At 32.4% G+C, this 144,179-nt stretch overlaps 6 protein-coding genes across 7 annotated transcripts in view; 2 read left to right on the forward strand and 4 right to left on the reverse strand.

Annotated features, from left to right (window-relative positions):
- The window catches only part of LOC132746957 (transmembrane and coiled-coil domain-containing protein 4-like), a 23,688-nt gene extending 6,310 nt beyond the window's left edge, over window positions 1-17,378 (reverse strand). Inside the window, exons 1-10 of the mRNA XM_060736248.1 lie at window positions 17,241-17,378; window positions 13,104-13,200; window positions 12,477-12,534; window positions 11,304-11,448; window positions 8,924-9,056; window positions 4,567-4,664; window positions 3,954-4,097; window positions 1,900-2,049; window positions 1,425-1,586; window positions 618-839 (exon numbers count right to left, since the gene is read on the reverse strand). Of these exons, the coding sequence (XP_060592231.1) occupies window positions 618-839; window positions 1,425-1,586; window positions 1,900-2,049; window positions 3,954-4,097; window positions 4,567-4,664; window positions 8,924-9,056; window positions 11,304-11,448; window positions 12,477-12,534; window positions 13,104-13,200; window positions 17,241-17,292 (1,261 nt within the window). The 5' untranslated portion in view covers window positions 17,293-17,378. The remainder of the gene's footprint in view (window positions 1-617; window positions 840-1,424; window positions 1,587-1,899; window positions 2,050-3,953; window positions 4,098-4,566; window positions 4,665-8,923; window positions 9,057-11,303; window positions 11,449-12,476; window positions 12,535-13,103; window positions 13,201-17,240) is intronic.
- A 5,889-nt stretch (window positions 17,379-23,267) lies between these two features.
- On the forward strand, window positions 23,268-25,099 carry LOC132746958 (cytochrome b-c1 complex subunit 8-like). Its single transcript, XM_060736249.1, has 2 exons — window positions 23,268-23,464; window positions 24,810-25,099. Exons 1-2 carry the CDS (start codon window positions 23,308-23,310, stop codon window positions 24,902-24,904), a joined length of 252 nt encoding a protein of 83 aa, XP_060592232.1. The 5' UTR covers window positions 23,268-23,307; the 3' UTR covers window positions 24,905-25,099.
- Window positions 25,100-38,209: 13,110 nt separating this feature from the next.
- Window positions 38,210-79,865, reverse strand: LOC132746959 (phospholipid-transporting ATPase VA-like). Of its 2 annotated transcripts, XM_060736251.1 has the most exons (22): window positions 79,573-79,865; window positions 78,923-79,338; window positions 78,348-78,552; window positions 77,805-77,890; window positions 66,465-66,577; window positions 60,604-60,735; window positions 58,883-59,013; window positions 57,085-57,334; window positions 56,420-56,490; window positions 51,835-52,020; window positions 49,702-50,161; window positions 49,221-49,382; window positions 48,552-48,646; window positions 47,696-47,831; window positions 46,570-46,745; window positions 45,817-46,044; window positions 45,430-45,687; window positions 43,694-43,894; window positions 43,274-43,354; window positions 42,096-42,197; window positions 41,271-41,458; window positions 38,210-40,058 (listed from the first exon to the last, which is right to left on the reverse strand). In XM_060736251.1, the coding sequence occupies exons 2-22, from the start codon at window positions 79,312-79,314 to the stop codon at window positions 39,740-39,742; spliced, it is 3,972 nt and encodes a 1,323-aa protein (XP_060592234.1). In that variant the 5' UTR covers window positions 79,315-79,338; window positions 79,573-79,865; the 3' UTR covers window positions 38,210-39,739. The 2 variants fall into 2 exon arrangements, with proteins under 2 accessions (XP_060592234.1, XP_060592233.1); XM_060736250.1 differs by having other exon boundaries at window positions 78,923-79,865.
- A 3,259-nt stretch (window positions 79,866-83,124) lies between these two features.
- Window positions 83,125-91,563, forward strand: LOC132746961 (COMM domain-containing protein 8-like). Its single transcript, XM_060736252.1, has 5 exons — window positions 83,125-83,268; window positions 86,585-86,740; window positions 87,141-87,293; window positions 88,010-88,165; window positions 91,236-91,563. The coding sequence occupies exons 1-5, from the start codon at window positions 83,206-83,208 to the stop codon at window positions 91,257-91,259; spliced, it is 552 nt and encodes a 183-aa protein (XP_060592235.1). The 5' UTR covers window positions 83,125-83,205; the 3' UTR covers window positions 91,260-91,563.
- Window positions 91,564-106,245: 14,682 nt separating this feature from the next.
- Window positions 106,246-118,604, reverse strand: LOC132746955 (uncharacterized). Its single transcript, XM_060736246.1, has 2 exons — window positions 118,466-118,604; window positions 106,246-107,656 (listed from the first exon to the last, which is right to left on the reverse strand). Exons 1-2 carry the CDS (start codon window positions 118,556-118,558, stop codon window positions 106,373-106,375), a joined length of 1,377 nt encoding a protein of 458 aa, XP_060592229.1. The 5' UTR covers window positions 118,559-118,604; the 3' UTR covers window positions 106,246-106,372.
- A 17,474-nt stretch (window positions 118,605-136,078) lies between these two features.
- LOC132746956 (uncharacterized) lies at window positions 136,079-139,790 on the reverse strand. The gene is made up of 2 exons (XM_060736247.1): window positions 139,693-139,790; window positions 136,079-139,167 (listed from the first exon to the last, which is right to left on the reverse strand). Exon 2 carries the CDS (start codon window positions 139,133-139,135, stop codon window positions 138,041-138,043), a length of 1,095 nt encoding a protein of 364 aa, XP_060592230.1. The 5' UTR covers window positions 139,136-139,167; window positions 139,693-139,790; the 3' UTR covers window positions 136,079-138,040.
- Window positions 139,791-144,179: the final 4,389 nt, after the last annotated feature.

Here is a 144,179-nt window from a genome sequence, read left to right on the forward strand (position 1 = left end):
TTTGGTAAGTACCATGTACGCACAAAATTTATCTGAATCGGGATAAACTGAAATTTCTTTCTGCCATCGACAATGCATTTTTTTCTTCTTTCTTTTTTTCTTAAAATCGGTAAATTGAAAAATAAAAAACTAGCGTACAGTAACTCAAAAGAACGAATTGCAAGTGCGTTGAGACGTTCCAAACGTTTGTAATTACGACACGGATGAGCAATTATGCAAACTTCTTGAAATGTTGTGGTTTGTGTTAATATCTAGCACCTGACAAGTAGCTTTTGTTAATCCGTGACACGTGTCATCTTTGAAAATAAATGACAGAAGATTGCCTGGCCGTTTCACCTGGCTGACCGCAGAAGATTGCCTGGCCGTTTCACCTGGCTGACCGCTTAAGATGACCGACTTTAAGATTCGGGAAGCATTTTAGGTGACCGTTGACCGCGGACAGCAGGTGACCGTTGAACAGATGTATAAAATAGAGTGGTTTTCGTCGGGAGCGTCACAAAATGGCCGTTAAGGTCAGGTGACCGCCGATAAGAGGTGACCGTTAGTACAGTTTCGACTGTATATGATAATTTCTCACAAAAACAGCTTAATATAACTTGCATATAAAAAATCACTACCTTTTCTTTTAGCAAGTTCCTCTAAACAAGAGAAGATAACTCTAGCTCCTAGACTGAAACCAATCAGAGTGACGGGCCTGTTTCCCTGCTCTCTAGCTAATAAAACCTCTGCCAGCTGTTTCCCGGTTTCAGTGGCTCTCTGTGTACATACATGCCATGGATTGTCTATAGCCCCTGATGCTGCAATCAATGCTGCTGGCCAGGCTATGGCACTGATTATCCCTGTTTTTTATATACATAATTAAGTTTTAAACACATACCCTACTGGAACCGAAAATGATTAGCCTTGGCCACCAGTATAGAGCCAGGCTGTGCTGTCTCCCTAGGCTCTATACTGATTGCTGACTGACCTTATAATTTGATCTTGATATCCTCAAACATTTAACAAATGAAAGCTTGGTAAGTTCACAGAATAAATTCAGAAGGTGAAAGGTTAAACTTACATAAGAAAGTAAAATGTAGAAAAAGGTTCATCACAAAACAGAATCGTGAAACTTAAACAATAAGTTGACAACTGTAAGCTAAAATTAGTCTCAAAAACAGCAGTGTAAAAAGTGAAATATATTAACAAAAACACTTAACTTTCTACAGATATTAACTCTTTTTAAGACATCAACTGTTATGAATACATATTTTAAAGAGCTAAAAAATATAAGCCCTTTCAAAATTCACAGGTCAATCACCCATTTCACACTGTCTAACCCTACATTCCTTTCAATCTAATTTTCAAGCTACAAATAGTCAGATATATTGTATTTCCATTGCTAATTTCATTAAGACTCATATTTTAAAGTACATTTACAGTACCTGATAAAACTGTGTATTTCAAGGCCTCTGTGGTAGCCATACTAAGTCCAGTCTGTAGAAGGTAATCAAATGCCTCCCCTAATTGATACAGATATTTGGACTCCCATCTCACACTATACTGTTCCTTAGAATCAGCCAATGCACTCCATGGAATTCTAAAATCTGAAAATGAAGCATGTGTTATTTACTAAGTTTATCTCACTACAGTGTTATAGACGTAGAAATCTTGCTTACAGAAAAATATCTTTTTTTTTCTGGAGATTCTTACATTTTTTTATTCATTATCGTATATAAATATACTAGTATGTTGCAATAGGGCAAAATTGAAAACTGCAAACTTGTACATTGGTGACATTGGTTTAAGCTATTTCTATCCAAGCTCTCTAGCAAAGATGTCAGCAAATTTTATTTGTTTTTACATTAACCACTGTAATATTACAATACTACACTATTCATTGTAAAACGTTAAGAGTACCTTGTAATCTATCATTGATCCAGCCAGTGACTGCTATAGTTATATGAAGTTGTTTCACGCTCCGTGCACAATTCAGTCGACTACCAATCAACGTTAGTGGTTCAAAGGCAAACTCATCTATCGCCCCAACCCTTCTCTTCATCTTGTAACCTAAAATGACATAATTTTTAAAAATAATTTGCAATGCTTTCATGTAAACATCATTTTAACAAACAACAGGGTTCATACAGACAGACATCCAGTATCAAAATTCAAGGACTTTTTAAGCACTTTTTAAGCATGTTTTTTTTTCATTTTTCAAGCACAATTGTTGCGTCTATATCTTACACAATGTTTACTTTAACCAATATTAATTTAGAAGTCATTTCTTGTTGAAAATACATTTTCTGGCTACAGTTTCTATAGAATAGCAACAAAGATAGCTACAAATCCAAACTTAACTGACACCCTGTTGTATGGCCCCCTGTTGAAACCCTTACTTCAATATATCACAATCCCCCCCCCCCCCCCAAAAAAAAAAAAGAAAAAAAAGAATATCATTTTTGATGATTTTTTTTTCATGTAGATTTATAACTGTGCTTATAAGCAGAAAAGGTGTGAAAAGAGCACAGGTAATCGTTTATCCGCTCTTTTGTTGTCAATCAGTCAGGCATCATATTGTTACAAAAAAAATCTCAAATTCATACTGTAGCTGTGACATGCAAACATTGCTGAATTAAGTTAATCACACAAGCCCAAAATCAATCAAAAAGCCTACACTTTTTACTGATGGAGATAAATGGTGTTTGATTAACTAAGGGGCACAACTAATGCTGGAAGCTTTCACTACACTTGTAATGGCTAACTGTTTCCATTTGTGATTTATGTTTTTCTTTCGTAGGTTTTCCGTTTCTTTTAAATATAAATACTACAACATCACAATATTATATATATCTACATTATTAAATTGTTTTACAAAAATAATGTCAATAATCATTGAATGTAATTATACATAATTGCAGTGGGTGGGGTAATGTGGTGATCTTGCGATGAGAGTTACATATCAGAATCTTGCTAAATGCTGTGTTGAGACCTTGGAACACAACATGAGCATTATAGAGGGGTTGAAGTGAAGTTCAAATCAATTGCAATATGTGCCTGTTACATTGAGCAAACATTACAAAATTCATTGATTTTGGTACTGAACAAGATCGGTTTTGTTTTTTTTTTTTTTTTTTTTATTTGTTGATTTTTACCGACACTAGTCTGTCATTCAATTATTTTCAAGCACATTTGTAGCGAATTTAAGCACTTTTTAAGCACTTTTCAAGAGAGTAATCAAATTCAAGGACTTTTAAGCACTTTTTATCATTTTTAAGCACTTTTTAAGAAAGGGACTGAAATTTAAGCACTTTTTAAGACTGTACGAACCCTGAACAACTATCGTATATTAAACTTCCAAAACACTGATATATTTTTTATCCTCATTAGAATCTATTCAAACTGTAAAGTAGACACTAAGAGGGCTTAGAACTCATTTATATCATTATCTAGATCACCCAGTGCAAAAGTAAATAGGGAAATATTTTCAAGAACCAGAGTAAGGCTTAAATACAAAATTGTTTTGCTGACAGACAAACATACAGTGATATTTACCAACTTTGCTCATATATAAAGAAATATGGTGGCGACCTCAGCAAGACAAGAACCTGCAATCTATTAGTCGGCACGCGTTTGAACAATCAAGCCCCCTATAACCATAAATTTCAATCTGACTTCAAGTAATATTAATTTTGTTGTTTGTTTTGTTGGATTTAAAGTCTCATAGACACTGTTAAGTCAAACAATGACTTTCCAGCTTTACTGGTGGAGGTGCCCCTTTGTGTATTATTCTAAGCACAAACAGGCACCTGAATATACACACTGACATTTCTTAAGCTAGATGAATAGCTTCCTCACATGAAAGAATACAAAGTCTCTGAGGAAATTCGAACCTACAATTGTGAGAGGCAAGTGGTTTGATGTCAATGACCTTAACCACTCGGCAACAGATGCCCCTTCTAGTAATAACTTACCAGTCAAGCCAGCTCCGGCCACACCAAACAGTGACCCTATTATAGCCACACCGGCAGCAGATCCAAGTGCGGCTGCACCTGCTCCACCTATAACAGCCCCGGCCCCTGCTGCTACCAATGGTGCAGCTAATCCCCCAGTCAAACCTTTACAAGTAAACAAAATTTCCACTTTTCACCATTGATAGTAATCATTAACAAAATACTTTTTTTTTTAATGTATGATTTTAAAGAAATCAATAATTTCAATGCAGGTCTAAATTTTTCACTGATATAGATTTCATTTTAGCATCTAAGTAATTATTATCACAAACTATGAATTTCAAACCTGACACCCAAACCTTACATGTGCATAATTATTAGAAACAAATACGAAACAAATAAGTTTTAATAATTCCAATAAAGAAAAGGAAATCATTCAATTAAAAATATTTCAAGAATTTGTTATATGAATTTTGCACCTCATAATAAGTTATTCAATTGATAATAATTTACATTTGAATTATTTCAGATATGTCTTTTGATGACAATAATGATTAAACTAACAGGGTGGAGCCTTATTTACCTCATTGCTTTCATTTCAGTAATAAGTAAGTACAATATGGGAGTGTCTTACCTATCAAAGCCCCACCTCCTACTGTTGCCAGGCCAATCAAAGCGTATCTTTTTACCTTTCTATTTCTGGATTTTTTTGCCTTTTCTTTCATTTCTTCTCTAAAAAAGCATAAAATTTATATAAAATTTCCCTATATAACATGTTGTCATTACCTTTTTTCATATACTGTATTTTTTTTTTTCATATACTGTATTTTTTTTTTTCATATACTGTATTTTTTTTTTCATATACTGTAATTTTTTAACACTAAATTTGGTAATTATATAATAAAAATTCTGTAATCTGAATGCAGTCTGTCATAATAAAGCCATTAAACATTTTTTATATTTCAGTCACATGGGTGAAAGTTGTAATAAAGCTTGTACTTGGCATTTTTGTTTAAAGTTTTTTTAAAGAAAAATATGGTTTATAGCAGTTTAAAGTCAAGAATTAGTCAACTTCCGACCATGCATTCAGAAATACCCTTATCAATCTTAATGCCATATTCATATCAGTTAGCCATGCATGACTTTGCTGCAATGAAGTACATGTACAAATAACTTTCTCTATATAGGTATATTAATAAGCCAATACTAGCCCAACATCTGATAATGTTCTTCTGCTTCATATTTAAATTATATAAGATCATTTTCAATCCAAGTAAGGTTAGTAAATAAATATAAAATAAACATCTGTTATAAACAGTACAATATACAGAAATATAAAGTGCAAGGAAATATCCAAATGATTCACTGTGAGGTTTAAAAGAAAATTACTGACTTAAAATCTAAGCAAAAATCGCTTCATTATAATATGCACAATAGATGGACTTCATCCTCAACATTGTATTCAAATTCACAATTCATCCTTCTTACACTAACTTTCTTTGCAGTCATAAACTGACAAGTCTTTGATATTTCAATAATAAAATTCAGTAGCCAATGGTATAGAGCCACAATGCATGTATTTTCAAGCTAGTCTCACTCTGTACCAGTGGCAAATATTTAGCATGGCCTTTTATAACCAAGTTTTGGCCGGACAACAGTTGAATATCCTAAACACAACTTGAAATTAACTGAGACAAAAATTAATTTTCTCCCAAATCATTTCTCAATATTTTACAAATACAATGACTTAGTAATTGTTTGTTTGTTTGTTTGTTTTGTTTTTTTTTTTTGGGGGGGGGGGAGTGGGAAGCCCTTTACATGTTTTATGACAAATTAAGTAAAACTGTAGATTTCATTGATCAATAAAACATTTTATTCCAACTATACACAATTAGCTTACTAGCCATCAAAGTTTCCCTTACAAACTTCTCAATATCAATCAATACAATACAATATGAACAAATTAAGCCTGACAGAGGTAAAGTACATTCGTAAGAACAAGAGTGTTTTACATGGAGTTTAGTCTCAAGAGGATTGAGAAACTGAAATACTCTATAATGAATGTACTGGGCAAGTTATCTGAAATCAATGACCATCTTCAGTACCAAATAATATAACATCAGTATATTCATTTTGGGAATTCTTAAGGAAAAAAGAAAGAAATATAAATCAATGCGAAGAAAGAAAAGAAATTCAAACATTGTTGATCTTTAGCATGCTGTCACCATGGGACCAGTGCAGACAGACCAAGTTCAGCTCGCACATCTGCACTGTTTGCTTCTCAGACAGTACTTATCTTAAAATTTTCTCTAAAGATGATGAATGGTTTTATCCAGACAAAAAGAAGGACAAGTCCATTTAAGATATTTTAGCATTGGTAAGGGTTAGAAGTCTAAAATGATTTATATATAGTTAGCAGCATGTTAACAAGGATTAGAACCAGCATATGAAGAAACCTTGACATCTGATCTGACTATTATTTCAATATTGTAATTCCTTTTCATGATCAGAATAAGCACTTTTTTACTATTATCACACAAAGAAAACTATTATACTTTTTTTTCAACTTTTTTACTTTTAACACAGGAAGAAAACTTTTATACATTTACTTTTTTTTATAAAGGAATTTTTTTTGTTCTATGTACATGGCACATGGTTTAAAAATTTTAATACTTAGTATACATCATCGTGCTTTAATTAAATACAAATGTATTTAGTCAAGGCATTTAATAATACCTGAATTACAAAATACAAAGTACAAAATATATAATAATCATTTTTGTGATATGAAAAAAAATGTGCATATATTTTACATTACAAAATTTACATGAAAAATCAGTATATTTATAGAACAGTGTTTGTTTGCCCCTCACTTCCCACTGGAATCACTGTAACCAAAACCTTGAACTACCAAACAAAAAATATGAGCCGCGTCATGACAAAACCAACATAGTGGGTTTGCGACCAGCATGGATCCAGACCAGCCTGCTCATCCGTGCAGTCTGATCAGGATCCATGCTGTTCGCTTACCAACTCTATGACAAATAGAGAAACTGATAGTATCAGTTTCTCTATTTGTCATAGAGTTGGTAAGCGAACAGCATGGATCCTGATCAGACTGCACGGATGAGCAGGCTGGTCTGGATCCATGCTGGTCGCAAACCCACTATGTTGGTTTTGTCATGACGCGGCTCATATTTTTTGTTTGGTAGTTCAAGGTTTTGGTTACAGTGATTCCAGTGGGAAGTGAGGGGCAAACCCATTATGTTAGTTTTGTTGTGACGTGGCTCAATTATCTTTTAACAGAGTCGGTCCATGAGAATCACATCTTTATATATTTTTCATCTTTTTGCACAGTAAATATACAAACAAGGTTATATGTTGAATAAAACTTTGGTTTTGAAATTTAAAAAGTTTAACAGATGCTAAACATTCACTATTGTTCTTTTTAAATCTATACAATTCAATACCATATAAGTGGTTAATTTTGCGACATGGAAACATTTGCCATTTTTGCAAATTGAAATTATTCGCAAACATTTAATCATGCAAAAATTAATTATTTCTTTTTAGACAATCTTTCTATCATTTGAAAACACGTTTTCAAACAGCATCTTAGATGAATTAGTTTGACTGTTCAGGCACTGAGATAAAATTTCCTCAGTGCTTGTTTGTTCTTAACAATTCACAAATGATTTAAAGAAACAATAGATGTGTTAATAACGCAATAGGTTATTCATTTAACAAAATATTGTTTCAAAATATGACAAAGAAATGTGTGATCACGTCCTTTATCAAACATACTACGTATATATCAAACAATTATATAGATAATAAAGGTATAAAACAAATGAATAGAAGGATTACAATCATTGCATATTCTTAACATGTACCTGCTTAATTAATGATATCACACAAACAGTATTCAATTCAAGAAATCCTTTTTTCGCAAATATTTCCGCACAAAGAAAGTCCACTTTTTGACATTCCCAAAGTTTTTGTGACACACAAATATCCACTTATACAGTAGGTGGGGGGTGGGGAAAATCTTTCTTTAACTTTGGTACCTACTTTACCAAAACTGGCATGGTCACAGGACGGGAAACAAATATAATTTTAAGGCTTGCCTTTAAGTGCTTAGCATAAACAATAACACAGCACAGCCTTAAAGTGCTTAATATAAACAATAAACAGACAAGTCACACAAACACGAACATTCAGTAATTAATTTTTTTATTTATTTTTTATTTTTTTTAATATAAACAATTACATAGTCACTTTAAATCTAAAACAATAACGCAAACAAAAAGTATAACGAATTATAAATCATTCTAAATTAAAATGAAAGCCTTAAAATCAGCTATCTAACATTTAATTAATAATAATATTATTATTAATAATAATAATAATAAAATAACAAGAAATAATAAGAACAATGTGTATGTACACTGACAACACATAGATATACCTCTCCCTCTTGGAAGGACTTAAATTATCAGAAAAAATAGAATTTCATCTACATTGTACTGGGGTGTGGATGACTTTTTCTTTTGCCCATGGATAAATGTATTTTTTAAAATTTGCTTGCAGGCTTTAGTTATTTATGCCATTTATATCTATTGTTGTTTTATTTTTTCAAGATATATTACGCTCAAATTTGATAACTGCTACATAGTCTCTTTTTTAATTGTCAAATTTTGAGTACACATAGTGGAGATAGATGTTAAATGTGGATATAACATTCAAGAGAAAAGGCTGATAGAAAATTATCATTTTAAAGTAATTATTGCAAATCTTGTTCCTAAAGATATGTCCATAAACCCCTTGCTGACACTCAGTTTTTATTAATATTTATATATCTATATTTATTATATATTTATTATATTTTATTTTGCACGAACTTTAAAACAAATGATTTTGCACAATAGTTACCATGTCTCAAAGACTATAATTATACTCAATCAAAAATTACAGGAAGCGTAAAAACTTACTCTGACATTACGTATGTATCATATTCTAATGTCTCGGCAAATTCTTCCTCGATAGCCTCAACATCATCCCACGTAACTCTCAGTTGCCAGGCAATATGCTTGATTAATACTCGCATCCTAGCGTCATAGCAACCTGTATAAACACAAAATATTTGTAAACTTGAAACTAAGATATACTGTATTCCTTGAAACTGTCATAACTAGAACTGCCACTATCATGGCGTGAATACCCCTGCATACCACTTTGTCAGAATCAACAGTGGCCATTTAGAGCTCAAGGACAACCTCCCTGCCAAATCTGAGGTTACTAAGCCAGTGCATTGCTAAGTTATGTATTGTACATGCTTCAAATGTGAAAATGTCAAAATCAATACATTGCGGACAGGACATTCTTTAGCAATTAAGAAGAAAAGCTTTTTTTTTTGTCAAGGTCCCTGTGACCTTGACCTTTGACCCAGTGACCTCAAAATCAATAGGGGTCACCTTATAGTCATGATCAACATCCATGCCAAATATGAAGACTGTGGGTCAAAGGAATCTTAAGTTAATGGGTGGACAAACTTTTTGAAGTCAAAGTCCCTATGACCTTGACCTTTGATCCAGTGACCTCAAAATCAAAAGGGGTCATCTACTAATCATGATCAACATCCATGCCAAATATGAAGACTGTGGGTCAAAGGAATCTAAAGTTATTGGGCAGACAAACTTTTTGAAGTCAAAGTCCCTGTGACCTTGACCTTTGACCTGGTGACCTCAAAATCAATAGGGGTCATCTACTAATCATGACTAACCTCCATGCCAAATATGAAGACTGTGGGTCAAAGGAATCTTAAGTTATTGGGCGGACAAGCTTTTTGAAGTCAAGGCCCCTGTGACCTTGACCTTTGACCTGGTGACCTCAAAGTCAATAGGGGTCATCTACTAATCATGACTAACCTCCATGCCAAATATGAAGACTGTGGGTCAAAGGAATCTTAAGTTATTGGGCGGACAAGCTTTTTGAAGTCAAGGCCCCTGTGACCTTGACCTTTGACCTGGTGACCTCAAAGTCAATAGGGGTCATCTACTAATCATGACTTGCCTCCATGCTAAAAATGAAGACTGTGGGTCAAAGGAATCTTAAGTTATTGGGCGGACAAGCTTTTTGAAGTAAAGGCCCCTGTGACCTTGACCTTTGATCTGGTGACCTCAAAATCAATATGGGTCATCTACTAATCATGACTTACCTCCATGCCAAATATGAAGACTGTGGGTCAAAGGAATCTTAAGTTATTGGGCGGACAAGCTTTTTGAAGTCAAGGCCCCTGTGACCTTGACCTTTGACCTAGTGACCTCAAAATCAATAGGGGTCATCTACTTATCATGACTAACCTCCATGCCAAATATGACGAATGTAGGTCAAAGGAATCTTACGTTATTGGGCGGACAAGCTTTTTGAAGTCAAGGCCCCTGTGACCTTGACCTTTGACCTAGTGACCTCAAAATCAATAGGGGTCATCTACTAATCATGAATAACCTCCATGCCAAATATAAAGACTAAGGGTCAAAGGAATCATAAGTTATTGGGCGGACAAGAAAAAACCGACGGACGGCCGGACAGCCGGACGGACAAGCTGATTCCAGTATACCCCCCTTACAACTTTGTTGTGCGGGGGTATAAATATTGTCATACTAAGGCATTGTTTGATATTAATGAAGCGATTTTATCTAATATTATTGGATAATTTGATAATAGCTGACATGCATCAAATCCAGAAATTCTTAAAATTAATATTACTGTATTAGAACAATTATATATTACTATAAATACTGGGTATCAAGTGACATAACTCTACAGTTTAATACAAAATATGTCCCTTTCAATCAGAGTTGTTGTTAAAACAAATTTTAAACATTTTCTGAAGAAAAAATTCTTTAGGTGCCATGGCCAATTGGTTAACACATCTGACAAGTAAAGTAAAGATTTCTAGCTTTGTGGGTTAAAACTCTGTCAGGGACAAGCCATTTTTTTCCTTGAACAAGAAACTTTACACTCATTTCTCAGTACTAGCTGGTTCCTGGAATGAACTCAAGGGTGTGTCTATAAGCTTATAGCTTCCTACAAAGTCACTCTAATGTAAAGTTTAAAGGGATACTGGATGTTTGTTAAACATCATAAGCAGACCAACCATTGCTATAATGCTACTACAAGTATTGAACTAGTCCAACCAGCATGTCCTTTAATCCAAACCAGACTTAATTAAAACAATGGGCTGCTTGTCTTCCTAATTTCAAACATGAAATTCATAAAAATCAATATTATTTTGTGCAAGATTCAGAATCAGAGACGCACAAGTCTATTACACAAAAAAAGTGGGGACAGGATGATCTTGGTTCTCACCTTCGTTTATGGCTATCGTAATAAGTTCAACTATAAGGGGTTGTCTGGATTCCTTCAAACATTCCTCTGCCATTAAAGAGTCTACAAAGGCATCACATTCTGTCATTATCTCCCCTTCCATCAAGGCAAACATTGAATCATTTGTCTGGAATATATCATAAAAGTGAGTCAGTGGCAATTTTTTTCTTTACTTTTGTTACCTTCACTAGCAATATAATAATAGAGGATATTCAAGTTTTTTTCTATTAATACAGGCAGTATGAAAATAAAAATTTCACAATAAGCCACAGAAAAAACGAATGTCATATTTATAGAAAAACTTGAATTTTCTGTTTATTAAATAACATATCTCTATTTTGACCTTTCAATTCAAAAGATTTCCTCTTTAATTTTGTTTATTGGATGAATTTATAAGAAAGTAGTATGGCAAGACACCACTAAAAATATGGAAAATATGTTTCACTGCAGTGGAAAATATATTTTTTTATAGTGAAAACACAGAAAATGAAAACATGCATTCATTTCATCAACATTTCTCAATATTTCTAATAAACAATTTTATTTTTAAGCAAAATTGCAACTTCAAAATAGAACTATAGATATTTCTCTCCTTAAATGATTTCGGCAACAAAACTGTATTTTATGTTTGTTTCAATGTTTGTTTTACTAGATTTGAAGTTACACCAGCACTGTAATGGGTTTATGGCTGTTTACCAAATTTACTGAGGAGGTGCCCCTTCTTGTATTATTTCATGCACAAGCAGATAGAAGCACTGACCTCTAGTATTTAACTATGGGTAATTAGCAGTTTTTGCAACATAAGCTATCTATAAAAGCGTCATTAGTGGTGTTCTCTAAATTATTCGTACAGCCAACTGCTAATTCAAGTTTTCATCTAATTTTCTGATGTCATTTTATTTTAAACCTTTAAACAGATGATTTTTTTCCAATTATCAAGACTGAACATTTAACAATTTAGGGACATGGAAGATAAAATTTTCTGGCTATATAAAACACTAAGAAAAACAATTTTTACATTTAAAACTAAATCTTATTTTTCTGACAGTTTCTAAATCTCAGACAAGCCTAGCATGACTGAAAAGTTGCTACATTCACTTTACAGTGCTGGTGTGTACTATCAACAAACTAACATATTTATTTTGTTGTTCTTACCTGTTTTGGCTGACCAAACTCATGCAGTATCTTCGTAAGTGTTTTCTTCTTGAAGTTCCTAAAAATGAAAAGAAACATAATATGTATACACAACTTTTACAAAGATCTAAATTTTTACACAATAATTATGCTGACTATTTATAATTCACCACTCACAAGTTCAAGTTTGAATCCCACTACAGGTATATCATTAGTTATCTTCCTGTGAGGAACTACCTAGCTAACTTATAAATGGTACAATATGTTTCATCTACTTTAAGCTTATCATAACGATAGGGCTTCTAATGTCTCCCTCTTCCATTTGAAATATGTATAATTCAGTATTATGTAAATAATCAATGTATCAAATTGTGTATTGTTTCACTGTTCGGACTGTAGTAAAGATATTAAGAAATGGGGCTTTTTTTATTAAAAAGGTAGACAACTCTATTATATATATAAACTATGAATTCATTTTGACAGGAAAAATGCTCATAAATTTAGCAAGAGGCTATATAATGTATATCACTGAAACAAAACTTTGGAAATAAAAATCCCTGAAATAAATCTATGTTCAGTACATGTATATATAGTTATATACATGTATCCATGTATATAAATATGTGCAATATAAGTAATAAAACCTACTCCTGACATTCCTCACTGAACAATTGTGACATAGAAACTGCACACAGCCCTGCAATACTGTATAGTCCAACATCTGTTAGTTTTTTGTGGCAAGGCTCTGAAAGTATATAAAAAATTGAAGTATTGTTACTGTTACTGTATAACATGCCAAATTAGAAAGAGGATAAATTCTGCAAATGTGCTTGGCAGAGTGAGACTTACATGTCCTTGATAGTCAACAAGTTTGTTGACAGTATTTGTTTTATTGGGTTTTTCGTCACATTGACACAGTGTAGGTCATATGGCAACATTCCAGCTTTAATGGTGCAGGAAGAACATGAAAGAATCCAAAGTCCCTGTCGGGATTCGAACCCACAGTGACAGTCAACAAGTAATTCAAGTTTAAAGTGAATATTGTTAAGGATGTTTTCGGGAGTTTTCATATAGACATACAGGCAAAATGAAAACTGTTCAATAGAATTTCTTTAAATTTGGCATGTTGTAAGAATATGATAAGAGAAACATTTTAAGCGAAAAAAAATTGGGGTCACCATTCTAGTTTTTGAGTTATCTTATCATAAAAAAAAAGTTAAAGTTTAAAATCTTAGAATTCTTTTTATGCCCCCACAATGTGGGAGCATATAGCGTTGCACTTGTCCGTCCGTCCGTCAATCCGTCAGTCAGTCCGTCCGTCCGTCCGTACGTCCCGAAATCTTGTGAACGCAACTCCTCTTAAACCGGATGGCAGATTTTGCTTAAACTTACAGGGATGAACAACCTTAATGGGTAGATGGTAGTAAAGGAAGGAATTTTTGCTGCGACCAAATTTAACAGAATTATGGCCCTTTGTTGATTTTTTCACTAGATACTATGTAGAAATTTTGTGAACGCAACTCCTCTTAAACCGGATGGCAGATTTTGCTTAAACTTACAGGGATGAACAACCTTAATGTGTAGATGGTAGTAAAGGAAGGAATTTTTGCTGCGACCAAATTTAACAGAATTATGGCCCTTTGTTGATTTTTTCACTATATACTATGTAGAAATTTTGTGAACGCAACTCCTCTTAAACCGGATTGCAGATTTTGCTTAAACTTACAGGGATGAACAACCTTAAGGTGTAGATGGTAGTAAAGGAAGGAATTTTCGCTGCGACCAAATTTTACAGAATTATGGCCCTTTGTTGATTTTTTCACTATATACTATGTAGAAATTTTGTGAATGCAACTCCTCTTAAACCAGATGGCAGATTTTGCTTAAACTTCCAGGGATGAACAACCTTAATGTGCAGATGGCAGTAAAGGAAGGAATTTTTGCTGCAACCAAATTTAACAGAATTATGGCCCTTTGTTGATTTTTTCATTATATACTATGTAGAAATTTTATGAACACAACTCCTCTTAAACCGGATGGCAGATTTTACTTAAACTTCCAGGGATTAACAACCTTAATGTGTAGATGGTAGTAAAGGAAGGAATTTTTGCTGCGACCAAATTTAACAGAATTATGGCCCTTTGTTGATTTTTAGTTTTCAACTTGTGGCACATGTAGTCCAAAAAATATTTGACCTAGAGTCATAAGATTGACAGAACAGTGGCGTGTGGGGGCATCAGTGTCCTATGGACACATTTCTAGTTATAAGGTTGTTTAAATGTCACCTTTTAAATGGTTCGCATTTTTGCCCTTCTAATCAGTGTAAAGTTTCATATTAAAACGGAAACAACAGTCTACCCCTGACTGGGTTTTAACCCATACAGCTAGCAACCTTTAGATAACTAGTCTGACATTTTTAACCATTAGCCATGATGTCATTTTTTTATACTTGACTTATCATGCATGTTTATTGTTTGCTTTCTCTAACAACTTTATAACCAGGATGCTAATAATACACTGTTATAAGCTGTTACAGGCTTGCTATAGTTTATTATGGTGAAGCCCCGACGTCTAAAGCTATTGCTACTAAACACATAGCAAAATAACTAAAAAATGTCTATTGTCTTGCTTTTCAAGCTTTAATCAAAAGTGTATCAAATTTTATTTTAAGTTGTTTGGAATTCCAACCAGTAGTTTTCAAGTTATGCTCCGAACAAGGAAAAGTAACAAAGGGCAATAACTCTGTAATCAGTCAAGATGGAGTTATGGTTCTTGTGCACTGCGTTACCTCTCAATGTGCTTGACCATTGTATAAAGTTGTATTGAATTCCAACCATTAGTCTTCAAGTTATACTCCGGACAAGGAAAATGTAGCAGACGGCTGGACAGGCTGACCGACCACCGGGTGACTCCTATATACGAAGTTTGGGGGGGAATAATAAAAACAACAATTTATTTTTGCCTTATCCACCATACTGGTTAACTAAAGCATTTCACAGATTGAATCCAAATTTTTGAACAGAAAAATATTTTCGTATACGCAGACAGTGCATGGGCAAATATTTCATTCAAAAATGTTTCGTTTTAAACTTTTGACTCATATTAACGCTTGCATATAATTAGCCAATATTTCGCACACTGTGTAAAGGCCATTTGTTTTTTCGGCTGTATAAGAAATTTAATTAAATTAAAGGATTAAAACATGATTTTTAGGATGCATTAGTTTAATTATTTAAATAATTTTGTTAAAGGGTATTTATTTTATACTATTGTCGATCTATTTATACGCTGACATGTGTTTATGATTCAGCAAGATCTCCTTGCAGAAGGTGCTATGGGTTTAAGAGCATTTTCGATATGAGGTTGCTTTACCAAGAAGTAAATATATCTCAAAGCGAAGTCATATTTATAGGACTACACTATGGGTCAAGAAGCCTATCATAAAACAGGCTGGTGAAAATGCCCATGTGTCAAGAAGCCTATCATAAAACTTTAACAGGCTGGTGAAAATGCCCAATCAGGCTTATGACATAAAAAATCATATTTCTAGAAAAATAATAGAGATATTTCTTTTAAACTTTACTTGTTTATTGAGCATAATATATGACATAAACAGAAAGAAAAATATTTGGTTACTGCCACTTTTGCATGAATGATTTCTGCATTGTCATTATTTTTGAATTCCTTAAAAAATATGTTACATATTCAAAGTATAAAACAAAATAGTTAAATAACTTCTTTATGCTCTAATTCATTGTGCTAACACCTGTCAGCCTTCATATCATTCAGCTTTCAGAGAAATCTTCAAAGTATCATGTTCAGTGTCAAAGAATTGTCAAAATATTCATGCAGAAAAGAGGATATTTAATCAAAATATACTGGCGCAATAATCTTGAGCGAAATGAAGTTGTTGGACATGTTTATGTTAAGAAGTTTACATTACAAAATAATTTTTATGAACTTAAAATATTTTGTTTCCTGATAATGGGGGAAAAAGGGAAATAATTATAAGAAAATAAAAGGCAACCAAAATCTTTTTATTTTGATTTGCATCATATATAACAAACAAAACAAGTAAGAGCTACTCACTTCCCCTCGGAGCGAGCTTGTCGCTGAGAAGGCATAGGGCGTCAGCAGAAAATTTGAAGACTTGGGATGGCGCTGATGATCAGAACTTGTACTGCAGACCAGCTGCCGATGTCCTGACTAATGCCGAGGGGAATGGCCCTACAAAGTAGGCTCTGAGTCGACAAGGATGGTGTGCTTTGGTGCGTGAGCGCCTAGCACAGATAGACGGCTTGAACAGCATTATGTTGGCAGCAATTTTGCTGGCACCAACCAAAGGGGCACCAACAGTCCTTTTAACTGTTTAAGGGCTACCTCCTTTCATTATTGTTTTAGGTTACTATACATTTAGGTTCTCATTGACCATACAGTGACCTACTTTTGGCTCAAAATTCATATCTTTGGCTAATACTTTGTGGAAATTGCATGGAGGAAAATTATCACCACTTTGTGCTTCAAAATTAACTCTTTAAGGGAATAACTGGCGACGTGTGCGGGGTCCCTACTGACCAGCAAAGCTGCATTTTGTTCCTTTAGGAGCGGACAGACCCTCATTAAGCATAGACTACACACACAAGTTAGAATGAAAGCTAGAAATCTGATTTTTATGTTTTTTTATAATATGCTAGCCTGTTTAACAGTGTTTTCTGTAATTTCTAAATAACATTACTTATTTTTCAGATAACTATTCGTAAAATTGTATTCAAAATATACATATACCTTTATGTTTTTCAGCTGTCACTGACTTTTCTTTGCTTTTATTTAGAGACATTGCTAATTCCAACTTTTTTGCGACTTGACAGCTGACATAACAGACTTCCGGTTTGTTTGTACCACAAAGAAACTTGAAATACCACTAAGTACTAAGTACCGAAATCGGCTAATATCTACCGAACAAAACTCGAACTTACAAACAAATCACGAAAGAATCTAAAAGTTTTACATGATGAAGGTCGGCTAAATTTCTATTCCATTCTAATGATTTGAATCACTTCGAGTTGATTGTGCAACGTTGTAATCTCATGAGCCAGATAAAAAATAGTGCCAGATATGAATTATTTTCAAAAGATACAAAATGCAACATTATGAAAAGGCTACTGTAAGATAAAATATTCATGGTTTGTGCCCTGTCCTGTTTTTGTTTGGGGTCCGCATGGGCTCCTTGCCGCTGGTTCTTGTTGCTGGGCCGTATTGGGGTTGCGTGCATTGGACGCCGCCTTTCCTTGTTGATCTTGTTTAACATATTTTATATATTATACAGTATAGAAAATAATATCCCATAAGTAAAACTGTAGAGATATGTATTTCTACTATTTTTGAATTTCTTAATCAAATTCTTTAAAGAAAATGAATATTTCTTTCAGCTATCAATTTAATATAGAATTATATTATTTATAATGGGATTATAAGTATACATGACCTTGGTATGATTTGACACATAATGTTTACGTTATTTAATTGCCCACTGATTTTGCCACTTTTGTCTGTGAATTATATGGATTTGACACATAATGATATAAACAAAAATTAATATCACACAAAAACCGTTTATTTCAAAAATGTTGCCCCACGTCTAGAGGTTGCAAAGAGCCATAGCAGATTTGCCACTGTTCACCATCTGCAAACTTTAATATAACCTGTGAATCACTTTATTTTTGCCCCAAAAAATTGATTAGCCGTGCAAGTTTATTTAATAAACAGTCCAAATGCAGTCTAATTGACCAACTCTTTGTTAACGATTTTTTTAAATACATGTACAGGCAAACTTTTTTATTTGGCAAAAATACTTGAGCGTGGTGTAAATAGTTTTCTTTTAAACGCTTTCGATTACCAATAGAGACACTTTACAAATGGTGGCAGCATTAAAATTGAGCCATAGTATTGAGCGCAGACAAAACAAATGACAACATTTTGGGGTTTACTGACTCATGTAGTATTTGTTTCACCATAATGCATGTTTGATTTTAGCAAAAAGCAATTTTGTTAGGCTTTTACTTATTGACTAATTTTGTGTGTGAAAATTTCAAAGATTATTTGTTGTCATATTGTTAACTTATTATTTTCAATATCTTTTGGGCACTTGCTTGTAGAATCAGGTCTGTATGATTTTGATATTAAAACTCTTGTCAATGTTTATTCTCATTAAATTTTTTGGACGATGAGTCCTGCATTTGTCGTAGTAAAAGCCCAAACTTAAATCATCGGATATCATCAAGAAAAAGTCTATATGATAATGTAATAGTAAAACTCGTCAACAGATTGACATATAAGAAGGAATATGAGAGATTTGTCCATGTCAAATTAACAATGAGGTCACCTTCAAATATTGGAGGATAAGGCCATTTTTTGTAATTTATAACCCCCCATTGGTAAAAAATTAATTCTAATGGTAATTCTGAGATAGTTTGGAAAAAATGTCAACTTTCTGCTCACTAATAGAAATATATTTTATGGTTTTGAAAATTGATGTGAATTTAAACAATAAACAGATAATGAAAAAAAACATTGTAAATTTTAAGAAGATATTATAGTTAGAAACTATTAGATTTTATGTACATCAATAAACATTTATAGAACATTTACAAGAATTCTTATAAGTATACTTGTGTTAACTGTTATCATATGCGGGAATTTGGTAAAATTCTATGAAGCATATTTTATTTCTAGTAAACGAGTGTATTTTTATCTCTACTAACATGTGTTGTTTGTCATTGTCACAAAATCTTTAATTCCTATGTTTGAGTGGTATGTACAAAAAATCTAATTTACATCCAAAACTACACATATATAAACGATAAAAATTACATTATAGGTTATAGCTAAGAAATGTAATACACATATACTTGCTCCTCTTAGTTCACGATATTTTAACGCTTTGAAAACAAGAAGGAAATAAACAAAGAAATTAAATTTTAAAAAATAGGCATCAGCTGCAACATTTGGTATATTTCACTGAATGTCACAGTGAGACAACAACATACATTGCATTCAATCAAAAACAGTTTTTACAGGTCTGACGTAGATCATAGGTATGCCATTTTGAAAATGGTATGTCATCATTTAAATTGCGATCAATGGCGTAACACTGTAGTTTTTTTCATATTTCAGTTAAAATCAATAAATGTTCTATTGCTTAATTTTAAATATTGAAACTATCTTAAAATTTTAACTCATAATTTATTTTTTCAACAAACAATGCCATTAAGAAGATGATGATTGTTTCAGACGTACTGTATACAGTACAGACATTTTAATGGACTAGTGTGACTTAAATATGCAGAAATTAGTAAAATGTTGTTTTGTTTTACATAAAAATCTATGCATATTTAAAATATTTTGACTAAAATATGTGAATTTTGACCAATTAAAACGCTAGTAACATGGAAATATGCCATTGCTGTGAAATAAGTGATGAGGCGAAATTAGTGATGTTGAGTATACAGTAACCTCCTTGGTTTATAGACTCGCTTACACTAACTCAGTTAGTCTACCAAAAAAAATCATATTCGTGTATTTTATCTTTATTTGTTGTAATGAAATTTGTATAGTTTCCATGTATTTTGATATATATGACCTGGAGTGGATCCTGAACTTTTATTATATAAACTGGGACAGAAGATAACTTCTGTCCCAGATATAAATAAATATTGAATGATACAACAGTACTGTAAATAAAAATTGTCCGAACATCTATTTATGTTAGTAATTGAGAGGGTTGCGATATTTGAAACACTCGGACAAAACCAAGGAGTACCTGACACATTCCATATTCGTGAGAAATAAAAAAACGCTACTGTACAATACAGTTCGTAAATTTACAATTCATTTCGATAAATTGTTTTGGTAGATTTTATACGATTTGGGTTAATAAAATACCAAACCGAAGGACAAGTTCTGCAAAGGACAATTTTTTTGGTAAGAAACAGGTGATTACTCTTAAATCCTGACATCAAAATCCCAAAGAGTTCATTCCTTATGTTCTTAACATTTTTATTCATTGTAAAAAATGAAATAGTCTGTGAACTTCATAGAAAAATGAACATTTTTCGAAGTGGCGAGTAAATATAACAATTCGTCCCAGTTATGATTCGACCCACGACGAACCATTGAAGTAATCGTTCGAACAACTTTAATAACTATCATATATTAGATATTTAAATATTTAAGTTACCTGTGGCAAATTTAAGAAATTGCAAAACTAACAGCTTAGGGTGGCACGATAGCTCAGTTGGTTAGACCACTGACTATCACTCCTGAGGTTCTGGGTTCAATCCTGGGTAACACCCTTGGGATTTTTCCGAGACACTTTCAGTGTTTCCCACCTACCTAGAGGTTCACTGGTAAGAAACCCAGATAATGCTTGCATGTATCAGTGCTATACACTGGGTATTTAAAAGAACCAAGGGATCTATTCAATAAGAGTTAGGGACTGGTTTCTTAGACTCCCTTGTATCTCATAGCTGTCTAGAGTCTGCTGAGGTAAGGACCCTACTGGAAATAAGTGCTTGCACTTTCGTAGGTTATCCTTGACAGCCCGGTCTAAATACAATCGATCAAGCTGCTCAGTGCTGGATCAGGGATCAAATTTTTTTTAGAGACGCTTGTTGTGCAGATCAAATGTGATTGCCAGTGGGACTGGAGATTGCCGAGTGGAATCAAATTTCTAGCTCTACTCGTCCTGCATGCTATGGGACTCATCCTGCATTTTGGGCATGATTTTCAAAGTATTTCTCCTTGATGCAATAGAACCTCGATGATACAATAAAAAAAATATAATGCCTAAGCCTAAAATGATTTTGCACAAGTGTATCGTCCAATATTTTTTTTGACGCTCATCTATTTTGACACCATTTGTGTTTTGACCTTACAATTGGTGAAAATGACCTCGTATGATGTCATAAATTGCTGACTGCATTGCATGCATGTATTTACAACATATAACTTAAGTAAAATATGTCGAAAGACAGAGACATTTCACTGAAAATACTTCAGGCCTAAAATAAAAATTGATGTGTTTCTGGTGGCGAGGCCAAAAAAAGTAGGGTCGGTAGGTCGGAATTTTTTAATTTTTTTTTCAGTCAATCAACGAATGTAGATATGTCAGATACGGATTATATGGACTTTTAATTATATTCTATAGCATATAAAAGTACTTAAAAATGTTAGACTACCAAACCTAGACTTCAATCTTATATTTTGAAATAAATTTTACCAATGGCATGACTCGACTTTCGTTTTCATTTTTTTTATTCTTACCGAACAACTGACTTCAATTTTAATATTCTCACTCTTAACATGACCATGCACGTCCAAAAAATGTTTTGAGCTGTTTTGCTGTGGTCAATTAATTTGATTTCCTGTTTTGCCAAACTATGATCGTAATTTTAAAGGAAATGGCCAGCAGTGACACTTTGGCTGCTTGTTGTGCCGCCATATTTGCCGGTGCGCGTTAAAGCGTAATTGGAACACGAATCGTCTGCCTGACATCGTTGTCGACTCGCAATACTAAAACCCGTCTTTGGTACGGTTGGTTCGGACGCCATTTTTTTTTGTACATCAATAAAAAACTTTGGGTCGGCGCTAAAAAATAGGGTCGGTCGGGCCACCAGAAACACAACATTTTTTGCCCAAAAACCTTAAAAATTCACTGTACCCATATTTGTACAGCTTATATTTTTAAAAAAACCCTTTAAAATTTAATTTTTTAAATTTTAAATTTCAAGTAATTGATTCAGAGTAAATTTCATAAATGGGTAAAATTATTTTTATTAAAGTTTAAAAAAGAAAAAAATTTATTTTTTTAAATTTCATATATATATTTTTATTTACATTTTCATTTTAGATCCCATTTTTCAGCTTGGGTTTAACCCAAAAACAGATTGCTATTCCACCCAAGATTAGGGTAATATTTAAATGCTTTTCAAGGTGAAAGAGACTTTTGCCATTTTATTAAACCAAGAAAGGGTTTTTGAAATTGGGGGGGCTTTTTTTTTTCCCTTTAAATTTAAAAGGGTTTTTTAATTTTTTTATTCTTTATAAAATTTAAAATATAATTTTTAAGTTTTTCATGAGGGTTTTTACTTGGGGTTTTTTCATTTAAAAACTTTTTTTTTCCTGACATATTACATTACAGTTGAAATATCCTTTAAAAATAGCCAGCCAATCAAAAGGCGTCATTTCGTATGACTGTAAACAACAATGGATGCCTCCACGGTCTATTAACTTATTAATAAGTACACTACAAAACATGAGTGATTTTGAACTTGTAACAAACATAAAAATGGTTTGCAGTAATAAACAACATGCCATAGTTGCTTTATTTAGTATTTTATTTAATAATCAAGTTCCATATAAAAATGCAAAAGAAAAACAGCTTAAGGGCGTCAAAACTAATACTCGTTTAATAAAAAATATTAATAACAAAAAAAAATTGGCATTTTTAATTAATATCGGAAATTTCAACAAGTACATGTTTATAAATTGTTGAAGGTCCAACATATTCATTAGCTTAAAGTACAGTGACAATTTATAGCCAAATTATTGTCCACTAAATTGCACATGTCCCCACTAAATTGCACATGTTTTGATGAGAATCTCAAACAAGAATGTCAAAAAATATCAAACTTTCAAAGTAAACTGAAGTACATGTAGTCACCTTTAATGCCTCGCCAGCTTCTGTCCATTTTCTTCAACAGAAGCTGAGAACTTGCAATATTTGACACAACTTTTATGTTGATAATTGTGGAACATTAAATTTTCATTTAATTGTTTGTTTTTTCAGGGAATCATGGGGCACAGAGAATTTGGAAATTTGGGTCATACGAATCGTGTTATTTACTTTGGCTTGTCTCCATATGAACAGAAGGCGTACAAAAATGCTTTCGTAAAAGGAATTCCAGCCGCATTAAGACGTTATGCAATGCTTTTTTTGGTTGCATCTCCAGGTAAGTAATAATAATGCTGCCATGGAGGATTATAATCATGATATTGATGGAAAAATACCTGTCTTCATGTATGCTTCAAAACATGAGTTCCTAGTCTCTGCCTTTTATGGCCTGTAACTGGATGGAGTATTTTTTAAACTACAATGTATTTTTACTATGCTTAGATGATAATGTCATTCCAATGTTTTGTCACAACTGTGGCTATAGAATTAATAATACACCAAATGTTAAAAAATGTTTTGCCAATAGAAACTTATACATACCGGTAAAAGAAATCTTGATTTTATTTTCAACTGGGTTGATAATTTCAACTAAGGTAATTGGATAGAAGTGTACTTTGGTGAAAAATTAAGTAACTGGTTGGATTTAAAGAAAACTTTGCTCTGCTTTTTGTCATAGTTAATTGCCTGCTTTCACCAAAGTAGAGCTATTGTCAGACTTGGGCTAGTATATGAAAGGCTATCATGGTCATCTTTCTTCCTCTTTAAAGTTAATCTCTTCAACATGGGCATTGCTCAAAGGTTCAAAAGGAATGAGGCCGTTTTTATGTCATTGTATTTATGTAATGGTAACCAGTTTATTCAGAATTCCATTGTAAGGGCGGGAAATAGATTTTTTCCCTGCTTTAGCTGCCGTGGGCCCGAAATTTTTATTTGTCCCATGTAAGCTTTCTGTTTGTTCATCAATTTGATGGGGGTTTTTAAGATGTTATAATGTGTTTGGTCCCATCACAAATCTAGTTCTGTAGGTTTTTCAAAGTCAAAAGGTCACTCTTTGTATTCCAAAGTCACTGAATGTTTTAAGCCCCAAGGCATTTTAAAAAAGTTATTTTAACCCCCTATCCGCATTTGAATAACTCAATAGGCAAGGGTTGGGAAAATCGTTAAGTTTTCCTTTACTAATGGCTTTTAAATTTAACACACTTTACTAGGGGTCTAATGTCCCTTTTTCAAGATTAACGGTGGATGAAGGGCCCTATAGAACAGGAACTAACAATGTTCCCTAAGCTAAAACGGATGGGGCAAAAAGGCTCAATCAAACTGAGCCAGCAACATGTTCAATTTTGCTGTGTTCTTTAGGGATTCTTTTTTCTCTATTTCATCACAAGAACAAATCCAAAGTCCCTGGTGGGATTCAAACCAACAATTAAGTACTCTGCCATGAAAGCCATTTATAAGATTAGTGTAGATTTACATATATTTGTGAAATGTAGATTTGGTATTAATTATTTAAGGGCTGTATTTGACAGTTACTGTACATGTATGTAAATGTACACAATTCTGATGTACATTGTAAACTGAACTATCGGTCTAAGTCTTAGAAAATCTTCTTTTTTTTATTTCAGGTGTGGGCGCAGCTATTTACTCTATCAAATGGTCGAAAGCAAAAAATCTTCAGTTGTCAAGGAAGCAACCAGGACAGTTTGACAATGACAAATAAACAGTTTATGCCTCATAGAATTCACTTAACACAGTCTAAACTTTTTATAAGATTCTTCCTTTTTTCCGTAAATTAATTGAGAAATTAAAAACAATGAACATTTATTATATTCACAGCTTTACTTGATATTAATCAAGTATCCAATATATTTTGAATGTTAGTTTATATGTGTTATTAAACTTATGTAAAAACCAAGTTTTTGGTTGTTTTTAGCTCAACATTTTCAAAGAAAAAGAATGTTGGTTGGAGACCACCAAAACCGGACAACCACCAAACCCGGACTGCCCCAAAAATGTCTGATTTAGTTGTTTTCGATCTATCAGTCACTTTTTTATCAACAATAAATGCATGTTTCTTCTATAATTAAATAAATTTATTTCAACTATCGTAAATGGTAATATTTTAATGTCAATTTCAAGAACATCGTCGTTGGAAATTTGGAAAAAATGCCTGACCTCTTATACTAGCTATAATCATTTGCAAAATAAACAAAAGAATACCCAAAACTTCAGCATTTATTGCTGATATATTGTATATCATGTTAAAAGCAGTTTATAATTCAAACACCTAAGCTTTTATCTTAATTTAATCAATGTCGTTACATATCTGTCCAGACACATGGTACTGTATTATGTACAATTTAGGTAATTTAGATACTCCTTGACGGGCCTTGGACTAAAGTGTCAACACAGTCAGAACTCAAAAAACCAGTTTGTTCGCTAGCTGTGCTGTGTCAAATTTTCAGATCTGTAGCTTTGAAATTATGAAATCTGTATGGAAAAATGTTCAAAAAGTGTCCGGTTGATGGTCCCCGACCAGTAGAGGTATTGTTACAGTCATGTTGGCATTACTGTCTGCAAACTTTAACTTGATCATAACCTTTAAGTTTCTTGTTGACCTAATCCAGTTACCTCTGTGGCTTGAGTTAGATCCCCGGGAGATGCTTTGGTAGTTTAGCGCGGAGGAAGGTAGTCTAGTACTGGTGTAACTCTCCAGCAACGATGGTTTGGAAACTACCCGCCTATATGACTGAAATACTGTTGGGAAAAGGCGTAAAATGAAACAAACAAACAAAAGTATTGTCTTCATACTTGGCCACAACAACCCTTGGGACAAGATTAAGGGTCCCACGTTGACAATGTTTTGTACACCTTTCCATGATTGCTAAAAACCGAAACAATATCGTTTGAACGGTGTCCTATACTACACCCTGTATTTGAGTTGCTAAATGTACTTACCTTATATCTTTAAAAAAATTTAATGTAATAAATGAATAATGTTCACAGCTCATTGCGAGGGAGTCGGTACCAATTTTATACACATTTCGATTTTTTAAAAGATCAAAGGAAAATCAACTTTACCAAAAAAGTGTTTATAGTCATGATCGATCAGCTACATTTGTTTTTGATTTGTTTTTTTACTGGGAATAAATCAATATGAATTGATATATCTGGATAAAATTCATGATAACAGGTAATAATTAGTACATTCTACTAAGACAACGTGGTCATTTCATTTAAACGATAAAAAATATCTTAAACATTTACCAATGAAAATCGAAACAAATATAAAAAAGATTTTCCCTCTGTCTGTTTGTCTGTCTGTCAATTCCTAAAAACTATTTCCTGAGATCACTTAAAGAATTAAGACTTTTTCCAACAAATTTACTTAAAATAGAGAAAAGTTGAAACATTACATGTAGTTACACAGTCATATTCATCCTGTGAAAATTGGATCTTTTGTTATCTACTGTATAAACATAACTTCCTTACAAGGCAGGGAAACTTGACACTATGAAACAAATTTAGACTCAAAAGATTTAAGTTATTCATGTCATTCTTTCATTCAATGGCATAATTGAATGGTCAATGTTGTAAGGTTCTAACTGGTAGGGGACTTATGGGTTGCTTGCAATACTATGATAATTGCTTTTTGTTGTTGTTTTTTTTGCTTTAGAAAAGTAAAAAAAGTTGAGTGTTGTCCTAACCCAGGGGTGGCTCTTCCTTATATAACAGAAGTCTTTAAAATGCCCGAGTCTTGCAGTTTATTCCCAAAATTTGATTAGCTTTGTGATAATTCTAGCTAAGGCCTCTTCCCAACAAAGTGAGAAAAACCACTGTATTGTGGGGAAATAAATAAAAAGATGCCATTGTGTCTGATATGTTTTTATTTCATCAATGCATGACAGTAAGTAAAGTGTTACATGTTACAATGCATAAAGTTTTTGATAAAAGAAAACTTGTCACTTTGGCAAAATTTAAAGGGGTTTAAATCCGGGAAATCAATAGGGGGTTAGCCCGTTATTGCACTATTGGGGAAAAATTTTACTGAAAGAGAGAGAAAAAGGGTTTTATACATAAAAAACAAAAACCAGGTTTAGGGGTTTTGTCCCCAGGGTTTTATACCTTTAAGTAATTTCAAGTTGGGATGAGGAAAATGAATTGGATGAAACAATTAAATTTAAATTTAAACAAATCTAATTTCATTAAAATTTAAAATTTTGGTTTTTTAAGGGGTTTAAATTTTTGTCAAATTACCCGGGCAATCCCTTTTAATAAGGGAACTTTCGGTATGAAAACAAATTCAGTCTCATCCTAACACAAGGCTGATTGTATTTTGCAACAACTATCAAATGTATCATAAGTGACCTTTGGGGAAAATTGAAAATTATTTTTATTTTGCAGTAATATACATGTATAACATTTCTTATTAAACTGTCGTAATGACAAAAATTATGCTATTTTGAAAAGCGATACAAGTTTGATCGCATTTGAGCACTTTATTTTCATCACTGTTCAAAGATTTGTTATAAATTCCTCAATAAAAAGTAACTGTTTAAAAAACTTCCGGTAGCATACAGTTATATAAAAATCCTTTAATTATTTGTTAAAAGAATTACAGTTCCTGTTCTGTTCCAATACATAATTGTTAGTATTTTGAAAAAAATATGTCCCCATTTCAGATTAAATTATGCGAAAATTCCATGAACAAAATGATGTATGAATTTAAGAAGCACAGAAACAGTTTTATCTCTCATCATTTAACATTCATCATCATATGTATAAATACATTTTCTTTAAAGAAGCACACAATAACAAAAATAATAAAATAATAACAGTAAAATAGCAAATTTATACTAATAAACATGTATAATACATAAATTCACATTTGCATAACTGATCCAGTTTTGGGACTAAAAAGTAGTATCACTATTATGTACAACATTTAACATCCCCCCAATCATACCAAACACAAATTTCTATTTCACACTTTCTCTACATACCCACATTAAAATTCTCTACATTTACCCCTTAAACCTGCTGAAACCGGAAAAAAATGGCATTACTTCACCTAGGTGCAAAAACTGGTTAACTCCTATTAAAGTTAAAAGGATTTAACCTGTTACTGCACTAAGGTGACAAATTTTGTCACCCGTAAGTCTGACCAGACTCTATACTGTTGGCAGTTGCTGATTAAAAGCTGGGATTGGAGGTCAGGAGGTCAAGGACATACACATACAAATATGATTAAACTATTAACAAAACTTTTTTTCAATATGTCATAATTATGACACCTGAGGTTTCAATAGTTTCATATTTCTTTGCAACACCATTACAATAAAGGCTTGCATGGACAAACTTTATACAAAATTGTCAGCTATTTAAATTGTCAGCTATTTGGACAAACTTTATACAAAATTGTCGATCTGTAACTCATGTTGATTTAAAACAATATATCTTCAACTTGGTATAATTGTACAAAACTTTCTCTTAAGCTACTTTATATCCAAATCATTTTTTTTAGCAAATGGTTCTTTAAAGATATATTTTAAAAGATAAAAGTTTTTTTTCCATTATTTGGTCTCAATAAAAAGATGAACATTATATTACATGGTAATAAGCAGTTTATTACTTGAATTATATGATTAATCTAAAAATGAAAAAAAAATACATTACAAAACAGTTCAATACTTGCAGACATTGCTACTATCCATACAAAAATTGTTACAAAAATATGAATTTTACAGCAGTTTTTCATAACAACTATTAGCAAAAGAATAAATAAATAAAATACTTCAGCTGGGATTTCTGATAAATCTGTGCATTTTGCAGTCACTCACAAATACATGTTTAACCAGGTACGTATATTAACATATTAATATACGTACCTGCTTTAACCTAATGACTTTATACACTTACATGCTCTCAAATCAATCATAATATTAATGAGATTAATGAATGCTCCTTGAAATGCTTAAGCAAGGTTAAAAACAACTTTTAAACCTTATATATATATAAACCAGGAGGAAAAAAATGTTTTTTCCACCCTTATTGACATTAACCATGACCAAATGGATCTAAATCCAAAGCCATGGATACAAATCCATGAAAATGGATAAATGTCCATGAAAATAGATAATAGTCCATGAAAATTACCAAAACACCATATATTGAATATATTCATCCGTAATCAAATATGCTTTGAGAATTGTGACAATGGGAAATATGACGGACAGACAGACAGACAATAGGAAAGACAAACTGGCTAATATATGCTCAACTGAACACTTCCAAGGAGCATTATAATCATATATGATGAGCAATATTACATATTATGTAAAGCAAATCACAAATTTAATGCAACACTGTTGCAATGCATTGTAATATTTTTTTTCGATAAATGTAGATAAAACTGCCATTTATTTCACTATACATTCATGAACAACATTCTAGATTTTGTGATATCAATTTGTATATTTCACACAAAATTATATAGTCCAAATATTGGTTACTAATAATATGCATTGTTACAGCAAAACATACCGGTAGAAGAAAAAAAAACAACATACATGTCATACCATTATGCATCTAAAAATAGAAAATGGTGTAATGCATCTATAAATAGAAAATGACCTTTATTTACAGTGGTAATGAAAGTTAGATAATCGTGAAATTTTTACTTGTCATGCAACATTTCTTTCGATAGACAGGTCCTAAAAACATGTTGATGTAGAAAAATATGGATGTAGTTTATGTGGTTATCAATTAATTCTCTACTTTAAACATATTTGTATCATTATCAATGTCCTTTAGATTTCTAAAATAAGGCACATTTTATGTGTTAAAGTGTTTAAAGCTATATTATATGTGCAACATGTAGTTTACAAAATTATTCTTTGAATTTCGAAAAATAATACATCCAAAAGAAATACCAGAATGTTTGTATATATTTCTTTTTGAGTGTTTGGGGTTATGCACGAAATCATTGCTAAACAATTTTAAACATTTTTAAAATAGCAGCACAATATTTTGTTCCGGAACACATACAATATTCATGTGTGTTAAATGGCAGAGAAATTTTGTTACAACTTTTTTAAGAATCAACAATAAGATTATGGAAGCAATATAATTTTCTTGTTTATAAATTGCATGAAAATATTTCATTAGATATAGCTTTATGCGCTTTAACTTTTCATTTTCTGGTATATTGCATTATTGAGAAAAAACAAACAAAAACAACAAATTTGCAACAAATATGTGTAATCCCAACAATTTATTTACACTGTACTTGATTTTTGTAATGTTACATTTTGATTTATCCAATAATTTTTCATGGATTTTCAAAAATTATACAAAGATAAACAGCAGGATAGCCCATTTAAAAAATTTACAATTTTGATTTTTTTATAAAGTCAGGTCTGGAATGTATTCAAGAGAGTAAAGACATAGTTTGATTCAAATTAGATAAACAACACAAAGTATTATGACTGATGTAAAAATGGTTTTATAAATACAAGGTTTATTTCATGTATACTTCAATTTTAACTGTAGTTGACTTCCTATTTACGTTAAATGGTCCCTAAGTTTGTTTTTAGTAAAAGAAAGGGAGATAATTTTCTTTATTTCGCAGTCCCATGCACACCAATCACTTGATAAAATACTATGATGTTATGGAAACTATATAAAGATGGTGCTTTCTATAAAAATCATCAAAATTAAATGTCATATCAACTTAACAAAGTATTTTTTTTCATTCAGATTTAAACTAAATAAAATCCTCTTTGATATTTACTCAAGTTATATAACCACTACATATTTCTTTTTACATAATAATTACACATTCAATGTCATGTGATCAACCTTTTGTGATGTCACTTAACCACTCCTTTACCCTAGTGGAACTGAAAGAGATTCACACTTTCCACCAGTAAAGAGCCAGGCCAGCCAATGGACAGTCCCGATAAACTGACAGTCAATTAAGTCTATATATAGGAATTCCACAGGTTAACGGTTTAAAAACACATAAAATATATTTTGTTTTCTGACATTAAGATATCATGTGATAAAACCCCTAACAACTTATTTTTGTTATCAAACCATACAGTCTTACATTTAAGTTGTCTCAGAAATATTATAAGCTTTGCCAGAGGCTTTATAAATTATGGCTCTCATATACTTTGGTGTAAGTCTGAGTGACTTTAATGTAAGTCTGAATGAAATGGAAACAAAAACTAGTCCAAGATTCTACAAAAATATAAAATATCTACTTTTCCACTACTTAATCTTATAAAACAAAAATTTACTTTTCCACTATTTACAGGTTTGATATTATAAAAATTCTACTTATTCGTTTTCTTATTTTGTTTTTATATTACATGTATGTCCTTAAATTAATAACATAGTGATGAAAAGTAAAAAATTACCAATGCATTTTAGAATGTGTCAACAAATTTACACATAAATAAGCTTGTAACAACAACACTTATACATTATATGATATACAAAATATTCTATACATATTTATCACAGTTGTACAACAGCAATGACTCTTGCTGATGTGTTTTTTCTTTACAATAATCAATACAAATAAATGGTATATGTGTATATCCAGAGCAAAAGTAGTTACGAAGGCATATCTCATCGTACTAAATGCCCTAGTATTATTAGTGTGAATTTCCAAAATTTCAGCTGATATAACAATACAATGAAAGCACATCAATTGTATAAAGCAGATTAATGATTCAAATATTTTTTACAAATATTATTTACAGCTTCGACAGGACGTGTTTGTCAAGTTCATAGATGTAGAATTAACGCTTCACTCATTATGCAAGTTTCCCGCTTAGGCTGTTATGCCGCAATAAAAGCAAATGACAAAAAGGCAGGCTAAGACAATAAAGAAACAAGACAATTTGCATACCAGTCTACTAAAAGCACATTTACTAAAAATATCGAGGGAATGGCGAGAAACAGTTATATCTCCTTTATGTTTCAGAAGAGTTACAACTGTTTGGCATCAAACACTCAAGAAGGCGAGAGTAAAAGATAATTGGTCTGATATTAGTTGGTCTGATATAAAGCTAATTGGAAAATAATAAATACACCAAAATATACAACAGAAAAAAAGAGAGACACAGTATCATTATTCATTAGGTGTAGATGAAACCTGCATTATTTCAAGTTATTAGACATATAAACAAGCATTACAATGAAAAGTCATGATTATCAAGCTAATGGTAATAAGAAATGATAAGATATGAAATGTGTATATAATTCATGTAAGTAACGGTTTGCGGATAAATTAAGCCATGCTTGCGGCTGTATATACAGGACAAAAATATGCAGTGTAAATAAAAAGAGATTGGTTTTGTTAGTCAAGGTAGTAAAATAAAGAATTTTAATTCAGGTAAGTTATGGTTTTCAGACAATTAAGCAAAGTTAGCGGGTATATATAGGGGACATAGGCGTGCATTGTAAATAAAAAAAATTGGTTTTGTAAGTCAAGTTGGTAAAATAAAGAACTTTAGCAAAAACAGTTGGTTTTCTTTGAAAAGTATAAGTTGTGCAAAGGGGTTTAGGACATGGGCATTACACAATATAGGCATTGGTTAATATAGGAGGTTATAATGCAAGAATAAAGAGACTAGCGTCAATTTCTATTTATACTGTACAAGTAACACCAAATAACTAAAATTTACGTCATCGAAAATAATATAATTGCAATCTTACAATTTTCACTAATATTGTAAGTTATACATTTTGACATTAATTGTTATATAAATTTTCACATAAATTTATTTCTCCAACAAACTGTACAGATTACATAATAAAGACTTTTTATTTCTGATTAATTAAAGCCAAAATTTGTACCAAATGTTACAGTAAAAGTTACAGTAAAACCTACCAAGATAACATTTCATGATATAGATATCAAACTTTTCAAGCTAAAGGCACAGCTTGTAGGCTCTATATAGCAGGCTTTTTCTGTAACTATGGATACAAAAGTGCATAATTTATGTACACATACGCACAAGTGCCTCGACTGAAAGACAACTTGGGTAAGTTTATTTAACCTGCACACAAGTCTATATATATATAGAGAGAAACTTTACAACCTAAAATACAATGCTATAACAGTCATTTAAGTAACCGAAGGTCCTAAATCTGCCCCTCTACACAAACACGGAAAAAAATATGAAACAATGTATTGATAAGTATTTCATCATATATATACTGAATATTGTTTCAAGATACATTATAATTGTTTGATAACTACGAGTCATGACTTTAAGTTAAGAAAATAAATAACACTTCTATGCCCTGAAATGACTGAGTATAAAGCTAAATCCTTCAACACCCAAAAATAATTTAAAATATCACAAGAAAGAAATGATGAATAAGTGGCTAGTTTATATTAATGATACTGGCATTTATGACTATGGCTCAACTTAATTAATGCAATGTAAATTATGCCTTGACTGCATGTTTTGTTTTTTAATCGAATTCACAATAACCATATGTTGACGTTTTTTGTTTTTTTTTGCATATTTCTTTTTGATATTTTTATCCCTAATGAATTTGCATGTTAGTCATGTCTAAAATATGCCACCATTAAAAAATAAAGAAAATAGACATTCATATACAAAAATGTGATTGAAAAATATGGCCAGATGTCGAATCATAAAGCTTGTGTCCCTATTCTAAAAAAGGAAAGAAAATTACATTAAATGTAAAAGTTCTATCACTATTACTATACCTAGTTGCCAAATAAAAACAGAAGAAAAAGACGGTAAGTAATTAATTAAACTATAGAAGTAGACCAAAAATATATGAATTTTCACTTGAAGATATTTGAATCGAGTGGTAAAAGTCTATGATTGATGACTAAAATAGTCATTGTGAGAAAGACATTATGCATTTATATATCATGGATTTCAGCATTTTCTAATAAATAAATGAGCCGCCCCATGACAAAAACCTACATAGTATGTTTGCGACCAGCATAGATCCAGACCAGCCTGTGCGTCCGCACAGTTTGATCAGGATCCATGCTGTTCACTATCAGTTTAGGGTTTGTAAGCGGACAGCATGGATCCTGATCTGACTGCACAGATGCGCAGACTGGCCTGGATTCATGCTGGTCGCAAACGCACTATGTTGGTTTTGTAATGGCGCGGCTCATATATACTTTTATACAATCTTGTCTATCTAGAAAAATACAGATTTTAAATAATCAGATAAAATACATATATAATTATTTACTAATATCACTATAACAAGATATGTTTGTAAAACATGTATGCCCCCTATCAGCAGCCAATTAGTCATGTGATAAGGTTATTATGCATGACTTCTGACCCAGTGATCAAACAATTAAAAAGGATTATCAAGTATCTACTGGTCATGACCTTAACCTTTGACCCCTTGACCCAAAACTCAATAGGGGTCATCTGCTGGTCACGACCAATCATCATACAAAGTTTGAAGTTCCTAGGCCTAAGCGTTTTTAGTTAATTGATCAGAAACCGTTTTTACCTTCAAGGTCAATGTGACCTTGACCTTTGACCACTTGACCCCAAAATCAATAGGTCATCTGCTGGTCATGACCAATCACCATACCAAGTTTGAAGTTCCTAGGCCTAAGGGTTCTTTAGTTATTGATCGGAAACCGTTTTAACATACAAGGTCAATGTGACCTTGACCTTTGACCCCAAAATCAATGAGGGGCATCAGCTGCTCATGACCAATCACCATGCCAAGTTTGAAGTTCCTAGGCCGAAGCGTTCTTTAGTTATTGATCAGAAACCGTTTTACTTACAATGTCAATGTGACCTTGACCTTTGACCCCTTGATCCCAAAATCATTAGGGGTAATCTGCTGGTCATGACAAATCACCATGCCAAGTTTGAAGTTCCTAGGCCTAAGCGTTCTTAAGTTATTGATCAAAAACCCTTTTTACTTACAAGGTCAATGTGACCTTGACCTTTGACCCCTTGACCCAAAACTCAATAGGGGTCATCTGCTGGTCACGACCAATCATCATACAAAGTTTGAAGTTCCTAGGCCTAAGTTTTTAGTTAATTGATCGGAAACCGTTTTTTACCTACAAGGTCAATGTGACCTTGACCTTTGACCCCAAAATCAAAAGGTCATCTGCTGGTCATGACCAATCACCATACCAAGTTTGAAGTTCCTAGACCTAAGGGTTCTTAAGTTATTGATTGGAAAGCATTTTTACCTACAAGGTCAATGTGACCTTGCCCTTTGACCCCTTAACCCCAATATCAATAGGGGTCATCTGCTGGTCATGACCAATCACCATACCAAGTGTGAAGTTCCTAGGCCTAAGGGTTCTTTAGTTATTGATCGGAAACCGTTTTTTACCTATGAGGTCAATGTGACCTTGACCTTTGACCCCTTGAACCCAAAATCAATAGGGGTCATCTACTGATCATGACCAATCATCATATCAAGTTTGAAGTCCCTAGGCCTAAGGGTTCTTTTGTTATTGATCGGAAAACCGTTTTTTACCCAAGAGGTCAATGTGACCTTGACCTTTGACCCCTTAACCCCAAAATCAATAGGGGTCACCTGCTGGTCATAACCAATTACCATACCAAGTTTGAAGTTCCTAGGCCTAAAAGTTCTTTAGTTATGATCGGAAACCGTTTTTGCTTACAAGGTCAATGTGACCTTGACCTTTGACCCCTTGACCCCAAAATCAATAGGGGTCATCTACTGATCATGACCAATCACCATACCAAGTTTGAAGTTCCTAGGCCTTAAAGTTCTTTAGTTATTGATCGGAAACCATTTTTCCTTACAAGGTCAATGTGACCTTGACCTTTGACCCCTTGACCCCAAAATCAATAGGGGTCATCTACTGATCATAACCAATCACCATACCAAGTTTGAAGTTCCTAGGCCTTAAGGTTCTTTAGTTATTGATCGGAAACTGTTTTTCCTTACAAGGTCAATGTGACCTTGACCTTTGACCCCTTGACCCCAAAATCAATAGGGGTCATCTACTGATCATGAACAATCACCATACCAAGTTTGAAGTTCCTAGGCCTTAAGGTTCTTTAGTTATTGATCGGAAACCGTTTTTGCCTACAAGGTCAATGTGACCTTGACCTTTGACCCCTTGACCCCAAAATCAATAGGGGTCATCTACTGGTCATGACCAATCACCATACCAAGTTTGAAGTTCCTAGGCCTAAGGGTTCTTTAGTTATCACTCGGAAACCATTTGGTCTACGGACCGGCGGACCGACAAGTGCAAAGCAATATACCCCCTTTTCTTCGAAATGGGGGCATAATAATGATGCATTGATTTAAGAAAATATATTTGAGCATCAGTATCACTTATGAGAAAAATTCATACTGGAATGTATTGAAATGTATTGAAAGTTTACATAAATTACTATCTAAGGTCAGCTCGTTCTTAACTAAAAAAAAAAGAACATACAAGTGTTTTCAGTAAATAAAATTTTGCATTTTGCATTTTTCAGGTGAATTGTCAATACTGAAAAATTTAATCTCTGTTATCAGTACAATGCTTCATAATTTAGACCTTAAGTATCTATGTTAATAAAATTGGAAAACAGCAGGATATGGTTAAAACAAGGGTCATGGTTTTCTGGGTCTGGGTTGAAACAAACTATGAAGCCAAAAAGGGTCAGGGCTTTCTTGGTGGTTCAAAGCTATGAAGTAAAAAAACGGCCAGGGTTTTCTGGGTGAAGACAAATTTGTAACTCATACAAAATTATACGATAAAAATCAATTTAAACAAAAAACTTTGAAACACATTCAAAATATATTCTAAGAAGAAAAAAAAACTGCATAATAACCTATATCCTACAAATATCACAGTTGAGAAAAAAAATGTATTTTACTTTAATTCCAACAGCAGATAAACAGTTTTACAAACATTATTCAAGATTTCAAAAGTTTTTATTATTCTTGAAAAAAATCTTTGTTATCATTAAACACAATAAAGTGATGGAAAAAAGGGACATTAAAAAAATAAAATATAAATATCCTATCACATTATTGATATGCTCTTTTGTAATAACTACTTTGTGTTTTCAATATTAGAATTCATGTATGTTGATGAACAGAAACCTTGTCATTATGTTTTTGAACTCTTGATATTAGTATTGTCCCGACTCAAGTCAGAATTGAGGGATTATGATAAAGTTCATTGTGTTAAAGGAACTCCATTGAGATCCAAAAGTCTAAAACATAAAATTTGATTTCTAACATAGACCAACTTGACTACTTAGAATAGAAAGATATGCAAACCATAATTAAGAAATATCCTCTAAAAGAAATTGAAATTCATGTTTTCACTTATTTTCTTTGCCAGATTAGAGTGAAAAGTGTTTTCAATTTTAGGTAATTTTTCACAATTATAATAATTATTCTGGAAAAGCAAAGTGAGCAAATGGTCTGAAATCTTGTACAGAAGTTATTGGTATAGACCTACATCAAATGGTATAAAAATCTCGAAAAAATTTATTTTAAGTCCTGTCCTGTCAAAAAACAGCAGTGGAGTCCCTTTAAAGTCTGCACATATATCAATAACACAAAAATAATGTGATTCCTGATTGAATACAGCACTGATAATGCTTTGTTAATTCCTGAATAGAAATAAGAAATAATGATAAAACAAGAAACATGGCAATGCCATGAAACCAGGTTTTCAATTATCACCATTGTAGATAAATATGTTGTATTTGAAATACAAATACAAGCAACAAACAATGTAACTATGTGCAATGTAAAACATGAATAATGTAGGAGGAATTGCCACTGAAGAAGTGTTAACTATATATTCTGTATAAAGAAATAAACAAAGGGCCATAATTAGGTATCACAAAACCCCGACAATATGTGCCAGGGCACTTGATGACAAAGCTTCTGTGAAAGTTTGAACAAAATTCCGTTGAGAAATGTAGGACGAGTTCAGCACAGAAGAATTTGTTCACTATATATTGATAATTCTGTATTAGGAGAAAAACAAAGGGCCATAATTAGGTCAAATATTATCCAATCACAAAACCCCAACAATATGCGCCAGGGCACTTGATAACAAAGCTTCTGTGAAAGTTTGGTCAAAATCCGTTGAGAAATGTAGGAGAAGTTGCGCACGATAGAAATTGTTCACTATATATTCTGTAAAAGGAAAAAAAACAAAAGGCCATAATTAGGTCAAATATTATCCAATCACAAAACCCTGACAATATGCGCCAGGGCACTTGATGACAAAGCTTCTGTGAAAGTTTGAACAAAATCTGTTGAGAATTGTAGAGGGAGTTCAGCACAGAAGAAATTGTTCACTATATATTTTGTATAAGGAAAAAAAACAAAGGGCAATAATTAGGTCAAATATTATCCAATCGCAAAACCCCGACATTATGCCCCAGGGCACTTGGTGACAAAGGTTCTGTGAAAGTTTGGTCAAAATCCGTGAAGAAATGTAGGAGGAAATGCGCACAGAAGAAATTGTTCACTATAAATTCTGTATAAGGAAAAAATACAAAAGGCCGTAATTAGGTCAAATATTATCCAATCGCAAAACCCCGACAATATGCGCCAGGGCACTAGATGACAAAGCTTCTATGGAAGTTTGGTCAAAATCCGTTGAAAAATTTACAAGGAGTTGCGAACAGAAGAAATTGTTTACACCCGCCCGCCCATCCGCCCACCCGCCGACATACCTCAATCTAATAACCAGTTTTTTCCTTCGGAAAACCTGGTTAATAATGAAAAAAAAAATTCATTACAGAGAAGTTTTGATTTGGATTCAGCAGTATTTAGTAAGAGAGTCGGCTGAGCAGAAAATGATGTTATCTTCTTGCATATATGAATTTAAAATATATTTTGCATAACTATGACAATATAAAATACAAAATGGTTTGCGCTCTATTGTAAAGTACCTGATTTGTATGTCCAAAAGACACTAAAACCTTTACTGTTGCAAATAATTATCACAATATAAAGTAAGTTTTTTATTTAACTCTTTGATCTTGAGTTTTGCATTTAGCCATATTATTCTTATATTAAATAATTTAACCAAACAATTTTGTTTCTAAAAGATGGAAATTGATTCAACAAAAGTTTTATGATAACTTAAAACTGTTGGATAACAATGTCTAAAAGGCACAAATATTTGGTGGTCCCATGTAAGTTATTTTTAAAGTAAGTTTTTGGTCCTTGGTTTTTCATCTTCACACAGACCATGCTTTCATCTGTGTACAATTTATCATGATCATATATAATATTGTGTAAGTTTTGCACCAAAGTAAAATTTAATTAAAACTGTAAGATAAAAATGTAAAAACAAAACACTTGACCGTAACAACTAAACAAACTGTTTGCACATACTTATACCCATTCTATGGCCAATAAAGGCCTGCGTTACTATAATAAGACTGTTTTTCGTTTTCGACTGTTGACAATCTTTCCCCGGCATTAAAGATGCGGATATTGTCTTTGGTTTGCATTTTACGCAGTTGTTTCTCTCTACATTGACTCGTGTACAGGATCACCGTCAGGTGGTCGTCTCCGCAACTTGATTTTCGTTGGTTCTCTGATTACTATTTTGTCGGTGACGTACACGGCCATTTTTATACCCGACTTCCGGCAAACCATTCTGTTCAGATGCATCATTTTTCATGTCTAAGGCTTTATTATCATAACCTGAGTCTTTTGAGTCTTTACGATTATCGAAACCCGAGTCTGGACTAGCTACGCGAGAGTTCGGTTGAGTTTCGTCTTCTTGTTCCTCCTCCTCTTTTAACTTCTCCCAGTGCTGCGCCTTCATGATCTCATCTGGGAACACTGTCATCTGTACTGAGCGTACAATTACTCTGCAGGTAAAAATAGAATTTATAAGACAAGGTAAACTCCCTGGAAACAAAATACAACATTGCAAGTTTTGATTTATGTCAAAAATTTTATTGTAAACTTATAAATGAAATAATTAGACATATTAATTAGATAAAATGCGTATTTTCATTTTCTGTATTTTCACTGTAAAAATTTATTTTTCACTGCAGTGAAACATATTTTCTGTATTTTCACTGGTGTCTTGCCTGACTACTTTCTATTAAATTCTGCAAAAACGCAAAATTTTAGGGAAATTCTTTCAAATTTTAATGTCAAAAAAGAGAAATGTATATAATAAACAGAAAATTCAAGTTTTTTCTATAAATACATGATTTATTTTCATCTTGTGGCATGAAAATTATCATATTTCACTCGTGGCTACCACCACTCATGAAATATTTATTTTCATACCACTCGATGAAAATAAATCATGTATTTAAAGAAAAAACTTGAATATCCTCTATGTATACTAATTGAGAAATGTTACAAAACTTTATCAAAAAATAGTTTGTTTTTTTATCTCAATGCACATTCACTGCATTTTCTTCTGTACATTTTGTATTCACACCAGGGCATCATCCAATTTTCATAGCGAAAATAATCTCACATATATGACTTTTCTACAAAAATTACGAGGGACAAAACCGCAAATAATTCCCTGGTTTACTATTTCATTTACAAGCAGGCAACTAGTTAGAAGCACTGACCTTCAAGATGCTAGTTTCAGTAAAACAGATTACATAATTATTGTCGCTTTAGTGCAGTAACATATTTAAACCTTTTAAATTATATAAGGAGTAACCCTGTTACAGCACTGAAATGCGGTGGCTGAACTGTGCTTTGGTAAATTCAATGTGGCTTACTGCCGTGATCCGTAGTGTACACTACACATCACATCACATCACCACTGCACTGAGGTAACAATTTACACTTTAATAAACAATAAAATGAGCCATGTCATGACAAAACCAACATAATGGGTTTGCGACCAGCATGGATCCAGACCAGCCTGCGCATTAGCGCAGTCTGATCAGGATCAATGCTGTTCGCCTACAATTCTATAACAAGTAGAGAAACTGATAGCGAACAGCATGGATCCTATCAGACTACGCGGAAGCGCAGGCTGGCCTGGATCCATGCTGGTCGCAAACCCATTATGTTGGTTTTGTCGTGACACAGCTCAAATCACTCACCTTGGCAACAAAGCTACTACCACGGAGATCAGCACGATGATAGCATGTATTGGTTTTGAGATTGTGTTCTGCATGACCCAATATGGCGTCATTGGGTGATCAAATGTCATGAAAAATGAGTCTATTATGATGCCAAACAAATAGAAAAACACAAAGCTGAGGATTAACGTCAACCACTGTGGCCACATCTACATTCACAAAAAGATACAAATTATAAACAGACATGCAATTTTTTGTAGAAATTATACAAAAAAGAATGATAAAATAACAATAAAGGTAAAATGAGAATACCAATAAAGATATATCAATACTAGTATATAGTTAATAATTAGAAATGTGTCCATAGGACACAGAAACCAACATATTCCACTGTTTTATCAGTGTATGGACGGACAGTTACACAGCAGGATAGGGTGACAGACAGACACACAAGACCAAATCTATATAAAACCCTCTGACACCCTAAGTAGTGTGGGCATAAAATAAGACATTAATCTGCAGAACAACACTTAGAACATATCAATAATAAGAACATTTATAATACAAAATCAATGAATCAATGTAGCACCACCATTCAATGTTCATGTAAGATGTATAAGTTTCTTTCATTATGAGTTTGTTTTTTTCCTCAAGTCAAATGCATTAAATGGAAAGACCTCAATAATTATGGAAAATCAATGTGAATTAAATCTGCAACTATTAAACAGTTCTACGAATAATGTTATTCTTAAAATGAAAGCAGGTCATAACAGATTAATATACTTTGCAGACTGAATTTTTTTTCTTAAATATTTTGATAATTAACTACATGTATGATATACGTACCCATCTATATGTTTCTATAGCTTGGTGAAAGAGTATTGATAAAACAAGGGAGACCATCATGGTTGTACCAAACTCCCATATACCAACACCCTCAAAATAACCCTGAAATTACAAGTTTGAACAAAAATTATAATAATGGAAATCATTCATTTAGCTTAACTAGTATAGGTAAGTTAGCAAGAAAATTTTATTTGAGTCAGCTTATCAACATTCTATTATTAGTAAAAATCAATGCTGTTCAATTCTGACTTATATGTATAAAACAGTTCTTTCAAACGCAGATCTGTTTGGTATGTTTATGATATTTCAGTAGTTACTAATCAGCTGATGAAGCTTATCAAAGTGAAACATGTTTTGAGAAATTGTGTTGGTTTTTGTTCCTTTTTATCCTACCAACATGTATGTTTGTTTGTTTGTTTGTTTCATTTTACGCCTTTTTCAACAGTATTTCAGTCATATAGGCGGGTAGTTTCCTAACCATTGTTCCTGGAGAGTTACACCAGTACTAGACTACCTTCCTCCGGACATGTATGTAAGTTATTATTTTGAGCAAAATGCAAACTTGTTGGTTTGATTCATACTTTTTTATTTTTAATCATTAACATGTGGTATAAAATTTTATAACAAAGTCATTCACTCGATATATATCTAGCTTTAACAGTCACAGGAGTCTCTATAAAGCACTATTCAAATTTAACACATTATTTCATGCATGACCAAGAACATTAATTTTGTCATGTCCCCATTTCCAAATTTGCATTATTCAAATTATTATTATAATAAATACATTTGTATATGCATACATATGACCACCAGAGGTCAGCTTATTTTCAGGTCAGTGACCTTGATCACTGAAGCACAACTGCCATAATAAATTTTGTATATCCTTTTTATATACATTCAAACTTAATGGTAAACCCCAGCTGCCAAACAATAAATGTGATATTTTTGAATTGAAAGTAATATTTTGAAGTTCAAATATATTTCTATAACAAATTGTATCTCAAAAGTTTTAACAAATAAATCACATACAGTGTATATCAAAAACATAGGTTGAGTACGTATGTTTTGAAAGATGTTTCATGCTTAAAAATGAGTTGTTGTTTTTTTTTTGTCAACTACAAACATACAAAGAAGTATAAATTTTATGAAACGCTATAAAACTGTAAAATACTTACAAAATAGCATACAAAATGCACAACAACACTCTGATAGACTGAATCTAAAAACACTATGAGAAATGATAACCGTGTATACGTCTGAAAAAAGATATAAGACATCATCAAAGATAATATCAAAACAAATTCATAAGAAAAACATTAGCACCAAATTTAAAAAAATCACACCATTTCTTACAAAATTCTTAAAATTATTATAATAAGAGCAGTCAGAGAAAAAAAAATTTATTTTGAAAATGATTTCAAACTTGATACATTTTTAGCAAGTCTAAAGGATGTGAGGTAAAACTTCAGAAAGTCCAATTAAAGGATGTGATGATAAAACTTCAACAAGTCTAACTAAAGGATGTGGTAAGAATTAATACATATCCAACATTATATTATCTAGATATCTGTAATTATTGACAAAAGCTTAATTACCCGCCCTTCCGGTCCCACTTTATACAAAGACGGAAATGCTAAAAGTGTCTCTGGTAAGAGATCTTTATCCATTATGCCATTAACTATTGGAGGAAATGCAGTAAATAGAACATGCTGTCCTAGGAGGAATAAACTGTCTATATGAGTGTTTCCACTGTACCCACTATACAAGTTAAACCAGAATAAAATCATTGTAGATATCTGAAAATAAAAAAAAATATATCATTTAATGATATGAAGAAAATGAAAATTTGGATTAGAATTGAGCCAGTGATTTGTTAAAATTTGAACAATCAACAAAACAAAGAAAGAAAGCTCAACCATATTAATCTTTCAAGTGACTTTCCATACTAACAATAATCCTAACAAGCAATTATTATAGTATTGCAAGCAATCCATAAGTCCCCTACCGGTAAGAACCCTATCAACATTCTGAAGGGCCATTGGCCATTCACTTATGTTTCAATTTTTCTCTATTTTAAATAAACTTGTTGGAAAAGTTCTTTAAAAGTGATCACAGGAAACAGTTTTTATGGACAGACAGACAGACGGACTGAAGGACACTCTAAAGTTAATATTTGAAACATCCCTGTTACCAAAATATAACATTTTAAAAGCAAACTTCTTAAAAAGGAGATAACTCTTGAATTAAAGATGCAATTTCATAAAAAAATTTCAGCTCTTTTTGACTTATCACAAATATTGTCATATTTGCCATGTTTTAAGCCTATTTGTTGCCAAGGCAACTGATATTTTTTCAAAATAGGAAGAACAGATAAGACATGCATAATCTTAAGACTGCTATCTTCCAATATGTCAAGTTTCATAAAAATATTTCCAGTACTTTTTGAGTTATCACTGGATTCAGTTTATGTGTAAAATTTGCCATATTTTCAGTCTATGTGTTGCCATAGCAACCAGAATTTTCAACATAGGAAGAAAAGAAAAAGACGTGCATAATCTCAAGACTGCAATCTACCCATATGTCAAGTTTCATAAAAATATTTCCAGTACTTCTGGCGTTATCACTGGATCCAGTTTATGTGTAAAATTTGCCATATTTTCAGCCTATTTGTTGCCATAGCAACCAGAATTTTCAACATAGGAAGAAAAGAAAAAGACGTGCATAATTCCAAGACTGCCATCTACCCATATGTCAAGTTTCATAAAAATATTTCCAGTACTTTTTGCGTTATCACTGGATCCAGTTTATGTGTAAAATTTGCCATATTTTTAGCCTATTTGTTGCCATAGCAACCAGAATTTTCAACTTAGGAAGAAAAGAAAAAGACGTGCATAATCTCCACACTGCCATCTATCTATATACCAAGTTTCAAAAAAATATTTTCAGTACTTTTCAAGTTATCGCGGGATCCAGTTTTGTGGACGGACGGACTGACAGACAGATGGAAGGACAGACGGACAGAGGGTAAACCTAAAGTCCCCTCCGGTAATCCGTTAGGGGACTAATAACTTCATCCGGCTATCATATATTGTATATTTTACATAGATATATATTTCTCATAATCTATGAAAATTATAAGGAATGTACACATAGATACTGTTATTTTTTTCCAATTAAAATAGTTTTGAATTTTGTGCTTTAACAATCTATCAAACTGTAATGAAATATACCACATGTTATTATTATTTTATTTAGAATAATAAACTCAAACTACAGCTTAACATATTAATATAAAACATCTAAAATCCACAACAACAAAGGCGATACTTACCAAACTTTTGTAGAACATAAAAGCAGAGAATCTAGCCATCCGACTATAGCACCAGTGACCGTGAACGAGTAACATACGTTCAAGGAAATGGAATCGTGCAATGGCGAAATCCGAGGCCATGACTGCCTGCATGCCTTCCTGACCAGAAATACCGATACCAACATCTGCCATCTGTATCATAGCAACATCATTCGCACCATCGCCAATAGCTAACGTCAATACTTTCAGTTCTTCACGCGCTAAATGTACAACCAAACCCTGAAAATAATGATACAGTGAATTATAATTAACAATGAAGTTTCACTCTTAACTATTTTCTTTACACATGAAGATTAACAAAATCAGTGTGACTGCCGTCAAGAAAAAACATGTGACAAAGTGTCTTACCTTTTGTATTGGACTAGATCTGCAGCAGATGACAGAGTTACATTTTCCCGCCAAAACAAGAAACAATTTTTCCATGTCCTTTTCAAGAGCAAATGCCAGAGTTTTACCATCAATAACAAGACCATACTCCTTTTTCTTTGTTGGAGGGCTAGTCTCCGTCTCCTGCGGAGTTTTCTCCTCGAGGATAATCTCCTCCAGGTGGTGCCTCATCAAGTCCGACGTTGCTTCCTGTAGCAAATAACAAAATTACATAATCAAGTAAGTTCTAAACGCAAGGTCTATAAATACCCATGCATATAAAGCAGAGACTAGGAAGCACATGAACAAAAGTGTTCTCAACTACTTATGGGAAATAAATAGCTGTTAGGTTTAAAATAATGACCCTCTGAAACAATACATTGTGACATCCTTGGCCAAGTGGTTAAGGTTGTTGACTTTAAACCACTTGCCTGTCTGAGTATGTGATGCGCAAAAATCGTCGGATTTTAATTGTGAGAAAGCTATCCAGCTAGCTTACGTTCTACTCAGGGTCCTGGTTGTGACTGAAATAATGTACAGAGGCACCTGAAGTCTTCCTCCATCAGTAAAGCGTAAAAGTTGCCATATGACCGGAACATGGTAGTTCTATAATATACAGAATGATGGGCACCTGAGGTCTTCCTCCATTAGTAAAGGATAAGTCATAATATGACCTTGTTGGTGCAACATAAAACCTAACCAAAAAAAGATCAGAAATTCATCTACAAATCTTACCTTATTTTCAGCATTGACTACTATAAGTTGTTGTTCTGGATTGAAGAGTTGTGAGGAGTATGCTATCTGTATGGCAGTTTCTTGTTTATCTCCCGTTAACACCCACACTTTTATACCTGCCATACGCAGGTTGTGAATAGTTTCTGGTACACCTTCCTGCAGCTTGTCTTCTATACCTACAATGGAAAATTGTTATAAACCTCTTTAAATTTGAGTATGAGTTTGACATTTGAGCTCATAAACTGTTTTAAAAATGTTTGAAACTTCTAATTAAGACAAGAATTTATAAGCAATAACTAGAAATGTAGGACATGGATGCCCCCACAGGCCACTGTTCTGTCAATCTTATGACTCTAGGTCAAATATTTTTTGGACTACATGTGCCACAAGTTGAAAACTAAAAATCAACAAATGGCCATTATTCTGTTAAAATTGGTCGCAGCAAAAATACCTTCCGGTTTAGGTTAACCATTATTCATTTTCTAAGTGCTGAAAAGGGCCATAACTTAGTGCAAATGGAAGTCATAGTTGCCCAGATCATATAATTTGTATAGATTAGTAAGTGTGTAAATAATGAAGCCATTGGTACAGGCAGAACTTAAGAAAAATCCAACTTCCCGTTCTAGGTGAACCTCGTACGGACGGACAGACGAACGGACGTTCCAACATTTTGGCATAAGGGGCTATTTTCTTTGTTATTTTCTTTGTTTTCTTAAGGGCTATTAGCCTCTAAACCCTTTGATCACGGAATGAACCTTTTGTTCTCTTTCGTTCTCTTTACTGTTATATAGCCCCTAAAGCCAAAATGTTTGCTCGGACAGATGGACGGACGTTCCAACATTTTGGCTTTAGGGGCTATTTTCTTTGTTATTTTCTTTGTTTTCTTAAGGGCTACTAGCCTCTAAACTCTTTGATCACGGAATGAACCTATTGTTCTCTTTACTGTTATATAGCCCCTAAACTTAAAATGTTTGCTCGGACGGACGGACAGACGGAAGGATGGTTCAATTACTTTATGCAGGGGGGCATAATAAAAAATTGCATTACAAGTCCATTTAAGATATTTAGCTTGTTAAAGATTTAAACCCTACAACGAAAGGTTTAAATTGGTGTGAAGTGAGCGTACCTGTGGCACCCAGGAGTTCGAGATCAGCCTCTATTCTACACGCAGAATCCAGCAGTTTCTCTTCTCTATCCTCTAATGACGACTCAGCTTCTAAATGAGCCTTTGCCCATTTATCATAATCTGCTTTCGGTATTGTCTGAAATAATATATCATATTCATTATCTGACAATCTAAAACAATATTATTTGTTTACCAAAATTGCAATCTAAAACAGTAGTATTTGTGTATTGGAATTCAAAATGATTATACATAAGATGTAGTTACATGCAACTAACTTTTATAATACATCTGACTTCAAATCATTTCCCTCTAGTTTTCGTCTTACTAAACCAGTAAAGCCTGAGAGCTGTTTATGACATAAACTTGCATCTTATTGAACATTTTATTGACTGTTGAACAAGTTTTACAATGCATAATTTGCCAATCCCTACCCTGAACAGAATTACTGCAGTACATTGTATGAATTTTTAATTTTCAATATCAACAAACAGCTGGGAAACCTTTATTGTGTCTTTGGTAGCATTCTACTAACACTATTTTTCTATCATTATATCATGAAACATTTTTGAAAAAAGAAAGTTTAGATTAATGGATAGATCCCTATGAGACTCTTATTACCTGTCTTGTTCAAGTTATCAGATTATTGAATTACAATAAGAATTTCACCACAAACAGCTTTTTACATTTATGTTTGTGGTAATAAGAGATTAATACACGGCAGAGTAGGGCCGGAAGGTGATTACCAGCTCGCAAAATGAATAATGGCCCCCGAGGGCTTCAAAATCAATTTTTTTTTCAAATAAAAGGGTAAGAGTATGGATCTATAGAATGTATTGCAAGAAAGTAAATTACCTACCTTTTTAGCCATGCATAATGTTCTGAGTCCTAGCATAGCATACTCTAGAATATGTTCCTCTGTGTTTCTTCTCATCTTTATATACTCTTCTTCCTCTGCAAGTAAAAATGGTATCATTCATTTTAAAGAATTATTATAATATCATTATCTATTTCATACTTTGGGTTCTTTTTGGACTTTTTTTATCCTATCTATTTCAATAATTTGGGTTCTTTTTGGACTTTTTTGTCCTATCTATTTCAATAATTTGGGTTCTTTTTGGACTTTTTTGTCCTATCTATTTCTATAATTTTGGTTCTTTTTTTACTTTTTTTTTATCTTCTCTTTTCAATTTCTCAAAAAAAGCATTATTTTTTGTATTTTGTTAAGTTGAAAAAATACCCTGGAACCTTTGTTAATTAGTACTCAGACAGTGTTGCCACTGGACATAAAGCCTCGTTTGTTTAATTCTTAACATGTTGGAACTTAAAATGATAATTATGCTTTGCCACTCGTGCTGTCTGATCAGATTCTCTACTGCAGTTTGTTGGTAGCTCAATTTTTTTTTTTAAATTTTGGTAATTAAATCCCTTTAACTGTGAAAAGACTTGTTTTCAAGATTAATTTCAAAATTGGTGAAATCCATTGCACAAAGTAGTAATTTGTAGATAACTTAAGTTATATAATTACCTCTATATTTCTTGGATAGTACACTAAGAACAGCAGAGTCAGCTCCCTTGGTATACAGAATAATGTCTTTGGTGAGTGGATGTTTTACTATCACAGACATTCGCTTTCTGGTCGAGTCAAATGATAACATATGTAAAACTTTGAGCTCTACTTCACCTTCCCCTTGAAAAATAAACATGATCGCACATTAATTTATTTTTCTAGTTCTAACAATTACACTTCATAACATAAATCTCTCTTATCATTCTTTTGTGATAAAAAAAAAATCCAAAATCTTCAAAGTCGCAAAAAATGTTACAGTGTTCTGCTTTATTTATTTTCAGTTCGATTGGCTTTTAAATTATAAATGATTTAACAGACGATAAAGATTCATGTAAAATACTTTGATAAACTTTGAATTGTTTAAGGAAATTTATGGGTGTTCTCTTTTTTCACTCATTTAAAATAAATATCTTTTTAAACGTTTACAAATTTTCATTACCTGGCAGCCATACTGTCACAGAATTTGCTGTTCTCCCTTTCAGACAGCAGTTATAAGTACTTGCAGCCCTAACCAGAGCTAATTCATCCGGACTTTCTGCCTCGTATCGTGTCCGAGACATATCTGACCTTATTGATGACCCGGCTATACTTCCGGCAACACTTCCGGTTGGAGTAGATATTTTTGGCATATATTCGAGTCTTTGTGTATATTTAGGAAATTTATCAACATCTAGGCTTGAACGATGGTGAATTGGTGGCAATAAGCTTTTACTAGCTCTCGGAGTAGTCCCGTCTTGATTTAAAGGCGGAAGTTTTTTCCTGTGCTCAGAATCAGCCAATTTTGTATATTTTTCTATAAAAACATTTTCTGATTGGTTCTGGTTCAGATTTACTTTTGCTGATACCGTTGGTACGTGAAGACTGTTTGAACTACTGGCAATGTTTCCTTCATCATCCATCTGTAATATTGACAAATACTTCATTTTATACCTAATCTAAAATACTTACTTATTAATATTAAATCATATAACAAGGATTGTTGTAGCCAAGTATGAAAACAATACACCAAGAACTTAAAAATTTATGATCAAGGTTAAAGTTTGCAGACAGCAACGGGAATTTTTTTTTCCTTGGAAAAAAACGGCTGGGTTAAAATGAAACACATTGTGTATTTTACATTCTTACAATTATACCATATAATTATATTAACTGAATACTGAGGGTAAAATAATAAATCAAACTAAAGATTTAGCAGTTAAAAACATTGGTCAATATAAAAACTTGTAACCATGAATGTTCAGAAAAGGGATTGAATACACAGAATAAAATTATATAAAAATATAATAATATACCAGATTATTGCAATAAATGATAATATATTACACTAAAAAAATAACATATAAAATACATGACAAACATACAAAAGGGAAAAAGAAGTTTACATTAAGTCAAAATAATTTCAAGATCATTGTACATGTATTCTTACATATTTTTAATTACGTTTATATGTTATATACATTATAAAATGGGGGAAGGAATTTATTGTCAAAACTTACTTTAGGAAAATAAAGTTTACCATATTCCAATGGATTTACCTGTACAATGGGTATATTTCTTATATTTCACTATACACAGGCAATATCTCTAACTCCAAAGTGAAAAAATATACTCTGAATCGTAAATGCATACTTTACAAATATGATACTATTTCTTACAAAGGTCATTTGCATTAGTACTTATGTTGTATTAGTTAATTAACTTGTGATGTATTGAATATGTTACTGTCAATTGAGAATTGGAGAGATTTCAGGCCTAGGCAGCTAACCCAACAAAGCCTTACAGTATATCGCACCACTAAGTCTATACCAAACTATGGGTAAATCTTACACCGTAACATATTCAAGTACAGGTAATCAAACCAAACTTACAAATAGTGATGAAAAATCTCTTATTGACCTGTGTCAGTACTAAAAGAACATATTTAGACAACTTCAACCTGAAATCTAACCATCTGCACAAGGTATTAATCTGATGGTCAAAATAAACACTTTCAAGATGTGATTCGCCAAAACATCAGTAAGATAAATTCAAGCTGGTCAAAATCACCGATCACCGCCAGATAAACTCATAACCATCGACACTCAAACAACCCTTCAACCATGAAAAACTATGTTAAAAGGCAGAATAAGATATCTCACATTAAAGAAGAAACCACAAACTTTCTTAACAAATGGTGACATGATCTTTGAGGTACATACACCAAAGTTTCCGTCACCACTTGCAATTCTGAGCTCACCAATGATAATGATGACTGACTATCCATCCAGCTAGAGTTTCGCAACATCTGTGGGTTTGTTTTTTAAATATTGATGGAATTTCTGATACAACTTCAAAAGCTCAATTAATTTCTAAAAATAAAACTTGGCAGCATTCCAATATCCTGTTGACACTTTGCCAATTATACTCATATTTTTTTTTAACGAATCTGATACTATATTTTTTTAGAATGTCACATGATATGTTTTTTGTGCGGAACATGACAAAATGTAAATTTGCTCAGTAAATACAAATGCTTGCATCATTTTTAACCATTTTAAAGGTAATTATAATATTGTATAAAGAAATTACTCACAATATCTTCATGAGGGTGAAGGGAGACAACCACTGTATTACAGATTGCCATGAGCAGGAAGAATTCCTGGACTTGATTTTTGTGAGAATTAGCAGGCACTGTAACATCTATGCTCCCCACACTTCGCAGGCACATACAGGATAACTCTCTCTGAATCTCAGTCTCCAACTTCAAATTCTCCATTACCTGTAAAAATAACAAAAAGTTTAATTTTTATAACATTAGTACTAAACATGCTCAAATTTTATAGATCAATGCTGGTATGTTTCACACAGAGCTTATGCTAACAAAAAACAGAACTTGTCAGGCTACAAAAACAAGTTATAAAGTGAGTAAATTAACAACATTTATAAAAAAAAATGCCTTTTTAAATAAATTCTTGCATGAACTGCGCAAACAGTTATACATTAACTGAGAAGAAAACATGGCATAACAGATACATTCTCTTCTCATTAGCACGTGCCAATGTTGCACGGTTTTTAATATGTCTGACTCAGGGCGCAATGTTATAACATTTAATGCAATGATGGCCCCAGTAGCTTTATAATCAAAACATAACTGTTAAATGATAAGGTACAAGCATGGCACAAGCAATGGCTTCTTTATATGAAATACAGATTATGAGATACTGAAATGCAGAATTATCAATTACTTTTATGCAAGATAAGCGCTGATGCACCTTTTTTTGTGCATTAACTTCTGCAGAAGCCTTCAGGCTTAAGGGGTCAGATTTCAAAAAAGTCCTAACCCTTCTGCAGATGTTAATGCACTCAAAAAGGTGCATTAATTATAGGTTAAGTACTTTAGCATTTTTCCTTTTTTGCATAAAGTGCAGAAATTTCACAAGAACAAATTATTTTATCACATCAAGGTAAATATTCACAGCAGAAATCTGTTTGCATTTTTTCTAATAAACAGATCATTACTAGAATGATTTATGATGACAAATAATATTCTGAGAACTTAAACATGAGATATGACTTAGCAAGTTTTCTGGCAAGATATACCTTAGAAATCGTGACAATATTGCTTATGAAATATGAGAAATTTATTTTTAAAATAATAACAAAGAACAATAGCAGAAGACATAATTGGAATAAAGGCGACTCTTTGCTAGGCTTTTCTCTTTGAATCTATTATTTCTTTGTCATTCTACAAAACCAATATTACATTTATTGTAATGAACAAACCATTCCAAGAAAATAAAACTGAAATTCAATCTTTATAGGGCACTTTATATTTTGTTGTTGTTTTTTTTGCTTGTTTATCAATTTTGGATTGTATTTCTTTCATATAAGTATTGTATTTCCCTGTAAATATTTAAAAATATTTAAAAAAGAAGAAATAACATAAAATATATGATATAAAGAAAATAAAAATATATAAATATATGATAAAGAAATAAGATATGTCATAAAATATATCATAAAGAAATAAGATATAACATAATATACTAGTATCATGAAAATTTGTAAAAACAAATTTTTGAAATTTAAAGATATTTAATCCTTCATCCTGCTGGTACTAGAGGTGATTAAGTGCATTAACAAGTGATTATTATAAATTAAACAGATAAAGTAATGTAAGGTACCTTAAGGTATTCACAATCTGCATAAATCCACCCCCACCCCACATAAAAACAACAACCAAAAACGAACATAAGAACTGTTACTGCATTAAAACCAATTTAATAAAAAATATAACTAAATTTAGTCATTCTGTTAAATGAAACATGCAAACTTGTAAATGGATAATGAATATTTCATACATATCTTAAACTTTCAATACATTTTTTTAACAGTCTGTTGTTTTCTTTTTAGTAATCTTTTAGTATTAGGAGGTGTGCATCTTTATAACATATCACTCTGTCTCTGTTAGCATTACCTTCTACAAGAATGTTAAAAGTGTCATACATCTGATATCAATGAAATATATATCTGATATCAATGAAATAGTATTTTGTATCAATGAAATATATCTGATATCAATGAAAAATATATCAGATATATTTCGCTAATATCTGATATCAAAGAAACAATTCTCACAGAACAAGTCTAAGACTGATTCTCAAAATATTTTTCTTTACATTACAAGAAATTTGTAAAATTGAAAACATAATGAGTCTCAAACATATATCATACAAAGTTCTTCAGAATATTGGGTAGCATACAAGTGCATTGTATACATTAAAATATTAATTTCTAAATAATTTCTTGAAAAAATAGTCCTTTCAAACAATTATAAATTGCCACCTTAGTGCAGTAATGGGTTAACTTCTTATATAATTTAAAAGGAGTTAACCTGTTACTGCAATAAGGTGACTAAATATGGAAATGTACACTTTCTTCTATCAGCAAGTCTGTGAGATTACAACCTTAGTTGAAGAGTGCTTAAAAAGAAAGAGATTTGTGAATAGTTACATGAACTAAATTATCATTATTGCTTCTATGTGTTTTTTTTTTTCACAATAAGAGGAAAATGGAAAAGTACAACACATCAACACCAGAACTGTGGAGTGGGTTATTTATTTTCTACCACCAAACCTTCATCAGGATCCGGATTTTATATTTTAAAATAATGAAGATTTATCAACAGGGTTTATTTAAAATTGTAACATCAGACAACTTTTGTAAGAAGAAAAAAAAATGAATAAAAACATGCATTGAATTCATAAAAAATACAATGTGTACACAAAATAAATCATGTAAAGAATAAATTTTCTATAAAGTGAAATGGAAAACTTTTGGCCATTCATGTCTTTCTATATACACTAACAAAATTATGTTTTGGAATATTCAAAGAAAAATTTGTGCCTTAACTCTATTGTCTGAATAAACAACAAATTTTAGGATAATTTAAACAAACTGTAATGGTACATGTCTAAAACAAAGATTTATCTAAACAATGAAATGTTACTATAAATTTAAAATGAAAGAAACCATAGGAATTTTATGTTATAATCAATTTCAATGCAATAATCAAAGTTTAAATCTAATTTGCCATAATCAACTTTCTATGCAAAATCAAAGTTTTAAATCTAAAGATAAATAAAAAATTGGTAGGAAAATAGGTCGGAACTGTAAAATTATCAATATCAGTATTAAGAATTATTAGAAATTTTTAAAATAATAATCACTAAGATTGGATAATAAAAAATTATCACAAAATTACACTAATAACATTAAACCATTAATACCTAAGTATATGTTAGTGTTCATCCGTTCTGTTCTACAGAAATTAGAAACTTCGACGAGAGCGATAGCGACAGGAGAATGTTTCTAATTTCTGTAGAACAGCAACGGATGAATACTAACATATTAAGTGTCAAACTTTATTTGGCCTCATAATCACTCACTTTATCACGTCACTATGTTGTTCTATGAAGTACTATGAAAAATAGAAGTCGACTATGAACGAAATTCGATATAGTATCGACTTTTGTTCTTCTAGGAAAATTAACGCACAGAATTTTTAAGAAATACAGCGTTTTCATTGGATGACAAATAAAGTTGGACACTAATACCATTTTAATAAGTATAAAGCAGGTGAAAAGTTTTCATAAAAAGCCATTATATGTGAAATGATAAATAATTGGGTTATGATTAGAGTTCTCCTAGAATATATCATGAAAATCATCTATATAGAACTTCATTGATATTATTACCGCTTTCTGATATCCAAATTTCCTTTTGCCTTCCTGATAAATTATAATACAAGGTTTATTTCTGCATAACTAAAATGCCCTCACATTATAATAAAACAAGAGCTGTTGGTAGGACAGCGTGCTCAACTATTACTTGTGCTTGATAGTAAAACAAGAGCTTGTATAATGTGTGGCGCCAATGCCTGGGTGAATGCAGTAGCTCTCCCTATTCTTTGAACAGTCAAGCTAAAAATCCTCATATCAGCAATATATAATATCATAAGAACATATACATGCATATTAAATGGGGAATCAGTGGCCAAGCAGTGAAAATTGTTGACTTCAAACCTAAGGGTATGAATCCTTCAAAGGACTTTGAAGAAGCTATCCAGCTAGCTTAACTAGCTTATGTCTTAAAAGAAGTATGGAGCAGCACCTGAGGTTCCTACTCAACCAGTAAAGCTGAAAAGCCACAGTATGACCAGTAACAGTGTCAGTGTGTTAAAAAAACAACTTAAAGAGTTATCTTAACACAACATAAAGTTGAAGCTTTGAAAAAATGCTATTATAACAAAAAACACAAAATAAGTTAGAGAATTTTGTTAATAGGAATCTAGTGATTAGATCCAGTGATTTTTGTGGGTAAGTTCATGTAGCATGATGGGAAACATTAACAAACAAAATTTCAATTTAGGCCTTATGTGACACAAATATTGTTTGAAATTTGCTTAACATTGTATATTCTGTTCAACAGCCTCTGTCTTAACAGTAAAAACACAAGTCAAAAACAAAGAATTCCTTCATAAGGTACACCTCTCCCCTCAAAAATTAAACAATGAAGACAACAAAGCCCCTTTTAAAAACAGCATTCAACACTGCCAAACCTCATGCAAAATGGAGACAAACATTTTAAATTGGTGTTATCATATTTGATCAACTTACTGAGCTATTTCGACTGATGTTGGCAAGAGAATAACGGCTCCCAGTCTCACTCTGTATATCATCGTCAAACTCTGTAATAAAATCAACCAGTTCATTATTTACACAACCAGCATTTGTTTGTTTAGCTGGGTTTTCCCTAACCATTTAGTGCTTCTGAAGATATTTAAACAATTTTTATCCATTAGTGCATTATTTTAATTACATGCAATCAGATGCAATGAGGTAATAACCCTTTATATGTGTGCATGTAACACATTGAACAAATTATACAGTTCAAATGCAATGAAAAGCACTAGCAATTCAACAAAGACTACAATTTTTTTAACAATTACTGTGAAGATAAATGAATGTAATTTTTATCAGCAAATGTCTAAATACCAGTAGTAATAAAGACCTGACTATGTCATCTGGCTAGAACTCGAATGTTCTCAGTGCTTGATAGTAAAACAAGAACTTTGATAATGTAAACATTTTCCAAGTTCAAAAAGGGCCGTTATTCTGCCTAAATGATTGCTAGAGTTTTGGACCTTAGAAAGTGACCCGCTATTATGCTCACAAATATGTGTGTGAAATTTCAACCCATTCTCTTCAGTAGTTTTGAAGATACAAAGCTATGACTAGGTAGCTCTTCCTTAAAAAGTCAAGCTGAAAAGAAATTGTTTTACCTGGTACATGAGGGTAATTTTTCCCACCAATTGTGCATGACTTGAACTCCATCTGGTTTTCAGTAAGAGTGCCAGTTTTATCGGAGAATATATATTCCACCTGGCCGAGATCTTCTGTAATATTGAGAGCCCGGCATTCTACACGCTTGTCTGTGGGCTCGTAGTAAAGGTGTAAATCTTGGTTAATGAAGTATATTTGAAGAAGTTTGATGATTTCCAGCGATACATACAATGGTAATGGTATCACAGACTGAAATATAATACATGAATATATAATTACATAATTATGATTATACATGACCTTATTCCATCGATTATCACAACTGATCTAATTGAATGACATGCCTGTTTTTTCTTCAAATTTTACTTTTAAGAAATAATATACATGTATCTCCAACAATGATTTTCTTTTGTGATAAATTCACTGTCAGAGATATATTATTTCTAATTGATTTTATCACTAAACAAAAACACTGTCTGGAGTTCAGATACAAGGCATTACTGATATCATGAGGGGCATAGCCCCAGTGATATAATGCTGTGCATCCAAACAACAAACAGTGATTTTATTAAGTGTTAAAATCACTGCTGGGATGATATTTTTTTCAATTCTAACATATCATCAACAAATAAATGCTGCCGTACCTGATATCAAGCTAAATTGTGCCTGGTTTGTTTCTGTACTTTTTTTTCAGCAAGTCATATTTTTAATGATTATGTCACATGTCTAAATATAGATTGTAATTTTATTGCATTTTTACACACACTTTTGGTCCTTCTATGTTCAATAGGGAAAAATGCTGGTTGTGTTAGAGTAAAATTTCCAATTGGGACTATAGAGGTCAAGTAATAGCTACAATATCTCTTATTTAACTATTTTCTACATCAAACCTTATAAATAAAATGTTACACTAAGACATGTTTATGTTTACTTACGTAAGTCTAACTAACTTTCAGTTTCTACACATGATCATTTATAACCACTTGAAATACTGAATCAACATTTCAAACTATTTCATTAGGCAATCAAACAGCAAATATCTTGTGCTATAAAATGACAGACTTTAAAAACATGTAAAAGCACATGCCATGCATTGATAGGGCCAAGATCATGTGTTATAAAATAACTGACTTTATAAACACATAAAAGCAACTGCCATGAATAGATAGGGCCAGTCAGTTTGTATATCTATAGGGGACTAAACTGTTAAACTAAAAACTTATGGCAACTTTTTTAAAGAACCTTAAACTTTGACTATTACTGGGTCACATTAAAGACATTTAGGCGAGTTTTCATATAGACATATAGGCAAAAATAAAACTGATCAATAGAATTTCTTTAAACTTGGCATGTTGTTAGAATACTATAAAAGAAACATTTTAAGCTAAAAAAAAAATTGGGGTCACCGATCTTGAAACGTCTTTAATCTGAAAGTTTATCTTTGAATAGACTATATGGGGTGTCTGTGGCCGAGTGGTGACAATCGTTGATTTCAAACCACTTGCCCCTCACTGCTGTGGGTTCGAATCCCAACAGGGACTTCGAATTCTTTCATGTTAGAAAGCTATCCAGCTAGCTTACAGAACGTCGGTGGTTCTACTTAGGTACCCGTTTAAGCCTGAAATAATGCACAGAAGGGCACATGAGGTTTTCCTTCACCAGAAAAGCTGGAAACGTCGATATATGGCCTATACTGTGTCAGTGCGACTTAAAACCCAATCAAACAAACAAACGTATAGACTATATAGCTAATATTATTATATCAAAAAAATGTTTTAAACAATGACTCAAATATACCTGGAAGATGATAATGTAGGTGAAGAACACAATGAATGCCTGAAAATATGGATTGAACTGTTCAGAACTCTCAAATGGTATAAATGGTACGACAGTGCTGTCCTCGTATTGTCCCAGCCATAATGCACTACCTGTAAATATATAAATGTTGGATTTAAAATAATTATTGTCTCATTTTGATAAAAAAGCATGATGAACATAATAATGGTTTCCTTGATATATGAGCTGCTATAATCAATAGCAGCTATTGTTTTGTAATTTGCTTTGTCATTACCGTTATTTACTTGGCAATCCAATGTAGACTTCTTAAGACGCACTCTTTCTCCGCTGGCATCTCATATTACTATATTTCTAGTCTTCACCAATAGAATAGAAACCCTGCCTTTTAATTTTACTTTATATAACATAACTGCCTTGCTTAAAGATCAGCTTAAAGCTATTCATTCTGAGATGAGTATAGGCTTGCCTTATATTTAAGCTGCACACCTCCATATGAGCCAAAATATTACAAGAGAATCAAACTTGAGTAAAAATGTACTAAAATTGTAAGAAAAGTAAAAAGATTCACTTAAGGTAGACCATGGGTAATGGGCACCATAAGGAACTGTTAAATTGACAACATAGGACAGTTATATGTCTTTAAGGTCACCTGTATGCAAAATTTAAATAAAATTTACCGTTAGGTTTATGAGTTATGGATATATTTCTAAACTAAGACTTTGCCATTAGAAGGGCTTATTTTCAGAAATGAAGAAACTCTAAATAATTTGTAATATCATCATTATAAAAAATGTTTTTCTATTGCCCATTGTTAAGAAACAAATAATAACATTCAGGTAACAAATTAACAAGCAAAAGGTTTGTTTCTAAACAAAATGTTCTGAATATGTATAAAAATGTTATCCTACCCCACCCACTTTAAACACTAATTTTACTATTTCCCTATGTAAAATGCCTTATTCAAAATATTCCTAAAATTTACCATAATGAGGGGCTATTTTCAAAGTTTGCCTAAATTTTCTTAAAGGTATATTGGTTTATCATGCGAAATATAAAATACATTTACCGTGTAGTTTTTATTTTATTAAACTTTGAAAATGTCTGGTATCATATTTACTGTAAATTTTCGCATTATTTAGCAAATAAATTTCTACAATAATTATTTAATTTAAATCAAACCCCTTTTCTTCCATAAGGGATCAGAGAGATACATAAAAAAATGTTAAAAAGAAAAAAAAGAAAGAAAAAGATTTGCTCCTTCTGGGGCTTGAACCCACGCCCCACAATTTCAGTGTAGTTTGCAAGCGATTCTAGCCTTTTGAATACTCTTCAAAGTGGAGGTAATGCGTTACCCATGGTCTACCTTAATAGTTTACTTGTTACGTGCAATTAAAGACTGATTTTGCATTATTTAACACCATATTTCTCCTGTCTGACTAATATAATAAGGGCTTATTTATATAACATGACCTCTTTCTTTGTTTAATTCATAATAATTCATGTTAAATACATTTTCAAAATTTTCATGAAAAATTGGACTTTAATGTGTAAAAGTGAGCACAAAATTAGCTGATATAATAAATGTTATTTAAACTGTTTTCCTTATATCTGCTGTATCAAACTTAAAATGATACTGAAAGAAAACATGCTTACCATTGGTCAGTTTTCAAAATAATGAACATAATCAGCCAATCAAAAGACAGTTTACAAAAAAAACATACCTGCAGCACAGAAGAAGCAGAGAAACAGCAGTATGATCACACACCAGATGACATCACGATTTAAAGCCCTCTCTAGCTTGCTACGCTTGTAACGTGGGTTACGATTGTTCATCATCGACTTGGTCTCATGACCTAGAATATACAAGCAAATAATTCACATAAATATCTATATTACTAGTTAAATGTTCCAGAGCATCAATGTAACTTGCAGTCATGTGGATTCCAAACTGGTCACCTTATGGCAACTTTTCAGATTTCACATGAGAGGATAAGTACCACAAACTTTTCTGGGGCCATCAAGTTGGCTAACATACATAAATAGGAAATAATGCAGAAATATGAGGGGGAAAAGGTTCTGTAAAGGAAGCAAAACCCATTACTATACCAAATCTATATTACTGATTTGACCTGTTTTGAATTTAAAAGTGCTTTCTTATCTCTTCCTTTAAATGAAAGAAAAAAATACCCAACATTTTATGTGTATAAAGCTTTATATCTGCTGCAAAAACTCTCAATTTAAATTTTGAATAGGAAAACTTCCAAAATACCTGTATGAAAAGAAATTGTATAATGAACGAGGCATGCACAAAATCAAGACTCAAAAACAACATAATTTTTTTAAAAATATTTCTTTAATTAGATACAGCTTTTTACCCTTTAATACTTAATTCTCATTTGTGTTTTACCATTATCCTTTGGGTGGGGGGGGGGGGGCTTGTGTTTTTGTGTGTGTTTTTTTCTTCTTAATTGTTCAATGGTTACGTCACTACCTGCATTTTAACTTTATTACAAATTGGAAAATAATTATTACAGAAATCAAAGACGTTGAAATCTCTTATCTGCTAATTTCAAAAGTAAAATCTACATCAAGTTTTAGAATAGATTGTATCCCCATTAATATTAAAATTGCTGTAGGAAATAAAACGCTATTTTTTCTGACCAGATGCATTTAGCTGGAGGGGAAAATATCATGCAAAGATAAAATCTTCTGTCTGAAGTATGGGTAAATATACCTCCATCTTGAATTTATATCTCACTGCACATATTAATCAGACAAGAGGTATATTTTATTTATTGCTTGAAACCACAAAACAAATACAGTAAAAAAAGTGTTTATTTACCCTTATTTAGACTAGATAAACTTTCCACATGATTTACCCAGTATGACAAATAATAAATATATGTAATTAACAACCTATAAATAAATAGATACCGCAAAAAAAATTATGCTTATAATAACATTTAATAAAATATATTTTTAACAAAAATTTTACCATAATTACCATTCAACATCTATATCTTTTTTACATTAAAGTGTAGGCAGGGCTCTTACAAGCTATTTTGGGAAAAATTTCCCTGGCTTATATTTGGGAAGATGGAATTTTTTGGGAAAATTTGAGAAAAAATTATAAAGTTTAAAAACTATTTCATTAAAAACCTTTAACACTGATTCATGTATATTATTAAATCCCTGTTCTAACGACACAACTCAAAACTGTTCATTTTCTCTGAAACTGTTCGATTTTATTTATTCATTCATTTTTTTCTTTTGTTTTGGGTGTGGTGGCTGGCAGGGGGTGTGGTGAGAAAAGGGATTATTTTGGATACGAAATTGGGCCCAATATCTGCCCCTTTGAAAACAAAATGCCCTGGTAGACAGAGAGCTGGACTTTAATCTGCAATTATAGAATCCTCATACTGCCAGTATTCAGGTACAATGGTCAAGCAGGAAGTTCAATGAATTTATACATTTACATAACATGTTATAAAGCAATGTTCAAAATGTCATTGAACCACATATGCAACAAAAGTCATTAAGTCATCAAAGAATCTCATCCACTTATAATCCCTTTGAGACAAATCTGTCAACTGTTTGTTTAACTGTATTTGAATGATAACATTAAACAATGAATATAATAAACCTATGGATGCCATCAGTGGTAAATTGTCAGTCCATAACCATGCATTCTGACCTAGACTAGATTTTAGGGTGTCTGACTGTTTTATAATAGACTTAAAAAGCTATGTAAATGATGGACAGTTCAAAATTCAAAACAATGCCATATCTGAATACTGTAAAACCCTTTTAAATAACAATGAACAGGTCTAAATAGACTTAATATTTTTGTTCTTACTTAATCCTAGGGTACAAACAAACTTTTACAGTTACAGCTTCAAAATAAGTGCAACAGGTTGACTAATCTATTGTGACTGGTAGTGCACAGTGAAGCTATAATGGTAAATGTTTGTTTGTACCAGGGGATTAGCTCAATGGAATAACCCATATCTGCCGAGTTCCTGACAACATCTACTGTGACAAAATGGATAACATCTACTGTGACAAAATGAATAACATCTACTGTCACAAAATGGATAACATCTACTGTGACAAAATGGATAACATCTACTGTGACAAAATGGATAACATCTACTGTGACAAAATGGATAACATCTACTGTGACAAAATGGATAACATCTACTGTGACAAAATGGATAACATCTACTGTGACAAAATCATCCTTCGCTTCAGGATAGAACGTCACTTTTATAGGAGCAAATTACATTGCATATAACTAAAATGTAACACAAGATCTGGAACACAAGTGCTCGTTTATAAAGAGTTTGACTTTTAGTTTGGTCAGACTGCACAGATAATGTTCAAGCTGACATCCCTGCTTTATGACTTGGCAGAATATCTACAGGACTAAATACTATCACCAGCAATTCATGAGTTAATGTACTGAATGAGCCTCTTGGTGGTTGTGGTGTTGGTAGTTTTCACTCTGTATCATGACAGTAAGCCACATTGAATTTACAAGAGCACAGTTCAGCCATCACATCATTCCTGGGCAGACTGTCAAACAGTTAACCAGTACTAGATGCCTTCACTTTCGCAAGGAACTGTTACTTCTGTACATGCCAGAGCAGATTTATAGTGTGAATGACCTTAGAAAGAATTTCATGATCAATCACAATGAAAGTGACCTGCACTGTCTGGGAATCAAACTCGGATTGCCTGATTCACAGTCCAACACTATAACTATTGAGCTAACCGGACGGCTTAAATGAGCGCCTTTTTGACAACATGCTCTTCAATACTTCCCCATTCAAATTTTTATGATTAAATACACTAAACTGGGAGTTCTCACAGCATTATAGCCTAAATGAATCAATATATTATACAGTAATGCTTTCATAAAAAATTCACCATAAAATTTATATTGAGACTAAAATTTAAATCCCTGCTTTTTCTCTTCCTGATTCAGCTCTGATTTTTTTTTCATTTGATGAGGGTATCCATTTTAATACCTTTTGACAGTTTTAAATTTCCCTTTAAAAATTTATAAAAAATTTATCTATTAATTAAAATTATGTTTGGAGTGGCAATGGGTGGCATTATACAAAGTAGCAAGTTTCTAGAAAATACATCTGCCTTTCAGCTATGTAACTAGGATAGCTTTCAAGTCACATGAATAGTTATAAACTCAGATTTGAACCTACAGCTGTGGCATGGCTGAGTGGTTAACACATCAGCCGAGTAATCAAAGGATGCATTAGTTCAAACCCCATGAGAGGCAAGCCATTATTTCCATGAACAAGTAACTTTACACTCATTGCTTCGAACTGACTGGTTCCAGGAATAGATTCTTGTGTTTCGATAAGCTTCCAACACAATAAAATTAAAAAATTTTTGTCTAAACATGCTAAACTAAAATAACCTACAGCTGTAAAGGGCAACATCATCAACAGTGGATCCCTTTTTATTATGGCAAACCTTAATCTGCTGAAATAATTAAATGGACTTGTCCACATCCCATTATTATTAATTTTGGATGTGTGAAGGAAAAATTTGAAGTTGTTTGGCCAACAGAGCTGCTGATTAGACTGGTGGCAAAGGCTTACCACTTGTAAATCATGCATTGAATGAGTTACAAAATGTACATTTGCTTATTTACCTATGAGTAAATTTTAATTTTCAGAACTGGCTGATGCTTCATGGATAACATTTTTTCCTGATGAAAAAAAAAAATGTACCTTGAACAGCATCTAAATTATTTAAAATATATTCATTTTACACCAGTTTTTGTCCTTTTACAGGTATAAAGGTATTGATTTTTCCCCAGGGAACATTCATAAAAATTTATATACAGGTATAGATTTCATCAATGAAACTGGATTTCCAACTGTGTTTCTCAATGCGAAAAACATTAATTATAGCAGATTTAACAACAATACAATAATATAATCTGATTCTCCGGGATTCTGACTTAAAGGAGCTCCACTAAGGTACATAAGTACACAAAATTTGAAATTCTTACAAAGATCAACTAGAGCAGTTAAAGCAAAAAATTATGCAAAAGATTTATAATAAACAGACTAGGAATTAAATTGAAAATCAACTGTTTTAAGTGAGTCTCAGCCAGACTTGAGTTAATATCAACTGTTTTAAGTGAGTCTCAGCCAGACTTGAGTTAATATCAACTGTTTTAAGTGAGTCTCAGCCAGACTTGAGTTAATATCAACTGTTTTAAGTGAGTCTCAGCCAGACTTGAGTTAATATCAACTGTTTTAAGTGAGTCTCAGCCAGACTTGAGTTAATATCAACTGTTTTAAGTGAGTCTCAGCCAGACTTGAGTTAATATCAACTGTTTTAAGTGAGTCTCATCCGGATTTGAGTTAAAAAAATGTTTAAAAGGTTTTTTTTCTTTTTTGTGTGTTATTGCACAATTTATAAAAACTGAGTAAAAGAATAATCTGAAATATTTTACAAAATTATTACAGGCAAGTCATTAGTTTAGACATGCATCAAGTGGTATACAAATCTTGAAAAAATATTTCAGATGATTCGCAGTATTTTCGCAAGCTTTATATAACGTCCTATCGATCGAGTAAAGAAACCTCAGTAGAGTCCCTTTAAAGCAACTCAATACTGTCACCACAGGTGATAAAATTGTTTAAATACAGGAAAAAATATATAACAAAAGTAATTCGAGTAGATGGTAAATATTTTTGTTTCCAGGGTAACCATATAGATTTAAGGATTTAATATACAATGAAGATTATTATCAAGAATGATACTGAAAAAATGTATAGTAATTTCTTAGTAAATATTGATCTAAATGAAAAACTACATGTACGTTGGAATCTGTTTACGCCTATTACTGTCCTACGTTTCTTCTTCTATTGAACAAATAAGTGACATTGTTTTAAAGCCATGTTTGAATTTTATCTAACTTTTTGAATGATAGTGACAATACAAGGTACAGGTCTTTGCCAAGCTAGTTTGTACTTTTGTATAACTTAACAAGTCATTATACCTTATCCCAGTGTACTTTTTTTTCATTTTTAAAAAATCTGCCTGATTACCAATTCAAAGCATGGCATGTTCATAGTTCGAACTTACCAGGCTAAGAGTAAAGTTCATATTTAACAAGCACTACAAATGACCCTATAGAGTGGCTGCAGTTTTAATATATAGGCAGACACAACTGCTTCTTAATATGCTTACAATATGCTTGCATGAGGTGCATGGTTTCTAGTTGTATGGTCAGACTGGTACAGAATTTGGTCAGACTGGTGCAGAGTCTTGAATGATTGTTGTAAAGTGTGATCAGACAGGTGTTGAATCTGGTTAGACTGGTTTAGAATCTGGTTAGACTGGTGTAGAATCTGGTCAGACGGGTGTAGGTGCACAGTCTGGACAGACTGGCGTAAAGTGTGATTAGACTGTGTAGAGTTCGGTCAGATACATGTAGGTTTAGAATCTGAACAGACTGATATAGAAGCTAGTTCGACTGGTGTTAAATATGGAAATTGGTTTTTATATTTGATTAATTGGCTATCAAAGACCAAATACATACCAGCATAGACAACAAGTCCCTCAATCCAGTCTGTATTCCTCATTATACATCCTCTTAGTAAAATGTTATTCTGGTTTAATGGCGTTATATCCCCTTCAACATCAGATAGTTTCCTGTAAAACAAAACAATATCATTAGAATCTCATAAAATAAAACATAAAGAGATTTGGTTAATCTTTTAGCTACTTAAAGCTACTTATAAGTGCAATCTAAAATTTCAAAATTGCCAAGGAAAAACTGCCTTAATAACATTGGGGTATTGTCCCAATGTTACAAAATATATTAAATCTTTCACTTAACCATTGAACTTGTCATGTTTTGCCATTTGAACTGTGTCCATACAAATTCCAAGGATTTCAAGCTAGGTGTTAAAATATTCATAAATATCATATCATGCCATATTGGATTTCAGTGGTCTTAGAACTTGTTACATATCAATTAAAGTTAACTTCAAAGATTCTGATATAAAAAAATGTTTGCCCAAGAGAGGGTGAGCAAACATAAAACACACAATGCCACATTGGAACATCAGAAATATCAAAACAACTTTATCATTGTGGGTATGAGACTTTGTGTAATTATATTAGGTTATTGACCAAGTATGAGTTCTTTCTGTTTAGGAAACACCTTGCCCCAAAGTTATAAAGAAATTCTTCAAGCTCAAACTCAGATCTCAGGTATTTGATTGGTCAGAAACTGTCACAGAATGACCAATGAATATCTTGAGAATTGAGACAGAACCCAGAAAAAAGTTTTATAACCCCAAGGCCTGGTCATGAATTTCATGTGACACTGACAATGCAAAGTTCTTGAGGTGTTTCAATTTTTGATTTCATTTCTCATCTTGTTCTATTTTTCTGCATGTAGACAGGTATTTCTTTACATGTGTTTAACATGACCGGATCTGTCTGTCAAAACAAGACCTGTACATATGCAATAGAAAGACCATGCTGTAATGTATTACATGTACAACAGATTTTCTTCTGTTTAAACAGATCTAGCCAATCACAAACAATAGAGGTGTGTAAATACATGAATGGGTTATAAAATTTTATGAATAATTATATACATGTATTTTATGAATATTAAAGAAATCAGATCAAGCTCATTTATGTTTATGCATTATGTCACAAGCAACACTTAGGAAATTCCTGGATAAATTAAGTAACTTCATTGTTTTAAGTATTCAATATAGTCAATTATTAATTTCCCTGTATTACTGTCTATAGGGCTTTTACATGTCAATTAACAATATAAAGGAAAAATCCATACATTCTGATGAGACTGGAAAAACCATTATTCACTGTGCTGCAGTACTGTTTGTTATGACTGTTGCCATGTTTAATAACATATAGTAAAGTACTATATAACAGATAGGTCAAATTAAGTCACCTAGTACGTCAAACATTTCATACCTCATTAATACTTTAATACAGTTAAAAGAAATTGAAATGTTAATTTACTACCCTTTTAGTGTTATATAACTGGATGTCAAGTAAAGTCAAGGATGGCAACATATGATGATCCTACTTGAAACATTGTAATTTGGATACAAGCTACCATGCCATACACTTATTTAGCAATTAAGTGATATAAAAAAAAGTATTGTAACGCTTTTGGATAATAAGTAGTTAAATCTTTGACGTATTTGCCGTATAACAGTACTGCTAATCTGTTTTGAATAGAATGACGACTGCTCTGTTCCGTAGCAACAAAACAACAATTATATATAGATATCAATGAATAAATAATAGATTCAGTCAATTTTATAAATTTTGTTGCTGTTGTTGTTGTTGTGTATTCTTTAATTAGAAAAGGAAGTTAAACTTAAACAATTAAAACCCCCTTAAAACATGATTGCAAGATTACACAATATCTATAATTAACAATGTACATTGTTTTAAAAAGGGATGAAATTACACAAGTATTGATATGAGTTTTCATAAGCTCATATCCGTGTCCTATATCTGGTTCTCTAAAGATCAATGATCCCAACCAAGAAATCAACCTGGTTACATATTTAAGTAATATTACGCGGTACATTATGACCTTTGGCCACAACCTTTATAAAAAAAATTCAAAATAACTTTTGAAGCATGACATAGTTTAATCAGATATTTTTACTTTATAAAAGGAATTACACGATTGTATTGTTTAAAAGGTATTTAAGAAAAAAAAAAAATATAAAAATATATATACATGTGTGTATGTGTAAAACTTCCATTAAAAATTCTTGTTTATAAGTGGCAGTTTCAATATAATTGAGTCTAAACAAGTTAAAAAGCTATGACAACTTGCGTCCCAAAAACTTTTAGAAAAATCTTTCCTGAAATTTGAACTTCCTTACTGCTTTTAAACTATTTAACTAAGGCCATGATTTGTTTGATTGATTTTTTATTTGATTCACGCTCTTCCAATATATAGTATAATAAGTTTATGTAACCATGGTCAGACAGCATAGTATGTCGAAACAAGTCAGGATAGCTTGAACTTCAATGATTATATAAGGCGGATCCTATAAATTTTATAATTCAGCTCCTATTTCATCTGGCATATATTTTAACCTATACATTATGTACTTATTGTGGTGCATTCTGTTAGTAACTCTACCATGACTACAAAGCATTTAGATCAATAAAATCTTTTTTTCAATAGACAGCCCAGTCAATCCCTACCATGAAAGAATTCTACACTTTAATGTAATATATACTCTACATGGTCACTGCAGTCACATGCCTATGTATAACCTCTATTTTTTACAAGGAAGTGACAAGATTTGATTTTATTTCACATTGTACTTGTACATTGTAGTAAAAAAAAATCGAAAGTTGTTTTACCTAAATAACCCGCCATGGTTTACAATTAGATACTTTTTACTTTTAATTTGTAAGAATTTATATATAAATACACAACAGTTACCACTGACTTGCTTATTTTTTTTATTTCATTTTCCATTCCCCAAAGATAATTATTTAGGTTTGTTTTTGTTTTTTTGTTAATAAAATTTGTATAGTTGTTGATGCCATTATTTACTTTTAGATAGATCTTTATCTTATACATGTCATATATGTCTACTAAACAGCAGGTCATAGAAGCACATTCAAACACAGGCTATTAAGTAATTACAAAGTGTCTTCATTTACAATAAATAGAACAGAACAGAACAGAACATATATTTATTTTGAATTAAGCATATACAGCTCATCTTCATATACAACAAATATATACATGCATGAATATGAAAAATGGTAAACGCATATCAATAAATGAAATAAACTAGTGAGAGTGTAAAACAACACAAGTAATAAAGATCTAAAGACATGTACTATATGTCTATACTCAGTGCTCAATAGGTAAAATTTGTTTGAAACCATATAAAAATACTTCTGTAATGACAATTAACACCTTTTTCAATTTACTAAATTTATTATATTTATGTTTTAACCCGTAACCTACTCAGTGCTGGAACCAAAAGTGATCAGCCTTTGCCAACAGTATAGAGCCAGGCCAGCCTGCATGTCCAGCTCTATACTGTTGGCAGCTTAATTTTTGTATTTTGATATTGAAATCCCTTTAAACTTTAAATGGACTGTTCCAAATTCAAAGCTGGACAGATCCATTATAGAACTATAGCAGGTTAAGGGTTAACAATAAAAAATTTGATAAATACTTTATTAAAAGTTGTAAAATTTTCAAAATTTTCAAATTTGAGGCGATTTCTATGGTTGCGAGAATTAGATTGGACACTAAGTTAATATCCTCACATTCCACTAAATGATATCATGAATCACCTAGCTCATACTGGGTTTATCATGATGTCATGAAATTTCAACATTAGATAAAGATACCAAATCGGGAAGGGTGTTATACAAATAATACACTCAATTTGAATCCATTTGACAGTTTATAAAGATGACACACTGCCTTTATTTGTATATCAAATCAAGATTACAAACTGGCATTATCATGTCCTTGCCCCGATGGTACATTTCTACTGGATGTACTGGTAGTACAATTATTGCATGGGAATACTTTATTCGGAGCTGTCAGCATTTCTAACGTCTACTGCCCAAAACCAAACTTTCCCTCTAATCAACTACATAATTTCAATTATTCACATCATTCAATAATCATGATATAACTTACATATGACATGGCATGAAAACATAAGAATTCTTGTAAACAATAAAATGTTATTGTTGTTTTACTTCATCTTTTTTTTTTCATTTATGAATATGATTTTATGTCTATACATAATATATAAATCAGATATGAATGAAAATCAGAAAGCAAGATCATATTTTTTTAGTCATCATTTCAGCTTTTTCTGTTTCACCTGAAATTTGTGTTATAAACTAGTCCTGCTATTAGGCTGCTATGTATGTGGACCAATCCATTCTGAGATTAGTTTTTTTTTCGTTAACAAATGACCGGACTGAGCAACAAACTGTTGAGACTACATGGATGTGTAGCTAGCCTATTACATTGTATATTGGACATATATTACCTCTGCAAACAACTAATCAAACAATGTGAATTTTTTCCGATCATTTTTAAATGCAGCAATAACACAGGTTTTATCTTCTGTAAACAAAAGACTATCAAATATTTATGATCAACCTCTTAAAGAAATTTATTTGTCATTAATTAAATTACATGTATGTAATTTACACAATCTTTGTAATTTGTATATGCATCTGGGATGGTCGTAAAAACAACTGCTAAATAAATAGTGAGATAGATTGCCATTCCTACAACAGAATAAGGAAAAAAACACAACATTTTCATCCGAAATCTAGCCTAGAAATTCAATTTATTCAAAACAGAGATTTAATATTAAGCAACTGACTTATACATATAAATCAATACATGTATATATTTTGATGCATAGTAATAGCAAATACAAAGAGAACCACCCTCTATTAGGGGCATTTGTTAAACATTACATGTCAATAGGCACCTCCTGCCAAAAGGAATACAAATTATGAAATACCCACATTGTATTTAAAGTAGCTCTGACGGTCATTAAACATGGATTTTTAACACAACTTCAGTGTCATTATGAGACCTAAACTGCTGCACAGTAATTTTACTGAAGAAGAAATATACATGTATTTCTAGTTGATGATTTATTACATCTCAGTTTCAAATCAAGGCTTTACCTTTATTTTGTTCAATCGAATGGTCAAAGTTGAAATATGAGCTTCTTTGACACATTTAGTTTATTGTACATATAATTAAAGATAATCATTTAAGCCCCAGAAAATTTAAAAAGTTTTTTTTTAAATAATCACAAAATTTAACTCTTGAACAAAAAGATAAATTAGTTTTTATAAGAAACAAAATTTGTTTCATGAGTTTGGAAGAATTTTTTTTTTCACATTTACATTTTACAGTAATCAATAACATCAATAAAAATAGCCTTGTATGTCACAAGTCTAAATTGGCCAAGTTCCACTTAAGAATTGTTAAAACAATAATTATAACCTTTGTTGAATAAATACAATTAAGACAGTGTACACTCGAGCCAATATTTGTTTAGGACATTTTCCAAATATTTCCTTATCATTAGATTCCACAATATACTTCCTTTAACCAAAAATTACAATGTTTATTAACCAGGTTGTGAATTTTTTTTTTACATATGTTTCACACCGGAAGAATTGCTTAATCCCAAGTGTAATTTAAAGATATTTTTTCTGTAACAAAATTTCAAATCTACATGCATTTATTTTACTATGATGTCACATGTTATGTTTGTGTGGTGTTCGATAGATAGAGGAAGCAAGAAGCGGGGTACTTGAGTCATATGATATTTAAAATCTACAAAACATATATTCTGCTATTTTCTTCATAATTAACTCGTAGCAGAATATACCTTAAACCTTAACCTGCTGGAGCCAAATGTAAAGTTTGCCCTTGCTATACCAGTAATGAGCCAGGCCAGCCTGCACTTCTGAGCAGATTGAAAAGCCTCTATCACTTATATATTGAGGCAGCTTGATTTTTTGCGTATTTATTTATTTTCATATTGAACTCCACTTTTCTTACGTGATATTATGCTCATTTTTCTGCTTTTGAGTTGAATTAGTAATATGGGCCGTGTCATGACAAAACCAACATAATGAGTTTGCGACCAGCATGGATCCAGATCAGCCTGCGCATCCGCGCAGTCTGATCAGGATCCATGCTGTTCGCTATCAGTTTGTCTACTTGTTATAGGGTTTGTAAGCGAACAGCATGTATCCTGATCAGCCTGCACGGATGCGCAGGCTGGTCTGGATCCATGCTGGTCGCAAATGCATTATGTTGGTTTTGTCATGACACGGCTCAATTATATTTCAAAAGATTAGCTATCCTCATAGTGATTCACCAATAATTAATAATATAACCTGTGCGTGATACAATAAAAGAACTACCGGTTCCTAACTCTATTAAAAAGTTAAAGTAACCAATACATTTTGAATGATATTCATAGACTTTCCGTTGGTCACATGGATTATTCATTGTGTTTTTTTCAGAGTAAAATATAAAACTGAACATAATTATGGCAAAATGTCAAGTAATTTTCATTTTCACTAACCATTTACACGTAGATGAACATAATTTTACTAATTTTTGTCAGTATTCATTATTCAAGAAGTCATTTTTTTTTTCAAACCAATTTTAAAATATAATTAGTATAATCACATAATTGGTGGAAAATGACGCAACTATAAGTTTATCTATTTATAGAATAACTTCCCTCCCTATGTCATGTTACTATAAATAACTTGTTTTCACTTATCTAATAACACATCCTTTTATAATAATAATAATTTGCATATCCTTGTCATGTACATGTAATAATTTAGTCAGTGGTAATAAGTAATGAATTAGTCATCTAACAAGAGCTGTCAGTAGGACAGCATGCTCGACTATTCTAAGTGCTTGATAGTAAAAGAGCCTTCATAATGTTAAATTTTTTAAGTTCACTAAAGGGCCAATTTTTTTTTATAAATTCATGTTATAGGCCAATTATACAGTATTGGCTTGACTATTCGGAAGGTAATGTCACAAGGGTGTTTTATTGAGTATAATAATACTAATAACCTATGAATACATAAATTTGACAGAAAAGGTACAAAGGCTTGTTATTAAGATGTTTTATCAAGTAAATCACTGCTTTATTATTATGAATGCATAAAATTGTCCCAAAAAGGCACAAACCCTTCAGTAGTTATTGAGATAACAGCTTACAAGCAAAACTTTACCATGAATTTCTAAGTTGAAAAAGGGGAGAAAAATCAGCCTAAATGCAAGATAGAATTATGGATCTTTGTCAGTGACCTACAATTATGACCCTAAATGCATATGTGAAGTTTTAAATAAATATCTTTAATAGTTATTGAGATATATATAAAACTTGCATGTAAACATTAACCAAGAGACTAAGTAGAAAATGGAATATGAATCAGCCTTAATGCAAGATAGAGTTATGGAACTTGATCAGTGACATACAATTATGACCCTCCAATTATGACCCTAAGTGCATGTGTAAAGTTTCAAGTAAATATCTTTGAAGACCTTTAACCTTTAACCAAAATTTCTAACTTTCAAAGGGGCAAATAATTCTGCAAATTTTGCAGACAGAGTTATGCAATTTTGCAAACTGATGTACATTGTTACTATAAAAAGTATTTTAAATTTCAATTGAATATCTCAAGCAATAATTGAGATATTTGACTTTATAAAAAAACTTTAACCAAAATTTCTAAGTTCCAAAGGGGCATAATTCTGTCAATATTGTAGGCAGAGTTATCCAACTTGTCAATCTGATGTACCTTGTTACTATAAATAAGTATTGTAAGTTTCAATTGAATATCTCAAGCAATAATTGAGATTTTTGAGTTTACAAAAAACTTTAACCAAAATTTCTAAGTTAAAAGGGGCATAATTCTGTCAATATTGTAGGCAGAGTTATCCAACTTGTCAATCTGATGTACCTTGTTACTATAAATAAGTATTGTAAGTTTCAATTGAATATCTCAAGTAATAATTGAGATATTTGACTTTACAAAAAACTTTAACCAACGCAGACGCCGACGCGGACGCTGACGCCGACGCGGGGGCGACTACAATAGCTCTCATATTCTTCGAATAGTCGAGCTAAAAATTACAATGAGCTTTTATTGTACCAGATGTAACTTGGTAATATTTGCAAATCCTTTGATAATTTTTTCTTAAGAAATTTGCGACGCAAAACTTGCATTTTATGAAGCTACTGAACAATCAGAGATCAAATTTGCCAGAAAATTTCTTTAAAATTATAATTTTGCTATTTAGATTATTCTCCTCAAGTCTACATTATTATTTGTTAAATAAAGCATGTAAATAAAGCATTATATTAATTATAATTAAACTCAAAGTGATATATATATTTTTTGTTTATTTTTTGATAAAAAGAATAATCATTTTATTAGTATCATGGTATAAATCACTTTTTCCTTTTTTCTTTTCTTACAAAATATTACAGAGCTAAAAAATCAAAGGCAGGTGTGATTACATTAGTAAAGTCATCTATATCTTTCGCCTTATTTTGCTTCGGGTATCTTACATTAATTTCTACCATTTTAGATTAAAAACAATCGTACAGTATCAAGAAGCGAAGGTGATGACATTTTTCGGTCTGACATTTCAGATGTGCTACTTTTTAAACACCGGTTTGTGGTTATTTAAATGAAATCAAACACGCCACGGCACACCTATCGGGTTAAAGAGAAAAATAGTTCTATAATCATTATGCGTGGAATGTGGCGAAATAGTCCTTATGTTTACTAAAGCGTGGTTGTTGTGTACACAATGGATTTTCAAGCATATTGTGAAAAGAAATCATAAAATATGGATAGTGATTTTTATTGGTCTGCTCAAATAAGATCATAAATAGTCATCCGATCTTTTTAAAGCTTCCCTGACCTAAGGTTAACCTTATTATGTACAAGTGTACATGTATATGTAAAATTGATAATTCTGCTTCATTATTAAATTCATAATCCATTAACAACAGTTGTTAGAAATTATGTGAAATAATCCTTTGATTTTTCATTGATGCCCTATTTTCTTAGGAGATTTTAAAGTGTAACAAATATCACTTCCTATGAAATTTTTTAGGGATCATCTTAAAAAAAAGTAAGTTATCTCAACAGAAATGTATGGTTTAAAGTCACAAAAGGTTATAAAATTGATAACTAGTATTTGCATTGTCATCAAATATTTGTAACATTATACTGGTATCTTGCCCTGAATTGACCTAGTTGACTTACAGGTATCTGAACGACTAGTTTTCAAAGTGGAGACAGTGCAGGTTAATCCTAATATTTCCACACTCTATTGTTACAGTTTTCACTGTAAAACACTTTGAAGTATAAATTTTACATTAACTCTATTGTCTAACACATGTCTGGCTGAAACACCTTGTGAAATTTACAATATTTTTAGTGCATATGCACTTGTATTTACTTTACAGACCTCTTCTAACATAACTTGACAGGTATTAAGTTGCTTGTAATGGGGGTGTTGTTTACATCTTTCTATTTAAAGGTACATGTTGGTGTATTTTTTGCAAAAGATAAAAAACCTTTTGTTAACAATTAAATCAAAATTGATTTTAATTACTTGGTGAGGTATCGATTCCCAGACAGTTAAGTATTTTCATTGCATGGCTCCTAAGACCGAAAATCAGCCAATTCCTAGTTTTTGGCTGATTCCTAAAATCTGTAATACCTTGTCAAGACATTGAACAGTACATCAAAGGTTTAAAACTCTATGTAACACTGACTTTTTTCCAGATATTGACATGCCAATGATGCCATTTTGGTAAATATTACCACTAGAGTTGCCTTACCACTTTAGTTTAAGTTTTAAGTTAAAACTGTTTTGGTATACTGGTAAGGTTTCAATACAATACAAATGTTTATATAATGAAATTCTGATATCATTTTATGAAAATCATACTTTAATATGACAAAAGAAGACATACACATATATTTCTGGTATAAACCACCTTACATCATTTTGTTACAAAATTCAACTTAATGACATATCTGTATACCCAAAGTAAATATAGGTCTATATAAAGGAAATCACTGACCCGATTTTATCAAAATACTACAGCAAACTACACAATTTAATCATTATAGAGCTTTAACCTTTAGCAGTTATTCTCATCAACTTAACTTATACAATATAAACTGATCCCCTGCTAATAAAATAACTTTGTAATAACCTCATTAAATAAATGACATTATAAATGAAATTCTGGGATGAAAATCGTTTATAAAAGGACAACTTTGAGAGGAAATAACAATAATATTAAAATGGTATTCTTATAAAGGCAAAAAGTAAGAATGAAAATTACAGAGACCTTTAGTTCTATCTTAGTAATTCAAAGTTATGGTAAGTTAAAATTCAAATCATCAGAAAGCATCTCTTGGCAAAGCCAAGTTTAAATCTCTCAGCAAAGTCAAGTTTTAATCAAATAAAGTCAACAAGTTTAATATCTTATTTGATATCAGACCCAGTACAGCCTTGAGGTGTCATAACTTGTTTTCCTTATGATCATTCAGGTACTGAAGTATTACACTAAAACTCCTATTGAATAATCAATTTAATTGACCAGTTCATAAAAGTATAAAAGGAAATTATGCTATGTGTTTAATCCCTCATTCAAAACAAGCAAAAACACATATTTCTAACCAAACATTTTAATTAATACTACATTGTACCTAAATGCAGCCAGATCTGACTATAATTAGTATACAAAAATAAGTTTATAGTAGTGTTTTTGTAGAATAAACTAACCAACAAAATTATATATTTTGTCCATTATACAAAATTTGCAGAGTAAATTGTAAACAAAATATATCAGTATTATGCAAGAAGTTATTAAGACATGGAAAAAGACTTTTAGTTATATATAGATTTTACCTTATTTATTGTGATTGCAGTGTATAAATTGGCAAAAAAAATGTAAAAGGGAGCCAGCTGATGTCTTTGATTAACATAGATTACAGTCAAATCTGTGTTAATGACCACCTCCAAATAAAGACCACCATTTAAATAAAGGCTATTTTTCAATGACCCTTCATTTATTAGCTAGAACAGAGTAACCTCCAAATAAATGCTACACATGTACTTGTCTAAAAAGCCATGTGTTTATCTATCCTTTGGATGACATTTGTTCTGAGGATGGTCTGTATATGTGAATCTCAGAATGAAATGTCAAGTTCATATCATAAATAATAATAAATAATGTTGTTAGCATAATTTAATATTTTGAATTATATATACAAATGTACTTACACATATCCATTGAATTTATATATTTCTGCATTTGGTTGCTCACATTCCACTGTATATTTAAACCTCCATGCTTTATATTCATGGCTCTGAAATACCAACACAATTTTTTTGTTGGGTTTTATGTTGCACTAACACAGTAATTAGATCATATAGCTTTACTAGTGAAAAAAGACCTGTGATGCCCTTCTGTGAATTATTTTCAGGCACAAACAGGCACCTTAGTAGAACCATTGACGTTCCTTAAGCTACATGTAGCTGGATAGCTTCCTCACATGAAAGCATCCAAACTAACTGTTGGGATACGACCCACAGTGGTAAAGGGGTAAGTTGTTTGAAGTTGATGAATTGAGAGCCCTGTTCAACATGATATTTCAGCGAAAATCTGCTCAATTAATTCTTCTATTCAAAACAATTTAAAACTGTAACAGTGTAAGTGTTGAAGAAGACTATCAATTAATAGGTTGTTCTAAAACTACTTTATTTTATATAAATTTATCATCTGCAACCAGCACACCATTTTAGCTACTAAGCTAGGAACCATACCTCATAATTTATTCCTGTAACCGACTGTCTTTGCTTGAGATTTGTTTCTCCATCAAGATTCATGGTCTCAACATGACAAATCCCTTGTGAATCAGAGGACTTTAAAAGTACAATATCAGCTGGAATAATGTCATTGCACGATAAGTGAATGATGTCACCAACATGAATATCACACCATTCTCTCGGATGGAAGTCATGTTTATCACTGAAATATTAAGAGATTATTAATATATTAATGATTACTAATTTTGAATTTAATTTATAAATACATGTTTTGTTACATAGAGAAGAATGATTAAAACAAACAATTTTCTTAACATTTATAGTTTCCATTTAATGCTAATAAATGAGAAATGAATAATAGTTTTACAAGAATAACTTTATTTTATCAGACAGTATAATATTTGAAATAGTTGACAACATAAGTCAACTGGATAGATTCCTCACTATGATGTAATTAATCCTTGCCCTTTGTTAAATGGAATATGTGCCAGAAGCACTACTGCATTAAAAACATGTTATCCCTTTGGTTATTCAAACTAACAAGTTAGTATTTAACATAAATACACACTTACTCAGTATTATCAAACACCCTGCACTTGCTACTATTCACTTTTTTATCGGATTTATATCTTCTGAAATCTTCAAACGCATCTTTTACAGCTGTCACAGTAAGCACAAATACAATTGGTATCATAGCAATTTCCTTTCCAAATGCTTGCACCTGTGGCACCCAATTCAACGCCACAACAAACAAAAAGTATAAATTTGCAAATCTGTGGAATTGCTCAAATAAATTCTTAGGTAAAAATGTTATAACAGAATATTTGGTGGTTTTGATTCTATTTGATCTGTGGTTTCTGTTTGGATGGTTTGGTGACTTGATACCTTCTTCTACTATATGGTTTGGCACAATGAGCCTGTATTTCGGCCCAGCACGATTACTTCCCTTAAAGATGTTTCCCATTTTGAAACACCTAGACTTACAGATCTAAATAAACAAAGATTGGTTTTGGTCTGGTCAAGAACAAGAAGACTTTTATGCTACATATTGAAATGTTAAGAACGTGTCCCAGAAAATGACATTTCAAAAATTATCTATTTTGCCATGGTTTAACGTCAGTGACAGGTTTACTAATTAATTTTAACTCACAATTTAAAACATAAACAATTAAATATAATTTAATATTTAAAACTTAAGAAATAACTGAGTTGCTTTTAAAACCTATATGAATGCGCGACGAATCTATGTGCACGTTTTCTAAAAAAAATCAGTTTCACTTTCTTTCCAACGTTTCTTTCCCTGCAAACGCTTTTCCTCTTCTTTCCTTTTATCACAGCACTACACCACTGCCAATTCCAATGAAGTTAATCCACCATGATTTTCAGTAATCCGTACCGAATTAAGTTCATATTACAGCCAAATTCATGTATTTTGCAATGACAATTTAGTTCCTTTCATTCTTGTAAACACAAGAAAACAGAAAATGACGTTGTTGACAACTTATGTTTGTATCGTTAAATTTGATTGGATACCAAATTCACAGTTATATATACTGACCAATGAAATTTATGGAAACAATTTTACCCAAACTGACTGGTTTGCGAAAGCGTTTACAACGCGGATTAAAACAATAGAATAAGATGACCCATTCCTGCTGAAAATTATATAATTAAATCAAATTCCATTTTAGTATCACATGATCACATGCCTGAAGTTCTTTACACATACAAACATTTACTGACATTTACTGACAATTGGGACAGAAGATAACGTTATCTTCTGTCCCAGCTGACAATGGCAAGAAAGTAAACTTGAGAGATAATGACGCATTTTATGTATATTTGAATTTGGAAAAAGGATCTGAAAAGATATCTGAAAGGCACAAACTTATTTTAGGAGACTTTAGAATGACATAACCATTCTAACAATTCTATTTTATTTTTACTTTATTTCTGATAAATTGCTTGAGTTAACCAAAGGCATATTTGTACATTTAAGTCTTGTAATTATCCACAGACTTTAATTACTGTCTGTGATTAAACATCTATGAGGTAATTGAAAATCCAATCTTTAATTAAATTTTCCTTAAAGAAACAACAAACAAACAAACCAAGGCATGTTACTATAAACTTGTCGACAAAATAGAATGAAATTAGACCAACTCATAATCCTTACAACTTTTTATTCAAGACCTATTATTCTCAAGCGGAAGTGTATAATAACAATGATTTCAAAAAGCATAAATAAATGGTCAAAGGTAATAAAAATCAAGAAACTATCAGAATTAACGTTTTAAAATGCAATTTTTGTTGAAACAAGAGTCTCAAACCACAAAGCTTATATTATAAGACGCTTTCAAAACATAACATCTCTAATTAATGTATCAAAGAAAAGGTAAATACAAAAAATCAAACATTTAAAATGCCAAAATATTGGTTAAGCAATTTCAGTTAGTATTTTCCATTGCCCGGCCACTGTGTCTGAACCGCCTTCGTGGTCGAGGGGTTAAAGTCGATGACTTCTAATCCAGTTACATCTCTGGCGTTGGTTCGATCCCCGGGAGATGCTTTGGTAGTTTAGCGCGGAGGAAGGTAGTCTAGTACTAGTGTACTACCCGCCTATATGACTGAAATACTGTTGGGAAAGGCGTAAAATGAAACAAACAAACAAACTTGCAACAATAACCCGGCCAAATTAAATATATATTGTACCGAAAACAAAATCCGAGGCACCAAAGCCCTTAGCATTGTAATAATTTTGTTTCATAGTCTTTATGTTATGGTGACTAGCAAAGGTTCGAGACGCATATAGCTTTGACCTAAAATATGTTTAATCTTGTGACTCATTCAGTATGATATCCATACATTAAAAATATAAGAAAATCTGAAATTTGTTATATTGTTGTAGACAATCAAATCAATGCGACTAGCACTTTTGAGACAAAGATCATGTCCTATTTACAAGCAAGTCGATAGGTTGACACCACGAACCCGACTTATTATTGGCCTTTATCATTAACCTGTATTCTTTTTTTAAAAATGTTGAACCGATCTATCATCACACTTCAGTAATTGCAAAGTTCTTACTTTTAAATAACAGGAAAGAATCTTTTATGAAAAACACAGCCTATTGGTACCCTTGTAAATAAAATCCAACCAGGTAAACAGACAAATCTCATTCTCTTTGACTGTTGTGTTGGATGATGAACACTGTACGGCTCTGTCATTGGCTCACTTTGATGTCATATTTATATTGATGAACTTCCTTCTGTATTCAGGTCCCGAATTCACCTCTTTTCTGATGAGACCTTTGCCTTCACTAACATAAAGGCTTCCTTAATCTCTCGGATTTTGTAGGGGATGTTGAAAAGATGGAAAAGTCCGAAGCCAGTTAATTAGAGTATTTTTATTCAGATTAGATCCCCTTCACATTATCCAGAACATTCATCCAAAGACGAGCGATATATACAGTGAGCAGAGACCTTTATTACAGATTTAAATATATTTAATTTTAATGAACAGATTATTCTCCATTGTCATACGTAATTATAAAATGGATGCAAGTAGATCCTCGCTGGCATTCTCGTGATCAGCGCAGGCTATTTTTAAACTTACGCTGTTTTTGTCTCACGCCTTGGAACTAAAGCTTCCCAGTAATGTTGTTACTCTGCCTGGTCTTAATCAGTTCTAACAAGCGGTGGAATTAGTTGACATGTGTATTTACTTTTAACAATTTCTTTACTCGTACTTATAAATAAACATTTTAACAATTACTTGGATTCCCTCTAGTTTTCTCACTATCCTGATACTGCTCTTTTTCAAGGAGTATCCCCTCTAATAGACTGAGAAAATTTTGAAATCTGAGGTTGACAATGATGTCGACCATTTCCTTTGACTTTCTTATGCCTTTTACATCATTTATATACAATCATTTTAACTGACAATCATTACAAAATTCAAAACGACCGAATTCTTATACAAACCAACGCTTACGGAATTAAGTAAACAAGTTGCTTGAATTCTGTCGTGTTAACATAATGAAAAAAAATCAATATGAAGGAAAATAATCAAGTTTTGTTTTATTATTTTCTTTTGATGTTTTCCAAGTATTTAGCCAACCATGCAAATAGACCGTTTCGATGTTTAAGTCATTCAAGCATGTTAATCTACAAAGACACCAGCGAATGTTTTTATAGATGAAACTGACAAGAAAATATTCCATCCCAGTTTGAAAACGTAATGGGGGTTGGGATTGGGGGCTGCAGCTTTAAAAATTGAAGTTCGTCACATGTCACATGCATGCACTTTTTCTTCCTACAACACCCGCGAAATTGGTTGGTAGTACACATGGGTGAATATTAAAACAATTTTCCTTACATTTATGAGAAGAAAAAAAGACATGTAAAGTGGAATAAATTTAAAATAATAATAAGATAATTAGGCTGAAAAATGCATCATATAAACACCACAAAGTGCTGATAAAACTTCACAGAGGTTTCCTTACAGAACAGAAATGGTTTTTATATCTTCAATTTAAACTTAAATCTGTGTGTTTTCTTATAGGGTTAAGTGTTCCTGTTGTTCTATGTAAGAATCTCAAATTTTACGTTTTAGCGCTTTCAGACCCCAGTAGAGTTCCTTTACATTATAAAATATCTTCCAAAGGAATTTCTGAAATTGCAGACCTATCTGATTAAATAACAGAAAACGCAGAAATAAACTGTTTGTCGTTAGGTAGTTTTACAAAATGGTTGCCAGTCTATAGAGGTTATAACGCGGTAGTTCATTGGTTTATTTTAAAGATTACATCCAATCAAATAACTGTTTCTAATTTGACAACCACCTGACAGACAAGATGGCTGCCCCCATGGAAAATTTCGAGCTTTTGAAAAAAATTGAGATTAAATCTGCTGCAAATGTAATTGTTCAAATTAACAGATATTCTTTTCCATCATTCACACAAGTTCCTTGTTTTCCACTTAGAAGATTTATTGATTTTTCTTTTGATAAGGAAACACTTTGCATTTTTTGAAAATTAGTTGGTAGGTGTGTTCGATTTAAGTTTGTCTTGTTGCAATTTATGTAGCCTGGCAAGGAGATGACAGCTGATTTAGGGGAATATGTTTAAAGATAATTAGGGGACCCCACTTTAGCTTAGGGAATCAAGCATAGGCTAAGATGAATAGATGAATTTCTTGATGTTCAACAGTTCAATAAACATAGTTCCTTTTGTCGTTTTGACCAAGTCTCAATATTTTGACCGACGGATTTAATAATCTGATGTTACATAGATGTTGATCTTTATATCGGCGACCAGGTCTTTAATACGGGGAAGTCAAAGACCGGGCCCGCGAAGCGGGTCCGGGCTTTGGCTTGCCCGGCTATAGACTACACGTGTATATTTAAAAGAAAATCAAATAAAAAACATTTCAAAAATATATAGAATTCTATACCTATCAATGAAATTTTCAGTGTCAGTTCTACTCGGGCGCTGCCATTTACAATGTAACTCAATGATAAAAGGCGTGGTATTCCGATAACGGAACAAATCTCAACTTTTCGGATAAATAATAAACGTCGAGTGTTCCGAGTGAAAACGGAAGCGGTGCATGTAATACCGAATGACAATTTTAAAACGGAAAGAATGAAAGGAATTTTTTAACGACTTCCCCGTTCATAGGCTTTGCCTAATTTCATATTATGAAAAAGGCAAAGCCGCAAAGCGAGCTCGATTTATGTTTACCGTGAAATAGTAATATGAAATTAGGCAAAGCCTATGAACGGGGAAGTCGTAAAAAAATTTCTTTCATTCTTTCCGTTTTAAAATTGTCATTCGGTATTACATGCACCGCTTCAGTTTTCACTCGGAACACTCGAAGATTATTATTTATCCGAAGAGTTGAGATTTGTTCCGTTATCGGAATACCCCGCCTTTTATCATTGAGTTACATTGTAAATGGCGGCGCCCGACTAGAACTGACACTGAAAATTTCATTGATAGGTATAGAATTCTATATATTTTTTAATTGTTTTTTATTTGATTTTCTTTTAAATATACACGTGTAGTCTATAGCCGGGCAAGCCAAAGCCCGGACCCGCTTCGCGGGCCTGGTCTTTGACTTCCCCGTAATATGAAATTAGGTGCTACCTATGGTGCGGAAAACTCTTATGATTTATGATTTAAGCATAACATGTTTAGTGTACATGTTAACCAGATCTATCATGCAATTCGTTAATAAGTAAATGCCGTAAGCAGAAACGAATAAATTGGTGGTGTTCACCCTATTGGTGGTGTTCACCACTGCGCATGCGTCGGCGTTTGGGAAATCCCGTCCGCCATTTTCTGTTAATCTCTAATCACATATGTTGTTTTTACGTTATTTTTAATGTGCTAATTTATCAAAAAGGATTTAAAAGTAACTTTTTACATTTATCATCGTTACTATAGTTCTTATGAATGAAATGAATTTTTATTTTCTGATTTTGTACATCATTCTTTCACCGGAAGTGTCATTAAGCATGCGTCTGTTAGCAATAGTCTGAATTATGTAGACGCTCATTAAAAGCGCTGTGATATCTATATTTAGCTCAAAAGGATTTCAAAATGGCGGCGCCCAGTTAACTAAGGATTTTTTCACAGCTCATTAGGTATAGGATATATGTTTTTTTTTTAAATTTTCATTTACTTTTTATTTGATTTCATTTGAATTGATACACGTCATACATGTTATCTAAGAGCGCTACAGCCCTTGCGGGGCCTTTGGCCCCGCTCGGACTTTCCGCGTATAAAATAATCGTTCATTTTACATTTTCCGTTTTAAAATAGTCATTAGGTATTTTATATACTGCTTCCATTTATTCTGGTTCCCTGTCCTATTATGGTTCCCATAATATAAAACTAGGCAAAGCCTACGAACAGGGAAGTCAGTTAAAAAGTCATTTATTTTTCCGTTTTAAAGGTGTCATTTGGTATTTCATGCACCACTTCTGTTTTCAATCGGAACACTCAATGATTATTATTTATCTGAAAAGTTGCGATTGTCCGTTATTGGAATACCTCACCTTTTATCATTGAGTTACATTGAAAATGGCGGCGCCCAATTAGAACTGACAGTGAACATTTCATTGATAGATATAGAATTCTATATGTTTTTTAATTGTTTTTTATTTGATTTCCTTTTAAATATACATGTGTAGTCTAAAACCGGGCAAGCCAAAGCCTGGGCCCGCTTTGCAAAAGCCAAAGCAGGACACCGGCCAGTCTACGCTTCCGTTTTCAATCAAAATACCTTGCCTTTTATCGTTATCTTGTAATTCGAAAAGTTGCGATTTGTCAATTCAGTACTTTGGATGAAAGTTTTCAAAACCATCACTATCTAGCAGGTACTCCCGTAACCGTAAAGCTCGCTTTGCGAGCAGGCCCTTTGGGCCAGCTCTTCGAGCTTGCTATAATAAAAAGCCATTGCGCACAATCTTGGGCTACTTTTGACCCTACGGTAGACACAAATCTTTGGGCCAGCTCTTCGAGCTCGCTATAATAAAAAGCCATTGCGCACAATCTTGGGCTACTTTTGACCCAACGGTAGACACAAATCAATGCTGTAAGGTTTCATTCTAGTCAATGAAAGCTGACAAGAGTGTATGGTGGTGAGACACTAAAACTGAGCTGAATTTGTGGACATTGAAGTACACAATGTACCTAGTAGCTCATTCTTCTAAGGAGTTTGTTTCAAGTTCTCAAAATATCACCTTTTCAATGATATGGTATTGGCCTTTTTTACCTGACCTCCCAGATATGATGGCCCTGTTTTTCTTTAGTGTAGTTCAGTTAGTCTATGAAAAATCAAGATTCTTCAGCTCTTGATTTTACATCTTTAGAGTACAGATCTGGGCATGTTACCAGTCATGCACTTAAAGGGATAATTTTGAAGCACAAGATAATGATAATTACTTTCATGCAATTTCATGAAAAGACTAAAGACTACTAGGAAAAAAACATGAATTTGAGCTGAAAGTAGGCCATTGTAGTGTACCAAGGGAAAATGAACACATAAATGTACAATAACATGATAGACATAATGAACAAAGGGCCTGCCTTTCAAGCTGTTAGTTTCAAGTTTGTTGTAACATTGCATTTCATATCTTGAGAGTTACTTGCTCATCAATTTCATGAATTCTTTGCAAATATGAATGTTAACAGTTATTAACCTGTGTTACTTTCAATCATTTTGCAGTTGTTACACAGACTTGTAGATGGAACTTGCCACAGACCAAGACCAAGTTATGATGAATTTTCCAAAGTATGGTCGCTACAAGACTGGTGGACTCTAACTGATGCATATACCGATCTTTTCAAGGAAGCTGTGAAAAATACTTGGACCAAAGACATGGTTTGGCACCATATTATCACTTAATGTTATTTAACTTACAATTCAATCATGTGAAAACTACATGTATATAAATCAATAACAGTAAACAGGCTTACTAGTGCAGTTGTGAAAATGTCAAACAAACATCCTTTGTTGGCTCAGAGTGGAAATTAATATGATATTATATAAATTTTGTATTTGCTTGCAATGGAAACTTAAAATTAATTTATTTCAGTGGTTGAGTTAATCTTTACTTTGAACATACATTACTGCCGTGTCCATTCAACATTTTGAAGCTTGAGCATTTGCATACACACATTATACCCAGGGAATGTGCATAATCATGTTAAAAATATGTATTGCAGCACACAAAATCCTCTTCTTCTAAAATTACATTTTCCCCCTTGTATTTCTGTTATAGCTGCTTGAAAACCTAGAAGGCCTGGATGCAGATTATAAGTCAGTGATATTTGATGTTATTGACAGTAGAAGAGCTGATATCAGAGGACAATTGTTATGTGACAGTCATGCTATATCACAGGCTAATATGACTGATTTTGATTGGAAATTAAAGGTACAGTAAAAAAAAAAGTAATGTTCTTTTTTGTTGTTACACACAACAATCATAAGGATCAACAAATTTCATTTTAGAAAACTTTCTTTACACTGACTACACTGAGTGCACACCTACATTGATTATGCTGTACTACAATACAGCATGTAAAAACTGTGTGAAGGAATCAATTTTTCAGCTCCGTGGTCCAGAGCATTATGCAAACTTGTATGTAAACCTTTGTTTTGGAGTTCAGATCACACAAGAGCATTGTGTAAACATTTATGTAAGTTTGTAAAACTTCGTTTTGGAGTTCTACTCACACAGAGGATTTTTTGCTGCATTTGCATTGTTTTGTTCCAAATTCAAAGTTTAATGTAAATGTTTGCAAGATGTGGGTAAACCAGTTATTAACCGAAAGTGATTAGCCATATTGAATTCCTGCAGCCCGAGCAGTCTCTATACTGTTGGTAGCCCAACTTTTGTTAACTGATATCCCTTTAACTTGAATTATTAGTTTCATATACAAAGTAGAGAAAATCCATTACAAGTCCACACGTTCAGCTGGGTAAGGGTTAATAGAAATATGTTTGTATAAATTTGTGCTATTTACATCAATAAATTTGCTATCTGTCTTCAAGGCATGTTTTTGATACCTTGTTTTACCATCTGGTATCAGGTGTATGTTGCCCCATCACAACAGAGCTCCTTTTGAGTGAATGTTATTTCTTTTGTAGTTGGTGATGTCAAGTGATAAAATATCAAGTGTGCAAGAGCCAGTGCTCGCCCTGGATATGGAAGTGCAGACAACAGACGGAAGAAAAACAGTGTCAGTTGAATTGAATAAAGAACAACTTAGTAACATGATAAACAGTTTAGAGGGAGCTAACAAGGTAATGATTCATTTATTCACAAAGGTGAGTTTATCTCCCTTTATTTGATGTACATGCAGATAAGTGAATGTTTGTATTTTTTTCTCACTGAACAAGAAAAGAATGTGTTTTAGTGCATTGGCAGTAACAGATGTTTGTAATAAATCACTATTAATTTAACAAATGAGTTTTTCAGGAAAACTTGATGCATAGGTCATGAAATTAAATTTTGACTTAATCAGGCCTTGACATATAATTTACAATTACGTTTTGTTGAACATGATTTTAAAAAGCCCAACAACAATGATTTCTTGTGACTGAATTATATAGCAAAATTTTGTAGATTAATGATTTTCATCTCCAATCAAACCATTATGAAGACCAGACCAATGGCAAGTACATTGTGAAAGAACAATAACTCTACAATTTGTTTTAAATTATCTCCCTCTAAAGTACTTAAGGATAATCAAACTTGTTCAGAGAAAAAGATGACATGATTTAAAGGAAATTGATTACAAATTTCACACAGTGTTATATGAGAGCAGTGAGAGGAAGTCAAATACCATATTGCTACATATACCTTTATTACATAAAACAAAGGGCATGAGTGTAATAAAGCCATTTATTAAATTGATATTTCACTTGTGTAATAACACTTTGATGTGATATCATTTGCCTTATATACAAATAAAGTGTTTAAACGCACTTATGTTAACATTACACTTAAGCACACTTAAGCACATCAATGAAAGTGTCTCTTTTTTTTACTGTAAACATTGTTGTTTTGAATATGTGATCGATAGAACATTATATTTATGTAGATTCAATACTAAATGTATTGAACAAGTTGAATAAAATCATATTAAGTGAGCATAATATGATTTTATTCAACTCGTTCAATAAATTTAGTATTTAACCTATACTATACTCATTCAATATCCTCTTTTTAATTTTTCAATTATCTCCTCTTTAAAGGCACATTATGCCTCAGAAACTCTGGCAGAGTTTTAAAAAGTTTTTACACTTGTACACTTTTAATTTTCCACCACATTGGAATAGAAGACGAGAACGAATGTTTCAATCCACATATTTTATTGTCTAATTGTTCACATTTTAGGTTGTATGAACTTGTATCACTACTTTACTATATTCTATAATGTCCCCAAACATACAAATCAGAGCCAGAGCATAGTTATATTTAAACTAAAATTGTTATCACCAAAAAAGTATGAAAATCATGATTTGGAGTAAACCTAAAGAGTAATGATTTCCCGCCTTAACTATATGGAGCGATATTGTTATATAAGAAACATTTGGAGCAATTTAGAATTATGGAGCATGTCAATATGAACACAAATAGGAGTATTAATATGTTAAATCAACGAGTATTTCGTGGAATTCACGACAGAAACCAGTAAATTTCTAATTCTTTAAAAAGGTAAAAAATGTGTTATCGGGTAAATTATGTTTTGATAATGGATTTAGAGCATGTTTGATGTTACACATTTAACGAAAGTAGCGCTCAACATTCAAGAATATACCATTCAAGAATGTGTCATAATGGTAGAAAAATGTAAACAAATAGAGGAGTACATGTACTGTATTTTGACTTCCATACAAAATCAGTATGATTATACAATGTAGGCAGCATTATGTCTATATGGCCAATAGTTAACTTCTTGGACACCATTTCAAAATACCAAAAATAGAAGTTTTTGAGAAATGACAATGATAGCATTTCAGGGCATAATGGGCCTTTTATTACAAAGCTATAATTTATGGTTGGTATAATTATGAAGAATATTAAGCCAGCAACATGATTTTGATTCTCTTTTAGTCTTATAAAATATAATGTTTTACTTTTTTAATTTCTCATTTATTTTCAATTGCTTTCATAAAGATTGTTTTTACACCCCCCCCATCCTCTTCCCATCAATTAAAGGTCATGCCAAGGATAATTATTAATCTAGATTTTGATGTGTTGATAATTGAAAAAAAAGATAATTTATATGTCATATTTGTCATAGAAATATCATTGAAACACCTGCTACCTTAATGTGAGCCGTGTCATGACTAAACCAACATAATGGCTTTGCGACCAGCATGGATCCAGACCAGCCTGCGCATCCGCGCAGTCTGATCAGGATCCATGCTGTTCGCTTACCAACTCTATTACAAGTACAGCAACATGGATCCTGATCAGACTGCGCAGATGCGCAGGCTGGTCTGGATCCATGATGGTCACAAACCCATTATGTTGGTTTTGTCGTGACACGGCTCATGTATTCTTATATTTCTCCCTGTATATTATGTGTCTTCTAATTTCGGTACATTTTATTCTGATAAATTTCAAGCCTTTAGAACTGCAAAATCATTATAAATCATTGGGCTCTAATTTTTGTGATTTTCCTGGATAGGTCAATTCACAAATTTAATAAGATTTGACAGAAGTTTATTGGGTCTGCTGTAAGATTATTTTTGCATTACATTATTTGCATGTAACTTATTTTTGTAAAAATGTTCTATACAAGACCATTTAAATTTTAATTGATTTATTCAAATAAGGCCATTTATTACATGGACTGCGGATTTTGCGACTCTGTAAAAATGATATTGCAAAGCCATGCATATATTTTTACACGACATCATTTACATTTTACAAACATTGTGTAAAGACGTGCTAAATGTTAGCATTACATAATAGGACCTTCGATAGAATATGGTTCATTACTGAATTTATTGAACTTGTTGAATAAATTAATATTTTGTTGCCAGAGTCTCGGATAATATAATTTTATTTAACACTTTCAATAAATTCAGTATTGAACCTTCACTCATTCAATATCATCTATTTATTCAAACAAACATATTTTCTTATGTACACTTTTAACCTTTTTTGTTCACCAAAAATCAAACCATATGCCTGTATAAAACTGTTTCCAAAAAAAGCACCATTTATGAAAAAAATAAAAATGAATAAATATACGGATTATATATTTGATTTAACTGAAATAAGATTAAGTCTGTTAAGATAACAATGTACACATAATATATTATATATTATGTTTATTATTTTCTTATTTTATTACAGGCCTTGGTGCAGTTGAAGTCGTGACCTGTATACTAGTTAGGTCTATATGGGGCCAGCAGTATTCAACATTCAACAATATGTGCTAGAGACACTATCTTCCCATTAATTGTGCAATAAATTATATTTTGTTATAAATAATTGTTATATCAATATATGATAATTCTGATTTTAGTTTGTGAATACATTGTATATGAAATTGATGTAATTGTGTAAATAATTGTAAGAGAATTATTTCTTTACTGAATAAGTGTGCATATTTGTTTTTGTTATTCTAAACAAATGTTGTTATTTGATTGTTTGTGAACACATTGATGGACCATTGTTTCAAAGTTATACTTTTTTTTTTTTTTTTTTTCCTTTTTTACCTTTGATTTTTTGGTAAATGTCCATTTACTCAGACATTATCAAAGTTATTCACTTTAACCTTGGTATATCTCATAGGTATCATTTTCAAAGTTATGTCTCTTTAATCCAAATTATTTTTTTGCATAGTTATGCCCTTTTTTTTCATAAATTTCCTTTTTGCCACTGGTTGATTGATCAAAAACTATTAAAGGTATTCATTTCAGACATGCAATACTTGATCACTTTCAAAATTGGAACACATTTCAGAAAAGCAGGTTATCTTATTTTTCATTTTTGCTCAGCTTAACCCCATTTTCAACTTTAAGTTTCGTTTTTAATGTACAAACACTGTCAAAGAAATTCATATTCAACTTTTAATTATTAAGAGGTATCAAGGGGTTGCCTAATTACTTATATATCTTATTGTCAGCAATTTTCATTTCTACCTAAATTATTTTGATTTGGACAGCTATATGAAATGATTTATCTATAAATAACATAGTTATCCTTTAGAAAAACTGAAGGCTGCTTTAATTATTTTGTTTTAGTTACATGTATTCTAGTTTATTTGCATGACTTTCAAAGCAAATCAGCTGTAATATGATATCGGGCAATACATGTCTATATGTATTATTGTATATGACCTTGGCTGTTCAATATTTCTCTACTCTAATAACAACTACTGTATATCAGGTTATTTTCATGTACGGCTAATTTCCCGATTATGGCAGAAATCTAATTTAAGCGAATCCAATTTTACAATTTTGTTGTGAAATTTATATTTGTTGTATGCAAATATCGCAAAAATTAGGTAGCCATGAAAAAAAACCTGATATACGGTAAAAAAAATTAAAATATAAAATGATTGATAAAAACTGATATTAATTTTGTGACCTAATGAGGCAGATGTTTTGTTAGTAAGATTTCATTTTAAGTTGCTTTGTTTATATAGCAGTAAGTATTTGAAATACAGTTCTACACAGCTGAGGATGATACTCTTATAAATCTGATATCTATAAAATGGTTGATTACTCATGGCCTGTCTACATTGAAACCTTATGTGACGCAGCATGTCATTATACAAAAAATGTTAAGATGTATCAATTTAGCAAAGAGAAGACAAAACAAAATAAAACTTGTGAACTGTAAATAAATTTTGTGTAACATATGTTACAATTTAAAGTACATTCTAATGTGAACATAGAAAATAAACATATGAAAAAAATGATATTACATATTGCTTGATTTTTAAATCCATTTGAATTAACTTCCAACTTCAAACACTACAACAGCTTGATATTGAGTGCTCACTTATAGATTTATTCCTTTTTTAGCTCGACTAGTCGATAAGTATAAGCAGAGCTAATTTAGTGAACCAAGCGTCTGCATAACCACTTATGTTAAAGTTTTTGTTACACCTCAAACATTTTCAAAGTCCATTGACATATGGCTTAACCTGTAGACAGGAGGAGGTAACTCTATCAAGCATTTTGACAGAATTATGCCCTTTTTTCCACTTAGAATTTGCATTAAAGTTTGCATACCACCTCAGATATTTTCATATTCCATTGACATCTGGCTTTGCAACAAGTTGAAATTTTATACACTTCTTTGTGAGGATAATAGGACTCTCTTCAAGGCCTATAACTGTAACATGGATTTAAAGAAAAATTAGGCCATTTTGTTAACATACAAAATTTTACATTATTAAGACTCTTACTATCAAGTACATAGAATAGTCGAGCATGCTGTCCTACCGACAGCTCTTGTTTCACACATTATTTCAAGCACAAGCATCTTGGTAGAATTAAAAACCTGTTTGCTATCTGTAATTCAAGTATTGCTTCCTTACATAAAGTAATTCAAGTATTGCTTCCTTACATAAAGTAATTCAAGTATTGCTTCCTTACATAAAGTAATGCAAGTATTGCTTCCTTACATAAAGTAATTCAAGTGTTGCTTCCTTACATAAAGTAATTAAAGTATTGCTTCCTTACATAAAGTAATTAAAGTATTGCTTCCTTACATAAAGTAATTAAAGTATTGCTTCCTTACATAAAGTAATTCAAGCATTGCTTCCTTACATAAAGTAATTAAAGTATTGCTTCCTTACATAAAGTAATTAAAGTATTGCTTCCTTACATAAAGTAATTAAAGTATTGCTTCCTTACATAAACTTTAAAGTAATTAAAGTATTGCTTCCTTACATAAAGTAATTCAAGCATTGCTTCCTTACATAAAGTAATTAAAGCATTGCTTCCCGACATATAGACAATCAAGCATTGCTTCCTTACATGAAGTAATTCAAGCATTGCTTTCTCACTTAAAGTAATTCAAGCATTACTTTTTCACATAAAGTAATTCAAGCATTGCTTCCTAACATAAAGTAATTAAAGTATTGCTTCCTTACATAATGATAAAGTAATTCAAGTATTGCTTCCTTACATGAAGTAATTCAAGTATTGCTTCCTTACATGAAGTAATTCAAGTATTGCTTCCTTACATGAAGTAATTCAACATGAAGTAATTCAAGTATTGCTTCCTACATGGAGACAAAGGTCTAGATTTGTACCGACAGCCGAGCAAGGCACATTATTTAGCAATCTTAACCACTTTGCTGCAGTGCACTAAAATCTGATGTGCTTGACTTTTATAAAACAAGATTAAGGCATTTCATAATTATTGCTGAAATTGATGAATAGCCAATGTTACTATTGAAAAGATATACAATGTGTATTTAGTAATGAACCTTATCACATAAACCGCAGAGCAGGAGTGTAATAAAGCCATTTAATAAAAACGATATTACACTAGTGTAATAACACTTTGATGTGACATCATTTGCGCTATATATAAACATAGCATTAAAGCGTGCTAATGTTAGTGGTACACTATAGGTGCCTCATTGAAAAAATACTCATTTTTATCAGTTAACTGTTCTTATTTTATATACGTGATAAAAAGAATATTATATTTGCCTAGATTCAGTACTAAATTTATTGAACTTTTTGAATAAAACAATATTATGCTCACCAAAGGCCCCCATAGTATGATTTTATTCAACTTGTTCAATAAATTTAGTATTAAACTACACTCATTCAATATCTTTTTTTATGCCATATACAACTGGCATAATCTTGTAGAGATAGAAAAAGAACTGTTGAGGCAAAGAGATACCTCCACACACAACTTCGACGGAATTTATGTAACGGCATTTTACCTTTCGCAGGATCCCCTAGTCAGTGACCCAGGTTTAGTTCCCAGCACTGCCATGTTAGTAATGATTTTTCAACAGGAGTGCATTCAAAGGACTGCAAAAACTTTAAAACCATGGTAACTTTGCATATATCAAATTTAATCTCTATTTTTTAGGCACTTTTTTACTTTAGATACCCAGTTGAAAGCTCTTCCAAGTAATTTCTATAATGGCTTTCCTTGAAATAAAAGCCTAGTACTGAAAAATACCAACTATTTATGATAAGTTTTTAGCCACTGAAATTAAAGTTTCGATAAAGGGACCCCTTTAAAATTTCAGGAAATCCATCATGAACTGTAGGAGTAGTGATCACACGTTTTCACATGTGTGGACTGCTCAACCAAAAACCTGATGATCTTCTATTTTTGTTAACGGGGATATAAGAACACATTAATTCAAGACAAACAAGCATCATGTACTTTTAAACTTTTATTTGGTCCCAAACTTAGCAATTAACAAATATGTACACACATCTTGACTAGAGTTTGCTAAGAAATAACAGTGAAAAAAGAAAAAACAACCTAGAAGTATTAACAGGTAAGGCTGAAAATAATACTGAATGTTAGGTAACGATGAAAATGCAAACATGTTATAACGTTAGTACAATAGTAATCAAAGCTTATTTCAGCTGTTTTAATGTCAAAATTTAGATGGTGAATTTTTCCTTAACTTCAGATTTGCAAAAAATAAAAATCTGCTTGTTCAGCAAAATAATAATTTTGAAATTAAAGGGGAATAATTCTGTCACATGTTGACACATTAAAACACTAGATATTCTTCTCAACTAATTACTTATCACAATAAACAGTTTAAATTTATTATAACCAGTTTTTAAATTCTGTCTAAATCTAAATACTTATCACAGAAAATCTATGGAAGTCAAATAACTTTGCTCAAATAATGCTAACAAAATTGGAGATAAAAAATCTCATCATAAAAACATGGTACAACTAGAGCCGTCAAATACCCCAATCTTCTCTATGACATAGGATACTGTGTATTGCAATTCATCATTACATTTTTAAAAGAAAATATTTGAAAAAAAAAAAAGACATCGGAAAAGTACAGGATTTTAGGTGCAGACACAAAATGTTCAAATTTTGACCTTTAAGGGTGACCTTGACCCTGAACAGTGGCAGTCTGGGTTCTGCACATTGCCAAGGCAAGTTTGAAGACAATATTTCATGGGGTTAAGGATTTATAAAGTAGCCATAAAATTGTCTGAAAATTTACCTTAACCCTTAAAGCGTGGCCTTAATTATGAGACAGCACAGCTGTGGCATAAATTTGTTAAGGTGAAAATTTGAGCTCAGTTTAAAGAAAATCCTTCAAGGGGTATATAAAGCAGACGTAAAGGAGACAGACAAACTGACCAACTGACCAGACAAGGTGATTTCAATGTGACCCCTTCCACATTATGTGGTGGGGGTAAAGTTAGATTTAAGTTTGTTGTAGAGATCTCAAATACATTTTTCTTCTTCAAAAAAATGATATTGTTAAGTTAATCTTACCCAGCAAATACACCGCTTTTACAACTTCATTAGGGAGCAACCAACTCTTTATATCTTAATTTCAAGTTTTAAAACCACAGCTTTAACACTGACAAAGTGTTTTCAAGACATGGAAACAACAAACTTAACTAGAATTGTGCCTATGGCACGGATGCCTCAACATTTTCTGTTTTGAGAAATCAAAGACTAACAGTAGGACGGAAAATGGGTGATCTAACTTCCACTTTCTAAAATATAACACACAAACTTTTAACATTCAAGTTCCAATAATATCTAGAAACATAAAACGTATTTAGCATTTTGTCAACTATAGGAATGACTATTCTGGCAAAAAAAAATTCTAACAGTAAACCCTTCTAACATCAAAGAACCAATTTTCTCAAAAATAAAATAAATTGTCAAAATGCAATACAGTTTTATGAAACTTATTCTACCGATCCTGTATGTATATTGCATATGTGAGAGCTGTCCAAAATAGTCATGGACAATTACTGTATAACAAAAATATATTACTAAAGCTTACAATAATTTTGCATAGTGTATCTTCATTAATTTGAAACACTGTAAATATCAAACATCATTTCAAGAAAAAAGCATTAATATATATCATTTTGCAAACATCAATGGTTAAAAAAAAGAGAAGACTTTATATTTCAAAGAAGTGTAATGCTGATGCTTAGGCAAGTACAAATGCTCTCTTGTAGAACAGTCAAGCTACAAAATCAAAGTATAAATCAAATATAGTCAGATAACTCAAATAACTATTTACAATCATGTTATAACAATACCAAATGATAAATGGCAAACATCTGACAAAGAAAAAAAGAGAACTAGAAATGTGTCATCATGCCACGGATGCCCCCGCATGCAGCCAAAATTTCAGATGTTATAATATTTAGTTCCAAATTTGTTTGCACAAATTATTTTTTTCATTTTAAGTTCAAAGCCCTTAAAACTTTTCAATGTTAACACAAACCATTTTCATACAATGTTCAAGGCACTGAAATTATTCAGTCTAAACCTTTTGAAAATAGCATATTTCATATTTGTAGCCAAAATAATGGCTACATTCATTTCAGTGCTGAAACTGAAAGTTCAAAATTTTTCCAACATTCAAGAAAGATAAGTTTGTCCAAAATCATTGAACCACGACCAAATTCAAACTTAAACTGCTTATTCCTAAGATGTATCTATATTATTTTCAAAGTGAAAGGGACATAACTCTGCCAAAAAGTCATCGAACCATGACCAAATTCAAACTTGACCTGCCTATTCCTTTGACATATCCATATGTCAAATTTGAGTAGTTGGGTAGATAATGAACAGAAACTGTAAATTTCATATTATTTTCAAAGTAAAAGGGGCATTACTCTGCCAAAAATCATTGAACCGTGACCAAATTCCAACTTGGCCTGGGCATTTCAAAAATATATCCATATGTCAAATTTGAGTTGAATGTGTTGAATGTGTTGTACCGTTGGGGAGATAATAAACAGAAACTGAAAATTTCATATTATTTTCAAAGTGAAAGGGGCATAACTCTGCCAAAAATCATTCAACCATGACCAACTTTGAACTTGACCTGCGCATTCCTGTGACGTATCCATATGTCAAGTTTGAGTTAAAAGTGTTGTACCATTGGGGAGATAATGACCGGAAACTGAAATTTCATATTATTTTCAAAGTGAAAGGGGCATAACTCTGACAAAAAATCATTGAACCATGACCAAATTCGAACTTGACCTGTATTTTCTCACGATATATCCATATGTCAAATTTGAGTTGAATGTGTTTGTACTGTTGGGGAGATAATGAACGGAAACTGAAAAATTTCATATTATTTTCAAAGTAAAAGGGGCATAACTCTGCAAAAAATCATCGAACCATGACCAAATTCGAACTTGACCTGTATTTTCTCATGACATATCCATATGTCAAGTTTGAGTTGAATATGTTGTACCATTGGCGAGATAATGAACGGAAACTGAAAATTTCATATTATTTTAAAGTAAAAGGGGCATAACTCTGCCAAAAATCATCGAACCATGACCAAATTCGAACTTGACCTGTATTTTCTCACGACATATCCATATGTCAAATTTGAGTTGAATGTGTGCAACCGTTACTAAGATAATGAACGGAAACTGATGATGACGGAATGACAGAATGACGGAATGACAGAAGGACGGAACAGGGTAACACTATATGCCCCGGCCATTACATGGCGGGGGCATAAAAATAAGATATAATGTATCACTGTTACAAGAGCCACAGCTGGCGGGGCAACGCTCGACTTTTTACTTGTTCTAAAAGCAAAATAAATGCTTTAAACAAATCTATAAAAGGAAAATTAAGGGAAAATTTTCTTTTTGGTTTTTTCTTTTTTCATCTTAATTAATACAGTTACACTTGTTGTTGTCTAAGTATGAATCATTTCCATAAATAAATAACAAAGTTAAGAAAATATAAGCATAATTCAATCATTTAATAAAGGTCAAGATCATATTTAAATTATTCAACATGTCCCTTTGGTCACAAGTCCTGTTTTATCCATATATAAATCAAATCTGTAATAACAAAATTATGACAATTTAACCAAATTCAATAATTTGACCTTCAATTATAGCAAAAATCTGTGAAAATTCAATAATTCAACCTTCAAGGTCATTTATGAGCAAAGGTGAAGGTCTGTCTGGTTATCTTAAAGGCTATCCTAAAAGATAATTATGTTCAACTTTGAAGATATTATCCATTCAAAAATAACAAAGTTATAGCCACTTTTTAATAGTAAAAATCAAACAAAATTTAGACATTTAACCTGGGTCAAGGTCATTCATAAATGAAGGTTAAGTTTAGTGTGATCAACTTAAAGGTCTTGTCACCAAGGTTGTTGTGGCCATGTCTGAAGACAATACACCAAGAACTTAAAAAGTATGATGGGGTTTGCGGACTGCAACGCCACCATGACTGTAACAATACCTCTATTTTTTTCTTTGAAAAACAAAACAAAAAACCCCCAAAAAGATGAGCTTAAAATAACAAACTTAATTTAACCACTTCTTTTCATTGTAATATAGGAGAGAGCTGCCTAGCCTACTAACATAACAATTAATATAACCTTTACAAGTTTGCATAACTATTTTACATAACATGCACTATAATTTATTAGAAGCTGTCAAATTGTTTAAGTGATTTACAGCATGAAGATGGAAGATTTATTCTTGCATATCAGACTGGCGTTTCCGTTAGTTTTACCCATGCCGGAAATTTCATCTGGCATGGGGGGTTCCAGATGAGTCGCGTGCTGTACAATGGCACGATAAAGATGACGTCATTTTACCGTTATGAATGATTTTGTAATTCATACGCTGTTGAATGAAAGTAGTTACGGTTGTAATGATATAAATTTTCATTGAAAATAAAGATAAAGAATTTAAAATATAATGGAATATGGTAGAATATGCAAGAAAAAATATCTGACATATGTTTGCGGTTCGGATCAGAATATCCGTCCCTCGGTCACCCGCCCATGGGCGGTAACTCGGCAAGCCTCGTTACCGCCCAATGGGCGGATCACCTCGGGACGGATATTCCGATCCGTACCGCAAAATATGACAGATATTATTATTCTGGCAGAGAGTACAAATTGCTTTGGTATCCATACTGGAATAGAATTCAATCATTTCTTTGTTTATTGAGTAGACACTTTAACCCATTGCTTCATGAGCATTTTGTGAAAAATGGCTGTTTTCATTGAAAAGTCTCCCGTTACAAGTTCAAATTGCTATAATACTATAAAAACTGCTTCAACACTAATCAAACTTGGCACAAATGTTGACTGGACCATTGCCCTTGCAACAACATGCTCAGGCTTAAATTTTCTGTTACCATGGCAACGAGGGGACATCTCAAAATTGCCAAAAATCACTATTTTGCGTTGATTTTTTCCATCAAAATTGATTTCAAAGTGCTGCAACTTCTCAATGGATTGAGATAGAGTCAAATGCTTTTCAGCGTTGCTTACACGTTACCTTATGATCAATCTGGGGTCATTTACAGCCTCTCACAAGCCCAAAATTTTCTTAAATTAAGATATATTGTGTTGTAGTTTGTGCTTTTATTTGAACAAACTTGGTAGACACTCACTAGAAGATGTTTCCTGCCAAATATCTAAGCTCTAGCTCTTATGGTTTCTTAAAAGAAGATATTTAAAGTTTTTTCTTTTGGTTGCCATGGCAACCAGAGTTCTGCATGGAATTAAATTCTTTGAACAATTTTTAAAGGTGACCACCAAAGGAACATTCCTATGAAGTTTGGATGAAATTGGCTCAGTGGTTTATGAGGAGATGTCATTTAAAGCAAAAGTTTACGGACGGACGGACGACGGACGAAAAGCGATCACAAAAGCTCACCCTGTCACTTTGTGACAGGTGAGCTAAAAATAATATTAGGAACAAACCGACAAACCAACATGTAAGAATCAAGTGTCCATGTCAGGACTTAAACCACAGATTTAAGGAGCAGCAATTATCAGTTAACAATATTTATTAACCAGTCAACCATACTATCAGAGACCTAACAAAATTAATGTTACAAGACAAATTTCTGAATTTGTCTTTTTTTTAAATAGAAACAAGAGGGCCATGATGGCCCTGAGGTCGCTCACCTGTATATAGGCCCCCCCCACCCCCCCCCCCCCAAATGTTGCAGGGCCAATTTAACCCCAGGGCTTTTATTTGAACAAACTTTGTAGACACTTACTAGAAGATGTTTTATGCTTAATATCTAAACTCTAGCTATTTGAGTTTTTTCAAAGAAGATTTTAAGTTTTTGCTATACACATATAAAGAAAATCAATGACCCCGGGGCGGGGCCAATTTTGACCCAAGGTCTTTTATTCAAACAAACTTTGTAGACACTCACAAAAAGATGTTTCATGCTTAATATCTTAACTCTAGCTATTTGGGTTTTTTCAAAGAAGATTTTTTAAGTTTTTGCTATACACATATAAGGAAAATCAATGACCCAAAGGGCCGTGCCAATTTTGACCCAAGGCCTTGGATTTGAACAAACTTGGTAGACACTTATTAGAACATGTTTCATGCTAAATATCTTATCTCTAACTCTTTTGGTTCTTTAAAAGAAGATTTTTTAAGTTTTTACTATATGCATATAGGGAAAATCAATGACCCCCTGGGGCGGTGCCAATTTTGACCCCAGGGCTTTTATTTGAACAAACTTGGTAGACACCTATTAGAACATGTTTGATGCTCAATATCTTAACCATAGCTCTTTGAGTTCTTTAAAAGAAGATTTTTTAAGTTTTTACTATATGCATAAAGGGAAAATCAATGACCCCCCGGGGCGGGGCCAATTTTGACCCCAGGGCTTTTATTTGAACAAACTTGGTAGACACCCATTAGAACATGTTTCATGCTAAATGTCTTAGCTCTAGCTCTTTGGGTTCTTTAAAAGAAGATTTTTTAAGTTTTTACTATATGCATATAGGGAAAATCAATGACCCCCCCAGGGCGGGGCCAATTTTGACCCTAGGGCTTTTATTTGAACAAACTTGGTAGACACTCACTAGAAGATGTTTCATGCCAAATATCTAAGCTCTAGCCCTTATGATTTTTAAAAGAAGATATTTAAACTTTTTTCTTTCGGTTGCCATGGCAACCAGAGTTCTGCATGGAATTAAATTCTTTGAACAATTTTAAAGGTGACCACCAAAGGAACATTCCTGTGAAGTTTGGATGAATTGGCTTAGTGGTTTATGAGGAGATGTCATTTAAAGAAAAAGTTTACGGACGACAGACGGACGGATGGACGCCTAACGAAAAGCGATCACAAAAGCTCACCCTGTCACTTTGTGACAGGTGAGCTAAAAAGTATGATACATGATAAAAACTCAACTGCGGTTGGCTCTAACTACTGATCTCTCGAAAAAATTTGAACTGTCCCTCCAGGTTCCAGATTAATCTAGAATGGGAATTCAGTTATTGTGCATGGGCATTCAAACTAGAATTCCCCAGGTGTTGCTTGTAAGTGTCGCAAGTTCTCTAATGTAACTTAAAACAACAGACAAAACTTTAAAACATATTAATCGCTGTATTATTGTAAATGCTGTTTTACATAGAAAACAAATGTTTCTCTGATTGATGCAGTAACATAGATGCTTAACTGAGAAAAAAAAGACCGTATGCCTGGATGATAAGGGCCAGAAAACTGCTAGGAGCCGGAAACTGCTAGTAAACCAGTACATAAATCCTTTTTCCAGTCTACGAAATCAGCGTCAAACAAAACATATACTTTGAAAAAGAAACGGGGGTAAGAAATAATATCTTTTGAACTAAAATTCACTCAAAACCAACATTATTTATCCAATTTTTGCGCAAAGGATGAGCGTACTACATTCCATAATGATTGACAATAAAAACAAGAGGGCCATGATGGCCCTGAGGTCGCTCACCTGTATATAGCACCCCCCCCCCCCCCCCCGGGCAAATTTTTACCCAAGGGCTTTTATTTGAACAGACTTGGTAGACACCCATAAGAAGATGTTTCATGCTAAACATCTAAGTTCTAGCTCATTGGGTTTTTTAAAAGAAGATTTTTTAAGTTTTTACTATACACATATAGTTAAAAACAATGACACCCCTGGGGCAGGGCCAGTTTTGACCCCTGGGCTTTTATTTGAACAAACTTTGTAGATATTTACTTAAAAATGTTTCATGTATAATATCTAAACTCAAGCTATTTGGGTTTTTTCAAAGAAGATTTTTAAGTTTTTGCTATACACATATAAGGAAAATCAATGACCCCCGGGGCGGGCCAGTTTTGACCCCAGGGCTTTTATTTGAACATACTTGGTAGACACCCATTAGAACATGTTTCATGCTAAATATCTTAGCTCTAGCTCTTTGAGTTCTTTAAAAGAAGATTTTTTAAGTTTTTACTATATGCATATAGGGAAAATCAATGACCCCCTGGGGCGGGGCCAATTTTGACCCAAGGGCTTTTATTTGAACAAACTTGGTAGACACTCATTAGAAGATGTTTCATGCTAAATATCTTACCTCTAGCTCTTTGGCTTCTTAAAAAGAAGATTTTTTAAGTTTTTACTATATGCATATAGGGAAAATCTATGACCCCCTGTGACGGGGCCAATTTTGACCCCAGGGCTTTTATTTGAACAAACTTGGTAGACATTCACTTGCTGATGTTTCATGCCAAATATCTAAGCTCTAGCTCTTACGGTTCTTTAAAAGAAGATTTTTTAAGTTTTTACTATATGTTTATTGGGAAAATCAATGACACCCCGGGGCGGGGCCAATTTTGACCCCAGGGCTTTTATTTGAACAAACTTGGTAGACATTCACTAGAAGATATTTCATGTCAAATATCTAAGCTCTAGCTCTTTGGGTTCTTTAAAAGAAGATTTTTTAAGTTTTTACTATATGCATATAGGGAAAATCAATGACCCCCTGGGGCGGGGCCAATATTGACCCCAGGGCTTTTATTTGAACAAACTTGGTAGACATTCACTAGAAGATGTTTCATGCCAAATATCTTAGCTCTAGCTTTTACAGTTCTTTAAAAGAAGATTTTTTAAGTTTTTACCTTATGCATATAGGGAAAATCAATGACCCCCCGGGCCGGGGCCAATTTTGACCCCAGGGCTTTTATTTGAACAAACTTGGTAAACACTCACTAGAAGATGTTTCATGCCAAATATCTTAGCTCTAGCTATTTGGGTTCTTTAAAAGAAGATTTTTTAAGTTTTTACTATATGCATATAGGGAAAATCAATGACCCCCTGGGGCGGGGCCAATTTTGACCCTAGGGCTTTTATTTGAACAAACTTGGTAGACACTCATTAAAAGATGTTTCATGCCAAATATCTAAGCTCTAGCTCTTACGGTTCTTTAAAAGAAGATATTTAAAGATTTTTCTTTCGGTTGCCATGGCAACCAGAGTTCTGCATGAAATGGAATTCTTTGAACAATCTTGATAGAGCTTCATACAAAGAGTATTCCTGCCAAGTTTCATTAACATTGGCCTTGCGGTATCATAGAAGATGTCCTTAGAATATTTAAAATGTGGACGGACGACTGACGACGGACGCCATTTGGTTGGCCATCCTAAAAGCTCACCTGCACTTTGTGCAAGGTGAGCTAAAAATAAAGAAATTCATTTTAAACCCAGGATAAAACATGCCAATTTTCACTCCTGGGTCATTGTTTATCTTACTTTTATATGGGTCCACTGAGCAATGCTACACACCAATTATCTAGACCCCAAGCATTTTAGTTTCATATAAAATACTTAAATATAGCCTATATAAATCAAGTGACCCCGGTTTTGATCTGAGGAAGTCTGCACTGAGATATGAAAACGTGTGTGCAAAAAAGTGAAAAAATAAAAGAAAACAACTATTTACATCTATAGCATCCCTCACATTATTTATGCAAAATTACATCCAACAAACAACTTAACAAGATACTTTCTGGCCTGAGATTAATGCCATCAGAAATAGTTTTTTTTATTAACAAAATTAAAAAAAACCCAAAGTACAAGGAGGCCATTGGTCCAAAAGCGCTCACCTTATGGCAGAATGGTATAACATTCTCTATATACACACAAGTAGTTATGACATAGACGAGGTTTTAGTGGTCAAGGCCCAAGTGAACTTGACCCCTTACACCGACTGACCTCAAAAACAATAGGATTAATCTACTAGTCAAGACTAACTTTCACATCAAATCTTAAGACAATAGACCCTTGTTGTTTAAGAAGAGAAATGTTTACTATATACATAGAGGGAAAACCCATGACCCCCTAGGTCTGGGCTTATTTTGAACCCAGAAAAACATAGTAGAGGTTAACTTGACAATGTGTCCTGTAAAATATTTAAGATTTAGTTTTGGCTTTAATGTATACAAGTCCTATAAAGAAAGCAAATGTTCCTGGGAAGAGCTATTTTGACCCATGGGCCATAACCACCAACCTTGGTTTAGCACAAGATGTTTCATGTAGTGGTGGCATGGCCAAGTGGTTAATGCGCAGGACTAGTAATTCAAGAAATGTTAGTGTGTGGATTAAAACCCCGCCAGGGGCAAGCCATTGTTTCCTTGAGCAAAAAACTTTACAATATTTGCTCAATACTGGTTGGTTCCAGGAAATGATTCTGAAGTGTGTCTATAAGCTTATAGCTTCCTACACAATCAAACTAGAATAAATTTTGTATAAGGTAAGGTTTTTCCCCAAAGACAGGGCAAAAGTTGCCGTTCAAGATATAATTTTAGAAACTTTAAGAGATGTTATATACCTCAAACTAAAGCTCTAAGCCTAATAAGATATTTTCAAAATTCTTTTTTGTCCCTATGACCTACTTATGCAACCAACTGGTACCATTTGAAAAAAATGTTGATAGGGGACCACCAAAGGATCATTCTTCTTTTGTTTGGTTTATGCCCAGTCATTTGTTTCTGAGATGTAAAGAAATTGTTGACAACAAATGGCTGACAAAGGGGGAACACAATAGCTTACTATGAGCACAATGAGGTTAGGTGAACTAACAAGAAGGCAATGATGGTCCTTAATAGCTCACCAGAGGATATGGTCTACATAAACAAGATTTCATTACCAGGGAATTCCTTGTTCAACAGATCGGAATTAATTTTTTGTAATTTTTATGAATGAACTTTTGTAAGAACAATCAAGTTTTTTCTCTCTATTTTTAGCTCTAGCAGCCATATTGTTTAACAAACCAGAGCAATTTTAGTAAATAACCACATTGTTGAGCTTATTATTGAAATACATATTAAAAACAAAACAAAAACAAAAAATAAACCCAACTCCCCCCCCCCTTCAAAAAAACAACAAAAAAACAATATCAAACAAACTAAAATTGAACTGAAAAATAAAGTTTACAATAATTATGCTTGAAATAGTTATCTCTAATAAAAATGTACCAGCAAGATACAAGTTTCTTTTGGTATCATACTAATGACAATGTACTTTTAAAATCTTCTATCACCAATACACAGGTCATTCATCCTTTCCACACCTTTATTCCATCCCTCTGTGTTGCTTCTCCTTATTGCAGCTTTCAGAATATTATTCTCCTTCTCACCACCAACTGCTTTTCTAGGCTCATACTTGTAAGAATTACCAAAGGAAGATTCCTTCATTGGCTGAACAGGTGTTTGGTCTGTCTGATGGTAGAATTTAGGTTCCTGTAGACCTTGGAAAACAAAGTCAGTTTGTACTTCAGTGTTCACTAGATTTTTTTCAGGCTTTTGAACATTACACTGGGGCATCTGAGCTATACCTTGCCCAGATAAAGGCATCCTACTCTTGTCCGGCACCGAGGCTTGCCCAGACAAAGGCATCCTACAGTTGCCAGGCACTTGGGCTAACCCTGGCAAAGGCATTCTACTGTTGTCAGACGCTTGCACTTGCCGTAACTGAGGCATCCTGTAGTTACCAGAACTTGTATCTTGCATTGAAAAAGGCATTCCAATGTTCCTAATAGCTGTTAATCGTGAGGACAAAGGCATGCACTTGTTTGTGAAACCCAAAACTTGTCCTGAGAATCGCATTCTATGGTTGTCAATAGCTGAACTTTGCTTTAAACAAGGCATTCTACAGCTGTCAGCAACTTTAGTTTGCCCTGACAAAGGTATCCTATCATGATCTACAACAGAACCTGGACCACTTGAATTATTCATATCACTTTTCATTAAATTAAAGCCAATCAAAGTGTTACTACTCATAGTGTCACATGTTGATTTGGTTTCACTCGCTTTGGACTCTGAACTCTTCAAGCTGTCAAATGTCAACTGTGTTTTGACGCGCCTTAAGTCTTGAAATTTTTCATCAGTATGTTGTTCTTGAACACCGTGCGTTTCCTTTTCAGCATTACCCGTATTTCTATTATTTGACATTGTGAAAGAATTGTGAAAAACATTTTTGCTTTGTTCACCTTCAGGACTGGTACCAATACTAACATGCCTTGTGTCGTTCTCATCTTTACTGTATCTCCTCTGTCTGAGGTGTGCCAATTCAGTGATTATCTCGTCGGAATCATGTTTTACCGGGGTTTTAGAAGTTTTAATTTCCAGCAGGGAGTCTGTTCTGCATTTTGGGCACACTACTGAGTCCATGAGATGAATTTCATTGGGGTGCATGCTGCACTGACGTCTCTGCCGGCCGACAAATATGTACCCACAGGAGCGACACAGGATATCTTGGAGTTGCCGATTGCAGATACACAAGTCAAAATAGTTAGACTTGGTGTCTTCCTGAAAAGAGAGAAAAAAATTTGATATAACCATGAAATGATAGTGATAACAGTTTCAAGGAAATACCTTTTAAAATACTTGACTGAAATTCAGACTTCAAACCATGTGTTTGGAAATATCCCAATATCTTGGTTCTATCATGATACAGTATCATGATACTTAACATTTAGACAATATAAATGCAGTTTATAATTGTTCAAGTATTTCTCAGTGCAATACGATCACTTATTTAAATGGCTTCAAATATGTCAATGAAGTTGTCCTACTTTTTATGATCTGTCATATCTATTTACGAAGCTAGGTCTTTTTATATTTTTTTTTAACTTTACAATTACAGCCAATTACCGTTAATCTGCTGATTAAAACGTGTGTCAACATCAACAAAGTTTAATACATGCTGTAAGGCAAAAGTTCACTCTATATATCTTTCTCATTATGTATTCATGCGAGTGACGAATCAGAACACTCGTTGTATCTACAGCAGTTCGCATTGACCAATGAATGGGTGACACACCAACATGTTGCGGCTATTAATTGATAATAACACAAATGGTGTCTGACAAAATCAATTTTCGCCGATTCCATGATTAAAGTCACTGGCATATACATAATTGTTGCCAATTGTTGCGGTGTTCTGGCGAGTAAATGTAAGACAATATGCCCAACATCTTAAAGGTGTAAATATAAGCAAAAACTTGATTGTTAAAAAGCATAGGGGCACAAATCTGTAGAAATTATGTAAAGATTTGTATCTATTATTTTATTAAGACTTTGAACTCAGTTAGCGTATTTTATTACACCTGTTAAAATCGATTAATTCTTGTGAGTTATAAAGTTTTTATTTGTATCAAGTTGACCTCTGGTTATATCAACTTATCTTGTTGGTTTTAGACTTCTGATTGGACTGATTTAAATTTGTAAATTAAATGTTATTATTAAAATTCCTGGCTTGGGGTTTTCTTTGTTAAAAATTAAAGTTAACATGCTGACAAGTGACATAGATTATACATAGATTATACAAAATTAAATGTCTCCAACATCCTTGCTTGTGGGCAAATCACCCAATCCTTCATCTAACGAAATTTACATCACTACATGTATATATGTAAATATTATGTTTGATATTGGTATACATTTGTGGGAAGTAGATATAATAGAATTGTTTTATTTAATAAGGTGTATTTAATTCTTGGTTTGTAAAGTTTCTCAGCGTATAATCCCCCCCCCCCAATCAAAAAACAAGAGGGCCATGATGGCCCTAGATCGCTCACCTGACTTATCAAACTCATCTAAACAATTACCTAGACAAGCATTCTGACCAAGTCGCATGACAGGTGAGTCAAAAATGTGACCACTACAGTGTTAGCAAGGATTATACATATTTGAGCAGTGCGACCTAGTTTTTTACCCAGGTGACACATATTCAAACTTGACCTAGAAATCATCAAAACAAACTTTCAGACCAATTTCCAGGATACTTGGATCAAAACAGTAGCAACTAGAGTGTTAACAAGATTTTTCTATTTTTAGCTCCGGTGACCTAGTTTCACATGCGATTTCGAACTCATCCAAGCAATTACCTAGACAAGCATCCTGACCAAGTTTGATGATAATTGAGTCGAAAATGTGACCACTAGAATGTTAACAAGGTTTTTTCCATATTTGGCGGTGTGACCTAGTTTTTCATCCAAGATGACCCATGTTCGATCTTGACTTAGAAATCATCAAAACAAACTTTCAGACCAATTAACAGAATATTTGGATCACAACAGTAGCCACTAGAGTGTTAACAAGATTTTTTCTATTTTTAGCTCCTGTGACCTAGTTTTTCATCCGAGATGTCCCATGTTCGATTTATTCCCAGCAATGACCTAGACAAGTTTCCTGACCAAGTTTGATGACAATTGAGTCAAAATTGTGACCACTAGAGTGTTAACAAGGTTTTTCTATTTTTAGCTCCAGTGACCTACTTTTTCATTCGATATGACCCATGTTCAAACTCATCCGAGCTATCACCTAAACAAGCATCTTGATCAAGTTTGATGATGATTGATGCAAAAATGTGACCGCTAGAGTGTTAACAAGGTTTTTCTATTTTTAGCTCCGGTGACCTTCTTTTTCATCCGAGATGACCCATGTTCAAACTCATTTGAGCTATCACCTAGACAAACATCATGACCAAGTTTGATGATGATTGAGGCAAAATTGTGACCTCTAGAGTGTTAACATGGTTTTTCTATTTTTAGCTCCGGTGACCTAGTTTTTCATCCGAGATGACCCATGTTCGAACTCATCCGAGCTTTCACCTAGACAAGCGTCTTGACCAAGTTTGATGATGATTGATGCAAAAATGTGACCGCTAGAGTGTTAACAAGGTTTTTCTATTTTTAGCTCCGGTGACCTACTATTTCATCCGAGATGACCCATGTTCGAACTCATCCGAGCTATCAACTAGATAAGCATCCTGACCAAGTTTGATGATGATTGATGCAAAAATGTGACCGCTAGAGTGTTAACAAGGTTTTTCTATTTTTAGCTCCAGTGACCTACTTTTTCATCCGAGATGACCCATGTTCGAACTCATCCGAGCTATCACCTAGACAAGCATCTTGACCAAGTTTGATGATGATTGATGCAAAAATGTGACCGCTAGAGTGTTAACAAGGTTTTTCTATTTTTAGCTCTGGTGACCTACTTTTTCATCCGAGATGACCCATGTTCGAACTCATTCGAGCTATCAACTAGTTAAGCATCCTGACCAAGTTTGATGATGATTGATGCAAAAATGTGACCGCTAGAGTGTTAACAAGGTTTTTCTATTTTTAGCTCCGGTGACCTACTTTTTCATCCGAGATGACCCATGTTCAAACTCATTTGAGCTATCACCTAGACAAACATCCTGACCAAGTTTGATGATGATTGAGGCAAAATTGTGACCTCTAGAGTGTTAACAAGGTTTTTCTATTTTTAGCTCTTGTGACCTAGTTTCTCATCCGAGATGACCCATGTTTGAACTCATCCGAGCTATCAACTAGATAAGCAGCCTGACCAAGTTTGATGATGATTGAGGCAAAAATGCGACCGCTAGAGTGTTAACAACTAAATGTGAACGGACGGACGACGGACAATCATCGATCCTAAAAGCTCACCCTGAGCATGCTCAGGTGAGCTAAAAAGACACAAAACATGGTTCCAGATGACGCTTAATATGTCCCCCAACTTCTCCCTAAAGTCTCCTCACTTCTCCCTAAATCTCCCTAAACTTTTGACCAAGCTCAAGTCCTGTAATCAATATGCAATTACAAGTTTCTGGAACTACAGTACAGTTAACACCAGAAAAATACAAAAATGACTACAAGATACATCAACACTGTATTAAATTATACTGCACTGCGATGCCAAAATCACAATTCATTGATAAATTCATAATAATGCCAATTCAGACCAACTCTATTTGAAAGCCTATCATGTAAAAATACCATTTTCAACAAATATAGAATAGCTAGTATCATATTTGATTTTACTACTAAATTCTGTCTGAAATTAAGCACTTTAAAATTTAGGAATTGGGCGGCAGAGCCCCCATTTTTCAAAGGGCTCAAAGGACATACCCCTCTGGAATTTTTTTTTAAAACCCTTAAAATGTAAATCGTGACATCTGGTGCCTTTATTAAAGGCACACTAAGCCTAAAATTAAATATTTCTTTCTTTCTTTAAAATGGAAAAAATATACGTTTAATAATGTTGAAATAATGGTTTTAGAACATCTAGAAATGCTTACCACCTGAAGAAAATAGTTTTGAATAAGAAATAAAAGCAAAATGTAAACAAACTTTATTATCATATAAGTTTTATTATCATACAATATACTAAACAAGAGGGCCATGATTGGCTTTATAATGCTCATCTGATTATGCATTCAGACGATCCATATTCAAACTTGATCTAGAAATCACCACAGACACTTGGGGTTTGGAGCTCAAAACGCCTTTGAAATCCAAATAAAATGCATATTTGTCAATCCCAGCACATGTACTGATCATATATATCAAAAAAACTTAATATATAAGCCGTTTTGAAAAAAATTCATATTTCAACATCTATAATAATACACAAGATAAAAATGTTCGCCGGAAAAATCCGCACCCCTACCGTCATAATCACCATGTATTTTATTCCATTTCCAATATTTTCACATAATCCTTTGGTCCATCGACACAGAAGATAAAATCTTCACGATGATGGTCAATTTTAAACTTCAACGGTAATATAAACAATGCAACAGCCGAAATAAACATCAAGATTATCGCCGTTCTTCTCCATTGACAAAATCTTTCGATAAATTCAAACGTGGCCCCAGCTTTGCCGTGTGCAAGATGCGCAGCGCTTTTAAGTTTGGGAACCAAATAATCGGATGGCTTCGTTCATAGCCGACTGTTTGAATTTATCGAACATTTTTATCTTGTGTATAATTATAGATGTTGAAATATGATTTTTTTTCAAAACGGCTTATATTAAGTTTTTTTGATATATATGATCAGTACATGTGCTGGGATTGACAAATATGCATTTTATTTGGATTTTAGGCCACTTCTTTTATATTTCTTGGTTTACAAAACCGGCGACCCGAAATATTTGTAAATTGGAAAAAAAAATAAAACTGAAATTTCCACTTTTTTTCCCCCCGATGCAAAAAAAATTATCCGATAAGCGCGATAAATATGAGTACGAAAATTCAAATATTTTTGAGTACGAATCTATATAACACAACATTCGGACTACCTCGGATAACTACCACAGTTCATGGTAAAACAACAATGGCGGCGCCTTGAGCGGCACTGTTTATTTCCAAGTTGATTTTGTTGGAATTAAAGATTTGCCAACCAGACGGGCTTTTTTAAAGGCTGCCGTTGATGAGGACATCGGCACGGCTATAAGACGTATCCTTCCTCGAGAAGATTTAATGGTTTGATTTACGATATATTTGCTAGTATATTGTTAAATTGTATTTTTCTTTTCGTCGAAATGCTCAGCCGGGACCGGTTCGGACACACATCTGATCTGTTTTTGCTTATGTCAATAGAAGAATGACACTATTTTTGACAAAATAGTGTTTTATGTGCACCATACAAGATTTTTTTTTTTTTACAATATACCCGATGGACCTTTTTGAGGTTTTTTTTTTTTTTTTTTTTTTCCGACCACCCAGTGGACATTTTTGAAAAAAAAATTTGTAAACCAAGAAAAAAAAAAGAAGTGGCCTTAAAGGCGTTTTGAGCTCCAAACCACAAGTGTCTGTGGAAATCACCTGTTACCTTTCTGACCAATTTTCAGGATGTTTGGATCAAAACAGTAGCCTCTAGAGCATATATGACTTTACATAATAGAAATCGAAAGAATATCGTGCTTCAGAATTTATTTTTAGCTGTAAATCGAAGGGATTAATTGATAAAATCCGGGCCCATGGACAAAAAAATAGAAAACACAAATAGCTCCGCGCCTTTGGGCGTGGAGCAACAAGGGTTTTCCATAGTGGGGCTGTGTGACCTAGATTTTGACCCCAGATGACCAATATTCAAATTTTGACATAGAAATCATCAAAACAACCTTTCTGAACAATTTCCAGGATATTTGGATCAAAACATTTGCCTCTAGAGTGATAACAAGGTTTTTTCTATATTTGGGCTGTGTGACCTAGTTTTTGACCCAATGTCACCAATATTTGAATTTGACCTAGAAATCATAAAAACAAGCTTTCTGACCATTTTCAAGGATATTTTGATCAAAACAGTAACCTCTAGAGTGTTAACAATTTTTTCTTCCATATTCGGGCTGTGTGACCTAATTTTTGACCCCAGGTAACCCATATTCAAACTTGACTGAGAAATCATCAAAACAATCTTTCCAATTTCCAGGATATTTGAATCAAACCATTAGCCTCTAGTGTTATCAAGGTTTTTCCTATCTGGGCTGTGTGGCCTAGTTTTTGACCACAGCTAACCCATATTCTAGAAATCACCATCTTTTTTAACCAAATTTCAGGATATTTTGATCAAAACAGTAGCCTCTAGAGTGCATGGGTGCAAGTTGAAAATTTGGAAAAACCTGAAAACTATAATTTAAAATCATTTTCGTACATAATCTAAAAGTAAAACATGATGAAATTTGTCACAAAATAACCCGAGCTTTAGGCATATGCCTGAAAACTTGTAACCATGAGTTTTTTGTTAACTAGGTTTTCCATACTTGGGCTGTGCGACGTACACATAGTTTTTGACCCCAGATGACCCATATTATAACTAGACCTAGAAATCATTAAAACAAATTTTCTGACCAATTTCCAGAATGTTTGAATCCAAACAGTAGCCCCTAGAGTGTTAACAAGTTCTTTTCATATTTGGGCTTTGTGACCTAGTTTTTGACCCCAGATGACCCATTTTTGAACTTGGCCTAGAAATCACCAAATCAACCTTTCTGACAAATTTTCAAGATATTATGATCAAAACAGTAGCCACTAGAGTGCTAACAAGATTTTTCTATTTTTAGCTCCTGTGACCTAGATTTTCATCCGATAAGACCGACGTTCGAACTCATTCGACCAATTACCTAGACAAGCACCCTGACAAAGTTTGATGATGATTGAGGCAAAAAATGTGACCACTAGTGTTAATGAACAAATGTGGACAGACGACGCACATTCAATGATCATTGAGGTAGCTCAGGTGAGCTAAATACCAAGTTTGATGATGAGGCAAAAATGTGACCAATGTGAAAGCCCATGAACCCCTTGGAGGGGGGACAATTTTAACCCCTGTGGTATAATTTAAACAACCCTTGTAGATTTCTTAAATCTTTGTGAACACAGGGTCTAGTTCTCCGAATGGCACTGCTGTAGCTATATCAGGATATGAAGAATTTTTTGTATAAATAGTCGATCAGTGTTAGGCCACAGAAAATTAATCTTTAGACTCTCATCCCCGCCCGCCCGTATCAAAATCGTTCCGCCCCAAAATAATTTATTTTCATAAAAAAAAAAAAATTGTTCATTTCCAGGGTTCCCTATGGGTCAAAATTAGTTTCATCTTCACATGTTCCCGAAGTGTCACACAATTGATGATATAATTGATTATACGGTACCCGATTACACAGTTTGGTAAACAAACAAATAGTGCGTGACCTTTCACATTTGGGCCGCTTATATAATTGACGCGGCCGCTTATGACATTTAAGTGTACTAGTTGTCGGATGCTTTTATCTTACGTTGGCGCAAGTTAAATTCGCAAATTAAAGATTTTATGCGCCAGAATTAATATTTTGTCGCATTTGACGCCATTGGCGATCGACAGCGAGAACCCTGCATTTCGTAGACGTCTGTGGACGAAAATTCGTCCGAAAATCGTGGTTGAATATTCGCGGGATGAACACATAAAAATCAGACTGAGGTTTACAGCGTCTAGTGATCAAGATTTTAAATACGGTCGTTTTCGATCAGTAAAATTGTCAAAATGTTTGTCATATGTGAAATATATGATGCAGTAAACAAGAAAACTGTTTGTGATTGGTTTGGGTTTAGTTTTGATCAAAATCTGGGTGGAAATGATGCGACGTTCATCAATATATTCATACATTTCTGGTTTTTTTTCAGGTCTTAAAAGTGCTGGATAAAATAAATTATAAATTATAAATTCCGCCCACCCGCCCCAATTATTTCTTGAACCTGGATGAGAGTCTAAAGATTAATTTTCTATGGCCTTAGAGATTATCCCTAACTTTATCGAGTACTTAGTACTCACTGCTAATAGATCTGTTATGTTCCAATTCAAATGGGACAAGTCCTCAATTACAGAAATGTCAATGTTTGCATAACTTCAAACTATCAAATTTGTGTGCTTTACCTATAATTTGACAGCTTTGTGCTCTTGAATAATATTTAAGGGCTGAAGGTAAATTAACTAAAACATTAGCATTCACATTAAATTCATCATGTTGAAGAGCCTGCAAATCGATGGTCTATGTTATTCAACAGTCTTCGATCTCAAAAGAATGTGGAAAAGAGACTGCTGATTACTTAAATTTACTTCATATCTAACATTGATTTAACAGGGTGTTCACTAGCCATGAAATTCTGAGGGTCATTTTGGGTCAAATCAAGCCTTTTGGAAATTTGAAGGGTCAAAGATTCATTTCAAGGGTCAAACGGACATCCTGTTTAAGCAATTGATAAGGGTTTATTTAAATACTTTTATATTTATTGTACATATTTCCATATGTATTTTACCTTTTCAAAGGTAACATTTTCCTACTTTATACTTTACAAAGGAACAGTCTGTTATGTCTAAACATATTGACGATAGCGACCATCAATGTTGGCAGACACAATTGATAGGTTGGCCCAAAACGCGGCCGAGCAATTGCTCCTGGTTTAAAGACATTTTCTACAGTTTTATGAAAATTTAATCCTTTCATAGAATTTTCTTAATTTTTTGTATGATAAGTAAAATTTAATGGCGAATTCAAAACTAAAAAGAAGAATATATGTTGACGTGTTGGATTTCTTGTAAAATGGCAGTTTCCATGGTAACCATATATCTAAAAACTGTTAAATTAGCCAAAGTGTGTTATAACAAATAGAAAATGTATAAGATAGCTTAATACACACAACAAGCAATGTTTTATGCAAAGATAACCTTATCAAATGATTCTGTATGAAACAAATGATAAGCTAAACATATTTCTTAAAAAAACGAGTTTTCCGTGCTCCTTAACTGAACAAAAAATGAGAAAAATAAACATGAATTCTGCGAATAATTAAAGATATTGAAAAATTTGTTTCATAGGATTTTCTATTTTTTTTTGTATTTTGTGTAAAATTTAATGACAAATTCAAAAATTAAAAGAAAAATATATGTTGGCGTGTTAGATTTTTTGAAAAATGGTAGTTTCCATGGTAACCGTATATCTCAAAACTGTCAAAATAGCCAAACTGTGTTATAAAAATGTACAAAACAGCTTATTACACACACAATAAACATATTTTCAAACAAAACTTGCTTTATCTAAGGGTTCTGTATAAAACAAACGATAATCTGAACATAATTCTTTAAAAAATGAGTTTTTCATGCTTTTTAACTGAACAAAAAATGAGAAAAATAAACATGAATTCTGTAAATAATTCAAGCTTTCAAGAAATTTCTTTTATAGAATTTTCTACATTTTTGATAAATCAAGTAAAATTGTATGGTGGATCAGGTACGTATATATCATTTTAAACTTCTTTGTCCACTTGTCTGCCAGTAATCAAGTGGCAACGCACTTTCGTCATTATACCACAAGTGGGTGGGGTAACGCGCGCAGAATCATCATCAATGCTGTCGTACTAATGCTAGGAGAAATCCTTTATCTGATGTTGTCTAAACTTTCTCTTATTCTTTTGAATCGATCTCCTCCTGAACATTTAGAAATATCTAGTTTGTATTATTTACTCATTATTTGCTTGTGGCCGAAATTTAACAGTTATCCGAGTACTATTAAACTTGACCTTCTTTTTGAAGAGTAATTATCCGTGATTATCTTTCTTGGATGCGCATAAAGATGCGCACAAAAAACTACCAAAAACGTCTTTAAGTTTGGAAAATTAATCTGCATTGCTTATTCACGAATTCGAAAACCTAGCTAAACGCCGTTTTCCGGTACTTTCTGTACATAGCTCTGGAGAATTAACCTAATGGAGTGTAATAGCGAACTCGATGTTTTCGGCTTTTGTTAAATTAAATTGAAATAAAAACAGTTATTTCTTTATAAGAAAATAATTAAATATTATTGTATGAATAATTCCATACAAAAAATAAAATAAATAAACAAGTTTACGCAGAAAATAACCTTATATATTATGGAAGATTCCACTACGTCTGTTTTAATTTTACTGATTTTTATTATAGACAATTTATTTTTTTAAAAATTTGCAATAGATATTAAAGGAATATTGATAATTTTCAAATACATAAATTTTTTTCACCTTAAACGGTAAAATAATGATAGAAAAATAGAAATATCGTGCAACTGTGTTATGTACTTCATTTGGTGTAATTCCCAGAGCTAAATCCACAACGTACCGGAAAACAGTGTTTAGCTAGGTTTTCGATAAGGTCAATAAATGAGAAGAGAACAAATCAAAATATGGGGACAGTCAAGTTCTTAAAGTACAATACAAAATTTATTTAAAACGAATGAAAAATCTGTTTTCAATCAGAGCAAAAACTTTAAGAGAATAAACCAGTTAACACAGAAAAAAAATGTTACGTCCAAGAGACTTATCAGCCCTGGCAATTTTAGCGCGTAATTTGATATGTTTATGCCACAAACACTGGTCCATGGTGTTTGCATACTCTTGAGGTGCAACGACAGTGACACCTGAAAGAAATTTCTTGGTAATTTGTTGAGGATTTACATTTGTTTGATTCCTCCCCCCCATTGCCCCCCCCCCCCCCAACACTTCCAAAACAAAACCAAAACTAAAACAACTTCATTAATGGTAAATGGGTAAAGAACATTGTTAAATTGTCACATTTCCATGGAACCAGTTGAAGAAAGCAGCAAAATAGTTGGATGCATGTTTCGTTAAGAAAATACACTTAATTTGAGAATATGATATTAAATGCTACAAACCAGACTCAAAATACTCTGACAAAAAAAACGTAGCAGATTTCAGGATGATTGATCAAGGGGGACAACTTTAGTCCAAGCGGACAACTCTTTCAAACAATTAAAAGCTGAACAAATCGTTCTGCAATGTATTTATCACCCTCTTACCATTTGAGCGTGGTTTACTTTTGTTGGTATACCAGAGCACAACTTTAATTTAGCTCGTTCTTCTTGCAACGCTGCAATTTGTTTTGCTGACATCGTGTTCCTTCGAAAGCTTTCATGCGGGTTCTGTTTTTGTCACGTGATCTCTTACTTCCGGTCAAAATTGGCGCGAGAAGCTGGTATCTATTATCTGCGAAGGTGTTTTCCAAGGCAGGTGGTTAATAGGGATTTATTTATTACTTTATATACATGAATGTGATGTAATTGTGTTCTTGGATACGGACTGGCAGAACCACAGGTGTTCTCATCTACACACATTTGTAGGGAAAAGCAGATATCAATATCTGGTAGGCTATATTTAGCATTCTAACACTCACGTGATTTTGTCACTATAGACAAAGAAGGAAAAAAACTGGTGTTAAACTGACAATAAACACCGGCAGAGACATAGATAATAGATGTTATCTATGTCTCTGACACCGGTTAGGGACTACTTGTATATGCGCTGTTATGTTTTCACCCTCGATTGTATAGTTTACAAAGCATTTTAAAGCCACAATAAAAAGCATTTTTATTTATATTTTCAGTTCTTATATTGTTTTCTTTTCATACAATACTGAAATAATATCTCACATACTCTAACGCCACATATTAGATCCATATCAGTTAATAAATACTTTGACAAAACGGCGCCAATCCGTAAGCAGCGTAAATGACGTCATCCTAAGTAAACAACTCGTTCATAAACAAGCTGACGTTATTTCATACATACAAGAATGATAAATGGGGCACTGATGTAAACACGATACGACGTAAGTTTTTATTGTTGAAAACTTGATAAAATAACTTCTTTTTTCTTTTTATTTCTATTGTTTGATAATTTCTATATCTTCGCAACAGTAGGGTGCGAAAATCGAACAGCGTTATACGAAAATCGGCACCGGAAGTTATTTCCGCTTGTAAAATAAGTTTAGTGATTTTCCTTATTTTATCGTGTTAGAATCGAAATAACATCGGCCTGAGAGGTGTATATCGGCTATTTAACACCGGTTTTGTCGTTTTGATGCGACAAAATTAACCACTCAGGCCTACGGCCTTCGTGGTCAATTCCTACGCATCAAAACTCCAAACCTGTGTTAAATAGCCGATATACACCTCTCAGGCCGATGTTATTTCTTAAGCATATCAACATGTAAAAACAACACACAAAAATGCAACAAATATATAATTATGAAATTTAGTAGATACTAGCATACCCTTGTCCATAGCATTGCCAACAAGGCTAATTAAAGCTTATTTTCAGAAACGTTATTAAAGTTCATGTATTTAAATATTTATATCTTTGCTTATATCATACGGGGTATAATATTACTGTAATGTAATTAACACACTTAATGATATAATAATAAATATATATTATATGGATCTAATAGATCTAATAAATAATCAGAAAATAATCTCACCTTCATAATAAAAAATCTGGGACCAAATATAAATGGGACACAATTACTATTCAGCATTCGTTTAGTATAGAACTATATATCAAATTAGCTAGCCTATAATCTGATTCTAAATTGAATTTGACTGAGTTTAACTAGCTTTTTTTATGATTAAATACAAAAAAAATTGGATGAAAATAAATACTCAAAATACGTGCATCTAATTATAAAATAATGCAATGAAATCAACTATTCACAAAAAATGGTAAAAGTCATGAAGGAGTAAAGAAAAGCAAAAAAAACAAGACCCCCCCCCCCCCCCCCCCCCCCCCCCCAAAAAAAAAGGCCAAAGAAGCTCAGAGCTTAACTTCGTTTCTACTGATGTTTTCCGGCTTGATTATACAACACGAACTTATATGCCTTTGTTCTTGATATTATTATAATATTATAATATTTTATATGAATGTGATAATGTGATAACATTTCTTTCATTTCATAAAAAAAATCAACAACATATACATGAATATTTAATAACTAAATACATCTGTTTGTTATTAATTTATACATGAAATATTGAGAAATACTGATGAAATAATATGCGTATTTTCATTTTCCCTATTTTCACTGACTGACTGTAAAAAAATATTTTTCTCTGCAGTGAAACATATTTTCCCCATTTTCACTGGTGTCTTGCATGACTACTTTCTTCTTAATTCAGCCCATACACAAAGTAATTAAAAGAAGTTTTAAGAATTGTAAGGTCAAAAAGAGAAAAAGTATATAATAAACAGAAAATTCATTTGTTTCTATTAATATATACAGGATCGATTTGTTTTGATCTTGTGATATGAAAATTAGCTTATTTTACTTGCATACCACTCGATAAAAATAAATCCTGTATTTATAGAAAAAGCTTGAATATTCTCTATACATATCTTTTTTTCTGTTCTTTTTATTGAAATGAAAGAAATGTTATAACAATTATATATAAACGAATAAACGCATGTTACATAAAAAAAACACTACAGTTTACATTATCATTCATGAACGATTGAGGGATCGACGCGCCGAACAATTGGCAGGTTTTCGTAATAATATCAGCCCTCCAAGGACTGGTCCTTGAAGCTCTAAATGTGCTTTAGCTAGAATCAACAAACTTTACAGGAATGTTGATCTCGCTTGTGGATTAATTAAGTTTTCCTAGAGTTATTGCCCTTGTCTTAGTATAAATTTGCAACGGATTTTGAAAAGTCTTTTACCGAGAAAATGTTGTCCGTTATTTGAACACCTAGGCTACATTCGTCTCATTCAAGTTTTAGATATTGTTGGCACCGAGTGAAAGCATTTTATACATAAAGAGATCAGGATCCCTCACAGGTGTGTGCTTGTACACAAGTACCACCAGTACTGACATAAAAGAGGTTATTTTAAAATACACTGTTTCCTGCTTAACGATATTTCACTATATGTTTAACTTGTAGCCAACCAGAGAACAGAGATATATAGTACAAATTTAAGTATACGTGAACGGGACAGGTTGTGTCAGTGGCTCAACCTGCCCCACTTGTGCTGGCTCAATCTGCCCTGCTTAGACCTTATGACAACCATGTGACAAAATATTTTCCTTAAAAAGCGGATGACCTTCATTAATTTTGAGCCATAACAAATAGAACCGTGTTAAAGAATAACTAAAGGATAATTCTATTGAAACATTTTTTTTTATAAATGACGTACAAGAAAAACAATCAATAAACTGCATGAGAAAAATACTTAGATCTTCAAAAAAAATCAAACACTAATCTTTAAAATGATTATTTTCGACAAGATTACCATCACGACTAAAAACTGCAGCATTTCGGGTTTCGCGCGTCTAAAACTTTAATATGAAGTTTTGATTATATTTTGAACAAGAAAATGATATTTCTTATGTGGATGCGAACTTGTAATTTAAAGCTGCATGCCTCCAGATGTGCCAAAATATTCAAGATTCAAGTAATAATTTTCCTACTATATGAGATAAATGACTGATCTGGCATCTTATTCGATCTTATTCGTCAATTTTTTTACGCGGACACAGAACTATCTTTTCCTGAAATAACCACACTGTATTCGTAATATTTATGTATTTAGGATTTTAGATAATATCTATATAAACGAATGCAATAAAATTAGATATGCATGTAATAATACGCTAATTTCATCTTCCCGTGGAAATATTAAGAACTTAAATTAAAAGTTAAAGTTTGGCAAGATTCGAGAAAAGTAGATACAAATGTATGAACTGAACAGAAAAAATGAAGAGTTGGTACATGAAAACCAATTCGTTCAGTAGAAGAAGATGTAAATGTTTTTTTTTCTATTTTAAGCTTTAGAGGCCCAATCAAATTAATATAAACGAATTTGATAAAAGACTACCTCAGAATGCTACAGAAAAAAATGGTGATCATCGATCAATTAGTTCAGTAGAAAATGATGTTTAAAGTTTTATTTTTTTAAAGCTTTAGCGGCCCCTTAATGGGGACAATTGAATTTATATGAGCAAATTTGGTAAAAGACTACCTAAAATGCGACAGAAAAAGTTTGGTGATCACGCATCTATTAGTTCAGTAGAAGAAGATGCATAGAGTTTTCTAATCTTAGCTTTAGGGCCCATGAGCAAATTTGATAAAAGACTACCTAAGAAGGCTACAGGCAAAGTGTAATTGGTGATCATCCATCAACTAGTTCTGTAGAAGATGTTTAAAGGTTTCATTTTTTCTCGCTATGTTGACCTCTAAAAGGGGCCAGTCGAAATGATATGAGCAAATTTAAGTGTGACTGTCACAAGGATGCTACATACCAAATTTAAAGTAAATATGCCTATAGCAGTTTCAGAGAGAAGATTTATGTTGACGCATGACGACGGACTAAGGACACCGAAACATCCCTCTTTGATTCTAATAGCTGACCCTGAGCCTTCGGATCTGTTGAGCTAAAAGGGACACTCAGAAGGCATCAAACAAAAAGCAAGAGATGTCACAAAGGCAAATATTGAGAGGACGTATCAATAAATGAAATCAATTTCCAACTAAGTAATAAAACCCTTAAAGTACCAAAGCCATATGGAAATAACATTTATTAAATAAAAAAGAATTACCCAAATTGCATAAAATTGTCAAGTAAGTATCTGTTACTACTAAATGTGATCTTCGTTGACTCTTTTTGTAGTTTAATATTTGACTTAAAACAGAATAAGTTTGCAACCAAAAATGTCGCAACAAAACTGCACTTGAACAAGATATTTTCGTGTATTGAAACTATTTGGAACATCAACACTAAAACATTTATACAGTATTGACGGTAAATGTGTTACCCGACAATTCAATACGAGTTTGCAAATAAATGCATTTGTTACTCGGATATAATGCTGTTTTATGTACTATACACATCATTGATGTACTATGTACAAATCATTGATGTGCTATGTACAAATCATTGATGTACTATGTACAAATCATTGATGTGCTATGTACAAATCATTAATGTAATATGTACAAATCATTGATGTGCTATGTACAAATCATTGATGTGCTATGTACAAATCATTGATGTGCTATGTACAAATCATTGATGTGCTATGTACAAATCATTGATGTGCTATGTACAAATCATTGATGGTGCTATGTACAAATCATTGATGTGCTATGTACATAACATTGATGTGCTATGTACAAATCATTGATGTGCTATGTACAAAACATTGATGTGCTATGTACAAATCATTGATGTACTATGTACAAATCATTGATGTACTATGTACAAATCATTGATGTACTGTGTACAAATCATTGATGTGCTATGTACAAATCATTGATGTGCTATGTACAAATCATTGATGTACTATGTACAAAACATTGATGTATTATGTACAAATCATTGATATGCTATGTACAAATCATTGATGTACTATTGTAAGTTATGTACAAATCATATATATAAAAGTTCTATTGTGGCAAATGCTGACTGCATGTTTCAAGCAAACAATACGTACCAAACGGAATTCTGTTGGTGAAATACTACTTTACATTTATGACGTCATAAAATGTAAAAAAAAAGGAAAAAAAAACAGTTCGAAGAAAAAAGAACAAACTATAAATATAAATATTATTTTAGATATAAACTATAAATATTTATTACCACAAATATCGCTAACATAGTACACAACACATAAACATGCAATAAATTAAATACATGTACAATACTTTTGTTGGTATACCAGATCACAATACTATATTAAAAAGTATATTTAACAATGTCAGTCATTTTTATTTCATAACTGTGATTTTTTTTCTTATTTACGTCATATGCTGCTGTGTTTCAAAACTTTAAAGGCCCCATAAATAGTTTTATTTTCATTGTTCAAAAGTATTTTTGGTGTTCTGTAATAGTTTCCCAAAAGTTACTCATTGAGTCAATTAAGCGGAATAAAGCAAATTACCAGAACCACCCTCGCTTCCGTTGCCTTCAGTTAGTATATTTACAGTAAAATAGCATTTTGTATATGGAAGTCAAAATACATTGTTTTTATTTTGCCATTTTTATGACAAATATTTTTACATTCAGCGTTACTTTCTTCAACAGACATGTATAATCATCTGCCATGCCCGAAAACCATTGTTTAGTTTCCCCTTTGTAAAGAGTTGATTTTGTTCTGAAACATAATGTGCCTTTAATCATTAATTTTTAACATACATTTGTGTGAAGAGTATACATTACATACACATTCTTTCACAACAGTCTGTTTCCAGAGGCCTTCTAAAGTTAGTTTTCTTCCACACTCATCTTAAATACGCCCGTTTTGTTACTAAGCAATAGGAAAATGTGATAACTTAGTGAAGATTTTTTAAAGAAAATGTACGCTGCTTCCATATCCAAAACATATCCAATTGAATGTTCTGTTCTGCAAGTACCAATTAACGTCCAACTTTTGGTAATGATCTAGTGCACCGATTTCATCATTGTTTTAATTCTTGTTGACCGGGAAACAGCATTAACTTCACATAATCTGTCCTATATTTTGCACTTTGATTTCGAGTACACAACTATATCATAAACATCTACTCTCAATTTCTCTACCTTACTTTCATATTTCTTTAAAATACATGATAACATTAGATACAAATGCAACTTACATTCATCAAATTTGAAGACATATAAACGCAGACTGATAAAAGAGTTAATTTGTATACAAACATAGCTAAGAAAATGGAATATGCGCCGGAAGAGCTCATGTCGAATGCTTGTGTTAGACTCAGACACAATCAGGTGGATTACTACAGGAGCATGCAAGAGCATAAAAGATAGAACAATTTTTATTATAACTTTTGTAGCTGCAAACTGGCGACTTGTTAAAGATTCAGGATTGTTATGTGTTTGTCCATTGTACGCCATGTTTGAGGCAATCATATCTCTAGCATGGCGGGATGCGATACCGTGTATAATGACGTAAGAGACAGCTAGAACAATTTCATAGAAAATCAAAAGACTCATCATAACAAACCGACCGGCCTTAGTTGCCTTCCACATGTCACAAATGGCAAATTCTGTAAAACAATGGTAATATAAACCCGAACCAGAAGCAATTATCACAATAGCAATGTTGACAATCCAAATGACGCTTACTATAAGGTATATTTTCAGTTTTGAAGAGTTCAAGTTATATTTTATATTCATCTTTAACGCAATGACTCTTTCTAGGGACATAGCTGCCACAGACGCCCACGAGACTGTTAACATTGCTCCCACTGTCAGAATTCTAGAGTTAAGTGTGACGTCATTGCTGATCCCAACAATGAATATCGTAATCTGATGAACAGCAAATATACAAGCACCGACTGCATCGCTGAGAATAAAACTTGTAGATAAAATACGGCCGCAAAATGGTATCCTTTTACATCTTAGAAGAACAAGTGCTGCAACGAGTTCTAATATTATGATAACCAAGCTTACAAATAAGGCAACATAATTTAAGGCGTATACGAATGGACCGAAATTCTCTGATGCTTCATTTTGAATGTTTACATTATCACTGACGTTCTCCATTCTTGTACGAGAAAAATTGCCTGCATCTTTTGGTACTGCAATAAATACAATAAATAAAATATAGATCTATTTGTCATTTTTAATGAACGATTAAGATCAATATATATAAATAACATAAGTCATTTTAGTAGTTTGAATCGGTTTGAGTAGTATTAGCATATCTTCGAGCGGTAAATGATCATGACATAGATACATAGAAACGACCTCTACACGTGCAAGATCGTGAAGATGTCCTATGTTTAATCACCGCTTTCTATTGATATTATGTACATTTTTTCTAGAAGTTTCAATAAGAATGCTAAATAATTCTATAAACGCTGCTCAAAACAATTAAAGGATATTACATTCAAAATTCAAATGGCTATGTAGATTAGAACGAATATTGTCACATGTTATTACATATGGTGAACATTACAAATATCCACCTCAGAAATGACAGTATAAAACATCAGAGAAATAAAAATCAGTAAGCATCAATAATTAGGGAAATTTTTCTGTCAATTATAAATATATACACCCCATTGGTAGAGAGTAAACATGTATCTGAAGTCATAAGTGCAATCACATCTTCTCGGCCATTTCCGTCACACTTCGGATAAGAACAATGACATCTTGATCAAGGTAGTCCATAACTAGTAATATAAAATATAGTCAACATCAATAGCTCCAGAAAATGGTCTTGAAATAGGTTCCAAAATATCATCCTTATATTGAAGTTCTTCGATCGAACACATATATAGATATGTACAACTTAATAAGTATTTCCCGCCCCACACCATAACTAAGGCACCCCTAACAGATCCGAAACCATAAAAGTCCATAATTAGGGTATATCATGTATTCTGTGGTTTGGGTTGTAGTTAGTAAGAGCTTAGTGTTTGGCTGTTGCTCGCCATTATAAATGCGATATATGTACTAGCCCAAAGATGTCCATAATAGCATGTGGGCTATATGACTTCATGTTTAAAATAGCTGAGATAGAGACGCTATTATCTCATTATTAAAGCAAATCTGTTATGTTTTTGTTCTCTTAAAACAAAAAGCACTCTCAATCTAATAAAATGACAAACCAAATTTCTTTAAATAAATAGAAAAAAAAAACTTAAGATAGAATTACCAATTTAGATGGATACAAAAAAAAAACAATTTACAAAAATGCAAATTTTTGATGTTTTCATAAATAATATATAATGTACGCAATAAAATTAATAAGTTCTTCATCAAGATATATTTTAGTTGTACCAGCGTATACACCTATACCGGAAGTGGTTATTACACGTCACAATCTCGGTCTCGTCTGTCTCGCGAGAATGACAGAACGCCAAATGGCGGCGCCCATGAAAGCTGTGATAGAGGCGCTATTATCTCATTATTAATAATAAGCAAATTTGTTCTGTTTTTTGTTTTATTAAAACAGAAAAGCACTCTCAATCTAATAAAATGAAAAACCAAATTTCTTTGAATAAAAGAAACAATAACTTAAGAAAGAATTACCAATTTAGATGGATACAGAAAAAAAAAAATGCAACTTTATGCCTGCTTTAACATCTGAAGAAGTCTTCGCCCTGAGACTCGGTCTTTGAATACGTTCTCGTGCTCGTGCAGATGGGTATGCATGTGAAAATTTACATTAAGCCTCTATATTGTTTTGAGCAGCGTATTTGAAAAACAGCAATTTGTAAATATAAAATAATACTGTCTCATTATCATATCTCTAAACGTTGATAAATTACTGTAACTCAGAATTTCAAAGAAGAAACAACTTGACATAGCGTAAATCGATATACAAGACTACTTTGAAATTAAATGAAACTGTAAACTGTTATAATGCTTCCTTACTTAATAATGATATGAAGCTTTCTCGCAGCCTTGTAATTACATTTTCTGGAGATCACTTGACATTCCTACCCTTCATCCTCCTCGATCTAAAATATAAAAGACAATAAGATCAAACGTTTTGTAATCCTGTTTTATGCTAGAATTTTTGTAAAGTTGCGTGCACGTATTGCTGTACATTAAATTAAGAACACTTCAATGTCACATATATACGCAGCAATAAGAGCTTAATTACAGATATTATCTTACTGATATAAAATTTAATTTAGTTCGATTGTGTAAGAATATATTGGTTCATAGATGCGCTCTAGATTCTGTTCTTGGAACAAGGAGAATGTCGAGCCAGTTTTAAATCTCAGCCCGACATTCATAACATAGACAAAAAAGCGAATATTGAGCTGAATGTTGTGGTGGCTTCGCGTTCTAGCTTGGCATTTAAAAAGAGACAAAACATAACAAAATAAAACCGAATGTCGAGCTAAATATATTATGTCGCAACGACGCTAAATGTCTCAAATTACATGTATTTTGCCGTTAAATCTCGATATGATGACGATACAATGTCGCACAAGGTCCCTTAGCGTTAAATGTCACAACGCTAATGTTAAATGTCGCAATATTTAAATTCATGTTAAACAATTGGAATTATGGCAATATCAACGCTATGTGATGATCTATGGACTAGCAATCTATAAAAATAAGAAAAGATTTGCTTTAATGTACAAAGTATTAGTTGAAATTGAAGTCATCTTAGACGGTGTTATAAATTGACAACCGCAATGCATACCAAAAAGCCTCTTAGTGATAAAACACTTCCAAGTGCATAGTATCTCATGCGCGCGACTTAATTGTCTCGTTCCAACGACTTTGTAGCTCATGGTCAGGACATAGTATCTCGTGCGTACGACAAAGTATCTCGTGCGCATGAGATTAATAAAAAGGTACAAATGTCACCCCTGTGCCACCGTAGCAACTTGCCAACATTCTGAGAGAAAATCCGGCTCTCACTTTCATTGTTATTTTTAATCGTATTGTATGAGGCTTTAAACTGTCATTTGTCAAAAGAAACAATATTAATGTGAAAGGTGCATCAAAAAGCTTTTCATTTCACGCAGTTACCACTATTAGTCGTAGAAGCGTTGGATACAATATGGCCGTTTGCTGTTGTCGGTAAGTATATCACTGAATTTTGTACATGTATTATGTTTAAATGTTTTACTGGAAACACTTAGTGAGACTGGAGCCCACATATGTATTCTTTCAACATATAACACGCACACGGTGCAATTCATTGTCATTTATGCAAACACTTAGAACTAAATTTTGACGAGGAGACGCCACTTTTGTCGAAATTTGGTTAAAACACGTACAAATGTGTGCAAAACATAATACAATGGCAATGAAAAGTGTATGCTAATTTTGAAGTCAATAGCTAATATACTTTCTGAGAATATTGATCTTAACTAAAAGGTGAACCAACGCCTACGAGAGGGTCATGACAATAGCTCCACTATTTTTTCTCCGAGAAGTCGAGCTAAAAAATGTTCATGTATTAGATTTACATGCTGGTAAAATATATATTAGATATAACTTTTAAAAGCTAATAGAATATGCTTTTATTGTGTATTTGAAGAAGACCATGGATGGACAGAACCTCCAGTAAATTTGACATATGTTCAAAACACCTGTTGAGTTACACATTTTCATTTGCTCCCCGAGACATATTGTATGTAAACTGTTATGTTTACATGATTTTATAAAATCATATTTCATATATTTCTGCTTAGGTTTATATTGTACCGGCGCCTGTTAGTATATTCGACATTGCCAGCTGATTAACTAAGAAAAATGTGGTCTTTTCTATTTTTATAAAGATGTCAAGGACATTAATTTTGAATGTCAATTATATTGAGATATTATACCAAAAAAATTTAGATTCTTTTCTTTTTCTTTTTGTTAATTCAGAATGAGTGGTCTGTCCCTTAGAATTCAAACAGGAATTAGGATTAACAAGAAATTCTTGTTTTTTTTGCTTGGTTGGTATTTGGTTTAATTACAGCGGATTAAGTCAACATGTTACTTTGCTAACATTTTGCTACCTTTGCGACATATCACAGCATGTTCAGTGCTATTTCCTATAGTTGTTAAGCATTTAACATGCTTTAAATCCATTGTAGAAACATCATTAAAAAATGTTCATGTATAAGATTTACATGTATGTAAAATATATATTAGATATAACTTTAAAAAGCTAATAGAATATGCTTTCATTGTGAATTTGAAGAAAACCATGGACAGAACCTCAAGTATTCTCATTTGAACATTTGAGCCGCGTCACAACATAACCAACATAATGGGTTTGCGACCTGTTCGCTATCAGTTTGTCTACTTGTAATTGGGTTGGTAAGCGAACGGCATTGATCCTGATTAGACTGCGCCATTCTGGTCGCAAACCCATTATGTTGGTTTCGTCGTGACGCGGCTCATTTTACTTTACTTAATTTGTTCATACGTTAATATATATGTTATTATTTTAGTTTGTACAAATCATTTCAGCTTATTAGTACTAATTAAAGATAGAATAAGATAAGATTCCTTGTCTCTGGCGGGTTTGAACCCACGCGACCAGAAAATCCTTCAAACATTACATTGTACATGTATATTGTATTGAAAACTTGACATTCCAAATAAAGTACATGGTCTGTTATGTTAGTAATTATTGTATCGATGTATCTAGATAAAATCTCTGATGCATTACAGGAAATGATTTCATTATCTTTAACATGTGAATCACGAACAAGTTAGTTTCCTCAACGAAAAAAAAATCTAGCTTAAAATCAAAGTACTGAGTGAACGATTGTTATTAAAAGCGGCAGTATTAATTAAAAGGCGGGTGATCTAATTTATTTGTTTTATTAAGGCATAATTAAAGAATTAGTTACAATTTACACCAAGTGACGGTCTTTATGGGATATTGGAGATGAAATTCAATTTGGACATTGCTGTCCCATACTCTTGTGAAATCAGACGTATACTTCACAGTTTATAGTCATACATGACACGACCTTTAACGCGCATTGATTAGAACGTAATGTGTCAAACTTAATTTCTTATTTTTAGAAATACTTTTCATGACCTTAAAAAAGAGAACTGCATTATTTGAACGTACATGATATAGATGAATTTATAACACCCTATAGTTAAATGGTTTGAACATACAAAAACAGAACAATAACAACAACGTAAAACCTAATTACCTGTTTAACTTATAAATCCACTTTATTCCAACTAACTTATAAATCCACTTTATTCCAACTTGTAACATTTGAAAATATAATTAAAATAAAATTAAGGAATACAAATAAAAAAGTACATACAGTTGAGTTTGGAACCAGGAATGTTAGAGCATTTGTCAATTCAACTTCCGACAAAACTATATCTTTGTTTAGAATCCTTTACACCCGAAATGCATGTGTAATTTCCTTTGTCATTTCGTACGTGTCTTTCCACCAATTCACTGACCTATGAAGTCAAGCGGTCATATTTTTCACACTTTCTAAAGTTAGCTTATTGTTTGTCGGTGCTTCAATAGCCAGAACATGTTTCAAACATGTAAGTGACAACTGGGTCTTTGTTTCCAAATTAGTGTTACAAATAAGTACCAAACCAATGTTTTCAACCACAATAACAAATATCTTATTGCATTAAAATAACATTTTTCATAACAATTTTCAATACAAAGACATATGGCTTACAATACAATATGTTTATTTCACTCAAGACATGCACAATCAGTTAACAGAAGAGCACACTATATGTATGTAATATAAATCTGTTCTTATTGCATTACTGTAACTATGATTAGTTATTTCGCAAGTTTGCATAGTATTATATGTATTTCGCTAAATTATTAATTATTGATTTTGAACATATGAGATTAACAAATTTCTGTTAAGTTGGCGACGTATAATTATATGTCTTTTTATAATACTGCACGTTTGTAACGTCGCTTTTCATTTGATAATCGTGACGTTTATATTATTAGTTATAAAGATTGTTGACAGGTTATATGGCCCTATATAAACCGTTGTTTGTAAATATAACCCGAGCCGCTAGGACGTGACGTTTTTTATAGTTTTATATACACGGCTGCTGGCGATTCATGAAGAAATCTTACTTTTTTCTCCAAAACTGATGCTTGCTGTATTATAAATTCGTTATAAAGATTGTTGACAGGTTATATGACAGTATATAAACGGCTGTTTGCAATATAACCGTTTATATTGGGCCATATAACCTGTCAACGATCTTTATAACTAATAATATATTTTGATTTTAAGCCCTGCATGTCATGACACACGTCCCTGACAAGTACATTGCTTGAATATCATTTAAAAATGCACAATCAAATACTGTATACTTGATTATTATTTGATAAGAATATTTTACGAGAATGATATAATTTAATGTGGCAGGCGTTTATAGTGGTCAATTTTAATTATTAATTTTTAAAATAATTGTTGAAAAGAACAGTCAGACGGATTGCAATTCAACTTAAACATTGTCGAAAATGTCAACAGCAAGGCAAGTAAAATACAAATAAAAGTAAGCTTATATTTTTCAAATATACAGAAAATGGTAGAACCGCTTGTCAATATAATTCATACATTGATGCATTTTCTAAACAGTACATGTTATTTTTAAAGGCACATTATGCCTTATAAACGATTATTTTTTTCAGCTTCTATTTAATAGGCAAACGTGAATTTTATAACATTCAAATAACTGTTTTACTGTAGACATGTTAGATACTTATTACCAGAAAAAAGAAGAACTGAATCCGAAATTTATTTTAATAAAAGTAGCAAAATGTAAACAAAGTAGTATTTTGACTCTCATACAAAATACTAAACCACTATAACTGTATTTTGCGCCAAATAGCAACAGAAGCAAAATATAGGTCAGAAATTTTTGTAGTGAGGCAAAAAAAGATAAAAAGCTTTTGAAAAATAAAAATAAAAGCATATCTGGTAGACAGGCATTAGATATGCTGCTTGCCTATTCGATTCCATAAACATGTCATCAAAACTTAGCAAGCACCCTTTGTTAATTACTTGATATCTTTGTATTTGTTTGTCCCATGTTAAATTATGCTAGCGAGATATGAGGTTTAAGTAAAAGTAAAGAATTTTAAATTCTGAAAGTCAATACCCTATATTAAACAAAGTACTAGCAATATGGCTATTTACGGTGAGTTAAGCAGATACCCGTCGTTCATTAACAAATATGTAAGGATTGTAAAATACTGGCTGAAAATTGTAACTTGTGAAAATATTATCTGAATTGAGTTTTATATATACTGAACAATCCTGATCATCATTAATGCTAAACTAAAATCCTTTTATATTCAAAAACTAACAGTTCTGGACTACAACATTGTATGCAAGTCCAAGTTTATCTGCTTATAAATTGTTTAAAAGTTGTTTGAAATTTGAATTTTATTTAGATAACATTCAACCTTAACTACGTATTCCATTGACTAAGATAAGAAAATCTCCTCATCAATTTCGAATTGAACCAGATCGTTATGGTAATAGCAGAATTGAACGAAACCAAAGACATATGTTTTGTAACAGCGGTGAAGATGAATATCATTTCATTTGTATCTATTCAGCATATAATCAAAAACCCGAAAACTTTGTATTTTAACGAATAATATTTCTACAGAGACAAAGTATTGATAAATTTATAGAACTTAAGCATTCTGTAAACTATTCTGTAGTAATCAATTCTGCAAATTTATACGGGAAGCATTTATAACAAGACAAAACATTTATAACAAAACAAAACAACTTAATCATATTAATCATATATATACTTATTTCCACCTTACATTTAATTTTGTCATTTAAATATCTGATATTGTGGTGTAAATTTGCAAGTTACTAGTAATTAGCAAATGACAAGGGTATTTATATAAAAACGGTATTTTAACATTACCTATATTTGTCTGAAATAAAAGTATATAGACACTTACTGAAAGGTCAGTCACTAATGGACTCTGAACAATAGCATACAATACCAGACAATATCACCCTGCCAATGCTTAGTAATAATTAAATGATCGTCTGAACTAAATATAAAACAGCTCTTCAATCCATTAGATATGTCATTAAAGACTTATCATGCTATTTCCGGAATATTTGTACATCTCATATTAAGTCTCAATCAATTACTTGATATTAAAAATTATAGCATGGGTCTTTTATATATAATATACAAAACGACTCGACAATAAAATTTAAGCCCCTTGGTGTAAGATTAATTTAATATATTTTATATTAATTGAAATTGATAAAGATAAAAGTTAAAACTCGCTACGTTAGTGTCTTAATAAAAGGACGGAATGTTACTTTCTCAAGATTCAAAGGTTGTTAATACTTTGGTTGCATTGAAAAGCATGCTATTGACACACACACACTTTCATATAAAAAAAAGAAATTGCAGTATAAATAGAACAAAAAATCCTAAATTTATATTTATGCATATATATGAGTAATCTATTGTTCCGCTTACGTGCGATTGATATTTGCATAGCACATAAGTATTTCTTAAGTTCCGCAACGTATACTGTAAGGTATCAGCATTAAAAACAGCCTATTTTACAAATTAAAAAACAACAACAGAACTATAGTTTCCGATACATTTGGATGTCTTATACAACACACTTTACTTGTATCTATCGATATCGCTTGTCTCAATATATCGGCTAAATCGAATTATCTGTCTTGGTACCTGCTTACTTCTACTGGTAGCTGTTCCTCATATATTGATATCGCATAAGCGGAGTTGGATATCAATAATTATTGGTTCATGTTACGTATTAAAATCTTCATAACTTTGCTCAGAAAAAATATTTGTGTGTAAAATTAAGATTTTTTTGGTGAAATCATGTGTACACCTTGTTAACTTTTGTACATAAGTAATAAAGAAGAGAATTAACCAGATTTTAAGATTTACGCCCTAATGTATTAAAACAACAACAACAACAGCAGCAGCAGTAGCAACAACAACAACGACTACAGAAGCAGCAGCAACAACAAGAACAGCAGCAGCAACAACAACAACGACCACAGCAACAAAAACAACAACAACAGCAGCAGCAACAACATCATCATCCTCATCACCATCATCATCATCATCAACAACAACAACAACAACAACAACAGCAGCAACTATAACAGCAACGACATCATTATCAACAACAACAATCACAGCAGCAGCAACGACGACGACAACAACAACAACACCAATGTTTGTCATGATGACACATCTATATTTTCTACATTTTATATATCGTACATCTGTTACATAAAAGAAATAATCAATTAATTTTATGTATAAACTGTACATATATAAAATGACAAAGTAATAAATTTACGTTTTTTTCTTTTTTAACACAATATGTGCAAAATTCACATTGAAATATTTACCTGGATGAATAAAAGAACAACGACCATGACGCTATTAATGTCAAGGGAAAGATTTATCAGAACTTTCCATTATTATGTTTATCTTTCTTTTTCCTGTAAATAAAAGCTCTATTCCAATTGGAATTGCATTCATTTTAATTGAGGAAACGTTTATTCTTTTTTTTTCTTTTGATGTGTTCAACCATCTCCAGTTCCTTTATGAATTTATACTATTAAGTTATATTCAGTTTCATTTATTTCATGATTATACATGGTATCCTCGTGAGCTTAAAGCAGCATTCAGTTTTGATTTTCTGTTGGATAAACAATTCTGTGCTGTGTCAAATAATGTATATCAGTAATTTTATCTTTTAAAAAGTGCATCATATCACTGTTAATCCTTCTTCAAAACAGTGTCCCGAGAGCTATTTATAACACTTCAGTGACATTCGTTTCTAAACATAGAAGATCGGGAAACGAATTGTCAGCGGAAGTATTGAGGGGTTTCCTTATTGTTTATGCATTGTTTCGTCGGTAAATTTCATTTTCTTTTGATTTGACATTTATATGAAACGATTTATCTAAAAATAACATATTTAACGTTTAGAAAAGCTAAAGAACCTAATGCTCTAGATAAATCAAACTTATTCAAAAAATGAACAAGTGCCGCATTGAAATTAAACAACAACAACAATAACAACAACATAAAAAAACAAACAAATATATTAAAACATAATTTTAGAGCTTCCGAAGTTTGTTTGTATGCGGAGAGCCATATTCTTAAATCAAAGCACAGAAGGCGCTGAATTTGTTTGGGTCTCAGAATGTCAGAAAGGTGAAGGTTGTGAGATTATAAACCAATTTGTTTTTGTATAGTGCCACCAATGCTTTCCAGTGTTTTTACTGTAGTAAATATTGGCTATAAGACTAATTGCAACACTGATAGTCAATTCAATGTTTATTTGACTTAAACAATTAAAAAAAAAGGGTGGCCTCATCTGGGATTTGAACTTCAGACCTCTCGATTCATAAGCGAGCGTGCAAACCCCTCGGCCACGGTGAAGTTATATGTAAACGGCCTGAAGAAAACAATAGTATTGTAAATTAGGGTTTGTAACTATTATTATTTCGTCGCTAAACCTGTTGTTTAACACAGATGTAAATAATCATGGAGCTTACTGTAAGCATGTATATCTATAAAGAATGAAACAATATTAGAAATCTTCGACCATTCGGGAACTACTTTGCTTGAAAATTAATGCGCCTGTCATTTGACAATCTTTACGCACTGATCTCCCCTGAATTTTTCGGCGTTAGTGTACATATAAAGGGAAGTAACCGCTTCAAAAAAGTGGACTACTTTAGGCATTTGCAATTAACAGCATTAGGCTCTGATATTTCGCTACCATTATTTGTTTGGTCTGACGACCCAAACAAATAAAAAATCAGGCAAAGAAGGTCATTGACAAATTTATAAATAACATCTGCTGTAAAATATATTTATTTATTATACATAATGTAGAAATCGTACAACTTATGTCATGATTCAAATACATGTATATCATATTTACATCTGGTTTGTGAAAGGTATATATTTATATTTGTAAATGGTCAAAGGTATTTTGTATGCAAAAAAAACCTGAAACTGAAACTGGTATATACATGAACATGTATTTCTGTCACATGTTATATTGTTTAAATTCGGAATAGATATACGAGCACTTTAATGAAATTTGAAGATAAATGAGAGCACCTTATCACATTAAACATGATTATATTACAAACACGTATACAATAAATATTAATATTAAAAGTACTTTTATACATATCTAGATTCTGGAAAGTAAGTCCCCTCAAGATCAAATAAACTATTAAAAGATACAAATTGCAGACTATATTTGATTGTCTATTCGCAAGGGATAATGAAAGGTTCAACGTTTCTCACGCCCCTACACCCCCCTCCCAGCACCGACCTAAAAATATTCAATCTCCAATACAAACAATATAGAGATTACCCCCCTTGTCCTAAATCTCAGTATTCATTCATTATTTGATTCTTATTATATCAAGTAAACAGTGTTGGACACTGTTTCACAATCTATTCCTTTCAAGAAATAACAAATTCCACCAAAACACACACACATAGCATCAGGTTTTTCTATGATACAGAGTTAACTTTTTGAAAAGTTTCAAATATGCTTCTTTCTTTTTTGTAAAACATATAAAAGTGTCATTGAAAATGACTCATCCTGAGTTAACACGTGTCAATTTCTCAGTCTGATGAGTTAACACGTGTCAGTTTCTCTTTCTGATGAGTTAACACGTGTCAGTTTCCCATTCTGATGAGTTAACACGTGTCAGTTTCTCTATTTGATGAGTTAATACGTGTCAGTTTCTCTGTGTAATTAATTAACACGTGTCAGTTTCTCTATCTGATGAGTTAACACGTGTCCGTTTCTCAGTCTGATAAGTTAACACGTGTCAGTTTATCTGTCTGATGAGTTAACACGTGTCAGTTTCTCTGTGTAATTAATTAACACGTGTCAGTTTCTCTATCTGATGAGTTAACACGTGTCAGTTTCTCTGTGTAATTAATTAACACGTGTCAGTTTCTCTATCTGATAAGTTAACACGTGTCAGTTTCTCTTTGTAATTAATTAACACGTGTCAGTTTCTCTGTCTGATGAGTTTACACATGTCATTTTCTCTATCTGATGAGTTAACGCGTGTCAGTTTCTCTGTCTTTTGAATTAACACGTGTCAGTTTCAGGAACATCAGTAACTGACGTGGGTATTTCAGTTAATTTTAGCTGTCTTCCAACAAATTCAGACTTTGTAGATACAACAATATCATATACTTTTACCCTCAATGACTCTGCCTCATTTTCATATTTCTTCATAATGCGTGATAACATCAGGTAAAATGTTAACTTACATTCATCAATTTTCGCGACGTATAAACGCACACTTACAAATGAGTTTATTTGAATACAGAAATAGCTTAGAGCATGGAATAAGCGCCTAATGCTGTCGTTATGTAAATAGGGTTGGGTCTCAAAAACGATAAGATGTATGACTATTGGTGCATGCAAGAACATAAAAGCAAACACTATCTTGATTATAGCTATTGTAGCTGTATACTGACGCCTTGTCAAAGATTCAGGGTTGTTATGTGCTTGTTCAAATGACGTCGTTTGTGGTGCAATGATATTTTTCGCATGTTTAGATGCTATACCGTGTATAATGACGTAAGAAACGACAAGAATAATTTCATAGAAAATCAAAAGACTCATCATAACAAACCGACCGGCCTTAGTTGCCTCCCACAAATCACAAGTGGCATTTTCCGAAACGCAATGGAAGTAAAAACCCATAACGATAGCAGCTACAACAACAACAATGTTGACAATCCATATGAGACTTACTATAAGATAAATTCTCAGTTTTGAAGAGTTCAAGTTATATTTTATATTCATCTTTAAAGCAATGACCCTCTCTAGGGACATAGTTGCCACAGACGCCCACGAGACTGTTAACATGGCTCCCACGGTCAGAATTCTAGAGTTAAATATGACGTCATTCTTAATCCCAACAATAAATATCGTAATCTGATGAACAGCAAATATGCAAGCTCCTGCTGCATCGCTGAGAATAAAACTTGTAGATAAAATGCGGCTGCATAATGGTATTCTTCTACATCTTAGAAGAACAAATACTGCAACGAGTTCTAATATTATGATAACCAAGCTCACAAATAAGGCAATATAATTTATAGCGTAGACGAATGGACTGAAATTCTCTAATGTCGTATTTAAAACACTTCCGTCTGCACTGACATTGTTCATCCTCGTAGAAAAATGTATGTATGGACTTTACACTGCAATGCAAAAAAATATGTGTTATTTTAACCAACTGGTTCATGAAAATGTAAACCGCAATTTACTTGAAACTTTGCGGAAGTATTCTATAATATAGCATGAGTCTTGTTTTTTTCAAGTGCTGTTATCAATATCTTATTTGACTGTAAAAAGTTTACAATTGAATGTAACGCAGACGTCAAATTGTTTTTATTATTCTTCTAAGACATAAAATTAAAAAGAAAATTTGTTTATCATAAATATATGTCTCATATCGAAGTGAAAAGAATATATGCGATATTTGCTATAACTATATAAGATCATCATTTCACTTGTAAAACGAAGTCTGTTAGATATATTCATTCAAGTATTGATTTTAATTTTACATCATAGAAGTTTCATTATCAATTCTATAGTGGTAGTGATTCAATGAAACTCTGAAAGAAATCAAAGAGACAGCAATCCTGGGAATCTACCATCGCTGATTAAGAAAACAATGAAATGTAAACAAGACGTCATCGTGACATCTTCTAATGTTTCCTTACTATATAAAGATAATTCAAGCAGAGTTTTGACAACACCTTCTGTGGATCACCTGTTAATAACATGGATCAGCTCTTAATCACTGTCTTTTCACATCGTCATACTGAAAATAGAGAACAGTTACTGTGAGAGAAATTGGACATCTTGCGCCATGTGTTGCTTTTTTTATTGAGATTAATGTGTAAATAAATAAATATTCCCTGTCTGGACGTATAATCTCTGTTTTTAATTTATATTTTATAATGATTTTTTTGAATTTCATTGTATAAAAGAATAATAAACACACAAAATTTGTTATATTTGACTTGGCCCGATTAAGAATGTGCGTCCGAAAGGCATTTTTTTTTGTCATAACTAATAACTAAAATTATGTTTCAAACACAAAATATGATAAACAAGATCGTCAAGGAAAGGCGGCGCTCAATGAACGCATTCCCAAAACTACACATGTCATGTGTTATTTATTAGAAATAAGAATAAGTTGTTTTTACTCCAATGAATAAGTATACAGATTTTGAAAATACATTCGAAATAAATGATGTAATCGTTCGGAAAATATCTTTTTATTTTTTCGAAATGCGTATGGTCATTACACATTATTGCAACACTTGTTTTGGTTAACTCAAAGTCCTTAACATTTATAATGATATTGCTGTCTTCTTTTGTTATTGTATAAATCGTATAAATCAAGTCATAGACCATCCTCTATTATGTCAGACTGACATTTTATGCATAAACAAATACTATTAGAAACCTTAGATACATTTTCTTTTTAAACATAATATTTTCCAAGTTGACAAATTACAGGCATCCAACCTTATAATTATTTTGAAATTAAAATTTTCATCTAAATAGAATATAGGTTTTTGAAGGTTTGAAGGTTCCATGATAACCGCCGTATGAATACATCTGCGGATGTTTCTAAATTCAAAATTTTACTATTTCACGTCTAAATGTTGAATTCTGCTTAAGCCGGTGCTAGGGGGCGTGGACGGTAGTTTGCACTTTACAGTACCGTCCATGAACAGGCTCAATCAAACCGAGCCTGCAACATTTTCAATTTTGCCGTGTTGGGCTTTCTTTAGGGATTCTATATTTATCTATTTTATGATCACATCCGTGTTATTTGTGCCGTGTGGCGGCTGTAAAAAGTCTCCCCGTACATTTAATCAATGATGTTATATTTTCGATCCTTGAAGATCGTTCAGCACGACATTATTGTTGTGCTTGTGGTATTTTTAGTTTCAACTTTTGGGCATTTTCTAGTTGGGTGGTTCCAATATTCCTTCTTGAATAATGTTGAATCACCCTTAGGATATGTTGCCTGCTTTTTAAATTTGTCTTTTGACGTCTTATCTGTGATACGCAGGCTTCATAACCTCTGATCCCCTTTCCAAATTCCATTTTATTTAGTTCCGCCCATTGTTTTCTCGTTTAGGGCACACGCTTTTTATTACTTGGGGACCATACGCCGCTTTTCATGGAATGGCACTAAAGTGTCACATTGAAGGTTCCATGATAACCGCCGTATGAATACATCTGCGGATGTTTCTAAATTCAAAATTTTACTATTTCACGTCTAAATGTTGAATTCTGCTTAAGCCGGTGCTAGGGGGCGTGGACGGTAGTTTGCACTTTACAGTACCGTCCATGAACAGGCTCAATCAAACCGAGCCTGCAACATTTTCAATTTTGCCGTGTTGGGCTTTCTTTAGGGATTCTATATTTATCTATTTCACATATGATTTCATCCTCAACCGGGTACCTTAATAAATATATTGCTATTTCAAATACAACATCTTCACAAATGAATGTTTATATTTAATTTGATGTTTTGTTTAATTCATGTTTAAAACACACAATGATTAAACAAGGTATTTCAAATCATTTACGCGATTTATGCTGACCAAACCCAATGACCCAATGCTGCCATAAAAGATATTGTAGAATACTTTAACAATTAGTAGAAAAAATGTGAAAATTTAGTAACTCTTTAGTGTCAATTATTGCTTGAAAAATAAACAAACAAAATCAACATAAAAAAAAGAAAAGAAAAAAAATCCTACCATAGACCAAAGTAGAAATTTAACAACATAAATATATCGTTTAATATTGAAATATCACATTTGCTAATACAATGAATTTTAAACCGCAGATTAGATCAAAAAGAAGTTTTCTTTGAAATATTATTGAAACAAATTGTACTGCAACTACATTTAAAAATATTTTAAATTCAATAAAAAAGTGAAATAAACATCACATGTGTTATATGGATTCCCCATGAAAGCAAGCGCATGTCTACTGCGTAATTAGAACGAGTATTGATGTATTGAAACTATGCTTTACAGAAAAAAGAATGTTTTGAAAAACGGTGTATATCAAAGATTCGAAACACAATTGTTTCTTTTAATGATATAGTTATAGTCAAATAAGTATTTTATTAGTTACCTTTAATACGTAAATTAGTTCTTTGATTTAAACAATCCAATTACATTATATCTGTTTCAGTTAATGAAATTTAAAATACATATAACATGATCATCATTCAAATTTTCAGTTTAAACATTAGTAACTTGCCTTTTCAAAAGTTCTTGTGGAGCGCTTTTAAATCCAGACATAGCTTTATTATACTTGATACTTATATTTATTCCCTTTTTCGCCTTCCTTTGTCAAATCAATACTTCATTTAAATTCTTTAACAACAAAATAACATCCATTTTTCCCATTGCTTTATTTTTGTTAAATAATATATTGTTTCTCTGAGCTGTGAAAGGTAATGCGTGTTACTTATATCTAACCTATTGGATTTTATACATCATAAGACGATAATGTCGAAGACTTTTAAGTATTCAATACGTTAAACGATCATTTGTGGAAGATATTTTAAGTGCATGTTTTGTTGATTAACACATAATTTAAAATCAATGAACATTTGTAAAAGAGATATAATCTCTTGTTGATTGTGTTCACAGTATGTACCATTATAAGGCACCTAGTCTTTTTTAACCCCCAGCTTGTTGGCAGCGACTGAATCTATCCATTTGACCAGTGCAGACCAAAATCATCAGGCGGCATATCCACCTTCAGAAGAGTATCGTTACTGTTAGCATTTTTGAAAAATATTTTTATTAAACTGTAAATCGTTCATATTTTTAATATGTGATAAAAAGAATATCATATTCGTGTATATTTCTAATATATTATTTATTTCTCTTCAATAATTTCTCTTGTAAATGATATTTAGCGATCTTTATTACAATACAATATTCCGTGACATATAATGTTACAACTGACAATTTACAAAAAATATCATTTTTAAAACATATGTGGGTGTATTAAACAATTTGTTTAATAGTAGACATGCAAAATATATTTCAAAACATCAGTTAATAAGAACAACGTGTCTAATTTTATGTAGTTTTCATAAGGGAAACAGTGTAAAACTGAGTATATTTTGCAAAGTAATTTATCGACGCATTCATAAACAATGCCATCAAAATACATGCAAAAATATATGTCTAACCATCGGTGACAGTACTGGCTTCACAGTATCACTCAAATTCAACTTGTTTTACAAATTCAAAATGAAAAGACATTCATATAAGAATCTTTATATGCAACCACTTGGTTTCAGAATTAAGTAAAACGGTTTTTAAGATGATATGTTAGTTGTGACTTTCACGGAGTTTAAAAAGATGATAAGATATACAAAATATTACTGTTTATATTCTTTCAAAATAATCTATATTGAGAATGCATTAACACATGTGTAGTAAAGATGTATGTTAAAAGCACAACCTTGGGCTAATGCAGAAATGCTGCCAAAGTCGCCTCAAAGCAAACCGGCTGTGTTAATAGAACACTATGATTTTACTACAATTGTGTGCAATGTTCCACGATCTGATCTATAACGGAGTGTTGAATCAACACTATCGCCAATGGCAGCTGATTCTTTGACCATTCATTTTCTGACAAAATGAGACATGGAATTAAAAGTAATAACACCGTAGTCCTAACATGAAAATAAACGCAATCCTAGGTTATCATGCATTTGATGTAAGCTGTTAACTTTTTTTCTCACTTTAATTATATTTTCTAATCAACATGACAAACAACTTGATCCCACGATCGTGTTAAACATCAGGGTGTTGAGACATCATTAGACATATGATATTTGTTGATAACACTGCTAGAATAATTATTGAATTCAATGCTATTTTTTAAATATTTACATGCTCTTTAAGGATTTTGATGACGTAAAATGTTCAATATAAATACCATTAACACCGTCAAATAAGCCAGTCTTCTCTAAATCCCCCCAGAGGCGTGCACGTCGCGGAGAAGGCACACGGCAGGTCAAGGTCAAGTCATCTTAAGTACCAGAGGTGATTGGTTGACCTGTAGTGACTAACTCTGGAGGGTTGGCGCTAATGAGAGCCGTTTTTGTTGTCGTCAGTAAGGAACATGATGCCTTGGCAGTATTGTCGTC

Source organism: Ruditapes philippinarum, unplaced genomic scaffold (genome assembly GCF_026571515.1).
Source record: "Ruditapes philippinarum isolate M1 unplaced genomic scaffold, ASM2657151v2 ctg2892_1_1_1_1, whole genome shotgun sequence".
NCBI classification, from domain to species: domain Eukaryota; kingdom Metazoa; phylum Mollusca; class Bivalvia; order Venerida; family Veneridae; genus Ruditapes; species Ruditapes philippinarum.

What these genes read in the sequence shown, in the direction of transcription:
- LOC132746959 (XM_060736251.1), bottom strand. Translation starts at nt 79,314, where the DNA reads ATGGGAAACATCTTTAAGGGAAGTAATCGTGCTGGGCCGAAATACAGG. An exon ending in AAATTACCCTCATGTACCAG is followed by an intron (nt 56,491 to 57,084) that starts GTAAAACAATTT and finishes ATTTTATTACAG; the next exon opens with AGTTTGACGATGATATACAG. An exon ending in GATCTAGTCCAATACAAAAG is followed by an intron (nt 45,688 to 45,816) that starts GTAAGACACTTT and finishes CATTATTTTCAG; the next exon opens with GGTTTGGTTGTACATTTAGC.
- LOC132746955 (XM_060736246.1), bottom strand. Translation starts at nt 118,558, where the DNA reads ATGTCAGCAAAACAAATTGCAGCGTTGCAAGAAGAACGAGCTAAATTA. An exon ending in AAGTAAACCACGCTCAAATG is followed by an intron (nt 107,657 to 118,465) that starts GTAAGAGGGTGA and finishes CTCTCTTTTCAG; the next exon opens with GAAGACACCAAGTCTAACTA.
- LOC132746961 (XM_060736252.1), top strand. Translation starts at nt 83,206, where the DNA reads ATGGCTGCCCCCATGGAAAATTTCGAGCTTTTGAAAAAAATTGAGATT. An exon ending in AGATTAAATCTGCTGCAAAT is followed by an intron (nt 83,269 to 86,584) that starts GTAATTGTTCAA and finishes ATCATTTTGCAG; the next exon opens with TTGTTACACAGACTTGTAGA. An exon ending in GTTTAGAGGGAGCTAACAAG is followed by an intron (nt 88,166 to 91,235) that starts GTAATGATTCAT and finishes ATTTTATTACAG; the next exon opens with GCCTTGGTGCAGTTGAAGTC.
- LOC132746958 (XM_060736249.1), top strand. Translation starts at nt 23,308, where the DNA reads ATGGGGCACAGAGAATTTGGAAATTTGGGTCATACGAATCGTGTTATT. An exon ending in TTTTTTGGTTGCATCTCCAG is followed by an intron (nt 23,465 to 24,809) that starts GTAAGTAATAAT and finishes TTTTTATTTCAG; the next exon opens with GTGTGGGCGCAGCTATTTAC.
- LOC132746956 (XM_060736247.1), bottom strand. Translation starts at nt 139,135, where the DNA reads ATGAACAATGTCAGTGCAGACGGAAGTGTTTTAAATACGACATTAGAG.